A 144179-nucleotide genomic window follows, 5' to 3' on the forward strand; every position below is an offset into this window, starting at 1 on the left:
CATTTTCTTTAGACAGAGGTCTTGGCAAATTAGAATGAGCCATCAAATATCTTATAAAAAAGAGAAAGTTTTTTTATCAAGTTTTGAATTGGTAAAAATAAAATTCCAGTAGGAGAAAATATCTGGATTTGACCTGCAATCTCTAACCTAGGCAAAGACAGAGCTACATATGCACTATCTGTAGAGATGTTCAAATACTGCTTATTAAAACTTTGAAACACAGCCAATACTGTGGATAACTCTGCTATTTGTGCAGATGTGCTAGACACTGGAAAAGACATTGTTTTTCCTTCAGAAGCATAGGCAGCAACACCAGATCTCACTATAGATGGTTTTCAGCCACTGTGTGGTTGCTGGGGATTGAACACATGACATTTGGAAGAAGAGCCAGTGCTCTCAACCTCTGAGCCATCTCTTCAGACCTCTCTTGGGCTCTCTCCACCACTTCCAGATGGAGAGCAGGCTCCAGCAGCCCTCTTTTCACACAGAATAGGGTCCCAGCGACCCTCCTGGTCCAAAATTAGGGGAGCTTTTAACTGTCATTTCTCTGGGAACTGGGGTATCCCCCAAATTTCCTTGACCAGATTGGAAACTACAAGTTTGCCAGACCTCTCCAGCAAACCAAAACCAGAAACTAAAACAGACAGTGGGCACACAAAAGCAAAACATAGAGACAAAGACAAAAAAAACTGCAGTACCTGCTTTTTAAACATGAAATATCTGTACAGAGCATAACCATGATTTCAAAAGTCAGAACTAGATTTAAAACTCAGAATTTTTCAGTGAACACAATTTAATCTTTAAAACTACATGTGGCTCCATCCCTCTGACTCCTGTCTGAGTGTTGACACTGACTGAAGCTGACACTGGCTGAAGCTGGGAGTGGGCAGGGTAAACTGCCATTCAGCTCAACAGCCCTGCTCAGCTCTGCAGCTGGTGGAGGCAGGTCTTAGGCTGATTCTGAGGGTGTGAGCAAGCAAGCAAGCATTCTCATCCACCCATTTCTCTGAAAGCAATTCAAGCCTAGCCCATAATAGGAGAGTGAGAAGGAGACAAGTAATGTCCTGTTCCTCCTGCGCATAGCACTATGTCTCTGCTCTGTGCCTTTTGCCCAGGCCCACCTGTTTTGGTGGGAGGGAGGCAGCAGCAGGAGGACGTTGGGTCAATTCAAGATCCAATTCCCACAGTTTTTTCAGAAGTGTTAAATGCTCTTTTCTTTTGAAGCAGTTCCCTGAGGGATTTGACCTCCTGACAGAGTTTAGTTTTAGTGTGCTGAGCAGCATCCTCTATGTCAGAATCAAAATGTAAGGCTGGTGAGCAGAAAGGAGGAGCTCTAATATACTGAGGTGGTAAACAAGGGGCAGCTGCTGAAGCCAGGGAAGATGGGAGGGGTTGTCATTCTAGGTTATGGTACCTGGCTTTATCCTCAAAGGAAATAGCCTTTTAAGTGAAAGGCTGGTCATTAGGACCGTCCTGTGTCTGTGAGTGGAGGGCTGTAAGGGAGGGATACAGAGAACAGCTGCAGGCTGAACTAGAACTGTTGTCTACAGTTCAGGCATAGGTATGGAGATAGAGTCTACATAGGGAGCTCAGGAGAGTGCGGATGTGCAGTCTTATTCCTACCTAATTCAAGGGATTTGGGACTGCCTCCAGAATCGTTTTTGAGGAACTTTTCAGTTTGAGAAACTACCTCAGCCAAGTCAGGTTGGGAATGTCTGACCTGAAGAATATCATTAATCAAATTTCTGTAGGAAAATGCCTGGATCACAAGAATCATAAAAATCTTTAAGACAATTTCCAAATCTCTGCTAGCATCTTGCAACAATAGTGCCATCTTGTGGAAACCAGGGACACATATTAGTAATATAAACAAAGAAGCTAACTAAATCCTTTTTCATTACTCCTTGCCTCTTGAGGGACTCCATGAGACCCTGTAAGAATAAGTCATGCTTTCTCAAATATTTTCCCATAAATCATCATTCTGGCTTACCTCTTCGAACAAACTCACAGACGGGTGGCTCTGTGGAGATCTCTTATGCAGGAGTTGTTTAGTTTCCTGGTGGAAATGCTGAATCCTAAGTATTTTTGTGTCCACTGAAGAACAAAGTTTCATCCAATCCTCCGAACCTTTAGGTCATGTTGGGTGCCAGAAATGTACTTACCCACAGGACTTCAACAGGTTTCTAAAGAGGGAGGTGGAAGAAATGAAGGGGGGGGGACAAGAAATACAAGGAAAGAAGACTAGGTCTGTTTGTCTGATCAAAGCTTCTTTATTAGAAATTTTTACCCAATTTATATAGGGAGAAGGCAGGAAGAGGGGAAGGCTAAATTACTGCTGCAGGAGATAGGAAGAGTGCTTTCATGTGTTGAATAATGCACCTGAAAGATACCATAGGGATGTTTTCTTAAGATATCTCATGGATTCTCTAAAACTAACAGATGGATGTCCTCACAAATCTATCACCATGATTTAGGGTCCTAGGTCACTCTTTCACTAAATAGCTTTAGGTCTCCAGTAAATGACCTTTGCTCACTATTTGGCTTTGGCTTCAGTAAATAGCTTTGGCTCCTGGCACTGTAGGAAGGGACAATAATATTCCTCCAATGTTCCACTTGGCCTTTTCGCAAAGTGAGGCTTTAGCTGCCACCCCATCTTAGGATAGTAGACATTCTGACCAATAACCTAGGCAGGGGAGACTGATAAGCTCTCCTGATGAATGCTGTCTCTGGTAAAGCAGAGAGAATGGCCTCTTCCTTTTCCTGAAAACTTCAGAGTCTGTTTTACTTGTATTCCTTCAAAAGGAGGAAAACCCAGCAAACAGGACTTGTTGACATAAACAAAGACTTATGGATCACCCCAGGAAATTGGATGTAGTTAGGAATGCATTCCCAATAAACAATCATCTTGACCAGAGGGGTCTTCATTGACATCATTATCATTGTCAGGAGAAATTTCCTAATCCACTTGTTGTACCAGACGGTCTGGTAGCCATTGAGCTGCATCATTTTCCTGCTGAAAAACATAAATAGATCCTGGTTCCCATATGAGTACAGGGTCAAGTCCATGCCACTGATTTGTTAAAGCATCCCTCCACTTTCCTTTAAGAAAGGTTTTCTTGGTTTCTGTAAGTCAAAATCTATCTGCTGCAAATTTACCATGCTTATCCAAATTTAAAAATTTCAGAATGAAAAGAACATGATTAAGATGATTCTTAGGTGTCCAGGGGAGTAGCTCCAATTTCTTTTCTTTATTTTGTTTTTTCAAATAAATTTTAATTTTTTAGTGGGCATGCTCTACCATGCCTTGTCCTTGAAAATTGTAAGGTATTTTAGTTATATGAGAAACTTGAAACTGTTGACGAAATCTTTTAAAAGATTTGCCAGTATATCCACTTCCATTGACAGTTTTAAATTGCTTAGGATCTCATAGGACATTAAAAGCATGTAGACAATGAACAATAACATTCTTTGAAGCTTCTCCTGGTTGAGGAATGGCAAAAATAAATCCAGAATAGGTATCTATGCAAACATCTACATATTTTAATTATTTAAATCCAGGAATATGAGTAATATCCATTTGTCACATCTGATTTGGAGCCAAGCCTTTAGGACTGACTCCCAAATGAGGAACAGGATGAAACTAAGGACAAGTAATGAAAGCCTTGACTATACTATGGGCCTGTTCCTTAGTATCCATATTTAAGTCTCAAGGTTTGACTAGTAAGATGATGAATATTATGGGCATCCTGGGTTCATTTTAAGTATGAGCAATAAATCTTGGTGACTATCTGCCAATGCATTTTCGGTGACTTTATCTGCCAATGCATTTTCGGTGACTTTATCTGCCAATGCATTTTCTTTAGACAGGTGTCATGGCAAATTAGAATGTACCCTCAAATTTCCTATAAAAAAGAGAAAGGTTTTGTGTGTGTGTGTGTCAAATTTTGAATTTGTAAAAATAAAATTCCAGCAGGAGAAGATGTCTGTATTTGACCTGCAGTCTCTAACCTAGGCAAAGACTGAGGTACATATGTACTATCTATAAAAATGTTCAAAGATTGCCTATTAAAACTTTGAAACAGATCCAATACCACAGCTAACTCTGCTTTTTGTGCAGATGTGTGAGACACTTGAAAAGATACTGTTTTTCTTTTATAAGTATAGGCCATAACACCAGATAATGAACCATCACTAAATACCATTAAAGTATCAACAATTGGGCTAACTTTTGTTTGAATTGGAAAATTTATAGGCTGCACTTTGAGAACTGAATTAAATTTTTTGTTTGCTTTTTTTTGTGTGTGTGTGTGTGTGTGTCGCAACAGTTTGGACTCTGTCATAATAAGCTTACATATGTTAAAATTCCATATTTATCAGATCTTTGACATGCCAGAGGGCCAGAATATTTGAGTTAATTTTTGTCTACATTTATCAACTACTCTAAACTTCATCCTATAAAACAGGATGTTATAATCTCAATTTTGGTATATTTTTCAAATGTACATTTAGAACAAAATTTTAGGTAGATCTTTATAGGCAAACTTTATAGTTACCCATTTTTAAATTAACCTTAAAAAAACAACTAAATAAATAGAGTAGTTAGAATCTTGTACTCAACTATAATCTTTAGCATGATTTTAAATCTGCTCATTTTAAATTAAATAAAAGCAAAACTTTTAATTAAATATAATTTATATAAGGACTAGTGAATCTTATTAATCCATCATATTGTATTAAAACTTAACAGCAAAAAATTAAAGGGCAAAGGTTTTATTTAACATTTAACAGAGAACTTAAATTAGCCTGTAGACCTCAGCAAAATTGGACTATTCTGACTGCACCAAATCTATAGGCCAGAAAAAAAACAACATAAAATTGTTTATTTAAGTATTGGCAGCCAGGCGTATGTTTTATATAATGGTTAACAAAGATCTGAATACAACTCTGCATAACCCTGGGCTATCATGGAACAGTAGTCCTTTTTTTTTCTGTAAAAGAGCTTAAGCAAACATTTTGCAAGAATCTCTAGCCTGTTTAAATGAAGAACAAAATATATTATATGTTTTTTTACATGATATATTGTAATAACTGCAGTTTTTGTTCACTTGGCTTAAACAGTATGGCTTGATTTTACTTGGTAAACTTCATAAAATGAATAAAAATTTTCCTATTTCTCCCAAAGGGTTAAGAAACTGGTTAAGTTCTTTGTTAGATTGCCCACAGTGTTACTATTTTCAAATACATGATCGATTTTAAAATGTTTTCTAGAATTTAACTCCGATGATCCAGCACGAAACTCAGAGGTGTTGATTCAAGTCGTCTGATGTCTAAAAATATCCAAGGCTATAGATAAACATACACACACAGAAAGATACATAAGGAACCCAGAAATCTGACATGGTCCCCTTGGAGTAACCAGAATACCCAAATACCAGGACTATACCATCCATTACTGGACACAATCTCACAGATTCCCTATTACATATTCCAGATTCAGTTTGCTGAACATATTTATCAGTTCTAGGATTTCCCATGTAGACTTTTAGGGATCACTGTAGTATATAGTATATTATCACTTGCAATTAGTAATACTTCGATTTCTTCATTTCCAATTTTTAACTCTTTGATTATCTTTATTGTCTTATTGCTCTAGCAAGGACGTATAGAACTATGCTGAAGAGATAAGGAGAAAGTGGGATGCTTTGCCTTGTCTCTGATTTCAGTGGGATGGCTTTAAGTTTCTCTCCATTTACATTGATGTTAGCTATAAGCTTGTTGTATATGCCTTTTACTATATTTAGATATATGCCTTGTATCCCTGATCTCTCCAATACTTTAAAAATGAATGGAGGTTGGATTTTGTCAAATGCTTTTTCAACATCTAAGGAGATAATTATGTGGGTTTTTTTCTGTCCTTTTTTAAATATGGTGGATTACATTGATGTTTTTCCATATATTAAACCACCACGGCACACCTGGGATAAAGCCTTCTTGGTCATAGTGAATGCTACATTTGATGTGTTCATGTATTTGGTCTAAAACATAAAGTACGTTGGTGTTAACCATAACCAAGCAAGTCAAATACTACTATGAAGAAAATGTTAACTCTGTGAAGAAAGAATTACAAGAAGATATCAGAAGATGTAAATATCTCCCATTCTCATGGCTTGGCAGAATCAACATACTAAAAATCTCCATCTTACTAAAAGCAATCTAAAGATTCAATGCAATTCCCAGCAAATTACCAACACAATTTTTACAGAACTTGAAAGAAAAAAATTCTCAAATTCATATGGAAAAACAAGAAACCCAGAATTGCTAAAAGAATCCTCTACAATAAAAAATTTTCTGGAGGTATCTCCACCTCTGAATTCAAGGTTATAGAGCAACAATAATAAAAACTGGATGGTACTAGCATAGAAACAGAATGGTGGATCAATGGAACCAAAGAGAAGATTCAGAAATAAACCCATACACTTATGGACACCTTAGATTTGACAAAATTGCCCGAAAAATGTAAAAATGATATATGCCATACAATGGAAAAAAGATAGCATCTTAAACAAATTGTGCTGCTCTAAATGGATGTCTACATGTTGAAAAATGCAAATAGATGCATACTTATCACCAAGTATAAGTAAAGTATAAGTAAAGTCCAAGTGGATCAAAGATCAACATAAATCCAGACACATTAAATCAGTTAGAAGAAAAGGTGGGAAAAATCATTGAAATCATGGACACAGGAGACAACTTCCTGAACAGAATACCAAGAGCACTGGCTGTAAGAGCAACAATCAAAAAACGGGACGTCATGAAACTGAAAAATTCCTGTAAAGTTAAGGACACTGTCATCAAAACAAAACAAATGGGAAACAAAACAAAACAGATTGGGAAAGAAGCTTAACCAACGCTCTCTGTGACAGAGGGCTAATATCCAGCATATATATATATATATATATATATATATATATATATGTTGAAGACCAACAAAGCAATTAATCCAATTAAAAAAAACGGGAACAGAGCTAAACAGAGAATTCTTGATAGAGGAATCTCAAATGGCAGAGAAACACTTAAAGAAATGCTCAGCGTCATTACACATCAGGAAAATGCAAATCAAAACGACTCTGGGATTTCACCTTATATCTACCAGAAAGGCCAATATCAAAAACTCAAGTGATAACAGATGCTGGAGAGGTCATTGAGAAAGGGGAACCCTCCTCCACTGCTGGTAGGATTGTAATCTTGTACAACCACTCTGGAAATCAATCTGATGCTTTCTCAGACAATAGGAACAATGCTTCCTCAAGATCCAGCTTTACCACTACTAGGCATATATCCAAAAGAGACTTGAGTACACAATAAGGACATTTGCTCAACCATGTTTCTATCAGCTCTATTTTGTAATAGCCAGAATCCGGAAATAGTATAGATGCTCCCCACCTGAAAAATGGATGCAGAAATTGTGGTACATGTGAACAATGAATTATTACTCAGCAATAAAGAAAAAGGAAATCATGAAATTTGTAGGTAAATGTTGGCAAATGGAAAATATGATCCTGAGTGAGCTATCCCAGATGTAATAAGACACACATGGTATATACTCACTCAGATAGACATATAAGACAGGATAAATATACTGAAATCTGTTTACCTAAAGAAAATAATCAAGAGGAAGACTCTGGCTAAATTGCTCAATCCCCATCCTGAAAGACAACAAATATGAACATCAGAAGAAAGAGAAAACAGGAAACAAGTTAGGAGCCCTGCAGACTATCAAACAGATGCTAAGATTTATGGCGAATGGTTGGGCATAGTGCATGGAATCTAATGAAAGAGGTGGGTATGGAGAGGCCAGAAACTCCCCAAGGAGAGAAACAGAATAAAATAATCTGAGCCCAGGCATCTTTCCTGAGACTCATACTCCAACCATGTGCCATGCATGGAGATAACCTAGAAACCCTGCACTGATGTAGCCCATGGCAGTTCAGTGTCCAAGTGGATTTGATAGTAATGGGAAGAGGGACTGCCTCTAACATGAACTGATTGGCCTGCTCTTTGATTACCTCACCCTGAAGGGGAAGCAACCTTACCAGGCCACAAAGGAAGACAATGCAGACACTCCTGATGAGATCTGATAGACCTGGATCAGAAGGAAGGAAAGCAAGACCTCCCCTATCAGTAGACTTGAGGAGAAGCATGCATGGACAAGTGGGAGGGAATGTGGGAATGGGAGGGCAGAAGCGTTATCGAGGTATACATAGTGAATAAAGTGTAATTGATAAAAATTAAAATAAATAAATATTAAAAAATATAATTTCTTTTGGAGTTATATTATAAGAGGGCTTACTTTGAGGTTGATATGGCAATGAAACTGAACAAAGTATGGAGTCTGTCTCTCGGTCTCTGTCACTTTGTATTTTTGTTTCTGTTGGTCTTGGTCTCTCTATTTCTGAAACTGTCTCTCTAGCTCTTTTTCTCTTTAAGTCTTTCAGTTTCCCATTCTCTGTCTGCCACTTGTGTTTCAGTATGAAAAGCTCTCAGTTGTGGTGAAGGACTACAAGATGACTGCTTGATGACGTGAAATCCTGGATGGTCTGTGTAAAAATATAAGCAAGGTCCCAATTGAAAGACTTATTTACATATTTATTTTCATATTGAAAGCCTTATTTACATACTTATTTACATATTTGCCTTGTTCAGGGAGCATTTCCCCAGTAAATATTTCCATGACTGCAAACATATCTATGCATTTAAAAAATTAAATGGAATCAATGATAATGTAAAAGTCATATGTCAATGATAGGTGACTTAACTAATGAAAACTTGAAAGAAATATATGACATTCTTCCAGAACTGAGATTCATGGACACAGGAACTGTCATCTCTGTGATATGTGTTTTCAGCTGGCCATATTGAGGCATGTAGGGCTGCTCAGCTTTTCTCTCATGCAGGCAGTCCACTTAGCACTTTTAATAACGGGCTCCTGAAACTCTTACTGGATTTCACCTGTTCCATGACATCAATCTCCCTCTCATCCTGTCATCACTGAGAGAATCTTTAGGTTTCCATGGAGATGAGTAAACAAATTTTTCTCAGTGTCCAGTATCTCTGATCCTATGCACACATGGGTTTCTTGTGAAACCCAACAAGCCTTCATCTCATCTCTTTATCCAGATCCCACATCTTTGCTCCTTTTTACCTCTCTGAAAATGTCAAGTAGTAAAAGAAACTTTAATATTTATTTAATAGGATAGCTTCCAAAATAGGGAAGCTTCAAAGTGATGTAGGATTAAGGGGAATGTACTGAATGACAAGTTTGTCTCCTATTGTGGTCTTAGATCTGAAATTTTCTAGGTTGTGATTTTGAACTGAGCATTTACTGGGATACTCACTATATGTACCTTCACAATCTTATTGATATAATAGGCTGACAGGGTGTAGGGTTCCTTGGGGTATTGCGTATTTAAGAGCAGGGAAAATAGAAGGAAACCAGACAATTCCTATGACTGGCTGAAACAGAAAAAGATCAGTTAATATAGAAGGAGAAATGAGTGGAAATAAACTACTTGACAGCCAGAGCTTTTCCACATTAGTGTTGACAATCCTCTATGAGAGGGTTTCCTTGGCTAACCTGGCCAAATCAGCAGCGATGTCCTACTTGTGGTCAGTGAACAATCCTCCTGGTCCTGGGGTTTATATTTATAACTGAGCATTCAGGAAAGAGAAATGGGTCCTTGTCATATGCTTAGCATAATACAGGAGACATGTTTCCTGCCCTGGTCCTCTAGACAATCCATCTGAATGTAGTGTTAGTTCCAGGAATGTTGTTCATAGGTTGCTCCTGAGCTGATGTGATCTTTTGTATCTGGGTAATCATTTGTTCATGGCTAAGATTCTCTGCTACATAATGAGATCCTTGAAAGCATACCTACAAACTCAAACTCTACTGTCTTTTAGCAGAAACATTTTTCCCTGTTAACAGTCATTGTAAAAGTTGTCAACATATTATTTTTATTGATTATGTGGTAGTTTCATATAACATGCATTACACTCTTTTTCCATTGATCCCAGGTTCAAATTCCTATCCATGTGTCACATTAAATATTTTTTTTCTTTAAAATATAGCAATTTTAGTATGTGTTGTTCATATACTCATGGGAACATGATCAGAGTCTCAGTGCTAAGTCCCTTAAGGAAAACTGAGTTCATCCTTGCAGCACGCTGGCACCACCTCCAAGAAGATGTCATCAGTCCTTAAGATTTCTATACTTCATCCCCTTAATCACAGTTTTTCTTATGTATTTATTTAGTAGAATTTGTTATTTTTGTACCCCACTGCTTACCTCTCCTCTTTAAAATCCCTACCAACTCCCTTTGTTCTACCCCTATGTCCTTTCTTTAGTTCCCTGTTAGGGGAGGTCCTTCTCCCCCTTCTATCTGACCCTAGCTTATCAGGTCTAATCAAGCTTGGCTGTATCATTTTCCTCTGTGGCCTGATTCTCAGGGCATTGCCGGAGCCAGCCAACACAGTCGAATTGTTCTTTAGTCAGGAGTGAGGATTAATATTAATAAAATAAACACACAGCACGCAGGAAACTTTTTTAAAGGTCCAGACTCGACAGCCACAGCAAAAGGAAGGCATGCTGCAGCAAGCAGCAAGTCTCAAGTCTCTGCCTCCTCTTCTGCCTCCAGCCTTCTGACCTCTTTAATTGTCAGGAGTAACTTTTAGCCAGTAAAACATCTCAGAACAATAGGTTAATTTGCACAAGTAGCCTGAGGAAGCAATCCCACCTGCTGTCACACACCAAAGGAGATAGACTTGCAAGTTCTTCTCTGCCATTAGTAAAGGCCTCCTAAAAGCCATCTCTCTGCTGAGATTTAAATATCAAAGCAGGCCACTGGAGTCATGGCTCCCAACAGGGCATTGTTCTTCTTGTGTCCTCAAATCCCTCTATTTATGACACTCTTTCTGCTTCCTCTCCTGCAGGCTTCCCAGAGCTCTGACTGGAGGGAGAATTTCATAGGGAAATCCTATTCAGAGCTTGGTATTTTAAGGTATCTCTGTCTACATAATATTAGACTGTGTGTCCTTGTATGCAATCCCATTTGATGCAAAATCAAGCATTTCTCACAATACGAAAACATGGCACTGATCTATCAGTTGAGGACAGAGAGCCACATATTTTAATAACAACAGCCTAGGTTGCTTGAAAATTTCCATAGGATACCCTGGGCCAACAAATAAATTAAATGCCACCTACCCATCCTAGTGGAAGACTGCTTTGGTCACAATAGATGGCCTTTATAAAACTTTTATCCCCCAATATAACGAGACCTGGTAATAAGTGAATGCATAAAATATTTTTCTTTCTACATTTATTTACATCACCCAGGATGGTTTTTCCTGTTTCCATTTGTCTGAAAATATCATGATGTCATTTTCTTAGCGAAATAATACTCCTTTATAGAAATATTCCATATTTTCCTCAAAGGAAATTTTCATTTCTGTTCTTTAGAACATGGAATTTGCTGGGTGTTTCTTCATTGTATTGAATGACAATATATCAGATAACTATGTTCTTTTAGTTTAGAAATCCCTCCATCTTCTATTTCCTGGTGATTTGAATTGAAATGTTACCCTGAAGATCATCTATTAAAATGTGGAATCCCCAGTGAGGAAATATCTGGAAAGTGTTATGCGTTATGGCCTTGTTAGATAAAATAATTCCTATTGTAGTTATATTGTAGGTGTGCTTTGAAGTTGATATGTCAATGAATGTGACCAGACAGAATGGGCCTTACTCTGTCTCTGTCACTTTATATCTTTGTTTCTGTAGGTATTGGTCTCTCTATTTCTGAATCTGTCTTTCTAGCTTTCTTTCTCTATATTTCTCAGTCTCCCTCTCTATGCTTGCCTCATGTGGTTCAGTATGAAAAGCTCTCAGTTTTCCTTAAGGATTACAGCAGATGACTTTTTTCTGATGTGACCTCCTGAATGGTCTCTAAAATTATAAGCAAGGTTCCAAATAACAGTTTTTCTTCAAAGAATTGCCTTCATTAGGAAGCATTTTCACAGTAAATATTTCCATGGCAGAGGACATATCTGTGCATTTAACAAATAATAATGGAATTTGTAATAACGTGAAAATCCCATGTCAACGACACAACTTTATTTATGACCTCTTGAAAGAAATAAACTATAAATAAAGCGGCAATAAAGTATATCAGCTGGAGTTACTCCACAGAAGGGTTGGCAACCCTCTGTGAGAAGGTTTCCTTGGCTAACCTGGCCAGATACTTTTACTGAACTAAATTCTTGGACACAGGATCTGTCATCTTAAGCATGCTGTCCATTTGGTGCTTTTTATAAAGGGCTCATATAACCTCTTATTGTCTTTCACCTGTTTCATGACATCATTCTCCCTCTCAGCTAATCAGTACCTGCGAGAATCTTGAGATTTCAATGGAGATGAGTAAACAAACTTTCTTCAATGTCCTGTAACTCTGAACACAAGTGACTTTTTCTTGTGAATCCCACAAAGCCTTTATCTAATCCCTTTATCCCACAACTTTACTCCTGTTTTCCTCTGTGATAATGTCAGGTAGGAAATGAAAATTTAATGTTTAGTTAATAGGACAGCTTCCTAAGTAAGGAAGCATCAAAGTGATGTAGGATTAAGGGAAATATACTGAATGACAAGGTGGTCTCCTATTGTGGTTTTGGATCTGAAATTTCCGAGGTTGTAACTTTGAACTGAGCTTTTACTGGCATACTCACTACATGTACCTTCACATTCTTATTGATATAATAGGCTGGCTGGGTCTAGGGTTTTATGAGTAATGAATCTTTAAGAGCAGGGAAAAGGGAAGGAAACCAGACTATTCTTGGGACTGGTTTGGCTGAAAAAGAGAAAGATAAGTTAGAACAAAAGGACAATTGAGCAGCAATAAACTATTTCAGCTGGAGCTATTCCACATTAGTGTTGACAACCCTCTGTGAGAGGGTTTCCTTGGCTAACCTGGCCAGATCAGCAGCTCTGTCCTACTCAGTGGTTTCTGGGGTTTACAGTTATAACTGGGCATTCAGGACAGAAAAATGGGTCCTTGTTATTTGTCTAGGACATAAGAACAGCTGTGTTTCCTGCTTGGTCCTTCAGACAATTTATCTGAATGTAGTGTTAGTGCCAGGACTGCTTGTTCAGAGGTGGCACCTGAGATCATGGGATCTGAGGTAGCTGAGTAAGCACTTGTTCATGAATAGGATTCTCTGCTACATAATGAGTTCCTTGAAAGCACACCTGACAAACTCAAACTGTGCTTTCTTTTAGCAGAATCATTTTTCCATCTTAAAAGTCATTATAGAAGAGAGCAACATGGCAGCACAAGGATGACTCTCTTTCTGACCAGCAGCACAGCAGGATCAGCATAGTGACCAACAGTCACAGCTAGCAGCCCTAAACACAAGCAATTGTGTTTCCTAGGTAAGAGGATACCCCAGTGTGGGGATACAATTAGTTTCAACTCACCCAGCTAAAAAATGGAAGAGATCCCGTTCCATCTGAGTGCAGATGCCCAGGTACCCAATCTCCAGAAAGGCAGTCATACTCTTCTATGCCTGCAGGTTTTACTTGCCAATCCAGGCAGAAGGGCAGTCCTCAAAGCATAGTCTGGGTGTCCCTGTCAGGAGGAAACTCCACAATGTAGGGATCATCATGTCCAACTATCAGGACACCCAGCTCCAGAAGACTTTCTGGATTCATGCAAGCTCTAGGCTCTATCACACTACTGAGGGTATGAGCACCATGCTCACATACCATTGAGTTCCACAAGTCCACTTGGGCACACAGCTGCATCCACAGTCCTACAAAAGCTGGAGTGCTATCACAACAGCCCTCAGATACTGCTCTAAGATTCAAATAAATACTGCTCTAAGATTCAAATGACAAAACCGTGGGTATCCCTGGTATATCAACAGGGATGCACCCAACAATTACACCTTAAGAGCAACAGCTGCAGCTCACTAAATTCAGAGCAAGAAACCCAGAAGCAAGGCAGCCATCGTCAAGACTTCTCTTGTAGAGAGGAGTGTAGTTTGGCAATACTACAGTTACCAAACATGTCCATACATGAAGTGATCTGTGAAAATTCCTCAGAAGTACAACCATTCAGTTGACCATACACAAAAAGATGAGGAGAACTCTTTCATAACCTGCCAAGTGGAGTCTCCCCATCCCAGGACACAGCAGGCACGAGAAATTAACAAACAATACCTGAGACACAGAGATGGGTAGAGGTCATTGAAAAACACAACCAACGAAAGGCACAGCAATATGGCATCCCCAGAACCCACTAATCCAGGGTCAAGTAGCCCTGAACACTGTAACATAAGTGAATTTCTAGAAGATGACCTTACATCTATGCTTATGACGAGGTTAGTAGAGGAAGCAAATGAAATATATAAAGAATCAGAGGATGATATAATAAAATAGATTATGGCCATCCATAAAGAAATACCAGAAGATGCGGCCAAATAGTTTGTGGCATTCAGAGAGGAAATTATTAAATCATGGAAAGAAATAAAAGAAACAAAGGAATGTTCAATGAAACAGGTGAGGAATTGAAGGAAAAGCAGGAAAATACAGTCAGACATGTGAAGGAAATCAATAAAACAGTTCAAGATTGAAGGTAGAATTGGAAAAAATAAAGAAAACACTAATGGAAGAAATCATGGATAGGGAGACGTAGGAAAGAAAACAGGAAATACAGGGGTAAGCATAACCAACAGACTACAAGAGATGGAAGAAAGAATCTCAGGTGTGGAGGATACAATAGAAGAAATTGATGTATCCATAAAAGAAAATAATAAATCTAAAAAATTCCTGACACAAATCATTCAAGAAATCCAAGACAACATAAAAATAAAAAAACCTAAGAATAATAGAGGAAAAAGAAGATTCTCTCCTCTAAGGCCCAGAAAATATTTTCACCAAAATCATAGAAGAAAATTCCCCAACTGAAAAGAGAAGCCTAAAAGAACACAAGAGGCCTGTGGAACATATAATAAATTAAAACAGAAAAGAAAATCCTCCTGTCACATAATAATCAAAACAGTAAGTATACAAATCAAACAAAAATACTAAAAGCTGCTAAGGAAAAAGTCCAAGTAACATATAATGGCAAACCCATCAGAATCACTCCTGACTTCTCAACTGAAACTATGAAAGCCAGAAGGGCATGGTCAGATATCACACAGACACTAAGAGAACACAGATGTCAGCCTAGGCTACTGTACCCAGCAAAACTATCAGTCCTCATAGACAGAGGAAATAACATATTCAATGACAAAAACAAATTCCAACAATTCCTACACACAAATCCACGGTTACAGAAGATACTAGAAGGAAATTACAACCCAGGAAAACTAACTACTTTCAAGAAAACACAGGAAATAATTAGCCTCACTACAGCAAAACAAAAGTAGCCAAACACACGAACAGTACCATAGCCAACATCAATATCAAAGGACCTAACAGCCACTGGTCATTAATCTTCCTCAACATCAATAGTCTCAATTCTAAAAAAAAAAAAAAAAAAAAAAAAAAGACGCAGACTAACAGAATGGATGCATAAACAAGATGCAGCACTGTGTGGTTAACTAAGGTACAAAGATAGATCTTACCTGAGGGTAAAGGGCTGGAAGACAGCTTTCCAAGCAAATGGACCCAAGAAGCAAGCAAGAGTAGCCATTCTAATATCTGATAAAGTAGACTTTTAACTAAAATTAATAAAACAAAATAGACAAGGACATTTCATACTCATCAAGGGAAAATTTCCCCAGGAAGACATCACGATCCTGAAGAAATTCAAACAATAATTAAGTCTGACTTCAAAAGCCTATATGCCACAAAATTTGAAAATCTAAATGAAACGGATAATTTTCTTGAGAGTTTCCATATGCTGAAGCTGAATCAAGACCAGGTAAATCAATTTAATCATCCTATATCCTCTAAGGAAATAAAAGCTGTCATCAAAATCTCCTAAAAACCCTAGAAAAAGAAGAAGATGCAGATACACCAAAAAGGTGTAGACTGCTGGAAATAAAGTGATGGCTGAAAACAATCAATTCGAAAGAAATAAAACAATTTGAAGAATCAATGAAACCAAGAGCTGTTTCTTTGAGAAAATCAACAAGATAGAAAACCATTAACCAAACTTACCATAAGGCAGAGAGACACCATCCAAATCAATAAAATCAGAAATGAAAAGGAGGACTAACTACATACACTCAAGAAATCCAAGCAATCACTAGGACTTACTTCAATATTCTACATGCCACAAAATTTGAAAATCTAAAAGAAATTGACAATTTTCTTGATCTATTCCACAGACCAAAGATGAATCAAGACCAGGTAAATCAATTAAATAGTACTATATCACCTAAGGAAATAAAAGTGGTCATCAAAAGTCTTCCATCCAAAAAAATCCCAGGACCAGATGATTTCAACAGAGAATGCAATGAGATCTTCAAAGAAGAGCTAACTCCAGATCTCTTCAAACTATACAGAAAATAGTAACAGAAGGAACACTATCAAACTCATTTTATAAAGACACAGTCACCTTGGTACCTAAACCACACAGAGACCCAACAAAGAAAGAGAATTTCAGGCCAATCTCCCTTAAGAACATTGATGCAAAAATACTCAACAAAATACTTGCAAACCGAATGCAAGAACACATCAAAGATATCATCCACCATGACCAAGTAGGCTTCATCCCACCATATTAACAAACTGTAAGAAAATAACCACATGATAATCTCCTTAGATGCTGAAAAAGCATTTGACAAAATCCAACATCCATTCATGTTTAAAATATTGGAGCGATCAGGGATAAAAGGCACAATTCTAAACATAGTAAAGGCAATATACAGCAAAACTATAGCCAACATCAAACTCAATGGAGAGAAACTTAAAGCAATCCCACTAAAATCAGGGACAAGGCAATGCTGCCCACTCTCTCCATATCTCTTCAACATATTTCTTGGAGTTCTTGCTAGAGCAATAAGATAGTTGAAGTAGATCAAGTAGATACAATTTGGAAGGGAAGAAGTCAAAATATCACTATTTGTAGATGATATGATAGTATAGGTGAGTGACCCCAAAAATTCTACCAGAGAACTGCTACAGCTGAAAAACACATTCATCAAAGTGGCTAGAGACAAAATTAACTCAAAACACTCACTATCCCTCCTGTATACAAAAGAAAAAAGGGCTGAGAAAGAAATTAGGGAAAAAACACTCTTCACAATAGCAACAAATGACATAAAGTATCTTGGTGTAACCCTACCCAAGGGAGTCAAAGACTTGTATGAAAAAAAATTTCAAGTCTCTGAAGAAAGAATTAGAAGATGTCAGAAGATGCAAAGATCTCCCATGCTCATGGCTTGGCAGGATTAACATAGTCAAAATGGCCATCTTACCAAAATCAATCTACAGATCCAATGCAATTCCCATCAAATTAACAACACAATTCTTTAAACAACTTAAAGGAAAAATTCTCAACTTCATATACAAAACAAGAAACTCAGAATTGCTAAAACAATCCTCTACAATAGAAGATATTCTGGAGGTATGTCCAACCCTGTTCTGAAGCTGTACTAAGAAGCAACAGTAATAAAAACTGCATGGTACTGGCGGAAAATGGACCGCAATAGAAGACCCAGAAATAAAAATTCAAATAGATCCATACTTATCACAATGCACAAAACTAAATTCCATGTGGATGAAAGACCTCAACATAAAACTAGACACATTAAATCGGGTAGAAGAAAAAGTGTAGAAGACCCTAGAAATAATTGGCAGAGGAGACAACTTCCTAAACAGAACACCAACAGCAGTCTCTAAGAGCAACAATCAATAAATGGGACTTCATGAAATGGAAAAGCTTCTGTAAAGCAAAGGACACCATCATCAAAACAAAGCAAATGCCTACAGATTGGAAAAGAATCTTCACTAACCCTTTATCTGAAAGAGGGCTAATATCCAGTATATATAAAGAACTAAAGTTGAAAAGTAACAAACCAAGTAATCTAATTAGGAAATAGAGAACAGAGCTAAACAGAATTCTCGATAGAGGAATATCGAATGGCAGAGAAACACTTAAAGAAATGCTCAATATCATTAGCCATCAGGGAAATGCAAAACAAAATGACCCTGAGATTTCACCTTGCAACCATCAAAATTGCCAAAATAAAAAACTCAAGTGACAACACATGCTGGAGAGGTTGTTGAGAAAGGAGAACTCTCCTCCACTGCTGGTGGAATGTAAACTGTACAACCACTCTGGAAATCAATCTGCACTTTCTTAGACAACTAGGAATTGTGATTCCTCAAGATCCAGCCATACCACTCCTAGGCAAATACCGAAAAGAGGCTCAAGTACACAATAGAGCTGGGTGTTTTAAGGTCAATCTCTGCATAATATCACACTGGGGGGTCTCTATGCATTACCATTTCATGCAGAAGGAAGCATCTCTGTGGATCCAAGAACATGACACTGATATATCAGTTGAAGGCAGAGAGCAACATATTTTAATGACAACAGCCTTGGTTGCTTGAAAATTTCTTTAGGATGCCTTGGCCCTACAACACAATTTATTGTTCCTAAATCCCCAAATTGGAATACTGGTTTGGTAAGACTAAATGGCCTATTGGAACTTTATCCTCCACTATTAGGAGATCTCCTGATAAGTGAATACATATCATATTTGCCTTTCTGATTTTAGTTACTTCACCCAGGATGATTTTTCCTGCTTCCATCCTTTTGCCTGAAAATATCACGATGTCATTTTATTAGCTGAATAATACTCCACTAATGAATTATGCCACGTTTTCCACAAAGGAGATTTTCAATACTATATTTAGGCCTTCAATGTTGCTGGATCTTTAATCATTGTGTTGAACAACAAATTATCAATATAACTATGTTCTTTTAGCATAGAAGTCCCTCCATCTTCTTCCACTACCTGCTGATTTGAAATGTAATGTTACCCTGAAGCTCATCTATTTTTTCATGTTTAGTCCTGGGTGAGAAAATATATGAGAAGGGTTAGGATTTATGGCCTTATAAGATACTATAATTCCTATTTGAGTTATATTTTAGGAGGGTGTATTTTGAGGTTGATATGCCAATGAAACTGACCAGAGAGAATGGAGTATCTGTCTCTTTCACTTTTTATATTTGTTTCTTTTTGTCTTGGTCCCTCCATTTCTGAATCCATCTCTCTAGCTCTTTCTCTCTCTGTCTCTCTCTGTCACCCTTTCTCCAACTTATGCTTATGGTTCATTATGAAGAGTTCTCAGCTCTGTTGAAGGACTACAACAAGGTGACTGCTTGATGATGTGACATCTGGATGGTCTGTGTAAAAATATCATAATGTTACTTACAAGGTCCCAATTAAATGTTTTATTTCAAAGAGTTGCCTTGGTCAGGAAGTGTTTTCAACTTAAGTAATTCACTGTCTGAGGACACATCTGTGCATTTAACAAATAATAAGGGAATCTGTGGTGATGTGAAAGTCACATGTTAAGGACACATGAATTTATTGATGAACATTGGAAAAAATATGTGACAACTTTTCTGAACTAAGATTCTTGGAAACAGGAACTGTCATCTCTGGGTTGTGTGCTTTCAGATGCCCAGATTGAGGCATGTAGGGCTGCTCAGCCTTTCTCTCAAAAAAACTGTCCATTTATCCAATTTTATTAACTGGCTCCTGAAACTCTTACTGTTTCATGACACCATTCTCCCTCTCAGCCAATCAGCTCATGAGAGAATCTTGAGTTTTCCATGGAGATGAGTAAACATACTTTCCTCAGTGTCCAGTATATTTGATCCTGTGCACATGTGACTTGTTCTTGTGAAACCCAGAAAGCCTTTATCTCATTCCTTATTCAGATCCTACACTTTTACTCCTGTATACCTTTGTGAAAAATGTCAGGTAGGAAATGAAACTTTAATGTTTATTTAATTGGACAGCTTCCTAAGTAGGAAAGCTTCAAAGTGATGTGGGATTAAGGGGAATGTACCAAATGGCAAGGTGGACTTCTATTGTTGACTTGGTTCTGAAATTTCTACGGTTGTGACTTTGAACTAGCCAGTTACGTGTGTACTCACTAAATCTGCCTTCACATTCTTATTGATATAATAGGCTGGAAAGGCCTATGGTCCCTGGTGTATTGAGTCTTTAAAAGCAGGAAAAAGTGAAGGAAAACAGACCATTCCGGGGACTGGTTTGACTGAAACAGAGAAAGATAGGTGAGAGTAAAAGAAGAACTGAGGGACAATAAACTTTTACTGCTGGTGCTATTCCACATTAATGTTCTCAGCCCTCTATGAGAGGATTGCCTTGGCTTACATGACCAGCTCAGCATCTCTGTCCTACACAGTGGTCAGTGAGCAATTCTCATGGTTTTGGGGTTTAAAGTTAAAACTGGGCATTCAGGATAGAGAAATGCGTCCTTCTTATATGCCTAGGACATAAGAGCAGCTGTGTGTCCTGCTGTGGTCCTCTAGACAATCCATCTAAATGTATTTTAATGCTAGGAATGCTCCTTCAGAGGTACCACCTGAGCTCATGGGATGTGAGGTAGCTGGGTAACCACTAGTTCATAGCTATGATTCTCTGCTACATAATGAGTTCCTGGAAAGCATGCCTTACACAGTCAAAATCTATCCTCTTTTTGCAGAATATTTTCTCCGTGTTAAAAGCCATTGTAAAAGTTGTGAAAATATTTTTTTTGCTTATGTTGGAATTTGATATACATTACACTCCTTTTCCTATGATCCCAAGTTCAAATTTGTACCGTTTCACACTATTTTTTTCTTTAAAATACTTCAGTTTTAGTATGTGGTGTTCATATACTCATTGGAACATGATCAGAGTCTCAGTTCCAAGTCCATTAAAGAAAAATGAAATCATCCTTACTGCATCTTTCTACCACCCCCAAGAAGAAGTCATTAATCCTGAAGTGCTCTATACTTTATCACTTGATCACAGTTTTTCTTATGTGTTTATTTATTATGATTTGTTCATTTGTATCTCTATGATGCCTCCACCCTCTTCTCTGTCCATTCTGATCCACCCTACTTATTCTACCCGTATGCCCTTTTTCTGTATCCCTGATTGGGGAGATCCTCCTCCTGCTTCTGTCTGATCCTAGCTTATCAGTACGCATCAATGCTACCTGCATCATCTTCCTTTGCAGCCAGATTCTCAGGACATTTTTTTTTCCTTTGGTCTTCAATTCCTGGTAGTTATGACAATCTTTCTGCCTTCTCTCCTGCAGCTTTCCAAGAGCTCTGAGGGGAGGGAGGATTTCATATGGAAAAACCCATTTAGAGCTGTGTGTTTAAAGTTCTCTCTCTGCATAATATTGGTCTATGGTTACTTCATGCATTCCAACAGAAGGAAGCAAATCTGTGAATCCAAGAACATGGCACTGAACTATCAGTTGATTGCAGAGACCAACATATATTTAATAACAACAGCCTGGGTTGCTTGCAAATTTCTGTAGGATGTCATGCCCCTACAGTTTAATTAACTGCCAGCTAATCCCCCTAGCAGAACACTGGTTGGTTCACAGTATATTGCCTATTGGAACTTTGCCCCCAACAATTAGAAGACCTCCTAATGTGTGATTACATACCATATATGTCTTTCTGCATGTTAGTTACTTCACCCAGGATGATTTTTCCTGGTTCTATCCTTTTGCTTAAAAATGTCATATGTCATTTTCTTAGCTGAATAATATTCCCTTATGGAAATATTCCACATTTTCCCCAAAGGAGATTGTCAGTCCTGTTCTGTAGTCCTTTGAAATTTCTGGGAATTTAATCATTTTATTGAATGTCAAACTATCAGGGTAACTATGTACTTTTAGCCTAGAAGTCCCTCTATCTTTTTACACTTCCTGATGATTTGAATTACAGTGTCTGCTTAAAGCTCATCTGTTTACATGTTGAGTCACTAGGGAGGAAATGACTGGCAAAGTTTAGGAGGTATGACATTGTTAGATAATATAATTCCTATTGGATTATATTATAAGAGGGAGTTCTTTGAGGTTGATAAGCCAATGAAAGTGAACAGACAGAACTGGGTTTCTGTCTCTCAGTCTGTTCCTATATATCATTGTTTCTGTTCTTCTTGGTCTCTCTATATCAGAATCTGTCTCTCTAGCTCTTTCTCTCTGTGTCTCTCTGCTTGCCACTTGTGGTTCAATATGAAAAGTTTTAGTTTGCTGAAGGACTACAACAAGATGACTACTTCCTGATGTGACATCTTGTATGATCTCTGTAAAAATATCATGATGTCATTTTTTTTTAGTTGAATAATACTCCATTATGTACATATGCCACATTTTCCCCAAAGGAGATTGTCTATCCTGTACTTTAGTCCTTGGAAGATGCTGGGACTTTAGTCATTGTATTGAAAGAGGAAATATCAGGATAACTGTGTTCTTTTTACCTAGATATACCTCTATCTTCTTCTAGTTCCTGTTTTTTTTTTTTTTTTTTTTTTTTTTTTTGTTAAAATCAGAGTCTATTTGAAGCTCATCTATATACATGTTTAGTCCCCAGTGAGGAAATGTCTGGGAAGGTTTAGGAGGTATGGCCTTGTTAGATAATAGCATTCCATTTATTTCCCTAATTTCTTTCTCAGCTCATTTGTATTTTGTATAAAGCAGGGCTACTGATTATTTCTGAGTTTATTTTTTATCCAGACACTTTGATGAAGGAAATTATTAGCTGTAGGCCTTCCCTGATAGATCTTTGGTTTTACACAGGTATACTATCACATCATTTGCAAATAGTGATATTTTTGTTTTTATTTCTTCCATTCCAAATTGTATCACCTTGATATCCTTCTTTTTTTCTTATTGCCCTACAAGAAATTTCAGAACTATGTTGAAGAAATATGGACTGAGTAGACAGCTTTGCCTTGTCCCTGATTAATGTAGAATTGCTTTAAGTTTCTCTTAGTTTATTTTGATGTTTGCTGTAGGCTTGTTCTATGTTCATTTACTATATTTAGATAAGTGCCTTGTATCCCTGATCTTTCCTATGTGTTAAACATGAGTGGATATTGGATTGTGCCAAATGCTTTTTCAGCATTGAAGGAGATTATCATGTGTTTTTTTTTCTTCAGTTTGTTAATATGGTGGATCACATTGATGGATATCCACATATTGAGCCACCCCTACATGCCGGAGGTGAAGCCTACTTGGTCACAGTTGATGATATCTTTGATGTGTTCTTGTATTAGGTCAAACACATAAAGTATCTTGGTGTGACCCTAACCAAGCAAGTCAAAGAATATATATATATATATATATAAAACAAAAAACTGAAGTCTCTGAAGAAAGAAGTAGAAAAAGGACAGATGTGCCCTGGTCATTGGCTTGGCAGGATTAACATTGTAAAAATGACCATCTTACCAAAAGCAATCTACAGATTCAATGCAATTCCCATCAAATTACCAACACAATTCTGTACAGACCATGAAAGAAAAATTCTCAACATCATATTGAAAAACAAGAAACCAAGAATTGCTAAAACAATGTTCTACACTTAAAGGTCTTCTAGAGGTAGCTCCATCCCTGATCTCAAGCTGTATTATAGAGCAACAGTAATAAAAACTGCATGGTACTGTCATAGAAACACAATGTTTGATCAATGGCACCAAATAAAAGACACATAAATAAACCCACACACTTGTGGATACCTTATTTTTAACAAGATTCCAAAACCAGATAAAGGAAAAAAGACAGCATCTTCAGCAAATAGTGCTGGTCTAACTGGATGTCTACATGTAGAAAAAATTCAAATAGATCCATACTTATCACCCTGCACAAAACTAAAGTCCAAATGGATCAAAGACCTCAACATAAAACCAGACACATTAAATCAGTTAGAAGAAAAGCTGGGGAAGAGCCTTGAAAACATTGGCACAGGAGACAACTTCCTGAACAGAACAACAACAGCATAGGTTACAAGAGCAACAATTAGTAAATGGGACCTCATGAAACTGAAAACTTCTGTAAAGCAAAAGACACTGTCATCAAAAGAAAACAAATAACTATAGATTGGGAAAGACTCTTCATCAACCCTGTATGTGACAGAGGGCTAACATCCAGTATATATAAAAACTAAAGAACTTGAAAAGCATCAAATCAAGTAATCCAATCAAAATATGGGCAACCTAGCTAAACAAGGAATTCTCGATAGAGAATATCAGAATATCAAATCACAGAGAAACACTGAAATAAATGTTCAACTTTATTAGCCATCAAGAAAATGCAAATTAAAACAACCCTGAGATTTCACTTTACACCTATCAGAATTGCCAAGTTCAAAAACTCAAGTGATAAGACATACTGGAGAGGTTGTGGAGAAAAAAAACCCTCTTCCACTGCAGGTGGGAATGTAAACTTGTATAGCCATTCTGGAAATCAATCTGGTGCTTCCTCAGATAACTAGGAATAGCGCCTCCCCAAGATCCAGCTATACTACTCCTAGGCATATATACAAAAGTGGCTCAAGTACACAATAATGACATTTGCACACCTATGTTTTTAGCAGCATTATTTGTAATATCCAGAACCTGGAAACAACCCAGATGCCCCCCCAACTGAAGAATGGATACAGAAATTGTGGTATATCTACTCAATGAAATATTACTCAGCAATAGAAAACAAGGAAATCATCAAATATGCAGGTAAATGGTGGGAACTGGAAATGAGCTATCCTAGAACGATAAAGACACACACAGTATATACTCACCCATATAAACATTTAATATAGGATAAATGTACATATAGGATAAATGTACTAAATCTGTTCAACAAGAGGTAGGACTCTGGCTAACATGCTCAATCCCCATTCCAAAAGAAAAAGAGTATGGACATCAGAAGAAGGAGAAAACAGGGAACAAGTTAGGAGCCTACAACAGAGGGCCTCTGTAAGGCTCTGCCATGCAAACTATCAAAGCAGATGCTGAGATTTTTGGCCCAGGGCTCGGCAGAGTGCATGGAATCTAATGAAAGAATTGGGAAATAGTAAGATCTGGAGAGTACAAGAGCTCCACAATCAGCAGAACCAAAAACTCTGAGCACAGGTTTCTTTTCAGAGACTCATATTCCAAACAAGTACTATGCATTAGATAACCTAGAACTCTTGCACAGATATAGCCTATGGCATTTCATTCCCATTGGGCTCCATAGTAATGGGAAGAGGGACTGCCTCTGACATGAACTGATTGGCCTGCTCTTTGTAAACCACACTTTGATCTTAGAGAAGCCTTAACAGTCCACAGAGGAAGACAATGCAGCCACTCCTGATGAGATGTTATAGAGTAAATTCAGAAGGAAGAAGAAGAAGTCGGGGGGGGGGGAGCCAAGATGGCTACTATCACACACAGTTTCTGAGTGGTGGGATACCTGAACTTCTGAGTTGGTGAATGGAAGGACCCCCTAACCCAGGAAAACCACGGTGAGGCTTTCTGAACAACAGAGAACATCGCAGGAGGTGAAAACTTTGGTCTCCGTTCACCAGGGGACTTGTTTGGGGAAGGAGAGAAACTATCCTTTGATCTTGCGGCACTCCCTTCCCCCAGACCTCCTTCCTCCTCAGCACAGCAGCACAGTGGGCTCATCTTTCTCAGCGCAGACCTAACTGCCTGGGGTATACAGCGGTGAGATGGAGCCCCAAGCACTTTAGCAGCAGACAAAAGCCAGCAGTACGTGTCCCGGAGTCCCAGATTCGCACAGCTGCTGCACCATCCTCCCAGGGTGGGAATCTACTAGACGCCATACTAGCTCCTCAGGATTGCCATCACTGACGGTACGGCCCACCCAATCCCACAGTGACAGAGAATACGCTATATACTCACCAAAACCAGGAAGAAAATTCATACTACCTACACACACCAGACACTGGGCCTCCCAAGCTTGGAGAGCACAGTGAAGAGACCCCAGGACTTCCCAGAAAGCATCCGGACTAGCGATCCAGTCTCTAGTTACAGCAGGACGTGGCAGTGGGGCAGCACTGAACTGGCGGGGCACCACAGCCCTCCAGTTTAAGACTAACCAGGGCCAAACCAGAGAATAGAGAGCCTGGTTACCCCATCCCTGCTGAAGTGACCACCCTGAAATCTCCAGCTGCTGCAAGACCTCAGAACCTGGCAGTGACAGCAGCACAGAACTGGTGGAGCACATCAAAGAAGCAGGGCAAAACCAGAGAGCAGAGAGCCCCAGATACCACGATCTCTGCCAAGAGACCTGCCTGTAAGTGAGTGCACCATTGATAATCTGCAGTTCCCCAGATCCTGGGTCCTTCTAAATCAGAAGCCAGGCATCGAACCCCTTTCCCACCCACATACCCACTTTGGGAAACAGAGGGGCACTAGGGACATTGAAGTTCCTGCCCTGTGGGCCTAATTGAGGAGTTAAGGCAGTTAATGACAGAAATTGTGCTGCGATCATCATTAGCACGTGCGACATATACATTGCAGAGCCCCTCCCATACACTCAAGGGTTCAACATTAGCCATCACTCTGTCCCTCAAGACACACGTCCACACACACTTACACACAGACATACACACACACGCGCGCACAAGCTGGCATTTGCCCCGTTTGCGCCTGCGTACTTTCCTCCCACAGGTACAGCTAGTCCTCAGCATGTTGAGAGTGCTCAGCTTCCTGAAGAACTCTCCAGACACCAGACAGAGACAGCACCAGTCTGATCTGCAGAATCCAAAAATGAACAGGGAAGGTTTCAGATAAGCCAATGGCCAGGGGCAGGCGAAAGAACACTTCCAACATAAATCAGGACATCATGAATTCACCAGCAAACCCCAAAATCGATGGATACTCCAATTCAGCAGAAGCACAGGAAAATGATTTTAAAGCCATGCTCGCCCAATTATTTGAGGCTCATAAGGAGGAAATGAACAAATCTTTCAGAGAGATGGCCAGTCAATTGGAGGCAAAGAAAGAAGAAATAGACAATATCCTTAAAGAAACACAGGCAAACATAGCCAAACAAATAGATACACAAGTAGAGGAAAAATTAGTGGCATATAAAAAGGAAATGAAAAAAGAAATAGAGGCCATAGTAGAGAGACAGGAATCCAAATTCAAACACATAAAAGAAATGGTGCAAGGCATGAAAACAGAATTAGAATCAATAAAGAAAACACAAAATGAGAAAACCCTTGAGCTGGAGAACTTGGAGAAAAGATCAGGAACCACAAAAGTAAGCATCACCAACAGAATACAAGAGATGGAAGAGAGAATCTCTGGAGCTGAAGACACACTTGCAGAAATGGATACTTCTCTCAAAGAAAAAGTAAAATCAGAAAAGTTCCAATCACAAAATATCCAAGAAATCAAGGATGCTATGAAAAGACAAAATCTAAGAATAATAGGAATTCAAGAAAAAGAAGACTCCAGAATCCAAGGTCCAGAAAATATTTTCAAGAAAATCATAGAAGAAAATTTTCCCAACTTAAAGAAAGACATGTCCATAAATATACAAGAGGCCTACAGATCTCCAAATAGACTAGACCAGAAAAGAAACACATCACGTCACATCATAGTCAAAACACTAAATCTACAGAACAAAGAAAAGATATTAAAAGCAGCAAGGGAAAAAGGCCAAGTAACATATGAAGGTAGACCTATCAGAATCACATGGGACTTCTCATCAGAAACTATGAAAGCCAGAAGGGCCTGGGCAAGTATCATGGAGACTCTAAGAGATCACAAATGTCAACCCAGACTACTATACCCTGCAAAGCTTTCAATCAACATAGATGGAGAAAACAAAATATTCCATGACAAAACTAAATTTACACAATATCTACATAGCAAACCATCCCTACAGAAGATACTAGAAGGAAAACTCCAATCCAATGAAAAAAAATTCACCCAAGAAAACAGGGCATATAGATAATGTCCCAACAAAAATGAAAAGAAAACAAGCAATAAAACAGGGTTAGAACACCGACTCCATTACAAAATGAACTAACATGCATTGGTTACTATAATCTATCAATATCAATGGACTCAACTCACCAATAAGAAGACACAGGCTAACGGAATGGTTAAGGAAACAGGATCCAACATTCTGTTGCATCCAAGAAACACACCTATGCAACAAAGACAAACACTACCTCAGAGTAAAGGGCTGGAAAACTGTTTTTCAAGCAAATGGTTCCAGAAAACAAGCTGGAGTAGCCATCCTAATATCTAATAAAATAGACTTTCAACCCAAGTTAATAAAAAAAATGAGGGCCACTATATTCTCATCAAAGGAAAAATCCACCAAGAGGACATCACAATCTTCAATATCTATGCCCCAAACACAAGAGCACCGACATTCGTAAATGAAACATTATTAAAGCTTAAATCATACATTGATCCTAATACCTTAATAGTGGGAGACTTCAACACTCCACTCTCACCAAGGGACAGATCAACTGGACACCAAATAGGGAAACAAAAGCACTCACAGAATCCCCAAATCAAATGGACCTAATAGACGTCTACAGATCGTTTCACCCAAACTCAAAAGAGTACACCTTCTTTTCAGCACCACATGGAACCTTTTCCAAAATAGACCATATAGTGGGTCACAAAGCAAGCCTCAAGAGATACAAAAGGATTGAAATAATCCCTTGTATACTATCTGACCACCATGGACTAAAGCTAGACATCAACAACAACAGAAACAACAAAAAGCCGACACACACATGGAAACTGAACAACTTACTACTCAATGATAGCTGGGTTAAGGAAGAAATAAAGAAAGAAATTAAAAGACTTCCTAGAATTCAATGAAAAGGAAGGCACAGCATACCCAAATTTATGGGACACATTGAAAGCAGTGCTCAGAGGAAAATTTATAGCACTAAGTGCCTGTAAGAAGAAATTTGTAACATCACATACAAACAACTTAATGGCCCAAGTGAAAAACTTAGAAAAAAAAAGAAGTAGATACACCCAAGAGGAGCAGATGGCTGAAAATAATCAAACTAAGGGCTGAAATCCATCAATTAGAAACAAATAAAACTATCCAAAGAATCAATGAAACAAAAAGCTGGTTCTTTGAGAAAATCAAAAAGATAGACAAACCCTTAGCCAAACTAACTAAAAAGCAGAGAGAAACTAACCAGATGAGCAAAATAAGAAATGAAAATGGGGACATAACCACAGACACTGAGGAAATCCAAACAATTATTAGGTAATACTACAAAAGCCTATATGCCACAAAATTTGAGAATCTAAATGAAATGGATAATTTTCTTGAAAGATTCCATCTACCAAAACTAAGTCAAGATCAGGTAGAAAGACTGAATAGCCCTATATCTCCCAAGGAAATCGAAGCAGTCATTAACAATCTCCCCTCCAAAAAAAGCCCTGGACCAGATGGCTGCAGCGCAGAATTCTACAAGACCTTCAAAGAAGTGCTAACTCCTATTCTCCTCAAGCTATTCCACAAAATAGAAACAGAAGGAACACTACCAAACTCATTCTATGAAGCCACAGTCACATTAATACCTAAACCACACAAAGACCCAACAAAAAAAGAGAAATTCAGGCCTATTTCTCTTATGAACATTGACACAAAAATACTCAATAAAATACTTGCAAACCGAATCCAAGAACATATTAAAGATATCATCCACCATGACCAAGTAGGCTTCATCCCAGGTATGCAAGGGTGGTTCAATATACAGAAATCCATCAATGTAATCCACTACATAAACAAACTGAAGGAGAAAAACCATATGATCATCTCCTTAGATGTCAAAAAAGCATTTGACAAAGTCCAACACCCATTCATGTTTAAAGTCTTGGAGAGATCAGGGATACAAGGCACATACCTAAAGATAGTAAAGTCAATATACAGCAAGCCTATAGCTAACATCAAGCTCAATGGAGAGAAACTTAAATCAATCCCACTGAAATCAGGGACAAGGCAAGGCTGCCCATTGTCCCCATCTCTTCAACATAGTACTTGAAGTCCTAGCCCGAGCAATAAGACAACTAAAGGAGATCAAGGTGATACAAATCAGAAAGGAAGAGGTCAAAGTGTCACTATTTGCAGATGATATGATAGTATACATGAGTGAGCCCAAAAATTCAACCAGAGAACTCCTTCAGCTGATAAACACCTTCAGCAAAGTGGCAGGATACAAAATCAACTCAAAAAAATCAGAAGCCCTCCTATATACCAAAGACAAAAAGGCTGAGAATGAAATTAGGGAAACAATACCCTTCACAATAGCTACTAACAACATAAAGTACCTTGGTGTGACTCTAACCAAGCAAGTGAAAGACCTGTTTGAGAAAAACTTCAAGTCTCTGAAGAAAGAAATCGAAGAAGATATCAGAAGATGGAAAGATCTCCGGTGCTCATGGATTGGTAGGATTAACATTGTGAAAATGGCCATACTGCCAAAAGCAATCTACAGATTCAATGCAATTCCCATCAAAATACCAACTCAATTCTTTACAGACCTTGAAAAAAAGATTCTCAGCTTCATATGGATAAACAAAAAACCCAGAATCTCCAAAAGGATCCTGTACAACAACAGATCATCTGGAGGTATCTCCATCCCTGATCTCAAGCTGTACTACAGGGTAACAGTAATAAAAACTGTATGGTATTGGCATAGAAACAGAAAGGAGGATCAATGGAACCACATAGATGACACAGAAATAAATCCACACACCTATGAATACTCGATATTTGACAAAGAAGCCAAATCCATTCAATGGAAAAAAAACAGCATCTTCAACAAATGGTGCTGGACCAACTGGAAGTCTACATGCAGAAAAATAAAAATAGATCCATATTTATCACAAAACTAAAGTCAAAGTGGATCAAGGACCTCAACATAAAACCAAATACCCTACATCAATTGGAAAAGAAAGTGGGGAACAGCCTAGAACTCATTGGCACAGGAGACAACTTCCTGAACAGAACACCAACAGCACAGGCTCTAAGAGCAACAATCAATAAATGGGACTTCATGAAACTGAAAATTTTCTGTGAAGCAAAGGATACCGTCATCAAAACAAGACGACTCTCTACAGATTGGGAAAGAATCTTCACTAACCCTTTATCTGACAGAGGACTAATATCCAGTATATACAAAGAACTAAAGAAGCTGAAAAGCAGCAAACCAAGCAATCCAATTAAAAAATGGGGAACAGAGCTAAACAGAGAATTCTTGACAGAGGAATATCGAATGGCAGAAAAACACTTAAAGAAATGCTCAACCTCATTAGCCATCAGGCACATGCAAATCAAAATGACCCTGAGATATCACCTTACACCCTTCAGAATGGCCAAGATGAAAAACTCAAGTGATAACACATGCTGGAGAGGTTGTGGAGAAAGGGGAACCCTCCTCCACTGCTGGTGGGAATGTAAACTGATACAACCACTCTGGAAAGCTATCTGGCGCTTTCTAAGACAATTAGGAATAGTGCTTCCTCAAGACCCAGCTATACCACTGCTAGGTATATACCCAAAGTTCATTCAAGTACACAAAAGGGATACTTGCTCAACCATGTTTTTAGCAGCTTTATTTGTAATAGCCAGAACCTGGAAACAACCCAGATGTCCATCAATGGAGGACTCGGTACAGAAATTGTGGTATTTTTACACAATGGAATACTACTCAGCAATCAAAAAGGAGGAAATCATGAAATTTGCAGGCAAATGGTGGGATCTAGAAAAGATCATTCTGAGTGAAATATCCCTGAAGGAGAAAGACAAACATGGGATATACTCACTTATATAGATCTATAAGATATTATAAACATAATGAAATCTATACACCTAAAAAAGATAATCAATTGAGTGGACATGGTGTAAGATGATCAATCCTCATTTAGAAAGACAGATGGGATGTGCATTGAACGTATGTCAGGAGTCTACTGAGTGCATCTGAAAGACTCTAACTAGCACTGTTTTCAAAGCAAAGACTCATAACCAAACCTTTGGCAGAGTACAGGGAATCATAAGAAAGAAGGGGAGTTAGTCTGATGGGGAAAGTATAGGAGCTCCACAAGGACCAAATATATCTGGGCACAGGGTCTTTTCTGAGACTGACATTCAACCAAGGACCATGTATGAATATAACCTAGAACCTCTGCTCAGATGTAGCCTGTGGTAGCTCAGTAACCAATTGGTTTCCCAAAGTGAGGGGAACAAGGACTATTTCTAATGGGAACTCAATGACTGGCTCTTTGGTCTCCCCACCCCCTAAGTGAGGAGCAGTCCCATTAGGCCACAGAGGAGGGCTTTGCAGCCAGTCCTGAAGATACCTGATAAAACAGGATCAGATGAATGGGGAGGAGGTCCCCCCTATCAGTGGACTTGGAAAGGGGCACGGTGGAGATGAGTGCGAGAGGGAGGGACTGGGAGGGAATGAGGGATCAGGACACGGCTGGGATACAGAGTTTATAAAATGTAACTGCTAAAATAAAATAAAAAGTAAAATAAAATAAAAATAAAAAAAGAAGAAGTCCTCCCCTATCAGTGGACTTGGGGAGGGACATGAGTGGACAAATTGGAGTGATGGTGGGATTGGGAGGGGAAGAGGGAGGAGTTTATGGAGAGCTTCAAAGTGAATAGAGTATAACTAATAAAAATTAAAATAATATTATAAAATATAATTCATTTTGGTGTTATAAGAGGGTGTGCTAGGAGGTTGATATGCAAATGATAGTGAACAGACTGAATGGAGTCTCCATCTCTCTGTCTCTATTAATTTATATCTTTGTTTCTAAAAGTTTCTGTCTTCTGAATCTGCTTCTCTAGCTCTTTCTCTCTCTTGCTCTCTCTGCCACATGCTCTCTTGCTGCTGCTTGTGGCTAAGTAAGAAAAGCTCGCAAATCTGCTGTAGGACTACAAGAAGATTACTGCTTGCCAATATGACATCATGGATATTCTCGGTAAAAATATAAGTAAGGTCCCAATTAAACACTTTGTGTTCAAAGATTAGCCATTGTCAGGGAGCATTTTCGCAGTAAGTAGTTCAATGACTGAGGACATATGTGCATTTAACAAATAATAATGGAATCTGTGATAATGTGAAACTGGTGACTTTATAAAAGACCTCTTGAAAGAAATATGTGACACTTTTCCTGAACTAAGAATCTTGGACACAAGAAGTGTCATCTCTGGGTTGTGGGCGTTCATCTCTCCAAATTGAGGGATATAGAGCTGTTCAGCCTTTCTTTCAAGCAGGCTATTCACTTGGTCCTTTTTAATAACTGGCTCCTGAAACTTACTGGCTTCCATCTGTTGCATGGTATCATTCTCCTTCTCAGCCAATCAGTACCTGAGAGAATTTTGGGGTTTCCATGGAGATGAGTAAACAAACATTCTTTAGTGTCCTGTATCTCTGATCCTGTACAAATGTGACTTTTTCTTGTGAAACCAAACAAGCCTTTATTTCATCCCTTTTTCCATATCTTACATCTTTAATCCTGTTTACCGCTGTGACAATATCAGGTAGGAAATGAAACTTTAATGTTTATTTAATTGTACAGCTTCCTAAGTAGGGAAGCTTCAAAGTCATGTGAGATTAACGGGAATGTATAGAATGACAAGGTGGTCTCCTACTGGGCTCTTGGATCTGAAAAATCCTAGGTTATAACTTTCAACGGAGCAGTTATTCATGTTCTCACTAAATGTACCTTCACATTCTTATTGATGTAATTGGCTGGCAGTGTCTAGGGTTCCGTGTGGTATTGAGAATTTAAGGGCAGGGAAAAAAGAAGGAAAGCAGACAGTTCCTGGGACTGGTGTGGCTGGAAGAGAGAAAGATTGCTGTATGTAAAAAGGAGAACTGAAGGGCAATAAACTATTTGACACCTGGGGTTGTTGCACACTATTTTTGGCAAACTCCTATGAACTGGGCTGCCTTGGCTGATCTGGCTGGTTTTTCTCAGTGGTCAGTGAGAAACCATACTGGTCCTGGGGTTTACAATTAAAACTAGTCATTTAGCACTGAGAAATGGGTCCCTGTTATATGGTTAGTACATAAGAGCAGAAGTGTTTCTTGATGTTGTCCTCCAGACAAACCATGTAAACGTAGTATTAGTGCCACAACTGCCTGTTCAGAAGTGCCCACTGAGCTCATGGGGTCTGAGGTAGCTGGGTAAGCACTATTTCATGGCTGGGATTCTCTGCTACATAATAAGTTCCTGGAAAGCATGCCTTTCAAAGTCAAATTCTTCACTCCTTAAGCCGAATCTTTTCACCATGTTAAAAGTCATTTTGAAAGTTGTCAACATATTATTTTTATTTATTATGTGGGAAATTCATATAATATACATTATACTCCTTTTTCATTGATGCCAGGTTTAAATTCCTACCCAGGAGTCACACTGACTTTTTTTTCTTTGAAATACATCAGTCCTAGTATGTGCTGTTCACATAATCATTGGAACATGATCAGAATCTCTGTGTCAAGTCCTCTAAAGAAAACTGAGTTCATCCTTGTCGCACACTATCACCAACACCAAGAAGAAGCCATGTGACCTGAAGAGCTCTATACTTCATCACCTGTTCACAGTTTTTCTTATGTATTTATTTATTTCAATTAGGTCACTTTGTATCCACTCTGCTGCCCCTTCCCTCTTCACCTTCCAGTCCTTCCTACCCTCCTTCTTCTATCCCTATGGACTTTTTCTAGTTCCCTGATTGGGGACATCCTCCTACCCCTTCCATCTGACCCTAGTTTAGGAGTTCTCCTCTAGGCTGGCTGCATTTTCTTCTTCTGTGGCCTGATTCTCAGGGCATTGTTCTTGTGTCCTCAATTCTCTCTAATTATGACCCTCTTCCTACCTCCTCTATTGCAAACTTTCCAGAGCTCTGAGTGGAGGGAGAATTTCATAGGAAAATCCCATTTAGAGCTATGTGTTTCAAGTCTCTCTCACTGCATATCATATTCTGGGTGTCTGTATGTTATCCCATTTGATGCAGAAGGAAGCATCACTTTGTATGCAAGAACATGACACTGATCTATCATTTGAGGGCAGAGAGCAACATATTTTAACAACAGCCTGGTTTGCTTGAAAATTTCCATAGGATAGCCTGGCCCAACAAATCAATTAACAGCTACTAAATCTCACTAGTGGAAGACTGGCTTGTTCACAATAGATTGCCTATTGGAATTTTATTCTCCAAAATTAGGCGACCTCCTAATATGTGAATGCATACCATATTTGTCTTTCTGCATGTTAGCTACACCCAGGATGATTTTTCCTGGTTCCATCCTTTTGTTTAAAAATATCATATGTCATTTTCTTACCTGAATAATACTCCCTTTTGGAAATATTCCACATTTTCCCCAAAGGAGATTGTCAGTTTATTCTTTAGTCCTTGGAATTTTCTGGGATTTTAATCATTGTATTGAATGACAGACTATCATGATAACTATGTTCTTTTAGCCTAGATGTCCCTCTATTTTCTTTCACTTCCTTGTGATTTGAATTGCAATGTCCCCTTAAACTCATTTATTTACATGTTTAGTCCCAGTGAGGAAATGTCAGGGAGTATTAGGAGGTATGGCCTTGCTAGATAATATAATTCCTGTTGGAGTTATAATATAGGAGGGTGTGCTTTGAGGTTGATACACCAATGGAATTTACCAGACAGAATGAAATGTCTGTCTCTCAGTCTCTGTCACTTTATATATTTGTTTCTTTTGGTCTTGGCCTCACTATCTAAATCTGTCTATCTAACTTCCTCTCTCATTTTCTTTCTATAAACCTCTCTCTGCCTGAATCTTATGATACAGTATGAAAAGCTCTCAGTTCTCCTGAAATACTACAACAAGATGACTGTTTGCACTGGTGTACATAGATGGAATCTTTAAAAACATAAGATCCCAATTAAACACTTTGTGTTCAAAGATTTGCCTTTCTCAGGGAGCATTTTCCCAGTAAGTATTTCACTGACTGAGGGTGTATCTGTGCTTCTAACAAATAATAATGAAATCTGTTGTAATGTGAAACTCATATGTCAAGGACATGTGACTTTATTAATAAACACTTGAAAAACCTATTTGACAATTTCCCTGAACCAAGAGTCTTGGATACAGGTACTGACATCTCTGGGTTATGCTTTGAGTTTTCCAGATTGAGGCATGTAGGGCTGCTCAGCCTTTCTCTCAAGCAGGCTGTCCACTTGGCCCTTTTAATAACTGGCTCCTGAAAGTTTTACTGGCTTTCACCTTTTGCATGAGATCATTCTCCCTCTCACATATTCAGCACCTTGAGATAATCTTGAGGTTTCCATGGAGATGAGTTAACAAACTTTCCTCAGTGTTCAGTATCTCTGATCCTCTGCACCCTTTACTTTTCTTGTGAATCTGAAAAAGTCTTATCCTTTTATCCAGATTACACACCTTTACTCTTCTTTACCTCTGTAACAATATCAGATAGGAAATGAAAATTTAATGGTTATTTAATTGGACAGTTTCCTATGTAGGGAAATTTCAAAGTGATGTGGGATTAAGGGGAATGTTCCAAATAACAAGGTCGACTACACTTGTGGATTTGTTTCTGAAATTTCCCAGGTTGTGACTTTGAACTAGCCAGTTACTTGCATACTCACTAAATGTACCTTCACATTCTTATTGATATAATAGGCTGGCAGGGTCTAGGGTTCCCTGGGTTATTGCGTCTTTAAGAGCAGGGAAAAGAGAAGGAACTAGACAATTTCTGGGCCTGGTTTGGCTTAAACAGAGATAGATTGGATGAGAGTAAATGGAGAACTGAGGGGCAAGATATTATTTGACAGCTGGTGCTCTTCTACATGCCACTCTCCATGAGCACAGTTGTCTTCGATGACCTGGCAAGATCTGTAGCTCTATCCTACTCTTGGTTCAGTGAGGACCCCTCTTAGTCCTCGGCTTTACAGTTAAAACTAGACTGATAGGGCAGAGAAATTGTTCCGTGTTATATGCCTAGGACACAAGGGCAGTTGTGTTTCCTGCTGTGGTCCTCCAGACACACCCTCTGAATGTAGTGTTATATAATGCATCAGGAATGCTTAATCCAAAACACCACCTAAGCTCATGAGGTTAAGGAAGCTGAGTAAAACTAGTTCATGGCTACAATTCTCTGCTACATAATGAGTTCTTGGAAAGCATGCGTTACAAAATCAAACTCTGCACTCCTTGAGAGGAATCTTTTCTCCATGTTAAAAGTCTCATCAGTGCTGGGTGTATACTGTTCCTCTTCAGCTTGATTCATAGGGCATTGTTTTCCTTGTGTTCTGAATTGTCTCTACTTATGACATTCTTCTTGCCTCCTCTATTTTAGGCTTCCCAAGTCTCTAAGGGGAGGTAGGATTTCATAGAGAAATCCCTTTCAGTGCTGGATGTTTTAAGGTCTCTCTGTGCATAATATTAGACTGTTGGTTTCTGTATACAATCCCATTTGATGCAGAAGGAAACATCTCTGTGGATATAAGATTATGGCACTGTCTCTATTATTTGAGGGCAGACAGCAATATACTTTAAACAACAGCCTGGTTGCTTGAAAATTTCCATAGGATGGTCTGGCACAACAACACAATTCATTGCCTCCCAAACTCCCTAGTGGAAGACTGATTTGGTCATGATAGATGGCCTATGAAATTTTATCCAGTACTATTAGGAGACCTCCTAATAAGGGAATATTTAACATACTTGTCTTTCTATATTTATTTACTTCACCTAGGATGGTTTTCCTGGTTCCATCCATTTGGCTGAAAACATTGTTTTCTTAGGTGAATAATACTTCGTTATGGAAATATTCCACATTTTCCCCAAAGGAGATTGTCAGTCTTGTTCTTTAGTCCTTGGAAGTTTTTGGGAAATTAATCATTGTTATGAATGACAAACCATTAGGATAACTATGTTCAGTTAGCTTAGAAGTCCCTCTATCTTTGTAAACTTCCTTGTGATTTGAGTTGCAATTCCCCTTGAAGCTCATCTATTTACATGTTGAGCCCCAAGGAGGAATTGTCTGGGAAGTATTAGGAGTTATGGGCTTGTTAGATAATATAATTCCTAATAGAGTTGTAATATAGGAATGTGTGCTTTGAGGTTGATATGCCAAAGAAAGTGGCCAGACAGAATGGAGTCTCTCTCTCTCTCTCTCTCTCTCTCTCTCTGTCTGTCTCTCTGTCTCTGTCTCTCTCAGTCTCTGTCACACTATATCTTTGTTTCTGTTGGTCTAGGTCTCTCTATTCCTGAATCTTTCTCTCTAGCTCTTTCTCTCTCTGTCTCCCTCTGTGTGTCTGCTGCTTGTGGTTCAGTATGAAAAGCTCTAAGTTTTGCTGAAGGACGACATCCTGGATGGTCTCTATAAAAATATAAGTATGGCCCCAATTAAGTGCTTTTGTTCGAAGAATTGCCTTGTTCAGGGAGCATTTTTACAGTAAGTAATTCATTGACTGAGGAGGTATTGTGTGTATTATCAAATATTAATCAAATCTGTGTTAAGGTGAAATTGACAGGTCAAATTGACATGTGACTTTTTAATGATCACTTGAAAGAAATATTTGACACTTTTCCTGAACTAAGAGTTTGGATAAAGGATCTTTCATCTCTTGGTTGTGTGCTCTTAGCTGTCCAGATTAAGGCATGTGGTGCTGCTCAGCCTTTCACTCAAGCAGGCTGTCCACTTGGACCTTTTAATAACTGGCTCCTGAAAGTCTTACTTGCCTTCACCTGTTGCATGGCATCATTCTCCTTCTCAGCCAATCAGTACCTGAGAGACTCTTGAGTGTTTCATGGAGATGAGTAAAAAAAAAAAAAAAAAAAAAAAAAAAAAAAAAAAAAGAAAGAAAGAAAAAGAAAAAAACCTTTTCTCAATGTACAGTATCACTCATCTTTTGCAAATGTGACTTTTTCTTGTGAAACCCAGCAAGCCTTTATCTCATCCCTTTATCCAGATCAAACACCTTTAGTCCTCTTTTCCTCTGTGACAATGTCAGATAGGATATGAAACTTTGATGTTTATTTAATTGTACAGCTTCCTAAGTAAGGAAACTACAAAATAATGTGAGAATAAGTGGAATGTACAGAATTAAAAGGTGGTCTCTTCCTGTGGTCATGGATCTGAAATTTCTAGTTTGTGACTTTGAACTGAGCAGTTATTCATGTTTTCACTAAATATACCTTCACATTCTTATTGATATAATAGGCTAACATTGATATAATAGGCTAACAGGGATTAGGGTTACTTGGGGTATGGAGTCTTTAAGAACAGGGAAATGAGAATTAAACCAGACAATTCCTTAGACTGGTTGGCTGAAACAGAGAAATTTCGGGGAGTGTAAAAGGAGAACTACGGGGCAGTAAACTCTATGAGAGTGGATGCTGTTCCACACTAGTTTTGGCAACCTTCGATGAGCTGGGCTGCCTTAAGTGACCTGGCTGGATCAGCAGCTGTGTACTACTCACTGGTCAGTGAAAAGTACTCCTGGTCCTGAGGTTTACAATTAAAACTGGTCACTTAGGATCACTTTCCCAGGCTAATTGGTGGGCACAAGGTTCCCTGAGAGTGGGAGTCCCAGTCGCAAGAAAACCCCATGGGGAAGCTAAGTTGCCAGTCTGATAATGGGTCACCCATTTTTTTCCCGGAAAGTCTCTGGGATGGCGGGTACCCGCTGCCAACACAACTGAGCTCCTGCTGCACAGAGAGTTGTGTGCTCAGCTCAGCGGTACAGACAAGCTGTGCGCCCCAGTACAACAGGGACTGGAAACCCCTGTCCAGAGAGGACCCCACAGGGAAGGAAGAAACCGTGCTTCTGGGGTCACCTAGGGAAAGTCTAGCAGCCTGCAGATCGCAAACAGGTGAGTAAGGCCAACCATCACAGATCTGGGCCCAAACAGGGAGCACAGAGTGATTGGAAACTCAGCTCCCTCAGACTAGCAGGTGGGCACATGCTCGACCAGCCCAGAGGCCTGTTTTGTATCAACTATACCTTACAGGCAGAACTGTGCACCCCAAGACACCAGAGCAGTACTCACCCTCCACAGATTACCTCTTGGGTTCTGGGGCACAGAGCCCCAACCTCAGACCTACAAAAGACTGGGAACCCTGAGATCAACCCCCAGATACTGCTCCAAGGGGCAACCAGTTATCTCTAACAAAACCGACCAAACCACAGGATACACAGGTTACAGCAGTTGATCACTAAATTTACAGCAAGAAACCCAAAAGGAAGGCAGCTGTCTCCAGGACATCTCCCAGTGAGAGGAGAGCCCTCTCAACTAATCAGGACCACAGTTATTACCCAGAACTCTATGCCTGAGGTGAGCTGTAGCAACTCCTGAAAAACACCGGACATCCAGTGACTATACCCAAAAAGCTGGGAAGGCTTTCTTCAGGAAAAATCATCTTCCTGCCAAAGGGATTCTCTCCACTACAAGAGTCCAGGAACAACCAGAAACTAAATTCAAACAACTAAGATAGCCCAATGGGTAGAGGACAGAGAAAAAGTTCAATCAACAAAAGCCAGTGCAATATTGCATCTCCAGAACCCAGTTATCCAGGAGCAAATAGCCCTAAACACCCCAGCATAAATGAAATTCAAGGAGATGATCTAACATCTATGCTCATGAAGAAGATAGTAGAGGAAACCAATAAAATACGAAAAGAATTAGAGGAAGATAAAAACAAACAGATCATGGCTATCCGTAAAGAAATGGAGGAAATTAAAGACAAGGACATTATGGCCATCCATGAAGAAATACGGGAAGCTGCAGCCAAACAGTCTGTGGCCTTTAGAGAGGAAATGCTTAAATCACTGAATGAAGTAAAAGAAACAGTGGATTGTTCAAACAAACAGTTGAAGGAATTGACTGAAAAACATGAAAATACAGTCAGACAGGGGAAGGAATCCAACAAAATAGCTGAAGACCTGAAGATAGAATTGGAAAAATTAAAAAAAAAAACACACAAATGGAAGAAATTGTGAAGAGAAAGAACTTAGGGAAGAAAGCAGGAACTACAGAGGTTAGCATAACCAATAGACCACAAGAAATGGAAGAAAGAATCTCAGGTGTGGAAGATACAATGGAAGAAATAGATGTATCTGTCAAAGAAAATGTTAAATCTAAAAAAATTCTGACACAGACTGTCCAAGAAATTCAAGACAACTTAAAAAGACAAAACCTAAGAATAATAGGAATAGAGGAAAAAGAAGATTCCCTGCACCAAGGCCCAGAAAATATTTTCAACAAAATCATTGAAGAAAATTTCCCCAACTTAAAGGAGAGGCCAATAAGACTACAAGAAGCCTATACAACACCCAATAAATTAGACCAGAAAAGAAAATCCTCCTGCCACATAATAATCAAAACCGTAAGTATACAGAACAAAGAAAAAATACTAAAAGCTGCAAGGGAAAAAGGCCAAGTAACATATAATGGCAAACCCATTAGAATCACACCTGACTTTTCAACAGAGACTATGAAAGTCAGAAGGGCCTGGATAGATATCATGCAGACCCTAAGAGAACACAGATGTCAGCCCAGGCTACTATACCCTGCAAAACTCCAGTTCTCAAAGACAGAGAAAACAAGATATTCAATGACAAAAACAAATTTCAACAATACCTACAAACAAAAGCAGCATTACAGAAGACATTGGAAGGGACAATACAACCCAAGAAAGCTAGCGACATTCAATAAAACAAAGGAAATAAATAACCCCACTACAGTAAAACAAAAAGCAACCAAGTACACAACCATATGAACACAACCAACATCAAATTCAAAGGATTTAACAGCCACTGGTCATTAATCTCTCTCAATATCCATGGACTTAATTCTCCAATAAAAAGACACAGACTAACAGAATGGATGCGTAAACAAAACCCAGCAATCTATTGTATAAAAGAAACACACCTAAGTCACAAAGACAGACACTACATGATGGTAAAGGGATGGAAGATAGCTTTTCAAGCAAATGGACGCAAGAAGCAAGCAGGAGTAGCCATTCTAATATCTGATAAAATAGTCTTTCATCCAAAATTAATCAAAAGAGATGGGGAAGGACATTTCTTACTCATCAAGGGAAAATTCCACCAAGAAGACATCACAATCCTGAACATCTATGCCCCAAATACAAGGGCACCCACATTTGTGAAAGAAACATTGATAAAACTTAAACCACATATAGATACCCACACACTAATAGTGGGAGACTTCAAAACCCCACTCTCAACAAAGGACAGGTCAACAAATCAGAAATTAAACAAAGAAACAGTATCTCTAATAGAGGTCATGAATCAAATGGACCTAACAGACATTTACAAAACCTTATACCCAAACAAAAGAATTTACCTTCTTCTCAGCACCTCATGGAACCTTCTCCAAAATAGACCACATAGTTGGTCACAAAGCAAGCCTCAACAAATACAGGAAGATTGAAATAATCCCTTGTATCCTGTCTGATCACCATGGAATAAAGCTGGACCTCAGTAATAACAGAAATAGCAAAAAGCCTACACATACATGGAAACTCAACAACTTGCTACTAAAAGACAGCTGGGTCAGGGAAGAAATAAAGAAAGAAATTAAAATCTTCCTAGAACTCAATGAAAATGAAGACACAACATACCCAAACTTGTGGGACACAATAAAAGCAGTGCTAAGAGGAAAGTTCATAGCACTGGGTGCCTTCAAGAAGAAATTTGAGACATCTCATTCAAGCAACTTAATGGCTCACTTAAAAACCCTAGAAAAAGAAGAAGCAGACATACCAAAAAGGAGCAGATGACTGGAAATAATCAAACTCAGGACTGAAATCAATCAATTAGAAACAAATAAAACAATTCAAAGAATCAATGAAACCAACAGCTGGTTCTTTGAGAAAATCAACAAGATAGACAAACCCTTAGCCAAGCTAACTAAAAGGCAGCAGGACACCATCCAAATCAACAAAATCAGAAATGAAAAGGGGGACATAACTACAGACACTGAGGAAATCCAAGCAATCATTAGGACTTACTTCAAAAGTCTATACGGAACAAAATTTGAAAATTTAAATGAAATGGACAATTTTCTTGATTGATTCCACTTACCAAAGGTAAATCAGGACCAGGTAAATCAATTAAATAGTCCTATATCCCCCAAGGAAATAGAAGCAGTCATCAAAATTCTACCATACAAAAAAAGCCCAGGACCTGATGGTTTCAGTGCAGAATTATACCATACATTCAAAAAGAGCTAACTCCAATTCTCTTCAAACTATTCCACAAAATCGAAACAGAAGCAACATTACCAAACTCATTCTATGAAGCCACAGTCACCTTGGTACCTAAACCTCACAAAGACCCAACCAAAAAAGAGAACTTCAGGCCAATCTCCCTTATGAACATTGATGCAAAAATACTCAACAAAATACTCACAAACTGAATACAAGAACCCATCAAAGATATCATCCACCATGACTAGGTAGGCTTCATCCCAGGTATGCAGGGGTGGTTCAATATATGGAAATCCATCAATGTGATCCACCATATTAACAAACTGAAAGAAAAAACCACATGATAATCTCCCTAGATGCTGAAAAAGCCTTTGACAAAATCCAGCATCCATTCATGTTTAAAGTATTGGAGAGATCAGGGATACAATGCACATATCTAAATATAGTAAAGGCAATATACAGCAAACCTATAGCCAACATAAAACTGAATGGAGAGAAACTTAAAGAAATCACACTGAAATCACGGACAAGACAAGGCTGCCCACTCTCTCCATATCTCTTCAACATAGTGTTGGAAGTCCTTGCTAGAGCAATAAGACAGCTGAAGGAGATCAAGGGGATACAAATTGGAAAAAAAGAAGTCAAATTATCACTATTTGCAGATGATATGATAGTATACGTGAGTGACCCCAAAAACTCTACAAGAGAACACCTACAGATGATAAACACCTTCAGCAAAGTGGCCGGATACAAAATTAACTCAAAAAAATCAGTAGCCCTCCTGTATACAAAAGACAAAAGGGCTGAGAAAGAAATTAGGGAAACAACACCCTTCACAATAGCCACAAATAACATAAGGTACCTCGAAGTAACCCTAACCAAGGAAGTCAAAGACTTGTATGAAAAAATTTCAAGTCTCTGAAGAAAGAATTAGAAGATATGAGAAGATGGAAAGATCTCCCATGCTCATGGCTCAGCAGGATTAACATAATAAAAATGGCCATCTTACCAAAAGCAATCTACAGATTCAATGCAATGCCATCAAAATACCAATACAATTCTTTACAGACCAGGAAAGAAAAATTCTCAACTTTATATGGAATGACAAGAAACGTAGAATTGCTAAAACAATCCTCTACAATAAAAGATCTTCTGGAGATATCTCCATCCCTGATCATATGTTGTACTATAGAGCAACAGTTTTAAAAACTGCATGGTACTGGTATAGAGACAGAACAGTGGATCAATGAAACGAACAGAGGACCCATAAATAAATCCACACACTTTTGGACACCTGATCTTTGACAAAAACACCAAAACCATACAATGGAAAAAAGATAGCATCTTCAACAAATGGGGCTGTTCCAACTGGATGTCCAGATGTACAAAAATGAAAATAGATCCATACTTATCACCATGCACAAAACTGAAGTCCAAGTGGATCAAAGACCTCAACATAAAACCAGACACATTAAATCGGCTAGAAAAAAAAAGTGGGGAATACCTAGAACTCATTGGTACAGGAGAAAACTTCCTGAACAGAACACCAACAGCACAGACTCTAAGAGCAACAATCAATAAATGGGACCTCATGAAACTGAAAAGCTTCTGCAAAGCAAAGGAGACCATCACCAAAACTAAGTGACTGCCTACAGGTTGGGGAAGAATCTTCACCAACCCTTTATCTGACAGAAGACTCATATCTAGTATATATAAAGAAATAAAGAAGCTGAAAAGCAGGAAACCAAGTAATCCACTTAAAAAATGGGGAACATAGCTAAACAGAGAATTCTCTGTAGAGGAATACCGAATGGCAGAGAAGCACTTAAAGAAATGCTCAACCTCACTAGCCATTAGTGAAATGCAAATCAAAACAACCCTGAGATTTCACCTTACACCCACGAGAATGACCAAGATCAAAAACTCAGGTTACAACACATGCTGAAGAGGTTGTGAAGAAAGGGGAACCCTTCTCCACTGCAGGTGGGAATGTAAACTTGTACAGCTACTCTGCAAATCAATCTGGCGCTTTCTCAGACAACTAGGAATAGTGCTTCCCCTAGATCCAGCCATACCACTCCTAGGCATATATCCAAAAGAGTCTCAAGTACACAAAAAGGACATTTGCTCAACCATGTTTGTAGCAGCTTTATTTGTAATAGCCAGAAGCTGGAAACAACCCAGATGCCCCTCAACTGAAAAATGGATGCAGAAAATGTGGTACATCTACATAATGGAGTACTACTCCGCAATGAAAAATAAGGAAATCATGAAATATGCAGGCAAATGGTGAGATCTGGAAAGGATCATCCTGAGTGAGTTGTCCCAGAAGCAAAAAGACACACATGGTATATACTCACTCATATAGACATACAACATAGGACAAACCTACCAAAACCTGTGCATCTAAAGAAACTAAGCAAGAGAGGACCCTAACTAAAATGTCCAATCCCCATCCAGAAAGGCAAAAAGAATAGACATCACAAGAAGAAGAAAACAGGAAACAACCTAGGAACCTACCACAGAGAGCCTCTGAAAGCCTCTGCCCTACAGACTATCAAAGCAGATGCAGAGCCTGATGGGCAACTGTTGGGCAGAGTGAATGGAATTTTAGGTAAGAACTGGGAAATAGTAAGAGCTGGAGAGGACAGGGTCTCCACAAGGAGAGCAACAGAATAAGAAAATTTGAACACAGGGAACTTCCCAGAGACTCATACTCCAACCAAGGACTATTCATGGAGATAACCCAGAACCCCTGCACAGATGTAGCCCAGTTGAGTTCAGAGTCCAATTGGGTTACATAGTAATGGGAAGATGGACTGCCTCTGACATAATCTGATTGGACTGCTCTTTGTTCACTTCCCCCTGGGGGGGAGCAACCTTAACAGGCCATAGTAGAGGACAATGCAGCCACTTTTGATGTGAACTGATGGACTAAGATCAGAAAGGAGAGGAGAACCTCCCCTATCAGTGGACTTCGGGAGTTTCATGCAAGCAGAGGGAAGAGGGAGGGTAGGATTGGGAGGGGAAAAGGGAGGGGCTTATGGGCGGGTGCAGAATGAATAAAGTGTAATTGATGAAAAATTAAAAAAAGGAAAAAAAATAATAATTTAAGAATCTTAAATGACTTTCAAAAGTGGAGGAAAACATGGAGTTAGTCAATTTACATGCAGCATGTCTCGCCCCTGGGGGCAATGGTCTCCTGAACCTACTCAGACCTCGGACACCACCACTGCTAGATCTAGAACTGATGCAAGATGTTCCAATGAGGGGGTTAAGGCTTCTCATAATATTTCCTATAAGCCTACACCTGTTTGTTTATATCCCCCATTTTTATTCATTATTAGCCAGATAGAGCCAAGTAATTGTGGTGATGATACTTGCTTTTTTGCCCAATTCTGGAATCCTAGTGAATTTAGGTATGCCCTGGTTACTGGCATGCCTCGCTGGGTGCCTGTGCCTGTTGATGCCCCTCACACTATGACTTTCTTCAGACAGAAAAGGGATCTTGGAACTACAGCCACCATTGTTACTGCCATCTCATTGGCAGCTGTTGGAGCTACCACCGGGGCATTAGCCATGAGTCATACTGTACAGACTGCTCAGACCCTGAATATTCTTTTAGCCAATGTAGCTCATGCCTTAGATGTACAAAAAGGAATTAATGCTCAACTAAAAGGAAGCTTGATGGTGTTCAATGAGAGGATTGACCTCGTGCAGGAGCAAATTGATACCCTATGGCAAATCGCTCAACTTGGCTCTCAATGAAAGTATGCTAGACTTTGTGTCACTAACATACAACATGAGAATTTTTCCTGTGCTGCAAATCTGTCTAAACAATTGTCTAGCTATATTTTAGGTAATTGGACTGGAGAATTCGATACTATGATGGAGCACCTGAGAGTGGCCATTGTTACGGAAAATTCTACCAGAGTGGACGCAGGACTAGCCACAGGATTATCATCATGGATTGCTGCAGCCATGAATCATCTGAAGGAATGGGCGGGCATGGGAGCATTAGCAGACCTTCTGGTGTTGGTCTCCTTGGTTTGCCTGTGGTGTATATGCAAGATTAGAGTGTCACAACAGCGTAATGCAGCCATGATCATTCAGGCCTTTACAGCCATTGAAGCAGGACAGTCTCCCCAAGCATGGTTGGCTACCATAAAAAGCTAAATTGTTATGCTCAGGATGTGAGGCTAAGCACTGCACTCAGAGTCAGCCGCTTTGAACCCAGAGAAGAGTATGTCTGATTGCATGCGGGTTGATGCCCCAGGTCCCGCCTCTGAGAAAAAGGTATCTGACGGGTCTGATGCTCTTTGGGTGGATGACAACTAAATGAACATTGGTACAAAGTCCCAATTTATTTCTAATATCAGAGATCAGACCTCTACTCTTTCCTGATGTGTCTAAAACAAAAAGGGGGAACTGTAGAGTGCTGCGTAATGCTGTGCCTTAAAGATGGAGCTGGTTTCTGCCTTCCACCTTCCCGATGGTGGGTGCTTTCTGTCACAAACAACTCCACATTTGGCTAAGGCTGAGGATCTGGCTTGCTTCCATTTATGTGGACCTATCTGCATTTCCCACGTGGCATGCTGGGGTTGGCTACCCAGAGGCTATTTAAGCTGTGGGCTGGCTTTTCCCAGGGTCAGATGATTGTTCAATGTTCCTGAATAAACTGCATTGAAAAAACAAAACAAAACAAAACTGGTCACTTAGGACAGAGAAATGGGTTCTTGTTATATGTCTAGGACATAGGAGCAGAGGTGTTTCTTGATGTTGTCCTTCAGACAAACCATGTAAATGTAGTTTTAGTTCCATGACTGCTTGTTCATAAGTGCCCACTGAGCTCATGGGGTCTGAGGTGGCTGGGTAAGCACTAGTTCATGGCTAGGATTCTCTGCTACAAAATGAGTTCCTGGAAAGCATGCCATTCAAAATCAAAATCTGTCCATATTAAGCAGAATCTCTTCAGCATGTTAAAAGTCATTTTAAAAGTTGTCAACATATTATTTTTATTATGTGGGAAATTCATATAATATACATTAAACTCCTTTTTCATTGATCCCAAGTTCAAATTTCTATCCAGGAGTCACACTAATATTTTTTTCTTTAAAATACATCAGTTGAAATATGTGTTGTTCATATACTCATTGGAACACGATCAGAGTCTCAGTGACAATTCCCTTAAAGAAAACTAAATTCATCATTGCAGCATTCTGTCACCAACACTAAGACGAAGCCATCAGTCCTGAAGAGATCTGTATCTCACCACTTTGTTCATAGATTTTCTTATGTATTTATTTATTATGATTTGGTCACCTTGTATCTCCACTCCTGCCCCCTCTCTTTTCTCTTTCCAGTGCCACCCACTCAACTTTCTCTATCCCTATGCTCTTTTTCTAGTTCCCTGGTGGGGGAGGTCCTCCTCATCCTTCTATCTGACACTAGCTTATCAGGTCTCACCACCTGTGGTTGTATCATCTTCTTCTTCAGCTTGATTCACAGGGCATTATTGTTCTCCTTTTGTCCTCAATTCCCTCTATTTATGACTAGCTTCCTGTCTCCTCTCCTGCAGTGTTAGCAGAGAACTGAGGGAAGCTAGAATTTTATATGGAAATCCCACTTAATGCTGGGTGTGTTAAGGTCACTCTCTGCATAATATCCAACTGTGGGTCTCTGTATGCAATCCCATTTGATTCAGAACCAGGCATCTTTGTAGATCCAATGAATGGAACTGATCTATTAGTTGAGGATGGAGAGCAACATATTTTAATAACAACAGCCTGTGTTGCTTGACCATTTCAGTAGGATGCCCTGGCCCAAAAGCTCAATTAACTGCCATCCTATCCCCTAAGTAGAAGACTGGTTTGATCATAATAGATGGCCTATTGGTACTTAAACTCCACTACTAGGAGACCTCCTAATAACTGAATACACAGCATATTTGTCTTTCTGCATTATACTTACTTCTCCCAGGATGATATTTCCTGGTTTCATCCATTTGTTGGAAAATATTACAATGTCATAATCTTAGCTGAAAAATACTCAATTATGGAGATATTCCAAGCTTTCCCCAAAGGAGATTGCCAATCCTGTTCTTTGGTCTTTGGAAGTTGTGGGAACTTTAGTCATTGTATTGAATGACAATCACTCAGGATAACAATGTTCTTTTAGCCTAGAGTTCCTTCCATCATTTTCTACTTCCTGGTGATTTGCATTGCAATGTGCCCTCAAAGCCCATCTATTTACATGTGGAGTCCCCATCGAGGAAATGTCTGGTCAGGGTTAGCAGGTTTGGCCTTCTTAGGTAATATAATTCCTTTTATTTTCCTCATTTCTTTCTCAGCCCTTTGGACTTTTGTATACAAGAGAGCTACTGATTTTTTTTTAATTAATTTTGTTTCCAAGACACTTTGCTGAAGGTGTTTATCAACTGTAGGAGTTCCTTGGGAGAATTTTTGGGGTCACTCAGGCATACTATCATGATTTCTCCAATACTATGAACATGAATGGATGTTGGATTATGTCCAATGCTTTTTCAGCATCTAAAGAGATTATCATGTGGATTTTTTCTTTCATTTTTTTAATATGGTGTATCACATTGATGGATTTCCCTATATTGAAACTCCCCTGTGTACCTTGGATGAAGCCTACTTGGTCATAGTGGATGATATCTTTGATGTGTTCTTGATTTTGGTCAGAGACATAAAGTATCTTGGTGTGACCCTAACCAAGCAAGACAAAGATTGTATGAAAAAAATTTCAAATCTCAGAAGAAAGAATTAGAAGAATATATTAGAAGATGGAAATATTTCCCATCCTCATGACTTGACTGTGGGTTTCTGTATGCAATCCAATTTGAGGCAGAAGGAAGCATCTCTGTGGATAGAAGAACATGGCAATGATCAATCAGTTTAGAGCAGACAGCAACATATTTTAATAACAATAGCGTGGCTTGCTTGAAAATTTCTGTAGAATACCCATGCCCCACAGTTCAATTCACTGCCCATCCAGTCCCCCTTCTAGAAAACTGTTTTGGTCACAATTAGATGGCCTATTGGAACTTTTTGCCAAACTATTAGGAGTCCTCCTAATATGTGAATATATACCACATTTGTCTGTCTGCATTTTAGTTACTTCACCCAGCATGATTTTCCCTGGTTCCATCTATTTGCCTGAAAATACCATGATATCATTTCATTAGCTGCATAATACTCCATTATGGAAATATTCCACATTTTCCCCAAAGGAGATTATCAATTCTGTTCTTTAGAACATAGAACTTGAAATTTGCTGGGACTTTACTAGTTATATTGAACAACAAAATATCAGGATAACTATAATTTTTTAGCCTATATGTCCCTCTGTCTTCTTCCACTTCCTGGTGATTTGAATTGCAATGTCCCCTTGAATCTCCTTCTCTCTCTTTGTCTCTCTTAGTCTCCCTCTTCTGCCTGCTGCTTGTCATTCAGTATGAAATGCTTTCAGTTCTGCTGAAAGTCTACAAAAAGTTATCTGCTTGCTGAAGTGACATCATGGATAGTCTCTGTAAAATTATAAGCATTTTCCCAAAAAGTTGCCTTGGTCATGAGGGTATTCCCAGTAAGTAATTCACTGACTGAAGACATATCTCTACATTTAATAAATAACATTGGGATCTGTGATGATATGAAAATCACATGTCAAGGACAGAGAACTTTACTAATGAACACTTGAAAGAAATATGTGACAGATTAACTGAACTAAATTGGACACAGGAACTGTCCTCTCTCAGTTGTGTGCTTTCAGCTGCCCAGATTGAGGCATGTAGGGCTGCTCAGCCTTTCTCTCAAGCATGCTGTGACTTTTAATAACTGTCTCCTCAAACTCTTACTGGCTTTCACTTGTTTCATGACATCATTCTTCCTCTCAGCCGTCATCGTCTACCCATTGTGATATCATAATAGCGTTGGGATACCATGATGAATTTTCATGTCATGATGCCGTTGTGACTTCATAATAGCATTGTGATGTCATCATAGCGTTGGATGTTATAATAACATTTTGAAGTCTTACTGTTGTGAAGTCATATCAGCTTTTTGATCTCAAAATTCCAGTTTGATATCATAACACAAACATATCCATATACAATTTCAAAATCATAAAAGCATTGTGATGTCATAATAACATTGTGAAATCATAATTCCATTGGGATCCAATGCCATTGTGATGTCATAATACTATTTAGATGCCATAACACATTTGTGATGTTGTAATAGGATTGTGATTTCATATCTTTGTATTCTTGAATACCATTGATATATCATAATAGCATTGTGATGTCATAATAGCATTATGATCTTATGAGAGCATTGTAAAGTCAAAATAGCATTGTAATATCATAAAAGCATTGTAATGGCATAATATCATTGTGATTGTCAAATTTCCTTTGTGGTATCATAAAACAATCATGTTGTAATAGCATTTTGATGTTAAATAGCATTGAGACATCATGATGAATTTTGATGTCATGCCATTCTCATAGAATAATTGCATTGTGATGTCATCAGAGCATTAGGATGTCATAATACCATTTTGATATCATCAGAGCATTCTGAACTCATAAAGTTGTGAAGTCATAATAATGTTTTGATGTCAAAAGTCCATTGTGATGTCATAGCACAATCTTGATGTAATACCATTTTATTAATAACATGGTGATGTCATAATATCATTTTGAAGTCATAATAACCATTGTGATGTCCACATAGCATTTTGTTGTTATATAATTGTGATGCTATATCTTTGAGATGTCATCATAGCATTATTATATCATGATACCATTGTGATTTCATAATACCATTATGATGTCATCATAGTATTATAAGGTTCTAATCCCAGCATGATGTCATAATATTGTGATGTCATCATAGCATTGTGAAGTCAAAATACTATGGTGAAGTCATAATAGCAGTGTGTTGTCACAATACCATTGTAATGTCATAATAATATTATAATGTCATAATATCATTTAGGTGTTATATCATGGTGATATAATGAATGTATTGATATGACATAAGACCATTGTGAAATTATCATACCTTTTTAATGTCATAAAAGCATTTTGAGGTCATAATAGCATTGTGATGTCATAATACCTTTGTGAAGGCATAACACCATAATGACGTTACAATACCAATGTGATATTATGTCATTGTGAGGATATTATAGCATTGGGATGACTTACCATTGTTATGTAATAATTACATTAGATGTCATAAGTACTGTGATATCATAATGCCATTTTGAAATTATAATAACATTGGAATATTATACTACTGTGCTGTCATAAAAGCATTGTGCTGTCATAATGCCTTGGGATTTCATGACCCTTTTTTAGTTCATATTACCAAATTGATGTCATAAAAGCACTTATATGTAATGACAACCTTGTTATGACATAATACCATTGAGATGTCATAATAAATTTGTGATGTCATAATACTACTGTGATGTAATTTTATCAAAAAAGATATCATACCATTTTGATGCCATAATAGCATTTAATGGCATAATATGATTGTGATGTCATGACAGCATTTTCATGTAATAATAGCATTTTGATGTCATAAAGCCATTCTGATATCATAGCACCATTGTGATGTCTTAATATTGTGATGTCATAATAGCATTGAAATATAATACATTGTGATGTCATAATAGCATTGTGATCTCATAATATCAGTGTGATGTCAAAATACCATCGGGATGATATCATAATTGTATTGGAATGTGATACTCCTTTGATGTCTTAATAGCATTTTGATGTCGTCATAATACCATCCTGGTAACATAAGATTGTGATGTCATAATCACATTTTAAGGTCATAATGCCATTGTGATTTCATAATTCCATTGTGATTCCATACCACAATCATTTAAAAATAGTTTTTGAAATTCCTAATTCCATTGGGATATCATGACCCCATTGTTATTTCAAAACAACATTGTGATGCAATAAAAGCTGTGAGATGTCATGACTCCAATGTTTTGAATTAATACAACTGAATTGTCATAGTAAAATTTTGATGTCATAATGCCATTGGGACTTCAAAATTCTATTGTGATTACATACCACAATCATGTTGAAATACCATTCTGATGTCATAATAGCATTGTGGTGTATAACTGTGAAGACAGAAGAGCATTGTAATGTCATACTTCCATTGTGAAGTCATAATACCATGTGACGTCATAAGAACACTGAGATGTCATTACACAATTGTGATGACATAAAGCCATTGAGATGTCATAATAAGGTTTTGATATCATATTACAATTGTGATGTCATAATATGATTGAGATGTCATAATACCATGGTAATGTAATAAGAGCACTAAATGTCATGACACAATTGTGAGCACAAAACAATAGAGATTTCATAATAAATTGTGTTGTCATATTACAATTGTGATATCCTAATAGAATTGTGATGTCATAATACCATTGTAAAGTCAAAATACCACATTGATGTCATAATAGCATTGTGAAGCAAATATCAACTGTGCTGTCATAATAATATTGTGATGTATCATTGTGAAGACATAGGAGCATTGTAATGTCATAATAGTATTGTGATGTTATAATAACATTGGGATATCATAATGCCATTCTGATATCATGACACAGAAGTTATGTCATAATACCATTTTAATATCATGACACCATGTGATGATATGATAGTATTTGGATGTCATTCTATAACGATGTCATGATAACATTGTGATGTCATATATATTGTGATGTCATTATAGCACTGTGATGTCATAATAGCCTTGAGATATCAGACCATTGTGATGTCATAAAAGCCTTTTGAGGTCATAATGCCATTGTAATATCATAATATCATTTTGATGTTTTAAAAGATTTGTGATGATGTAATAGTATTTTTAGGTTATAATGCCATTGTGATGTCATTATTCCAATGTGATATCATACCACAATTATGTTGGAATTGATTTATAATGTCATAATACTTTTGTGACGTCATAAAACTTTTGGATGTCATAATAGAATTGTGACATTCTAATACTATTGTGAAGTTATAATAGCATTGTGATATCATAATATCATTGAAGTCATAAAACCATTGTGATATAATACTATTGGATGTCATAATATTATGCTGTCATAAAAATATTGTGATGTCAAAATTTCATTGTGATGTCATATGACAATCATGTCTTAATAGAATTTTGTTGTCATAATAGCATTGTGATGTCATAATAGCATTGTGGTGTCATGACACTATTTTGATGTCAACATAGCATTGTGATATCAAAATTCCATTTTCATGTCAAAATAACATAATGATATGATAATAGCATCTTGATTTCAAAATTCCATTGTGATTTCATAATAGCATTTTGACGTCAAAATTCCATTGTGATGTCATAATAGCATTTTGATATCAAAATTTCATTGTGATGTCATAATAGGTATTTCCACAATAGGCTGTGATTTGCTCCTGTGTCAGTTTAAAAGTCTCGCTTAAAAAGACAGTAATTGATCTGGGAGTATTTAAGTTTTGGTTGTTGGGGTTTTATTACTGAGAGCTTATTTCCCCCACCAAATTATGTTAAAGTATGATGTAAAGGCTGTGGATACTTAAATTAGTTGATGACTATTTATTGTACAGTTAGATTAGCTGGGTGCCATTTGTTAATAGCTATTAATATTTACTATTGAAATATCTTTTAGTCAAGCAGCAGTTATTTCTAACCCAGCTTTATACCCAAATCACAACACAGAAACTGAGATTTATTTAATTAACCTAGAGCACAATGCTGGGCAATAGTTATTCCATCCTAAACCTCCAAGACCACATAGATACCTACCATTGATACTTCACTCATTATATGTGATTTTAGTCATATCTTAGGTACAGTCAATCTCCTCACATGGTTCCAAGATCTCTCCTGATTCTCCACCTCTCCTTCCCTGCTTTCTTCCTCTTTCTCCCACTGTGGACCAAGGTGTCCTACCCTTTCCTCTCCATTGCACAGCATTATAGCTGGTTGTTTTATTGAAAATACATAGAACAAATGGTGGCATGTTTACACAAACTTGAGACAGGTGATATATAGAATAAGCATCATAGTGCAATTTCTGGATTGAAACCAGAGAGTGGGGGGACATAAATCAGCATGTGAATGAAAAATGATAAATTGTATATATTCCAAAAGAAGGTTTTATCAACAATTTATTTACTTATTACATATATATATATATATATATATATATATATATATATATATATATACTGTATATACCATGTTCTGCCAGCATCCCGAAAAAGGACACCAGATCTCATTATAGATGGTTTTGAGCCACAGTGTAGTTGCTGGGAATTGAAGAACGATATCTGTAAGAGTAAACAATACTCTTAACCTCTAGGATGCATCTCCAGCCTTGGTCCCAATTTTCTTTAGTCCATATTCCTTCAATTTTCGGTGTTATAATATCATTGTGATATCATAACTTTGAGATGTTATAATACCATGGTGAAATCATAATTCCATTGGGATTTCATAATACTAATGTGATGTCATAATATCATTGTCATTTCCTAATATCAATGTGAAGCCATACTGTTGTGAAGTCATAATAGCATTGTAATGCCATAATTCCATTGTGATGTCACAACAAAATCATGTCATAATAGCATTGTGATGTCCTCATAACATTGTGACATCATAATATTATTGGAAAATCTTGACACAGTTTTGAAATCATCATAGCATTGTGATGTCATCATAGCATTGTGATGTCCTAATATCATTTTGAAGTCATACCATAGTGAAGTTGTAACATCATTGTGATGTCATAACATTATTTTGATGTCACAATAACATTGTGATGTAATAATTCCTATGTTAGGCCATAACACAATCATGTTTTGATATTATAATAGCATGGTAATGTCATAATATAATTGTGAAGTTGTAATACCATTGTGATGTCATAATAGCATTGCGAAGTCCTAACACCATTATGATAGCATGCTATGTCAACATAACATTGAGATATCCTAATATTTATTATAAAGTAAAACACTTGTGAAGTCATAATAACATAGTAATGTCATACCACAATCAAGTCTTAATACCATTGTTATGTCTTAATAGCATAGGATATCATGATTAATTTTGATGTCATAATGCCATTGTGATGTCACAATAGCATTGTGAAGTCATCATAGGGTTGTGCAATCATAATATCATTGTGAAGTCATAACACAATTGTGATGTCATAATAGCATTGTGATATCATCTTAGCATTGTGTCATAATACTTTTGTGATGTCATATTACCATTGTGATAGCATGATACATTTTGAAGTCACAATAGCATGGAGATGTATAATACCATTGTGATGGCATAATAGTATTGTGAAGTCATAATACCATTGTGGTGTCATAATAGCATTGTGATGTCATCATAGCATTGTGATATCATAACATTGAGATGTCATCATAGCATTTAAATGTCACAATTTGTCAGACTCAACCAAGACTTGGTAAGCAAGTCCTACATAGTTCCTCCTTCACATGTATGTCTTTCAAATATTCTGGGCCAGAAGGTTGAAGATGCTGCTCCAATGTTACAGCGATAAGTTATGGGAGACTGTGTAGGCAACAAATTGTTTCTGTCAATTTTTTATTTTTTGGACGCTGCTAACATACGGCAGATAAGAAATGTAGGTAATACCAATGAGGATAAAAGTTAATTTAGGTATAGAACTCTAAACTTGTCAAGATAGATAGGATAATCAGATACTTTCTCCAAAGTTTCTAAATACACATGGACTGGACATTACACATGTAGATTTTACCTAACAGTTTTCATAATTTTATAATTACTATTGTATTTAAGGAAAATGAGCCTTTTATTGGATTTAAAGAGGGAAATGTTGGTAAAATGTTCTTTTGAAATGTATACACCTGACCCTTGTTCATTCAAATGCTGACTTCTCCCCCTTAGCCCCACTCTCTTGTTTCAATCCAGGTATTGCTTTGTGATAAACAGGCCAAAATAAGACAACTAGCCACAATGTTGAGAAAGGAAAGAGGAGGAGCCCAAACACAGGAAATGAGTGGTAGGGAAAAAGGGCAAGTGCAAAGCTAGGAGAGCTGAGCTGGGAGGGGAACTAGGAACTACATGGAAAATGAACCAGACCTAAGATTTCACGAAAAAGCAAGTAAACTGGGTAAAACCTAAAGGTTAAGAAACTATGAGGGCTTGGTGGTTTAGGATAGAGTAACTATTGGCCAGCATTGTGTTCTAGGGTAACTAAATATAATCAGAATCTGTCTGGTGATTTTGTTATACAGCTCTATAGGATTAAGAGCAGCTTTACCATAGATATATCAAAAGTAAATATTAATCAAAACATACAAAAGTGATGTCATAAAATTGTGATGTCATAATAATACTGTTAATTCATAAAAGAATTGTAATGTCATAATACAATTTTGAAGTCATACAAGCATTATGGTATCACAATAGCATTGTGAAATCATAATAGCTCTGAGACATCATGACACCATTGTGTGATGTGATATCACTGTGATTTCATCATAGAATTGTGATATCATACCATTGTTAAGGCACAATAAGATTGTAATGTTGATAATAGCATTGTAATGTCATAATTCCACTGTTAGGTCATAGTCATACCATTGTGATGTCATCAAAGCATTGTGAGATCATGATAGCATTTTGATGTCATAATACAATTTTGATTTTACCATATCACTGTGATGTCCTAATAACATTACGAAGCTACACTTTTGTGACATTTTAATAGAATTGTAGTGTCATAATAACATTGTGATGTCATATCATTGTGTTTTCATAATAGCTTTGAGATGTCATATCGTTTTGATGTAATTATATCATTGTATTATCAACATACCTTAGTGAATCAATAATTTCATTAGGATGTCATAATATCATGCTGATGTCATAATACCATTTTGATTTAATAATAGCATTGTAATATATCATTGAGATGTCCTAATACCATTGTGAACTCAGACCATTGTGAAGTCATAATAGCTTTGTGACAGCATACTATCAGTGTGATGTCAAAATACCATTTTGATGCCACAATACCACTATGATGTCACAATAGCATTTTTCTGTCATAATAATATTGTGATATCATAATATTGTGATGCCTGAATAGCATTGTGATGTCATAGTACCATTGTGATGTCATCATAGCATTGTGAAGTCATGATAGCATTGCGATGTTACAGTAATATAGTGATGTCATAATACCATTGTGATGTCACAATAGGATTGTGATGTTATATAATTGTGAAGTCATACACACATTGTGATGTCATAGTAGCATTGTGATACCATATCTTTGCGATGTTTTAATAGCATTGTGATGTCATAGTACCATTGTGATATATTATTGTGAAACCAGAAAAACATTGTGATGTTATAACATTGTAATGTCAAAATAGCATTGAGGTGACATAACATCTTGATGTCATTATTGCATTTTGATGTCATAGTACCACTGTGATGTTATAATATTTTTGTGATGTTGTCAAAACAGCATTGTGATGTCATAATTCCATTGTGATATAATAATCATGTGATGTCAGGATAGGATTGGGATATCATAATTGCATTGTTATGTTTTATTATTATTGTGAAGTTATAAGTCCATTTTGATATCAAACCATATTATGTCATAATAGCAGTGTGATGTCCTAATAGCACTGTGAAGTTATAATAGCACTGAGATGCCATGACACAATTCAGGTGACATAAAACCATTATGATGTCATAAAAATTGTGATGTCATATGAGCATTGTGATGTCATAATATCTTTTTATGTCATATCAGTGTAGTGTAATAATAGCATTGAGATGTCTGTCAACAATTGTGAAGTCTGAATAGTATTATGATGTCATACCACAATCATGTTGTAATAGCATTAGGATACCATAATACTATTGTGATATCATAATAGCATTTTAATGTTATAATGCCATTGTGATGTCAAAATTGCATTATGATGTCATACCACAATCATGTGGTAATAGCGTTTTGATGTCATATTATTGTGATGTCATAAAAGAACTGTGATGTCATAATATTATATCAAATTTCTATTTGGAAGTCAAAATACCTTTGTGATGTCATAATTTCACTGTGAAATAACTTTGTGATGTCATAGCATTATAATATCATTAAATAATGGTTCTGTCATAATGGCATTTAGATGTCATATGAGTATTGTGAAGTCATAATACCATTGTGAAATAATAATACCTTTGTGATGTCATATGAGCAATGTGATGTTACAATAGTATTTTTCAAGTCATATTGCCACTGTGATGTCAAATGTTCCATTGTGAGGTCACTCCACAATCACATCAGAATAACATTGTGATGCCATAATACAATTGTGATTTCATACTATCATTTTGATGTCAAAATGCTATTATTAAAATAGCATTTTTAAGTCATAATCAAATTGTGATTTCAAAATTCCATTATGATGTCATAATGACAATGTGAAGTAAAAATAAAATGGCGATGTCATAATACCATTGGGATGTGACACCAATGTTATGTCAAAATATCATTGTGATGTCATAATAGCACTGAAATGTTATGACACCATTGTGATGACATAATACTATTGAGATGTCATAATAAAATGGTGACATCATAGCAGCATTCTGATGTCATAATATCAATGTGATGTCATAATAAATTTGTGAAGTCATAATAGCATTGGGATTTAATAATACCATTATTAAATTATTATTATTATTATTATTATTATTACCACATGATTGTGGTATGACATCATAATGCAATTTTGACATCACAATGGCATTATAACATTAAAATGCTATTATGATATCACAATAGTATTATGGTATCCTAATGCTATTACAACATGATTGTGGTATGACATCATAATACTATTCAGACTTCACAATTGTTGACAGACATCTCAATGCTATTATTACACTACACTGATATGACATAAAAAGATATTATGACATCACAATGCTCATATGACATCACAATTTTTATGACATCATAATGGTTTTATGTCACCTGAATTGTGTCATGGCATCTCAGTGCTATTATAACTTCACAGTGCTATTAGGACATCACACTGCTATTATGACATAATATGGTTTGATATCAAAATGGACTTATAACTTCACAATAATAATAAAACATAACAATGCAATTATGATATCCCAATCCTATCCTGACATCACATGATTATTATATCACAATGGAATTATGACATCACAATGCTGTTTTGACAACATCACAAAAATATTATAACATCACAGTGGTACTATGACATCAAAATGCAATAATGACATCAAGATGTTATGTCACCTCAATGCTATTTTGACATTACAATGTTATAACATCACAATGTTTTTCTGGTTTCACAATAATATATCACAATGGTACTATGACATCACAATGCTATTAAAACATCGCAAAGATATGGTATCACAATGCTACTATGACATCACAATGTGTGTATGACTTCACAATTATATAACATCACAATCCTATTGTGACATCACAATGGTATTATGACATCACTATATTACTGTAACATCGCAATGCTATCATGACTTCACAATGCTATGATGACATCACAATGGTACTATGACATCACAATGCTATTCAGGCATCACAATATTATGATATCACAATATTATTATGACAGAAAAATGCTATTGTGACATCATAGTGGTATTGTGGCATCAAAATGGTATTTTGACATCACACTGATAGTATGCTGTCACAAAGCTATTATGACTTCACAATGGTCTGAGTTCACAATGGTATTAGGACATCTCAATGATATATTACAATGCTATTATTAAATCAAAATGGTATTATGACATCAGCATGATATTATGACATCCTAATGAAATTATTGATTCACTAAGGTATGTTGATAATACAATGATATAATTACATCAAAACGATATGACATCTCAAAGCTATTATGAAAACACAATGATATGACATCACAATGTTATTATGACACTACAATTCTATTAAAATGTCACAAAAGTGTAGCTTCGTAATGTTATTAGGACATCACAGTGATATGGTAAAATCAAAATTGTATTATGACATCAAAATGCTATCATGATCTCACAATGCTTTGATGACATCACAATGGTATGACTATGACCTAACAGTGGAATTATGACATTACAATGCTATTATCAACATTACAATCTTATTGTGCCTTAACAATGGTATGATATCACAATTCTATGATGAAATCACAGTGATATCACATCACACAATGGTGTCATGATGTCTCAGAGCTATTATGATTTCACAATGCTATTGTGATACCATAATGCTTGTATGACTTCAAAATTGTATTATGACATTACAATTCTTTTATGAATTAACAGTATTATTATGACATCACAATTTTATGACATCACTTTTGTATGTTTTGATTAATATTTACTTTTGATATATCTATGGTAAAGCTGCTCTTAATCCTATAGAGCTGTATAACAAAATCACCAGACAGATTCTGATTATATTTAGTTACCCTAGAACACAATGCTGGCCAATAGTTACTCTATCCTAAACCACCAAGCCCTCATAGTTTCTTAACCTTTAGGTTTTACCCAGTTTACTTGCTTTTTCGTGAAATCTTAGGTCTGGTTCATTTTCCATGTAGTTCCTAGTTCCCCTCCCAGCTCAGCTCTCCTAGCTTTGCACTTGCCCTTTTTCCCTACCACTCATTTCCTGTGTTTGGGCTCCTCCTCTTTCCTTTCTCAACATTGTGGCTAGTTGTCTTATTTTGGCCTGTTTATCACAAAGCAATACCTGGATTGAAACAAGAGAGTGGGGCTAAGGGGGAGAAGTCAGCATTTGAATGAACAAGGGTCAGGTGTATACATTTCAAAAGAACATTTTACCAACATTTCCCTCTTTAAATCCAATAAAAGGCTCATTTTCCTTAAATACAATAGTAATTATAAAATTATGAAAACTGTTAGGTAAAATCTACATGTGTAATGTCCAGTCCATGTGTATTTAGAAACTTTGGAGAAAGTATCTGATTATCCTATCTATCTTGACAAGTTTAGAGTTCTATACCTAAATTAACTTTTATCCTCATTGGTATTACCTACATTTCTTATCTGCCGTATGTTAGCCGCGTCCAAAAAATAAAAAATTGACAGAAACAATTTGTTGCCTACACAGTCTCCCATAACTTATCGCTGTAACATTGGAGCAGCATCTTCAACCTTCTGGCCCAGAATATTTGAAAGACATACATGTGAAGGAGGAACTATGTAGGACTTGCTTACCAAGTCTTGGTTGAGTCTGACAAATTGTGACATTTAAATGCTATGATGACATCTCAATGTTATGATATCACAATGCTATGATGACATCACAATGCTATTATGACACCACAATGGTATTATGACTTCACAATACTATTATGCCATCACAATGGTATTATACATCTCCATGCTATTGTGACTTCAAAATGTATCATGCTATCACAATGGTAATATGACATCACAAAAGTATTATGACACAATGCTAAGATGATATCACAATGCTATTATGACATCACAATTGTGTTATGACTTCACAATGATATTATGATTGCACAACCCTATGATGACTTCACAATGCTATTGTGACATCACAATGGCATTATGACATCAAAATTAATCATGATATCCTATGCTATTAAGACATAACAATGGTATTAAGACTTGATTGTGGTATGACATTACTATGTTATTATGACTTCACAAGTGTTTTACTTTATAATAAATATTAGGATATCTCAATGTTATGTTGACATAGCATGCTATCATAATGGTGTTAGGACTTCGCAATGCTATTATGACATCACAATGGTATTACAACTTCACAATTATATTATGACATTACCATGCTATTATAATATCAAAACATGATTGTGTTATGGCCTAACATAGGAATTATTACATCACAATGTTATTGTGACATCAAAATAATGTTATGACATCACAATGATGTTACAACTTCACTATGGTATGACTTCAAAATGATATTAGGACATCACAATGCTATGATGACATCACAATGCTATGATGATTTCAAAACTGTGTCAAGATTTTCCAATAATATTATGATGTCACAATGTTATGAGGACATCACAATGCTATTATGACATGATTTTGTTGTGACATCACAATGGAATTATGGCATTACAATGCTATTATGACTTCACAACAGTATGGCTTCACATTGATATTAGGAAATGACAATGATATTATGACATCACATTAGTATTATGAAATCCCAATGGAATTATGATTTCACCATGGTATTATAACATCTCAAAGTTATGATATCACAATGATATTATAACACCGAAAATTGAAGGAATATGGACTAAAGAAAATTGGGACCAAGGCTGGAGATGCATCCTAGAGGTTAAGAGTATTGTTTACTCTTACAGATATCGTTCTTCAATTCCCAGCAACTACACTGTGGCTCAAAACCATCTATAATGAGATCTGGTGTCCTTTTTCGGGATGCTGGCAGAACATGGTATATACAGTATATAATAAGTAAATAAATTGTTGATAAAACCTTCTTTTGGAATATATACAATTTACCCTTTTTCATTCAAATGCTGATGTCTGTCCCCCACTCTCTGGTTTTAATCCAGAAATTGCACTATGATGCTTATTCTACATATCACCTGTCTCAAGTTTGGCATGTGTGAACATGCCACCATTTGTTCTATGTATTTTCAATAAAACAACCAGCTACAATGCTGTGCAATGGAGAGGAAAGGTTAGGAAATCTTGGTTCACAGTGGGAGAAAGAGGAAGAAAGCAGGGAAGGAGAGGTGGAGAATCAGGAGAGGTCTTGGAACCATGTGAGGAGATGGACTGTACCTAAGATATGACTAACATCACATATAATGAGTGAAATATCAATGGTAGGTATCTATGTGGTCTTGGAGGTTTAGGATGGAATAACTATTGCCCAGCATTGTGCTCTAGGTTAATTAAATAAATCTCAGTTTCTGTGTTGTGATTTGGGTATAAAGCTGGGTTAGAAATAACTGCTGCTTGACTAAAAGATATTTCAGTAGTAAATATTAATAGCTATTAACAAATGGCACTCAACTAATCTTACTGTACAATAAATAGTCATCAACTAATTTAAGTATCCATAGCCTTTACATCATACTTTAACATAATTTGGTGGGGGGAATAAGCTCTCAGTAATAAAACCCCAACAACCAAAACTTAAAAACTCCCAGATCAATTACTGTCTTCTTAAGCGAGACTTTTAAACTGACACAGGAGCAAAAGACAGCCTATTGTGGAAATACCTATTATGACATCACAATGAAATTTTGATATCAAAATGCTATTATGACACTACAATGGAATTTTGACATCAAAATACTATTATGAAATCACAATGGAATTTTGAAATTAAAATGCTATTATGATATCATTATGTTATTTTGACATGAAAATGGAATTTTGATATCACAATGCTATGTTGACATCAAAATTGTGTCATGACACCACAATGCTATTATGACATAACAATGCTATTATGACAACAAAATTCTATTCAGATATGATTGTCATATGACATCACAATGAAATTTTGACATCACAATATTATTATAACAGCATAATGTTATGACATCCAATAGTATTATATCACAATGGTTTTATGACTTCAATGATATTATGATATCACAATGCTATTATAACTTCACAATAGTATTAGAATGTCACAATTCTATTATGACATCCAAAAGTTTTATGACGTCACAATAGTATTATGACATTATAAATCAATTTCATCATAATTGTGGTATGATATCACATTGGAATAATGACATCACAATGGCATTATAACCTAAAAATACTATTACATCATCACAAATCTTTTATAACATCACAATGATATTATGATATTACAATGGCATTATGACCCCAAAAGGCTTTTATGACATTACAATGGTCTGACATCTCAAGGCTATTATGACATCACAATGCTATAATGACATCACAATATATATGATATCACAATGGTATCATGACATCGCTATAGTATGACATCCAAATACTATCATATCATTACATGGTACCATGATATTAAAATGGTATTATGACATAACTTCTGTGTCATGATATCAGAATGGCATTATGATATCCCAATGTTATTATAACATCACAGTACTATTATGACATTACAGTGCTCCTATGTCTTCACAATGATACATCACAGTATTATTATGACAGCACAGTTGATATTTGCTTCACAATGGTATTACATCACAGTGCTATGATGACAACACAATGCTATTATGACATGACAAAGACAATATGCCATAAAAATGCTATTATGACATCAATATGGTATTATGACTTTGCAATGGTATTATGACATCACAATTCTATTAGGATATCACAATTGTAATATGACAACACAATTTATTATGAAATGTCTATTGTTTTATGCTCACAATTGTGTCATGACATTTAGTGCTCTTATTACATTACCATGGTGTTATGAAATCTCAATTATATTATGACATCACAATTGTAATATGATATCAAAACCTTATTATGACATCTCAATGGCTTTATGTCATCACAATTGTGTAATGACATCTCAGTGTTCTTATGACATCACATGGTATTATGAATTCACAATGGAAGTATGACATTACAATGCTCTTCTGTCTTCACAATTATACACCACAATGCTATTATGACATCAGAATGGTATTTCAACATGATTGTGGTATGTAATCACAATAGAATTTTGAAGTCCCAATGGCATTATGACATCAAAATTTTACTATGACAATTCAGTTGTATTAATTCAAAACACTGGTGTCATGAGATCTCACAGCTTTTATTGCATCACAATGTTTTTTTAAATAACAATGGGGTCATGATATCCCAATGGAATTAGGAATTTCAAAAAACTATTTTTAAATGATTGTGGTATGAAATCACAATGGAATTATGAAATCACAATGGCTTTATGACCTTAAAATGTGATTGTGACATCACAATCTTATGTTATCAGGATGGTATTATGACGACATCAAAATGCTATTATGACATCAAAGGAGTATCACATTCCAATACAATTATGACATCATTACGATGGTATTTTGACATCACACTGATATTATAAGATCACAATGCTATTATGACATCACAATATTAAGACATCACAATGGTGCTATGATATCAGAATGGCTTTATGACATCAAAATGCTATTATTACATGAAAATGCTGTCATGACATCACAATCATATTATGCCATTAAATGCTATTATGGCATCAAAATGGTATTATGATATCTTTTTTGATAAAATTACATCACAGTAGTATTATGACATCACAAATTTATTATGACATCTCAATGGTATTATGTCATAACAAGGTTGTCATTACATATAAGTGCTTTTATGACATCAATTTGGTAATATGAACTAAAAAAGGGTCATGAAATCCCAAGGCATTATGACAGCACAATGCTTTTATGACAGCACAGTAGTGTAATATTCCAATGTTATTATAATTTCAAAATGGCATTATGATATCCCAGTACTTATGACATCTAATATAATTATTACATAACAATGATAAGACATCCCAATGCTATAATATCCTCACAATGACATAATATCACATTGATATTGTAACGTCATCATGGTGTTATGACTTCACAATGGTATTATGACATCACAATTTTATGACATCATACTGGGATCAGGACGTTATAATACTATGATGACATCATAATGGTATTATGAAATCACAATGGTATTATGATATAATAATGCTATGATAACATCTCAAAGATATAGCATCACAATTATATAACAACAAAATGCTATGTGGACATCACAATGGTTATTATGACTTCAAAATGATATTATGACATCACCATGTTATTAATAAAATGGTATTACATCAAGATTGTGCTATGACATCACAATGGACTTTTGACATCAAAACATTATTATGACTTCACAACTTTATGAGTTCAGAATGCTCTGATGATATCAAAATGATATTATGACATCCTAATGCTCTGATGACATCACAATGCAATTATTCTATGAGAATGGCATGACATCAAAATTCATCATGATATCTCAATGCTATTTGACATCAAAATGCTATTACAACATGATTGCTTTATGATACCACAAAGGAAATTTGATAATCACAATGATATTATGCCATTACAATGCTTTTATGATATCACAATGCTATTTTGACTTCACAATGCTCTTAAAAGATCATAATGCTATTATGACATCACAATGCTATTATGATATATAAAGGGTATTCAAGAATACAAAGATATGAAACACAATCCTATTACAACATCACAAATGTGTTATGACATCTAAATAGTATTATGACATCACAATGGTATGGCATCCCAATGGAATTATGATTTCACAATGTTATTATGACATCACAATACTTTTATGATTTTGGAATTGTATATCGACATGTTTGTGTTATGATATCAAACTGGAATTTTGAGATCAAAAAGCTGTTATAACTTCACAACAGTAAGACTTTAAAATGATATTACAACATCCAATGCTATGATGACATCACAATGCTATTATGAAGTCACAATGGCATCATGACATGAAAATTCATCATGATATCCCAACGCTATTATATCACAATGGTTAGATGATGACTGACTGAGAGGAAGAATGATGTCATGAAACAAGTGAAAGCCAGTAAGAGTTTGAGGAGACAGTTATTAAAAGTCCCAACTGGACAGCATACTTGAGAGAAAGGCTGAGCAGCCCTACATGCCTCAGTCTGGGCAGCTGAAAGCACACAACTGAGAGAGGATGGTTCCTGTGTCCAATTTACTTCAGTTAATCTGTCACATATTTCTTTCAAGTGTTCATTAATAAAGTTCTCTGTCCTTGACATGTGATTTTCATATCATCACAGATCCCAATGTTATTTATTAAATGTAGAGATATGTCTTCCGTCAGGGAATTACTTACTGGGAATACCCTCATGACCAAGGCAACTTTTTGGGAAAATGCTTATAATTTTACAGAGACTATCTATGATGTCACTTCAGCAAGCAGATAACTTTTTGTAGACTTTCAGCAGAACTGAGAGCATTTCATACTGAATGACAAGCAGCAGGCAGAAGAGGGAGACTGAGAGAGACAGAGAGAGAGAAGGAGATTCAAGGAGACATTGCAATTCAAATCTCCAGGTAGTGGAAGAAGACAGAGGGAAATATAGGCTAAAAAAATATAGTTATCCTGATATTTTGTTGTTCAATAGAACTAGTAAAGTTCCAGCAAATTTCAAGTTCTGTGTTCTAAAGAACAGAATTGATAATCTCCTTTGGGGAAAATGTGGAATATTTCCATAATGGAGTATTATTCAGGTAATAAAATGATATCATGGTATTTTCAGGCAAATGGATGGAACCAGAGAAAATCATTCTGGGTGAAGTAACTAAAATGAAGACAAACAAATATGGTATGTATTCACATATTAGGAGGACTCCTAATAGTTTGGCAAAAAGTTCCAATAGGCCATCTAATTGTGACCAAAACAGTTTTCTACAAGGAGGACTGGATGGCAGTGAATTGAGCTGTTGGGTATGGGTATTCTACAGAAATTTTCAAGCAAGCCATGCTATTGTTATTAAAATATGTTGCTGTCTGCCCTAAACTGATTGATCATTGCCATGTTCTTCTATCCACAGAGATGCTTCCTTTTGCATCAAATTGGATTGCATACAGAAACCCACAGTCAAGTCATGAGAATGGGAAATCTTTCCATCTTCTGATATATTCTTCTAATTCTTTCTTCTGAGATTTGAAATTTTTTTCATACAATCTTTGAGTTGCTTGGTTAGGGTCACACCAAGGTACTTTATGTCTCTGACCAAAACCAAGAACACATCAAAGATATCATCCACTATGACCAAGTAGGCTTCATCCCAGGTATACAGGGGAGTTTCAATATAGGAAAATCCATCAATGTGATATTAACACCATATTAAAAAAATGAAAGAAAAAATCCACATGATAATCTCTTTAGATGCTGAAAAAGCATTGGACAAAATCCAACATCCATTCATGTTCATAGTATTGGAGAAATCATGATAGTATGCCTGAGTGACCCCAAAAATTCTCCCAAGGAACTCCTACAGTTGATAAACACCTTCAGCAAAGTGGCTGTAAAAAAAATTAATTAAAAAAATCAATAGCTCTCTTGTATACAAAAGACCAAAGGGCTCAGAAAGAAATGAGGAAAATAAAAGGAATTATATATTATCAAAGAAGGCGAAACCTGATAACCTTGACCAGACATTTCCTCGATGGGGACTCCACATGTAAATAGATGGGATTTGAGGGCACATTGCAATGCAAATCACCAGGAAGTAGAAAATGATGGAAGGAATTCTAGGCTAAAAGAACATTGTTATCCTGAGTGTTTGTCATTCAATACAATGACTAAAGTTCCCACAACTTCCAAAGACCAAAGAACAGGATTGACAATCTCCTTTGGGGAAAACATGGAATATTTCCATAATGGAGTATTTTTCAGCTAAGAAACTGACATTGTGATATTTTCCAGCAAATGAATGAAACCAGAAAATATCATCCTGGGAGAAGTAACTATAATGCAGAAAGACAAATATGTTGTGTATTCACTTATTAGGAGGTCTCCTAATAGTGGAGTTTAAGTACCAATAGGCCATCTACTATGACCAAACCAGTCTTCTACTAACGGGATAGGATGGCAGTTAATTGAGCTTTTGGGCCAGGGCATCCTATTGAAATGGTCAAGCAACACAGGATGTTGTTATTAAAATATGTTGCTCTCCATCCTCAACTAATAGATCAGTTCCACTCATTGGATCTACAAAGATGCCTGGTTCTGAATCAAATGGGATTGCATACAGAGACCCACAGTCAGATATTATGCAGAGAGCAACCTTAACACACCGAGCATTAAGTGGGATTTCCCTATAAAATTCTACATTTCCTCAGTTCTCTGCTAACACTGCAGGAAAGGAGGCAGGAAGCTAGTCATAAGTAGAGGGGATTGAGGACACAAGGAGAACAATAATGCCCTGTGAATCAAGCTGAAGAAGATGATGATACAACCACAGTTGGTGAGACCTGATAAGCTAGTGTCAGATAGAAGGATGAGGAGGACCTCCCCTATCAGGGAACTAGAAAAAGAGCATAGGGATAGAGAAAGTTGAGTGGGTGGCACTGGAAAGAGAAAAGAGAGGGGGCAGGAGTGGAGATACACGGTGACCAAATCATAATAAATACATAAGAAAATCAGTGAGCAAAGTGGTGAGATACAGAGCTCTTCAGGACTGATGGCTTCTTCTTGGTGTTGGTGACAGAATGCTGCAATGATGAATTTAGTTCTCTTTAAGGGAATTGGCACTGAGACTCTGATCGTGTTCCAATGAGTATATGAACAACACATATTTCAATTGATGTATTTTAAAGAAAAAATATTAGTGTGACTCCTGGATAGAAATTTGAACTTGGAATCAATGAAAAAGGAGTTTTAATTGTAAACCCCAGGACCAGTATGGTTTCTCACTGGCCACTGAGAAAAACCAGCCAGATCATCCAAGGCAGCCCAGTTCATAGGAGTTTGCCAAAAATAGTGTGCAACAACACCAGGTGTCAAATAGTTTATTGCCCTTCAGTTCTCCTTTTTACATACAGCAATCTTTCTCTCTTTCAGCCACACCAGTCCCAGGAACTGTCTGCTTTCCTTCTTTTTTCCGTGCCCTTAAATTCTCAATAACACACGGGACCCGAGACACTGCCAGCCAATTACATCAATAAGAATGTGAAGGTACATTTAGTGAGAACATGAATAACTGCTCAGTTGAAAGTTATAACCTAGGATTTTTCAGATCTAAGAGCCCAGTAGGAGACCACCTTGTCATTCTATACTTTCCCGTTAATCTCACATGACTTTGAATCTTCCCTACTTAGGAAGCTGTACAATTAAATAAATATTAAGGTTTCATTTCCTACCTGACATTGTCACAGTGGTAAATAGGATTAAAGGTGTAAGATATGGAAAAAGGGATGAGATAAAGGCTTGTTTGGTATCACAAGAAAAAGTCACATTTGTACCGGATCAGAGATACAGGACACTAAGGAATGTTTGTTTACTCATCTCCATGGAAACCCCAAAATTCTCTCAGGTACTGATTGGCTGAGAAGGAGAATGATACCATGCAACAGATGAAAGCCAGTAAATTTCAGGAGCCAGTTATTAAAAAGGGCCAAGTGAACAGCCTGCTTGAAAGAAAGGCTGAACAGCTCTATATCCCTCAATTTGGACAAATGAAAGCCCACAAACCAGAGATGACACTTCTTGTGTCCAAGATTCTTAGTTCAGGAAAAGTGTCACATATTTCTTTCAAGTGGTCTTTTTGTAAAGTCACCAGTTTAACATTATCACAGATTCCATTATTATTTGTTAAATGCACATATGTCCTCAGTTATTGAACTACTTACTGCGAAAATGCTCCCTGATAATGGCTAATCTTTGAACACAAAGTGTTTAATTGGGACCTTACTTATATTTTTACAGAGAATATCCATGATGTCATATTGGCAAACAGTAATCTTCTTGTAGTCCTACAGCAGATTTGAGAGCTTTTCATACTTAGCCACAGCAGCAGGAAGAGAGCATATGACAGAGAGAGCAAGAGAGAGAAAGAGCTAGAGAAGCAGATTCAGAAGAGAGAAACTTATAGAAACAAAGATGAGAGATGGAGACACCATTCTGACTTTTCACTATCATTTGCATATCAACCTCCCAGCACACCCTCTTATAATATAACACCAAAAGGAATTATATTTTATAATATTATTTTAATTTTTATTAGTTATACACTATTCACTTTGAAGCTCTCCATAAACTCCCCCCTCTTCCACTCCCAATCCCACCATCACTCCAATTTGTCCACTCATGTCCCTCCCCAAGTCCACAGATAGTGGAGGACTTCTTCTTTTTCCTTCTGATTTTACTCTATCACATCTCATCAGGAGTGGCTGCATTGTCTTCCTCTGTGGACTGTTAAGGCTTCTCTAAGATCAAAGTGTGGTTTACAAAGAGCAGGCCAATCAGTTCATGTCAGAGTCAGTCCCTCTTCCCATTACTATGGAGCCCAATGGGAATGAAATGCCATAGGCTATATCTGTGCAGGAGTTCTAGGTTTATATAATACATAGTACTTGGTTGGAGTATGAGTCTCTGAAAAGAAACCTGTGCTCAGATTGTTCGGTTCTGTTGATTGTGGAGCTCTTGTACTCTCCAGATCTTACTATTTCCCAATTCTTTCATTAGATTCCATGCACTCTGCCCAACCCTGGGCCAAAAATCTCAGCATCTGCTTTGATAGTTTGCATGGCAGAGCCTTACAGAGGCCCTCTGTGGTAGGCTCCTAACTTGTTCCCTGTTTTCTCCTTCTTCTGATGTCCATACTCTTTTTCTTTCAGGATGGGGACTGAGCATGTTAGCCAGAGTCCTACCTCTTGTTGTACAGATTTAGTACGTTTATCCTATATTAAATGTTTATATGGGTGAGTATATACTGTGTGTGTCTTTATCGTTCTAGGATAGCTCATTTCCAGTTCCCACCATTTACCTGCATATTTCATGATTTCCTTGTTTTCTATTGCTGAGTAATATTTCATTGAGTAGATATAACACAATTTCTGTATCCATTCTTCAGTTGGGGGGCATCTGGGTTGTTTCCAGGTTCTGGATATTACAAATAAAGCTGCTACAAACATAGTTATGCAAATGTCATTATTGTGTACTTGAGCCACTTTTGTATATATGCCTAGGAGCAGTATACTTGGATCTTGAGGAGGCGCTATTCCTAGTTATCTGAGGAAGCACCAGATTGATTTCCAGAATGGCTGTACAAGTTTCATTTCCACCTGCAGTGGAAGAGGGTTTCCTTTCTCCACAACCTCTCCAGTATGTCTTATCACTTGAGTTTTTGAACTTGGCAATTCTGATAAGTGTAAGGTGAAATCTCAGGGTTGTTTTAATTTGCATTTTCTTGATGGCTAATAAAGTTGAACATTTATTTCAGTGTTTCTCTGCGATTTGATATTCTAATATTCCTCTATCGAGAATTCCTTGTTTAGCTAGGTTGCCCATATTTTGATTGGATTACTTGATTTGATGCTTTTCAACTTTTTTAGTTCTTTATATACATTGGATGTTAACCCTCTGTCACATACAGGGTTGATGAAGAGTCTTTCCCAATCTGTAGGTATTTGTTTTCTTTTGATGACAGTGTCTTTTACTTTACAGTAGTTTTCAGTTTCATGAGGTCCCATTTACTAATTGTTGCTCTTGGAACCTGTGCCGTTGGTGTTCTGTTCAGGAAGTTGTCTCCTGTGCCAATGTGTTCAAGGCTCTTCCCCACTTTTTCTTCTAACCGATTTAATGTGTCTGGCTTTATGTTGAGGTCTTTGATCCATTTGGACTTTAGTTTTGTGCAGGGTGATAAGTATGGATCTATTTGAATTTTTCTACATGTAGATATCCAGTTAGACCAGCACTTTTTGCTGAAGATGCTGTCTTTTTTCCTTTATCTGGTTTTGGAATCTTTGTCAAAACTAAGGTATCCACAAGTGTGTGGGTTTATTTATGTGTCTTTTATTTGGTGCCATTGATCAACCATTGTGTTTCTATGACCATACCATGCAGTTTTTATTACTGTTGCTCTATAATACAGCTTGAGATCAGGGATGGAGCTACCTCTAGAAGACCTTTAAGTGTAAACATTGTTTTTTTTTCAATGCAGTTTATTCAGGAATTCATGGTTTCTTGTTTTTCAATATAATGTTGAGAATTTTTCTTTCATGGTCTGTGCAGAATTGTGTTGGTAATTTGATGGGAATTGCATTGAATCTGTAGATTGCTTTTGGTAAGATGGTCATCTTTACAATGATAACCCTGCCAAGCCAATGACCAGGGCACATCTGTCCAACTTATGATATCTTCTTCTAATTCTTTCTTCAGAGACTTCAGGGTTTTTTTTTGTTTTGTTTTAATATATATATATATATATATATATATATATATATATATATATTCTTTGACTTGCTTGGTTAGGGTCACAGCAAGATACTTTCTGTCTTTGACCTAATACAAGAACACATCAAAGATATCATTAACTGTGACCAAGTAGGCTTCACCTCCGGTATGCAGGGGTGGCTCAATATATGGATATCCATCAATGTGATCCACCATATTAACAAACTGAAGAAAAAAAAAACATATGATAATCTCCATCAATGCTGAAAAAGCATTTGGCACAATCCAAAATCCATTCATGTTTAACACATAGGAGAGATCAGGGATACAAGGCACTTATCTAAATATAGTAAATGAACATAGAGCAAGCCTACAGCAAACATCAAAATAAACTAAGAGAAACTTAAAGCAATTCTACATTAATCAGGGACAAGGCAAAGCTGTCCACTCAGTCCATATTTCTTCAACATAGTTCTGAAATTTCTTGCTAGGGCAATAAGAAAACTGAAGGAGATCAAGGGGATACAATTTGGAAAGGAAGAAATAAAAACAAAAATATCACTATTTGCAAATGATGTGATAGTGTACCTGTGTAAAACCAAAAATCTCTCAGGGAAGGCCTACAGCTAATAATTTCCTTCAGCAAAGTGTCTGGATAAAAAATAAACTCAGAAATAATCAGTAGCCCTGCTTCATACAAAATACAAATGAGCTGAGTAAGAAATTAGGGAAATAAATGGAATGCTATCATCTAACAAGTCCATACCTCCTAAACCTTCCCAGACATTTCCTCACTGGGGATTAAACATGTATATAGATGAGCTTCAAATGGACTCTGAAATTTAACAACAACAACAACAAAAAAAAAACAGGAACTAGAAGAAGATAGAGGTATATCTAGGTAAAAAGAACACAGTTATCCTGATATTTCCTCTTTCAATAAAATGATTAAAGTCTCAGCATCTTCCAAGGACTAAAGTACAGGATAGACAATCTCCTTTGGGGAAAATGTGGAATATGTACATAATGGAATATTATTCAACTAAAAAAAATGACATCATGATATTTTTACAGAGATCATACAGGATGTCACATCAGCAAGTAGTCATCTTGTTGTAGTCCTTCAGTAAACTAAAACTTTTCATAGTGAACCACAAGTGGCAAGCAGAGAGACACAGAGAGAAAGAGTTAGAGAGACAGATTCAGATATAGAGGGACCAAGAAGAACAGAAACAATGATATATAGGAACAGACTGAGAGACAGAAACCCAATTCTGTCTGCTCATTTTCATTGGCTTATCAACCTCAAAGAACTCCCTCGTATAATATAATCCAATAGGAATTATATTAACTAACAAACTAAACTAAACTTTGCCAGACATTTCCTGCCAGGTGACTTAACATGTAAACAGATGAGCTTTAAGCAGACACTGTAATTCAAATCATCAGGAAGTGTAAAAAGATAGAGGGACTTCTAGGCTAAAAGTACATAGTTATCCTGATAGTGTGACATTCAATAAAATTATTAAATTCCCAGAAATTTCAAAGGACTAAAGAACAGGACTGACAATCTCCTTTGAGGAAAATGTTGAATATTTCCATAAGGGAGTATTATTCAGCTAAGAAAATGACATATGATATTTTTAAACAAAAGGATGGAACCAGGAAAAATCATCCTGGGTGAAGTAACTAACATGCAGAAAGACATATATGGTGTGTATTCACACATTAGGAGGTCTCCTAATTGTTGGGGGCAAAGTTCCAATATACTGTGAACCAACCAGTGTTCTGCTAGGGGATTAGCTGGCAGTTAATTAAATTGTAGGGGCATGGCATCCTACAGAAATTTGCAAGCAACCCAGGCTGTTGTTATTAAATATATGTTGGTCTCTGCAATCAACTGATAGTTCAGTGCCATGTTCTTGGATTCACAGATTTGCTTCCTTCTGTACCAAGTTGGATGCATGAAGAAACCACAGACCAATATTATGCAGAGAGAGAACTTTAAACACACAGCTCTAAATGGGTTTTCCCTATGAAATCCTCCCTCCCCTCAGAGCTCTTGGAAAGCTGCAGGAGAGAAGGCAGAAAGATTGTCATAACTACTAGGAATTGAAGACCAAAGAAAAAAAATGTCCTGAGAATCTGGCTGCAGAGGAAGATGATGCAGGTAGCATTCATGAGTACTGATAAGCTAGGGTCAGAAAGAAGCAGGAGAAGGATCTCCCAATCAGGGATACAGAAAAAGGGCATACGGGTATAATAAGTAGGGTGGATCAGAATGGACAGAGAAGAGGGTGGAGGCATCATAGGGATACAAATGAACAAATCATAATAAATAAACACATAAGACAAACTGTGATGAAGGTAATGAAGTATAGAGCTCTTCAGGATTAATAACTTCTTCTTGGGGGTGGTAGAAAGGTGCAGTAAGGATGATTTAATTTTTCTTTAAGGGACTTGGAACTGAGACTCTGATCATGTTCCAATGAGTATATGAACACCACATACTAAAACTGAAGTATTTTAAAGAAAAAAAAAATAGTGTGAAACGGTACGAATTTGAACTTGGGAGCATAGGAAAAGGAGTGTAATGTATATCAAATTCCAACATAAGCAAAATAAAAATATTTTGACAACTTTTACAATGGCTTTTAACATGGAGAAAATATTCTGAAAAAGGAGGATAGAGTTTGACTGTGTAAGGCATGCTTTCCAGGAGCTCATTATGCTGCAGAGAATCATAGCTATGAACTAGTGGTTACCCAGCTACCTCACATCCCATGAGCTCAGGTGGTACCTCTGAAGGAGCATTCCTAGCATTAAAATACATTTAGATGGATTGTCTAGAGGACCACAGCAGGACACACAGGTGCTCTTATGTCCTAGGCATATAAGAAGGATTCATTTCTCTATCCTGAATGCCCAGTTTTAACTTTATACCCCAAAACCATGAGAATTGCTCACTGACCACTGTGTAGGACAGAGATGCTGAGCTGGTCATGTAAGCCAAGGCAATCCTCTCATAGAGGGCTGAGAACATTAATGTGGAATAGCACCAGCAGTAAAAGTTTATTGTCCCTCAGTTCTTCTTTTACTCTCACCTATCTTTCTCTGTTTCAGTCAAACCAGTCCCCGGAATGGTCTGTTTTCCTTCACTTTTTCCTGCTTTTAAAGACTCAATACACCAGGGACCATAGGCCTTTCCAGCCTATTATATCAATAAGAATGTGAAGGCAGATTTAATGAGTACACACGTAACTGGCTAGTTCAAAGTCACAACCGTAGAAATTTCAGAACCAAGTCAACAATAGAAGTCCACCTTGCCTTTTGGTACATTCCCCTTAATCCCACATCACTTTGAAGCTTTCCTACTTAGGAAGCTGTCCAATTAAATAAACATTAAAGTTTCATTTCCTACCTGACATTTTTCACAAAGGTATACAGGAGTAAAAGTGTAGGATCTGAATAAGGAATGAGATAAAGGCTTTCTGAGTTTCACAAGAACAAGTCACATGTGCACAGGATCAAATATACTGGACACTGAGGAAAGTATGTTTACTCATCTCCATGGAAAACTCAAGATTCTCTCATGAGCTGATTGGCTGAGAGGGAGAATGGTGTCATGAAACAGTAAGAGTTTCAGGAGCCAGTTAATAAAATTGGATAAATGGACAGTTTTTTTGAGAGAAAGGCTGAGCAGCCCTACATGCCTCAATCTGGGCATCTGAAAGCACACAACCCAGAGATGACAGTTCCTGTTTCCAAGAATCTTAGTTCAGAAAAGTTGTCACATATTTTTTCCAATGTTCATCAATAAATTCATGTGTCCTTAACATGTGACTTTCACATCACCACAGATTCCCTTATTATTTGTTAAATGCACAGATGTGTCCTCAGACAGTGAATTACTTAAGTTGAAAACACATCCTGACCAAGGCAACTCTTTGAAATAAAACATTTAATTGGGACCTTGTAAGTAACATTATGATATTTTTACACAGACCATCCAGATGTCACATCATCAAGCAGTCACCTTGTTGTAGTCCTTCAGCAGAGCTGAGAACTCTTCATAATGAACCATAAGCATAAGTTGGAGAAAGGGTGACAGAGAGAGAAAGAGCTAGAGAGATGGATTCAGAAATGGAGGGACCAAGACAAAAAGAAACAAATATAAAAAGTGAAAGAGACAGATACTCCATTCTCTCTGGTCAGTTTCATTGGCATATCAACCTCAAAATACACCCTCCTAAAATATAACTCAAATAGGAATTATAGTATCTTATAAGGCCATAAATCCTAACCCTTCTCATATATTTTCTCACCCAGGACTAAACATGAAAAAATAGATGAGCTTCAGGGTAACATTACATTTCAAATCAGCAGGTAGTGGAAGAAGATGGAGGGACTTCTATGCTAAAAGAACATAGTTATATTGATAATTTGTTGTTCAACACAATGATTAAAGATCCAGCAACATTGAAGGCCTAAATATAGTATTGAAAATCTCCTTTGTGGAAAACGTGGCATAATTCATTAGTGGAGTATTATTCAGCTAATAAAATGACATCGTGATATTTTCAGGCAAAAGGATGGAAGCAGGAAAAATCATCCTGGGTGAAGTAACTAAAATCAGAAAGGCAAATATGATATGTATTCACTTATCAGGAGATCTCCTAATAGTGGAGGATAAAGTTCCAATAGGCCATTTAGTCTTACCAAACCAGTATTCCAATTTGGGGATTTAGGAACAATAAATTGTGTTGTAGGGCCAAGGCATCCTAAAGAAATTTTCAAGCAACCAAGGCTGTTGTCATTAAAATATGTTGCTCTCTGCCTTCAACTGATATATCAGTGTCATGTTCTTGGATCCACAGAGATGCTTCCTTCTGCATGAAATGGTAATGCATAGAGACCCCCCAGTGTGATATTATGCAGAGATTGACCTTAAAACACCCAGCTCTATTGTGTACTTGAGCCTCTTTTCGGTATTTGCCTAGGAGTGGTATGGCTGGATCTTGAGGAATCACAATTCCTAGTTGTCTAAGAAAGTGCAGATTGATTTCCAGAGTGGTTGTACAGTTTACATTCCACCAGCAGTGGAGGAGAGTTCTCCTTTCTCAACAACCTCTCCAGCATGTGTTGTCACTTGAGTTTTTTATTTTGGCAATTTTGATGGTTGCAAGGTGAAATCTCAGGGTCATTTTGTTTTGCATTTCCCTGATGGCTAATGATATTGAGCATTTCTTTAAGTGTTTCTCTGCCATTCGATATTCCTCTATCGAGAATTCTGTTTAGCTCTGTTCTCTATTTCCTAATTAGATTACTTGGTTTGTTACTTTTCAACTTTAGTTCTTTATATATACTGGATATTAGCCCTCTTTCAGATAAAGGGTTAGTGAAGATTCTTTTCCAATCTGTAGGCATTTGCTTTGTTTTGATGATGGTGTCCTTTGCTTTACAGAAGCTTTTCCATTTCATGAAGTCCCATTTATTGATTGTTGCTCTTAGAGACTGCTGTTGGTGTTCTGTTTAGGAAGTTGTCTCCTCTGCCAATTATTTCTAGGGTCTTCTACACTTTTTCTTCTACCCGATTTAATGTGTCTAGTTTTATGTTGAGGTCTTTCATCCACATGGAATTTAGTTTTGTGCATTGTGATAAGTATGGATCTATTTGAATTTTTATTTCTGGGTCTTCTATTGCGGTCCATTTTCCGCCAGTACCATGCAGTTTTTATTACTGTTGCTTCTTAGTACAGCTTCAGAACAGGGTTGGACATACCTCCAGAATATCTTCTATTGTAGAGGATTGTTTTAGCAATTCTGAGTTTCTTGTTTTGTATATGAAGTTGAGAATTTTTCCTTTAAGTTGTTTAAAGAATTGTGTTGTTAATTTGATGGGAATTGCATTGGATCTGTAGATTGATTTTGGTAAGATGGCCATTTTGACTATGTTAATCCTGCCAAGCCATGAGCATGGGAGATCTTTGCATCTTCTGACATCTTCTAATTCTTTCTTCAGAGACTTGAAATTTTTTTTCATATAAGTCTTTGACTCCCTTGGGTAGGGTTACACCAAGATACTTTATGTCATTTGTTGCTATTGTGAAGAGTGTTTTTTCCCTAATTTCTTTCTCAGCCCTTTTTTCTTTTGTATACAGGAGGGATAGTGAGTGTTTTGAGTTAATTTTGTCTCTAGCCACTTTGATGAATGTGTTTATCAGCTGTAGCAGTTCTCTGGTAGAATTTTTGGGGTCACTCACCTATACTATCATATCATCTACAAATAGTGATATTTTGACTTCTTCCCTTCCAAATTGTATCTACTTGATCTACTTCAACTATCTTATTGCTCTAGCAAGAACTCCAAGAAATATGTTGAAGAGATATGGAGAGAGTGGGCAGCATTGCCTTGTCCCTGATTTTAGTGGGATTGCTTTAAGTTTCTCTCCATTGAGTTTGATGTTGGCTATAGTTTTGCTGTATATTGCCTTTACTATGTTTAGAATTGTGCCTTTTATCCCTGATCGCTCCAATATTTTAAACATGAATGGATGTTGGATTTTGTCAAATGCTTTTTCAGCATCTAAGGAGATTATCATGTGGTTATTTTCTTACAGTTTGTTAATATGGTGGGATGAAGCCTACTTGGTCATGGTGGATGATATCTTTGATGTGTTCTTGCATTCGGTTTGCAAGTATTTTGTTGAGTATTTTTGCATCAATGTTCTTAAGGGAGATTGGCCTGAAATTCTCTTTCTTTGTTGGGTCTCTGTGTGGTTTAGGTACCAAGGTGACTGTGTCTTTGTAAAATGAGTTTGATAGTGTTCCTTCTGTTGTGATTTTGTGGATAGTTTGAAGAAATCTGGAGTTAGCTCTTCTTTGAAGATCTCATAGCATTGTGTTGAAATCATCTGGTCCTGGAATTTTTTGGATGGAAGACTTTTGATGACCACTTTTATTTCCTTAGGTGATATAGTACTATTTAATTGATTTACCTGGTCTTGATTCATCTTTGGTCTGTGGAATAGATCAAGAAAATTGTCAATTTCTTTTAGATTTTCAAATTTTGTGGCATGTAGAATATTGAAGTAAGTCCTAATGATTGTTTGGATTTCTTGAGTGTATGTAGTTAGTCCTCCTTTTCATTTCTGATTTTATTGATTTGGATGGTGTCTCTCTGCCTTATATTAAGTTTGGTTAAGGGTTTTCTATATTGTTGATTTTCTCAAAGAAACAGCTCGTGGTTTCATTGATTCTTCGAATTGTTTTATTTGTTTCTAATTGATTGTTTTCAGCCATCACTTTGATTATTTCCAGCAGTCTACACCTTTTTGGTGTATCTGCATCTTCTTCTTTTTCTAGGGTTTTTAGGAGATTTTGATGACAGCTTCTATATCCTTAGAGGATATAGGATGATTAAATTGATTTACCTGGTCTTGATTCAGTTTCAGCATATGGAATCTTTCAAGAAAATTATCCGTTTCATTTAGATTTTCAAATTTTGTGGCATATAGGCTTTTGAAGTCAGACTTAATTATTGTTTGGATTTCTTCAGGATTGTGATATCTTCCTGGTGAAATTTTCCCTTGATGAGTATGAAATGTCCTTGTCTATTTTGTTTTATTAATTTTAGTTAAAAGTCTACTTCATCAGATATTAGAATGGCTACTCTTGCTTGCTTCTTGGGTCCATTTGCTTGGAAAGCTGTCTTCCAGCCCTTTACCCTCAGGTAAGGTTTATCTTTGTACCTTAGTTCACAATACAGTGCTGCATCTTGTTTATGCATCCATTCTGTTAGTCTGCGTCTTTCTTTTTTTTTTTTTTTTTAGAATTGAGACTATTGATGTTGAGGGAGATTAATGACCAGTGGCTGTTAGATCCTTTGATATTGATGTTCGCTATGGTACTATGTTTGTGTGTTTGGCTACTTTTGTTTTGCTGTAGTGAGACTAATTATTTCCTGTGTTTTCTTGAAAGTAGTTAGTTTTCCTGGGTTGTAATTTCCTTCTAGTATCTTCTGTAACCCTGGATTTGTGTATAGGAATTGTTGGAATTTGTTTTTGTCATTGAATATGTTGTTTCCTCTGTCGATGAGGACTGATAGTTTTGCTGGGTACAGTAGCCTAGGCTGACATCTGTGTTCTCTTAGTATCTGAGTGATATCTGTCCATGCCCTTCTGGCTTTCATAGTTTCAGTTGAGAAGTCGGGAGTGATTCTGATGGGTTTGCCATTATATATTACTTGGCCTTTTTCCTTAGCAGCTTTTAGTATTTTTGTTTGTTTTGTATACTTACTGTTTTGATTATTATGTGACAGGAGGATTTTCTTTTCTGTTTTAATTTATTATGTGTTCCACAGGCTTCTTGTGTTCTTTTAGGCCTCTCTTTTCAGTTGGGGAATTTTCTTCTATGATTTTGGTGAAAATATTTTCTGGGCCTTAGAGGAGAGAATCTTCTTTTTCTTCTATTATTCTTAGGTTTTTTTATTTTTATGTTGTCTTGGATTTCTTGAATGATTTGTGTCAGGAATTTTTTAGATTTATTATTTTCTTTTATGGATACATCAGTTTCTTCTATTGTATCCTCCACACCTGAGATTCTTTCTTCCATCTCTTGTACTCTGTTGGTTTTACTTACCCCTGTATTTCCTTTTTTCTTTCCTAGGTTCTCCCTATCCATGATTTCTTCCATTTGTGTTTTCTTTAATTTTTCCAATTCTACCTTCAAACCTTGAACTGTTTGATTGATTTCCTTCACATGTCTGACTGTATTTTCCTGTTTTTCCTTCAATTCCTCACCTGTTTCATTGAACATTCCTTTGTTTCTTTTATTTCTTTCCATGATTTAATGATTTCCTCTCTGAATGCCACAAACTATTTGGCTGCATCTTCTGGTATTTCTTTATGGATGGCCATAATCTATTTTATTATATCTTCCTCTGATTCTATACACATTTCATTTGCTTCCTCCAATAACCTCTTCATAAGCATAGATGTAAGGTCATCTTCTTGAAATTCACTTATGTTACAGTGTTCAGGGCTACTTGACCCTGAATTAGTGGGTTCTGGGGATGCCATATTGCTGTGCCTTTTGTTGGTTGTGTTTTTTAATGGCCTCTACCCATCTCTTTGTCTCAGGTATTGTTTGTTAATTTCTCGTGCCTGCTGGGTCCTGGGATGGGGAGACTCCACTTGGCAGGTTATGAAAGAGTTCTCCTCATCTTTTTGTGTATGGTCAACTCAATGGTTGTACTTCTGAGGAATTGTCACAGATCACTTCATGTATGGACATGTTTGGTAACTGTAGTGTTCAGAAAGTACACTACCTGGTATTCACCAGGAGAGGTCTTGACGATGGCTGCCTTGCTTCTGGGTTTCTTGCTCTGAATTTAGTGAGCTGCAGCTGTTGCTCTTAAGGTGTAATTGTTGGGTGCATCCCTGTTGAAATACCAGGGATACCCCGGTTTTGTCATTTGAATCTTAGAGCAGTATCTGAGGGCTGTTGTGATAGCACTCCAGCTTTTGTAGGACTGTGGATGCAGCTGTGTGCCCAAGTGGACTTGTGGAACTCAATGGTATGTGAGCATGGCGCTCATACCCTCAGTAGTGTGATAGAGCCTAGAGCTTGCATGAATCCAGAAAGTCTTCTGGATCTGGGTGTCCTGATAGTTGGACATGATGATCCCTACATTGTGGAGTTTCCTCCTGACAGGGACACCCAGACTATGGTTTGAGGACTGCCCTTCTGCCTGGATTGGCAAGTAGAACCTACAGGCATAGAAGAGTATGACTGCCTTTCTGGAGATTGGGTACCTGGGCATCTGCACTCAGATGGAACTGGATCTCTTCCATTTTTTAGCTGGGTGAGTTGAAACTAATTGTATCCCCCACATTGGGGTATCCTCTTACCTCAGAAACACAATCGCTTGTGTTTAGGGCTGCTAGCTGTGACTGTTGGTCACTATGCCGATCCTGCTGTGCTGCTGGTCAGAAAGAGAGTCATCTTGGTGCTGCCATGTTGCTCTCTTCTACAATGACTTTTAAGATGGAAAAAAGATTCTGCTAAAAGAAAGCACAGTTTGAGTTTGTCAGGCGTGTTTTCAAGGAACTCATTATGTAGCAGAGAATCCTATTCATGAACAAGTGGTTACTCAGCAACCTCAGATCTCATGATCTCAGGTGCCACCTCTGAACAAGCAGTCCTGGCACTAACACTACATTCAGATAAATTGTCTGAAGCACCAGCAGGAAACACAGCTGTTCTTATGTCCTAGACAAATAACAAGGACCCATTTCTCTGTCCTGAATGCCCAGTTATACCTGTAAACCCCAGAAACCACTGAGTAGGACAGAGCTGCTGATCTGGCCAGGTTAGCCAAGGAAACCCTCTCACAGAGGGTTGTCAACACTAATGTGGAATAGCTCCAGCTGAAATAGTTTATTGCTGCTCAATTGTCCTTTTGTTCTAATTTATCTTTCTCTTTTTCAGCCAAACCAGTCCCAGGAATTGTCTGATTTCCTTCCCTTTTCCCTGCTCTTAAAGATTCATTACTCATAAAACCCTAGACCCTGCCAGCCTATTATATCAATAAGATTGTGAAGGTACATGTAGTGAGTATGCCAGTAAAAGCTCAGTTCAAAGTTACAACCTTGGAAATTTCAGATCTAAAACCACAATAGGAGACCACCTTGTCATTCAGTATATTTCCCTTAATCCTACATCACTTTGATGCTTCCTTACTTAGGAAGCTGTCCTATTAACTAAACATTAAATTTTCATTTCCTACCTGACATTATCACAGAGGAAAACAGGAGTAAAGTTGTGGGATAAAGGGATTTGATAAAGGCTTGGTGGGATTCACAAGAAAAAGTCACTTGTGTTCAGAGTTACAGGACACTGAAGAAAGTTTGTTTACTCATCTTCATTGAAATCTCAAGATTCTGGCAGGTACTAATATAGCTGAGAGGGAGAATGATGTCATGAAACAGGTGAAAGACAATAAGAGGTTATATGAGCCCTTTATAAAAAGCACCAAATAGACAGCATGCTTAAGATGACAGATCCTGTGTCCAAGAATTTAGTTCAGCAAAAGTATCTGGCCAGGTTAGCCAAGGAAACCTTCTCACAGAGGGTTGCCAACACTTCTGTGGAGTAACTCCAGCTGATATACTTTATTGCCGCTTTATTTATAGTTTATTTCTTTCAAGAGGTCATAAATAAAGTTGTGTCGTTGACATGGGATTTTCACATTATTACAAATTCCATTATTATTTGTTAAATGCACAGATATGTCCTCTGCCATGGAAATATTTACTGTGAAAATGCTTCCTAATGAAGGCAATTCTTTGAAGAAAAACTGCTATTTGAAACCTTGCTTATAATTTTAGAGACCATTCAGGAGGTCACATCTGCAAAAAGTCATCTGCTGTAATCCTTAAGGAAAACTGAGAGCTTTTCATACTGAACCACATGAGGCAATCATAGAGAGGGAGACTGAGAGATACAGAGAAAGAAAGCTAGAAAGACAGATTCAGAAATAGAGAGACCAATACCTACAGAAACAGATATAAAGTGACAGAGACAGAGTAAGGCCCATTCTGTCTGGTCACATTCATTGACATATCAACTTCAAAGCACACCTACAATATAACTACAATAGGAATTATTTTATCTAACAAGGCCATAACGCATAACACTTTCCAGATATTTCCTCACTGGGGATTCCACATTTTAATAGATGATCTTCAGGGTAACATTTCAATTCAAATCACCAGGAAATAGAAGATGGAGGGATTTCTAAACTAAAAGAACATAGTTATCTGATATATTGTCATTGAATACAATGATGAAACACCCAGCAAATTCCATGTTCTAAAGAACAGAAATGAAAATTTCCTTTGAGGAAAATATGGAATATTTCTATAAAGGAGTATTATTTCGCTAAGAAAATGACATCATGATATTTTCAGACAAATGGAAACAGGAAAAACCATCCTGGGTGATGTAAATAAATGTAGAAAGAAAAATATGTTATGCATTCACTTATTACCAGGTCTCGTTATATTGGGGGATAAAAGTTTTATAAAGGCCATCTATTGTGACCAAAGCAGTCTTCCACTAGGATGGGTAGGTGGCATTTAATTTATTTGTTGGCCCAGGGTATCCTATGGAAATTTTCAAGCAACCTAGGCTGTTGTTATTAAAATATGTGGCTCTCTGTCCTCAACTGATAGATCAGTGCCATGTTTTCGTATTGTGAGAAATGCTTGATTTTGCATCAAATGGGATTGCATACAAGGACACACAGTCTAATATTATGTAGACAGAGATACCTTAAAATACCAAGCTCTGAATAGGATTTCCCTATGAAATTCTCCCTCCAGTCAGAGCTCTGGGAAGCCTGCAGGAGAGGAAGCAGAAAGAGTGTCATAAATAGAGGGATTTGAGGACACAAGAAGAACAATGCCCTGTTGGGAGCCATGACTCCAGTGGCCTGCTTTGATATTTAAATCTCAGCAGAGAGATGGCTTTTAGGAGGCCTTTACTAATGGCAGAGAAGAACTTGCAAGTCTATCTCCTTTGGTGTGTGACAGCAGGTGGGATTGCTTCCTCAGGCTACTTGTGCAAATTAACCTATTGTTCTGAGATGTTTTACTGGCTAAAAGTTACTCCTGACAATTAAAGAGGTCAGAAGGCTGGAGGCAGAAGAGGAGGCAGAGACTTGAGACTTGCTGCTTGCTGCAGCATGCCTTCCTTTTGCTGTGGCTGTCGAGTCTGGACCTTTAAAAAAGTTTCCTGCGTGCTGTGTGTTTATTTTATTAATATTAATCCTCACTCCTGACTAAAGAACAATTCGACTGTGTTGGCTGGCTCCGGCAATGCCCTGAGAATCAGGCCACAGAGGAAAATGATACAGCCAAGCTTGATTAGACCTGATAAGCTAGGGTCAGATAGAAGGGGGAGAAGGACCTCCCCTAACAGGGAACTAAAGAAAGGACATAGGGGTAGAACAAAGGGAGTTGGTAGGGATTTTAAAGAGGAGAGGTAAGCAGTGGGGTACAAAAATAACAAATTCTACTAAATAAATACATAAGAAAAACTGTGATTAAGGGGATGAAGTATAGAAATCTTAAGGACTGATGACATCTTCTTGGAGGTGGTGCCAGCGTGCTGCAAGGATGAACTCAGTTTTCCTTAAGGGACTTAGCACTGAGACTCTGATCATGTTCCCATGAGTATATGAACAACACATACTAAAATTGCTATATTTTAAAGAAAAAAATATTTAATGTGACACATGGATAGGAATTTGAACCTGGGATCAATGGAAAAAGAGTGTAATGCATGTTATATGAAACTACCACATAATCAATAAAAATAATATGTTGACAACTTTTACAATGACTGTTAACAGGGAAAAATGTTTCTGCTAAAAGACAGTAGAGTTTGAGTTTGTAGGTATGCTTTCAAGGATCTCATTATGTAGCAGAGAATCTTAGCCATGAACAAATGATTACCCAGATACAAAAGATCACATCAGCTCAGGAGCAACCTATGAACAACATTCCTGGAACTAACACAACATTCAGATGGATTGTCTAGAGGACCAGGGCAGGAAACATGTCTCCTGTATTATGCTAAGCATATGACAAGGACCTATTTCTCTTTCCTGAATGCTCAGTTATAAATATAAACCCCAGGACCAGGAGGATTGTTCACTGACCACAAGTAAGACATCGTTGCTGATCTGGCCAGGTTAGCCAAGGAAACGCTCTCATAGAGGATTGTCAACACTAATGTGGAAAAGCTCTGGCTGTCAAATAGTTTATTTCCACTCATTTCTCCTTCTATATTAACTGATCTTTTTCTGTTTCAGCCAGTCATAGGAATTGTCTGGTTTCCTTCTATTTTCCCTGCTCTTAAAGACTCAATACCCCAGGGAACCCTACACCCTGTCAGCCTATTATATCAATAAGATTGTGAAGGTACATATAGTGAGTATCCCAGTAAATGCTCAGTTCAAAATCACAACCTAGAAAATTTCAGATCCAAGACCACAATAGGAGACAAACTTGTCATTCAGTACATTCCCCTTAATCCTACATCACTTTGAAGCTTCCCTATTTTGGAAGCTATCCTATTAAATAAATATTAAAGTTTCTTTTACTACTTGACATTTTCAGAGAGGTAAAAAGGAGTAAAGATGTGGGATCTGGATAAAGAGATGAGATGAAGGCTTGTTGGGTTTCACAAGAAACCCATGTGTGCATAGGATCAGAGATACTGGACACTGAGAAAAATTTGTTTACTCATCTCCATGGAAACCTAAAGATTCTCTCAGGTGATGACAGGATGAGAGGGAGATTGATGTCATGGAACAGGTGAAATCCAGTAAGAGTTTCAGGAGCCCGTTATTAAAAGCGCTAAGTGGACTGCCTGCATGAGAGAAAAGCTGAGCAGCCCTACATGCCTCAATATGGCCAGCTGAAAACACATATCACAGAGATGACAGTTCCTGTGTCCATGAATCTCAGTTCTGGAAGAATGTCATATATTTCTTTCAAGTTTTCATTAGTAAAGTCACCTATCATTGACATGTGACTTTTACATTATCATTGATTCCATTTAATTTTTTAAATGCATAGATATGTTTGCAGTCATGGAAATATTTACTGGGGAAATGCTCCCTGAACAAGGTAAATATGTAAATAAGTATGTAAATATGTAAATAAGGCTTTCAATATTTCAATATGAAAATAAATATGTAAATAAGTCTTTCAATTGGGACCTTGCTTATATTTTTACACAGACCATCCAGGATTTCACGTCATCAAGCAGTCATCTTGTAGTCCTTCACCACAACTGAGAGCTTTTCATACTGAAACGCAAGTGGCAGATAGAGAATGGGAAACTGAAAGACTTAAAGAGAAAAAGAGCTAGAGAGACAGTTTCAGAAATAGAGAGACCAAGACCAACAGAAACAAAAATACAAAGTGACAGAGACCGAGAGACAGACTCCATCACTTTGTTCAGTTTCATTGCCATATCAACCTCAAAGTAAGCCCTCCTATAATATAACTCCAAAAGAAATTATATTTTTTAATATTTATTTATTTTAATTTTTATCAATTACACTTTATTCACTATGTATACCTCGATAACGCTTCTGCCCTCCCATTCCCACATTCCCTCCCACTTGTCCATGCATGCTTCTCCTCAAGTCTATTGATAGGGGAGGTCTTGCTTTCTATCCTCCTAATCCAGGTCTATTAGATCTCATCAGAAGTGTCTGCATTGTCTTCCTTTGTGGCCTGGTAAGGTTGCTTCCCCTTCAGGGTGAGGTAATCAAAGAGCAGGCCAATCAGTTCATGTTAGATGCAGTCCCTCTCCCATTACTATCAAATCCACTTGGATACTGAACTGCAATGGGCTACATCAGTGCAGGGTTTCTAGGTTATCTCCATGCATGGCACTTGGTTGGAGTATGAGTCTCAGGAAAGATGCCTGGGCTTAGATTATTTTATTCTGTTTCTCTCCTTGGGGAGTTTCTGGCCTCTCCATACCCACCTCTTTCATTAGATTCCATGCACTATGCCCAACGATTCGCCATAAATCTTAGCATCTGTTTGATAGTCTGCAGGGCTCCTAACTTGTTTCCTGTTTTCTCTTTCTTCTGATGTTCATATTTGTTGTCTTTCAGGATGAGGATTGAGCAATTTAGCCAGAATCTTCCTCTTGATTATTTTCTTTAGGTAAACAGATTTCAGTACATTTATCCTGTCTTATATGTCTATCTGAGTGAGTATATGCCATGTGTGTCTTGTTACTTCTGGGATAGCTCACTCAGGATCATATTTTCCATTTGCCAACATTTACCTACAAATTTCATGATTTCCTTTTTCTTTATTGCTGAGTAATAATTCATTGTGCACATGTACCACAATTTCTGCACCCATTTTTCAGGTGGGAAGCATCTATACTGTTTCCGGATTCTAGCTATTACAAATAGAGCTGATACAAACATGGTTGAGCAAATGTCCTTATTGTGTACTCAAGCCTCTTTTGGATATATGCCTAGTAGTGGTAAAGCTGGATCTTGAGGAAGCATTGTTCCTATTGTCTGAGAAAGCATCAGATTGATTTCCAGAGTGGTTGTACAAAATTACATTCCTACCAGCAGTGGAGGAGGGTTCCCCTTTCTCAATGACCTCTCCAGCATCTGTTATCACTTGAGTTTTTGATATTGGCCTTTCTGGTAGATATAAGGTGAAATCCCAGAGTCGTTTTAATTTGCATTTTCCTGATGTGTAATGACGCTGAGCATTTCTTTAAGTGTTTCTCTGCCATTTGAGATTCCTCTATCAAGAATTCTCTGTTTAGCTCTGTATATATATATATACACACATATATATATATATATATATATACACACATATATATATATATGCTGGATATTAGCCCTCTGTCACAGAGAGGGTTGGTTAAGCTTCTTTCCCAATCTGTTTTGTTTGGTTTCCCATTTGTTTTGTTTTGATGACAGTGTCCTTAACTTTACAGGAATTTTTCAGTTTCATGACGTCCTGTTTTTTGATTGTTGCTCTTACAGCCAGTGCTCTTGGTATTCTGTTCAGGAAGTTGTCTCCTGTGTCCATTATTTCATTGTTCTTTCTCACCTTTTCTTCTAACTGATTTAATGTGTCTGGATTTATGTTGATTTTTGATCCACTTGGACTTTACTTATACTTTATTTATACTTGGTGATAAGTATGCATCTATTTGCATTTTTCAACATGTAGACATCCATTTAGAGCAGCACAATTTGTTTAAGATGCTATCTTTTTTCCGTTGTATGGCATATATCATTTTTACATTGTTCAGGCAATTTTGTCAAATCTAAGGTGTCCATAAGTGTATGGGTTTATTTCTGAATCTTCTCTTTGGTTCCATTGATCCACCATTCTGTTTCTATGCTTGTACCATCCAGTTTTTATTATTGTTGCTCTATAACCTTGAATTCAGGGGTGGAGATACCTCCAGAAAATTTTTTATTGTAGAGGATCCTTTTAGCAATTCTGGGTTTCTTGTTTTTCCATATGAATTTGAGAATTTTTTTCTTTCAAGTTCTGTAAAAATTGTGTTGGTAATTTGCTGGGAATTGCATTGAATCTTTAGATTGCTTTTGGTAAGATGGCCATTTTTAGTATGTTGATTCTGCCAAGCCATGAGAATGGGAGATATTTACATCTTCTGATATCTTCTTGTAATTCTTTCTTCATAGAGTTAACATTTTTTTCATAGTAATCTTTGACTTGCTTGGTTATGGTTAACACCAAGGTACTTTATGTTTTAGACCAAATACATGAACACATCAAATGTAGCATTCACTATGACCAAGAAGGCTTTATCCCAGGTGTGCCGTGGTGGTTTAATATATGGAAAAACATCAATGTAATCCACCATATTTAAAAAAGGACAGAAAAAAACCCACATAATTATCTCCTTAGATGTTGAAAAAGCATTTGACAAAATCCAACCTCCATTCATTTTTAAAGTATTGGAGAGATCAGGAATACAAGGCATGTATCTAAATATAGTAAAGGGCATATACAACAAGCTTATAACTAACATCAATGTAAATGGAGAGAAACTTAAAGCCATCCCACTGAAATCAGATACAAGGCAAAGCATCCCACTTTCTCCTTATCTCTTCAGCATAGTTCTATACATCCTTGCTAGAGCAATAAGACAAAAAAGATAATCAAAGAGTTAAAAATCGGAAATGAAGAAATCGAAGTATTACTATTTGCAGGTGATAATATACTATATACTACAGTGATCCCTAAAAGTCTACATGGGAAATCCTAGAACTGATAAATATGTTCAGCAAACTGAATCTGGAATATGTAATAGGGAATCTGTGAGATTGTGTCCAGTAATGGATGGTATAGTCCTGGTATTTAGATATTCTGGTTACTCCAAGGGGACCATGTCAGATTTCTGGGTTCCTTATGTATCTTTCTGTGTGTGTATGTTTATCTATAGCCTTAGATATTTTTAGACATCAGACGACTTGAATCAATACCTCTGAGTTTGGTGCTGGACCATCGGAGTTAAATTCTAGAAAACATTTTAAAATCGATCATGTATTTGAAAATAGTAACACTGTGGGCAATCTAACAAAGAACTTAACCAGTTTCTTAACCCTTTTGGAGAAATAGGAAAATTTTTATTTATTTTATGAAGTTTACCAAGTAAAATCAAGCCATGCTGTTTAAGCCAAGTGAACAAAAACTGCAGTTATTACAATATATCATGTAAAAAAAACCTATAATATATTTTGTTCTTCATTTAAACAGGCTAGGGATTCTTCAATGCAAAATGTTTGCTTAAGCTCTTTTACAGAAAAAAAAAGGACTACTGTTCCATGTTAGCCCAGGGTTATGCAGAGTTGTATTCAGATCTTTGTTAACCATTATGTAAAACATACGCCCGGCTGCCAATACCTAAATAAATAATTTTATGTTGTTTCTTTCTGGCCTATAGATTTGGTACAGTCAGAATAGTCCAATTTTGCTGAGGTCTACAGGCTAATTTAAGTTCTCTGTTAAATGTTAAATAAAACTTTTGCCCTTTAATTTTTTGCTGTTAAGTTTTAATACAATATGATGGATTAATAAGATTCGCTAGCCCCTATATAAATTATGTTTAATTAAAAGTTTTGCTTTTATTTAATTTAAAATGAGCAGATTTAAAATCATGCTAAAGATTATAGTTGAGTACAAGATTATAACTACTCTCTTTATTTAGTTGTTTTCTTAAGGTTAATTTAAAAATGGGTAACTATAAAGTTTGCCTATAAAGATCTACCTAAAATTTGGTTCTAAATGTACATTTGAAAAATATACCAAAATTGTGATTATAACATCCTGTTTTATAGGATGAAGTTTAGAGCAGTTGATAAATGTAGACAAAAAGTAACTCAAATGTGCTGGCCCTCTGGCATGTCAAAGATCTGATAAATATGGCATTTTAACATATGCAAGCTTATTATGACAGAGTCCAAACTGTTGAGACACACACACACACACAAAAAAAAAAAAAAACAAAATCAAACAAAAAATTTAATTCAGTTCTCAAAGTGCAGCCTATAATTTTTCCAATTAAAACAAAAGTTAGCCCAATTGTTGATACTTTAATGGTATTTAGTGATGGTTCATTATCTGGTGTTATGGCCTATACTTATAAAAGAAAAACAGTATCTTTTCAAGTGTCTCACACATCTGCACAAAAAGCAGAGTTAGCTGTGGTATTGGATGTGTTTCAAAGTTTTAATAGGCAATCTTTGAACATTTTTATAGATAGTACCTCAGTCTTTGCCTAGGTTAGAGACTGCAGGTCAAATACAGACATCTTCTCCTGCTGGAATTTTATTTTTACAAATTCAAAATTTGACACACACACACACACACACACACACACACAAAACCTTTCTCTTTTTTATAGGAAATTTGAGGGTACATTCTAATTTGCCACGACACCTGTCTAAAGAAAATGCATTGGCAGATAAAGTCACCAAGATTTATTGCTCATACTTAAAATGAACCCAGGATGCCCATAATATTCATCATCTTACTAGTCAAACCTTGAGACTTAAATATGTATACTAAGGAACAGGCCCATAGTATAGTCAAGGCTTTCATTACTTGTCCTTAGTTTCATCCTGTTCCTCATTTGGGAGTCAGTCCTAAAGGCTTGGCTCCAAATCAGATGTGGCAAATGGATATTACTCATATTCCTGGATTTAAATAATTAAAATATGTAGATGTTTGCATAGATACCTATTCTGGATTTATTTTTGCCATTCCTCAACCAGGAGAAGCTTCAAAGAATCTTATTCTTCATTGTCTACATGCTTTTAATGTCCTATGAGATCCTAAGCAATTTAAAACTGTCAATGGAAGAGGATATACTGGCAAATCTTTTAAAAGATTTCGTCAACAGTTTCAAGTTTCTCATATAACTAAAATACCTTACAATTTTCAAGGACAAGGCATGGTAGAGCATGCCCACTAAAAAATTAAAATTTATTTGAAAAAACAAAATAAAGAAAAGAAATTGGAGCTACTCCCCTGGACACCTAAGAATCATCTTAATCATGTTCTTTTCATTCTGAAATTTTTAAATTTGGATAAGCATGGTAAATTTGCAGCAGATAGATTTTGACTTACAGAAACCAAGAAAACCTTTCTTAAAGGAAAGTGGAGGGATGCTTTAACAAATCAGTGGCATGGACTTGACCCTGTACTCATATGGGAACCAGGATCTATTTATGTTTTTCAGCAGGAAAATGATGCAGCTCAATGGCTACCAGACCGTCTGGTACAACAAGTGGATTAGGAAATTTCTCCCGACAATGATAATGATGTCAATGAAGACCCCTCTGGTCAAGATGATTGTTTATTGGGAATGCATTCCTAACTACATCCAATTTCCTGGGGTGATCCATAAGTCTTTGTTTATGTCAACAAGTCTTGGTTGCTGGGTTTTCCTCCTTTTGAAGGAATACAAGTAAAACAGACTCTGAAGTTTTCAGGAAAAGGAAGAGGCCATTCTCTCTGCTTTACCAGAGACAGCATTCATCAGGAGAGCTTATCAGTCTCCCCTGCCTAGGTTATTGGTCAGAATGTCTACTATCCTAAGATGGGGTGGCAGCTAAAGCCTCACTTTGCAAAAAGGCCAAGTGGAACATTGGAGGAATATTATTGTCCCTTCCTACAGTGCCAGGAGCCAAAGCTATTTACTGAAGCCAAAGCCAAATAGTGAGCAAAGGTCATTTACTGGAGACCTAAAGCTATTTAGTGAAAGAGTGACCTAGGACCCTAAATCATGGTGATAGATTTGTGAGGACATCCATCTGTTAGTTTTAGAGCATCCATGAGATATCTTAAGAAAACATCCCTATGGTATCTTGCAGGTGCATTATTCAACACATGAAAGCACTCTTCCTATCTCCTGCAGCAGTAATTTAGCCTTCCCCTCTTCCTGCCTTCTCCCTATATAAATTGGGTAAAAATTTCTAATAAAGAAGCTTTGATCAGACAAACAGACCTAGTCTTCTTTCCTTGTATTTCTTGTCCCCCCCCCCCTTCATTTCTTCCACCTCCCTCTTTAGAAACCTGTTGAAGTCCTGTGGGTAAGTACATTTCTGGCACCCAACATGACCTAAAGGTTTGGAGGATTGGATGAAACTTTGTTCTTCAGTGGACACAAAAATACTTAGGATTCAGCATTTCCACCAGGAAACTAAACAACTCCTGCATAAGAGATCTCCACAGAGCCACCCGTCTGTGAGTTTGTTCGAAGAGGTAAGCCAGAATGATGATTTATGGGAAAATATTTGAGAAAGCATGACTTATTCTTACAGGGTCTCATGGAGTCCCTCAAGAGGCGAGGAGTAATGAAAAAGGATTTAGTTAGCTTCTTTGTTTATATTACTAATATGTGTCCCTGGTTTCCACAAGATGGCACTATTGTTGTAAGATGCTAGCAGAGATTTGGAAATTGTCTTAAAGATTTTTATGATTCTTGTGATCCAGGCATTTTCCTACAGAAATTTGATTAATGATATTCTTCAGGTCAGACATTCCCAACCTGACTTGGCTGAGGTAGTCTCTCAAACTGAAAAGTTCCTCAAAAACGATTCTGGAGGCAGTCCCAAATCCCTTGAATTAGGTAGGAATAAGACTGCACATCCCCACTCTCCTGAGCTCCCTATGTAGACTCTATCTCCATACCTATGCCTGAACTGTAGACAACAGTTCTAGTTCAGCCTGCAGCTGTTCTCTGTATCCCTCCCTTACAGCCCTCCACTCACAGACACAGGACGGTCCTAATGACCAGCCTTTCACTGAAAAGGCTATTTCCTTTGAGGATAAAGCCAGGTACCATAACCTAGAATGACAACCCCTCCCATCTTCCCTGGCTTCAGCAGCTGCCCCTTGTTTACCACCTCAGTATATTAGAGCTCCTCCTTTCTGCTCACCAGCCTTACATTTTGATTCTGACATAGAGGATGCTGCTCAGCACACTAAAACTAAACTCTGTCAGGAGGTCAAATCCCTCAGGGAACTGCTTCAAAAGAAAAGAGCATTTAACACTTCTTAAAAAACTGTGGGAATTGGATCTTGAATTGACCCAACGTCCTCCTGCTGCTGCCTCCCTCCCACCAAAACAAGTGGGCCTGGGCAAAAGGCACAGAGCAGAGACATAGTGCTATGAGCAGGAGGAACAGGACATTACTTGTCTCCTTCTCACTCTCCTATTATGGGCTAGGCTTGAATTGCTTTCAGAGAAATGGATGGATGAGAATGCTTGTTTGCTTGCTCACACCCTCAGAATCAGCCTAAGACCTGCCTCCACCAGCTGCAGAGCTGAGCAGGGCTGTTGAGCTGAATGGCAGTTTACCCCGCCCACTCCCAGCTTCAGCCAGTGTCAGCTTCAGTCAGTGTCAACACTCAGACAGGAGTCAGAGGGATGGAGCCACATGTAGTTTTAAAGATTAAATTGTGTTCACTGAAAAATTCTGAGTTTTAAATCTAGTTCTGACTTTTGAAATCATGGTTATGCTCTGTACAGATATTTAATATTTAAAAAGCAGGTACTGCAGTTGTTTTTGTCTTTGTCTCTATGTTTTGTTTTTGTGTGCCCACTGTCTATTTTAGTTTCTGGTTTTGATTTGCTGGAGAGGTCTGGCAAACTTGTAGTTTCCAATCTGGTCAAGGAAATTTGGGGGATAACCCAGTTCCCAGAGAAATGACAGTTAAAAGCTCCCCTAATTTTGGACCAGGAGGGTCGCTGGGACCTATTCTGTGTGAAAAGAGGGCTGCTGGAGCCTGCTCTCCATCTGGAAGTGGTGGAGAGAGCCCAAGAGAGGTCTGAAGAGATGGCTCAGAGGTTGAGAGCACTGGCTCTTCTTCCAAATGTCATGTGTTCAATCCCCAGCAACCACACAGTGGCTGAAAACCATCTATAGTGAGATCTGGTGTTGCTGCCTATGCTTCTGAAGGAAAAACAATGTCTTTTCCAGTGTCTAGCACATCTGCACAAATAGCAGAGTTATCTACAGTATTGGCTGTGTTTCAAAGTTTTAATAAGCAGTCTTTGAACATCTCTACAGATAGTCCATATGTAGCTCTGTCTTTGCGTAGGTTAGAGATTGCAGGTCAAATCCAGATATTTTCTCCTACTGGAATTTTATTTTTACCAATTCAAAACTTGATAAAAAAAAAACCTTCTCTTTTTTATAAGATATTTGATGGCTCATTCTAATTTGCCAAGACCTCTGTCTAAAGAAAATGCATTGGCAGATAAACCCACTAAAGATTATTGCTCACAGTTAAAGAGCCCAGGATGCCCATAACATGCGTCATCTTAATAGTCAAACCTTGAGACTTAAGTATGGATTGACTAAGAAACAGGCCCATAGTTTAGTACAGGCTTTCATTACTTGTCCTCAGTTTCATCCTGTTCCTCATTTGGAAGTCAGTCCTAAAGGATTGGCTCCAGATCAGATCTGGCAAATGGATATTATTCATATTCCTTAATTTGAAAAATTAAGATATGTATATGTATGCATTGATACCTATTCTCGATTTATTTTTGCCACTCAGCCAGAAGAAAGTGCAAAAAAATATTATTGTTCATTGTCTACATGCTTCTAATGTTCTACGAGTTACTAAGCAATTTAAAACTGTCAATTGAGCAGGATATACTAACAAATCTTTTTAAAGTTTGTCAACAGTTTCAAGTTTCTCATATTACTAAAATACCTTGCAATCCTCAAGGACAAGGCATGCTGGAGTTTGCCCACCAAACAATTAAGATTTACTTGCAAAAAACAAAGAAGGTGAAGCTACTCCCCAGGACATCTAAATTTTCTAAAAAAAAAAAAATTTGGATAAGCTTGGTAAATCTGCAACAGATAGATTTTGGCATACACAAGCAACAAGCAAAAAAAAAAAAAAAACTTTTGATAAAGTAAAATGGAGAAATAATTTAACAAATCAATGATCAATGGCATGGACCCAACCCTGTACTCACGTGGGGATGAAGAGCAGAGCTGTCTGTTTTTTTGCAGGAAAATGATGCAGCTTGATGGCTACTGGAACACCTGGTGCAAGAAGTGGTGTGAAGTGTTCTCCTGACAATGTTAATGATGTCAAAGAAGACTGCTCCAGTCAAGATGACTGCTTATGTGCTGCCCTTAAGGAAGAGGGCTGGTTTTACACAGATTATATGGGGATTATAAGGGACAGTATGGCTGGCTAAGGTTAGGGAAGGTTTAGAAGAGAGAAAGAAACAGAGAGAAGAAGAGGAAATTTGGTTTCCTAATTGGTTTTCAACCTCTCCCTGGCTCACCACACTCCTTCCTTCAATTGTGGGACCCTTGATGAGTTCCCTTTTTCTCATATCTTTCGACCCATTGGCCATTAAAATTCTTACTGGCTTTGTAAAACAGCAAATTGATTCCCTGACATCTAAACCCATTATCACAAACTTGATTTGGCTGACAGAGGCTTAGCTGAACCTGAGGAAGACTGCTGACAGTCCATCACATGGGACTTGGCTGCTTGTGTTTGGCTCTCGTGAGAACAGAATGAAACTCAGATAAATGCTTGCCTGTTTTAGCCTGGGTACCTGTAATGGGGTGCAAGATGACATTGCAAGGGAAGGGCCCAATTGCCTGCTTCTGATTCCCCTGAGAAGCAAACCTGATTGCATAGAGGTTGGTGTCTGATTAGCCCTAAAGAAAACCTGCTGGGGACACTCGCAGGTTTTGATGGGGTTTTCCTCTCTCCCCCAAAATAAGGCACCCAAAAAGGCTGCAAAATGCCTTGGGAGGATCAGGTACCTACTGCCCCACTCTTCTGGTTAATGCCCACTGTCTGCAAAAGACCTCATGTTCAAAACCTACTTGCTAGCCTCCTAAATTGTTTAAGAAGGAAGGAGATGCCAGGAGCCAAAGCTATTTACTGAAGCCTAAGCCAAATAATGAGCAAAGGTCATTTAGTGGAGACCTAAAACTCCTTAGTGAAAGAGTGACATAGGAACTGAAATCATGGGTGATAGATTTGTGACAACATCCGTTAGTTTTAGAGCATCTGTAAGATATCTAAGAAAACATCCTTATGGTATCTTGCAGGTGCATTATTCAACACATGAAAGCACTCTTCTTATCTCCTGCAGCAGTAATTTGGCCTCCCCCCTTTTCCTGCCTTCTCCCTATATAAGTTGTGTAAAAATTTCTAATAAATGAGGCTTTGATTAGACAAACAGGCTTAGCCTTCATTCCTTGTGTTTCTTGTCCCACCACTCATTCCTTACACCTCCTCTTTAGGAACCCACTGAAGTCCCACAGGTCCACATACTACAGGAGTTAAGAATGATAGCTTTACATGTCCAATGAGTTCCCCACCCTGCGAGAAAGGGGATCAATGCACTTGTCCTCAACAGATGGTACCTTGAACAAGATGCATTAGAGAAACTTCCACCATCTACTCCTGTGAAAATGACTGTGAATTTACAGTAATGGACTGGACTGGTCTATCATTAAGGGTATTAAAAACTTGGCTCTGGTTAGAGCCAGTCAAAATTCCTTTGTTTTAGAAAAGGCTGTTAGTGCTGTAGTTTGTTGGAGGACTTCAAATAAAAATTGGCACACCTATGTATGAAAATTGGTGGCTGCATTGGGATATATAGGCATTTTCTCTGGAAATGCAAGTAGCTTTGCTAAATTAATCAAGTGTACTTCTGTTTTGGCATGTGTTAACCCTCCTTATTTACTGTTAAATAGAAACATTGTAGTAAGACATTTTAAGGACAATTATATTCAATTGAATGTATATATTACAATCTCACTAATTGTGTTAGTGCTGATAATAATGCTGTTTCAGTATTAGTTGTTAAGAAGCCTGCTTTTGTTATGATTCCTGTTAGGGTTTCTGAATCTCGGTATGAAGAAAGAGAATTTAACTGAAGTTCAGAATCACCTTGCTGGTATTTGGTCTAGCAAAAACTTCTCATTGGTCATGTGAACAATGAGAAATAAGATCCATGACATAGCATCTGCCAAGAAACCTAGGTTAGAATTGGCCAATACAATCTGGGATATATTTCCTAGCCTCAGGAGACACTTTCCATCCCTTGACTCTGTGCTTAAGTGGGGACTGACACTTGGGAGCATGGGAGGTATGGGTTTGTTGGCCTGTGCCTTCCTTCCTTGTGTGCTATAGTTCCTTCATCAACAACTTCAATGCAAGCAAGTGCAGTTGCATGAATTTAAATTAAAGATCTCTAACAACTCCAGTTGATATGGAAGTAAGTCAATGATGGGTAAGAATAAATTGTGTTTTTCCAACCTAAAACATAGGCTTATAAAAATCACATCCAAGACCTTGATGACAAGTAAGGAAAAATGCACATTTCACCAATCTAAGACAGGCTTCCCATAAAACAATGTAAAGAGAACTGAAGAAGTCTGGTAATTAGAATTGTGTATCCTGGCCATGGCAGAAGAGGGGCTTATCTAAGTTCCATGTCTCAGAGACAGTCCTTGGTCATCTCTGCAAACAGGGTTTTCTGAGCCTGAGAAGTAGATAACCAGCTCCCTGCAACCTTGGGAACCAGAGAGCAAAAGTTGTGTAATATTGAGTGACTTCCTACATGCCTTACAAGGTAACACAAATGTACTGCCACTGTGAAAAAAAAATGATTCTACTCTTTGCTTTATAATTATTGTGTGCATGTTCAGTAAACTGAGATTTGAACAGGATTCAGTCTATTCTCTATTCTTCCCATCTATGCCCACCATTTATACTCTCTCTTTCAGGAGGACACTGTTAGACTATACAAGGACTGTCAGGTAACCATCTTGTTTACCTACTCTTAAAGACCCAATACCCCAGGGAACCCTAAACCCTGCCAGCCTATTATCTCAATAAGAATGTGAAGATTCTTTTACTCCATACTCCAGTAACTACTCAATTCAAAGACACAACCTACTAAATTTCAGATCCAGTAACAAAGTAGAAGACCACCTTGTCATTTGGTACATTCCCCTTAATCCTACATCACTTCTTATCTTCCCTACTTAGTCAGCTATCCATTTAAATAAATATTAAATATTCATTTCCTATTTGACATTGTCACAGGTAAAGAGAAGTAAAGGTGTGGGATCTGGATAAAAGTATGATATAAAGGCTTGATAAGTTTCACAAGAAAAAGTCAAGTGTGCATAAGATCAGAAATACTGAACACTGAGGAAAGTTTGTTTACTCATCTAAATGGAAATTTTAAGAATCTCTCAGGTGCTCAGTGGCTGATAGGAATAATGATGTCATGCAAAACATTAAAGCCAGTAAGAGTTTCAGGAGCCAGGCATCAAAATGTTCAAGTGGACATCCTGCTTGAGAGTAAGGCTGAGTAGTCCTACATGTCTCATTATGGGCAGCTGAAAGCACACAACCCAGAGATGACAGTTCCTGTGTCCATGAGTCTTATTTCAGCAAAAATGTCAGAGATTTCTTTCAAGTGGTCACAAATAAAGTCATGTGTCCTTGACATGAGAGATTCACATTATCACAGATACCATTATTATTTGTTAAAAGCACAGATATGTCTTCAGTCAATGAATTACTTATTGGGAAAATATTCCATGAACAAGGCAACTCTTTGAACAAAATGTGTTTGGGACCTGGCTTGTATTTTTACAGAGACCATGCATGATGTCATGTCATCAAGAAGTTATCTTGTAGTCCTTGAGCAGAACTGAGGGCTTTTCATACTGAACCACCATTGGCAGGCATTGACAAGGAGACTGAGTGAGACAGAGTGAGAAAGTGCTAGAATGACAGATTCAGAAATAGAGAGATCTATACTGACAGGAAAAAAAAATCTATAAACTGAGAGACTGACCGACAGAGATTTCATTCTTTCTGTTCACTTTTATTGGCATATCAACATCACAGCACACTCTCCTATCATAACTCCAATATGAATTACATTATCTAACAAGGCCATATCTCCTAACCCTTCCCAGACATTTCCTCACTGGGGACTAAACATGTAAATTGATGGGCTTCAAGTGACATTGCAATTCAAATCACCAAGAAGTATTGCCATGCAATAAAATAATTAAAGACACAGAAACTTCCAAGGACTAAAGAACAGGACTGACAGTCTCCTTTGTGAAAAATGTGGAATATGTCCATAATGGAGTTTTATTTAGCTAAGACAATGACATCATGATATTTTCAGGCAAATGGATAGAATAAGGAGAATTCATCCTGAGTGATGTAATTAAAATGCAGAAAGAGAAATATAGTATGTATTCACTTATTAGGAGGTCTATTAATACTGGTGGATGAAATTACAAAAGTCCATCTATTGTGACTAAACCAGGCTTCCACTAAGGGGATTAGGTGGCAGTTAATTGAGTTGTCGTGCCATGGCATCCTACAGAATATTTCAAGCAACCCCAACTGTTTTTATTAAAAATGCTGCTTTCTGCCCTCAACTGATAAATCAGTGCCATGTTCTTGTATCCAAAAAGATGCTTCCTTCTGCATCAAGTGGGATTGCAAACAGAGACACACAGTCCAATAACATGCAGAGAGAGAGACACTGAAAGGTCCAGATCTAAATGGGATTTCCCTATTAAATTCTCCTGTCCTTCAGATCTCTGGGAAGCCTGCAGGAAATGAAGCAGGAAGAGTATCATAAGTACAGAGACTCGACAACACAATCAGAACAATGCCCTGAGAAACAGGCAGCAGAGAAGGATGATGCAGCCAACACTGATAAGACCTGATATGCTAGAGTCAGAGAGAAGGGGGTGGAGGACCTCCACTATCAGGGGAATTTTGAAATTACAAGGGCATAGAAGAAGGAGGCTTTGTGGGATGGAAGGAAATATGTGAGGGGTCAGTAGAGGGGATACAATGCAAACAAATCATTATATATATATATATACATAAAACTGTGGTCAAGGTGATGAAGGCTAGAGCATTCACAACTGATGGCTTCTTCTTGGGAGTGGTGCCAGGGTTCGTCAAGGATAAACTCAGTTTTCTTTAAGGGACTTGGCACTCAGACTCTGATCATGTTCCAGTAAGTATATGAACAAAACATACTCTAAATGACTTATTTTAAAAAAAAATGGTGTGACACATGGGTAGGAATTTGAACATGGGAGAAATCAAAAAGGAGTGTAATATATATTATATAAAATTCCCACATAAGCAATGAAAATAATATTTTTACAACTTTTACAATGACTTTTAAAATGGAGAAAAAATTTCACTAAGGAAGGCAAATTTGACCTTGAAATGCATGCTTTCCAGGAACTCATTATATAGCAGAGAATCCTAGCCATTGAACTAGTGGTTAGCCTGCCACCTCAGACCCAATGAGCTCAGGAAGCACCTCTGAACAAGCAGTCTTGACACTAACATTAAACATTAGACACTAACATTAGAGAGTTTGTCTGGAGGACCATAATGGGAACCACAGCTGCTCTTGTGTCCTAGGCATATAACAAGGACACATGAAGGCCCGGCGGTTTAAACTGTAAACACCAAGAAAAGAAGGGTTTCCTAGACCCTGCTAGTCTATTATATCAATAAGAATGTGAATGTTCATTTAGTGAGTACATGAATAATGCTCAGTTCAAAACTGTAACCTAGGAATTTCAGATCCAAGAGCCCAGTAGGAGACCACATTGTCATTTGGTACATTCCTCTTATTCCCATATAACTTTGAAGCTTCCCTACATAGGAAGTTGTCCAAATAAACATTAAAGTTTCATTTCCTACATGGTTTGTCACAAAGGTAAACAGGAGTAAAGATGTGCGATCTGTATAAAGGGATGAGATAAAGGCTTATTGGGGTTCACAAGAAAAAGTCAAGTGTGCACAGGATCAGAGATACTGGACACTGAGGAAAGTTTGTTTACTCATCTCCATGGAAACCTCTAGATTCTCTCAGGTGCTCATTGGCTGAGAGAGAGATTATGTCATGAAAGAGGTAATAGCAGTAAGAGTTTTAGGAGCCAGTTATTAAAGGGGCCAAGTGGACAGCCTGCTTGAGAGTAAGGCTGTGCAGCCCTACATATGGGAAGCTGAAAGCACACAGCCCAGAAATGACAGTTCCTGTGTCCAAGAATCTTATTTCAGCAAAAGTGTCACAATTCCTTTCAATAACGTCACTAGTCCTTGACATGTGAGTTGCACATTATCACAGATTTCATTATTATTTTTTAAATGCACAGATATGTCCACAGTCAGTGAATTACTTACTAGGAAAACACTCCCTGACAAAGGCAATTCTTTGAACAAAAAGTGTTTATTTGGGACCTTGCTTGTATTTTTACAGAGAATGTCATGTAATCAAGCAGTCATCTTGTTGTAGTCCTTCAGTGGAACTGAAAGCTTTTCATACTGAAACAAAAGCAGGAGGAAGAGAGTTAGTGACTGAGAGAGACAGAGAGAGAAAAAGGTAGACAAATAGAGAGACTGAGACCAACAGAACAAAAGATATAAAGTGACAGAGACAAAGATACAGTGGTCCATTCTGTCTGGTCACTTTCATTGGTATACCAACCTCAAATCACACCCTCCTATAATATATCTCCAAAAAGAATTACATTTTATTCAATATTTTTTATTTAAAATTTTATTAATTATAATTTATTCACTTTGTGTACCCCCATAAACTGCTCCCTCCTCCTTCTCTTTTGTCCATGAATGCCTCACCCCAAGTCTGCTGATCAAGGAGGGCTTCCTCTCATTCCTTCTGATACTAGTCGAGCAGATCGCATCAGGAGTGGCTGAATTGTTATCTTCTGTTGCCTGGTAAGGCTGATCCCCCATCAGGGAGAGGTAATCAAAGAGCAGGCCAATCAGTTCATGTTAGTGGCAGTCCCTGTTCCCATCATTATAGAATCCACATGGACTCTGAACTGCCATTGGCCACATCTGTGCAGGGGTTTTAGGTTATCTACATGCATGGTACTTGGTTAAAGTATGAGTCTCAAGGAAAGACCCCTGTGCTCAGATTTTTTTTTTCTGTTGCTCTCCTTGTGGAGTTCCTGTCCTCTTCAGGTCTTATTATTTCCCACTTCTTCCATTAGATTCCACGCATTCTGCCCAACATTTGGTCAAAAGTCTCAGCATATGCTTTGATAGGTCTGCAGGGCAGAGCATTTCAGAGGCCATCTGTGACAGGCTCCTAGCTTATATCGTGGTTTCTCCTTCCTCTGATGTCTGTCATCTTTCTTTTGAGATGGGGATTGAGAATTTTAGCCAGACTCCTCCCTCTTGATTAGTTTCTTTAGGTGTACAGATTTTAGTAGATTTATCCTATATTATAGGTTTAGATGAGTGAGTATATATTGTGTGTGTCTTTCTGCTTCTGGGATAGATCACTCAATATCTTTCCCAGTCCCACCATTGACCTGCAAATGTCATGATTTTTTTTATTGCTGAATAATATTCCATTGTGTAGATGTACCACAATTTCTGTAAACATTTTTCAGGTGGGGACATCTGAGTTGTTTCCAGCTTCTGGCTATTAGAAAAAGAGCTGCTATAAACATGTTGGAACAAATGTCCTTTTGTGTACTTGAGCCTCTTTTGGATACATGCCTAGAAGTGGTATAGCTGGATCTTGAGGAAGCACTTTTCCTAGTTGTCTGAGAAAGCACCAGATTGGTTTATAGATTAGTTGTATAAGTTTGCATTCTTACCAGCAGTGGAGGACGTTCTCCTTTGTCCACAATATCTCCAGCATTTTTTGTCACTTGAGTTTTTGATCTTGGCCATTCTAATGGGTGTAAGGTAAGATCTCAGGATCCTTTTGATTTGCATTTCTTTGATGGCTAATGAAGCTGAGCATTTATTTGTTTATCTGCCATTCGGTATTCCTCTATCTAGAATTTCTGTTTAGCTCTCTTCCCCATTTTTTAATTGAATTACTTGATTTATTGCTTTTCATCTTCTTTAATTCTTTATATATACTAGATATTATCCCTCTGTCACATAGAAGGTTGCTGAAGATTCTTCCCAATATGTAGGCATTCATTTGTTTAGATGACTGTGTCCTTTGCTTATAGAAGCTTTTCAGTTTCATGAAGTCCCATTTATTGATTGTTGCTCTTTGAGCCTGGGTTTTTGGTGTTCCATTCAGGAAGCTATCTCCTGTGCCAATGATTTCAAGGCTCTTACCCCCCTTTTTTTTCTAATGGATGTAATGTGTCGGGGTTTATATTGAGGTTTTTGATCCACTTGGACTTTTAGTTTTATGCAGGGTGATAAGAATGGATCTATTTACATTTTTCTACATGGAGACATCAAGTTGGACCAGCATCATTTATTGAAGGTGTTTTTTTTTTTTTTTTTCCATTGTATGGTTTTGACATCTTTGTCAAAACTCAGGTGTCCAGAAATGTGGGTATTTCTGGATGTTCTATTAGGATTCATTGATCCACCATTCTGTTTCTATTCCAGTAACATGCAGCTTTTATTACTGTTGCTCTATAATCCACCTTGAGATCAGGGGTAGTATTATGTCTGGGAAGATTTTTTATTGTAGTGGATTGTTTTAGTAATTCTGAGCTTCTTTTATTTTCCATATATAGTTGAGAATTTTTCTTTCAAGGTCTATAAAGAATTGTGTTCATAAATTGATTGAAATTGCATTGAATCTGTATATCTACTTGGTTAGATTGACATTTTTACTATGTTAATCCTTCCACGCCATAAGAACAGGAGATATCTTCCTCTAATTCTTTTTTCAGAGACTTGAAATTATTTTCATATAAGACTTTGACTGTTTCGGTTAGCGTCATAGCAAAATACTTTATGTCTTTTACCAAATAAAAGAACACATCAAAGTTATCATCCAGTATAACAAAGTAGGCTTCATTCCAGGTATGCAGGGGTGGTTCAGTATATGAATATCCATAAATGTGCTCCAACATTTTGTTTTGTTTTGTTTTGTTTTGTTTTGTTTTTAATGCAGTTTATTCAGGAACCTTGAACAATGATCTGACCCTGGGTAAAGCCAGCTCACTTTAAATAGCCTTTGTGTAGCCAACCTCAGCATGCCACGTGGGCAATGCAGATATGTCCACATACATGGAAGCAAGACAGATCCTCGGCCTTAGCCAAATGTGAAGTTGTTCGTGACAGAGAGCTCTCACCATCAGGAAGGTGGAAGGCGGAAACCAGCTCCATCTTTCAGGCGCGGCATTACGCAGCTCTCTACAGTTCCCCCTTTTTGTTTTAGATGCATCAGGCAAGAGTAGAGGTCTGATCTCTGATATTAGAAATAAATTGGGACTTTGTACTGATGTTCATTTAGGTGTCATCCACCCAAAGAGCATCAGACCCGTCCGATACCTTTTTCTCAGAGGCGGGACCTGGGGCATCAACCCGCATGCAATCAGACATGCTATTCTCTGGGTCCAAAGCGGCTGACCCTGAGTGCAGTGCTTAGCCTCACATCCTGCGTGTAACATTTTGGCTTTTTATAGTAGCCAACCATGCTTGGGGAGACTGTCCTGCTTCAATGGCTGTAAAGGCCTGAATGATCATGGCTGCATCCCACTGTTGTGAGACTGTAATCTTGCATATATACCACAGGCAAACGAAGGTGACCAACACCAGAAGGCCTGCTAACGCTCCCATGCCCGCCCATTCCTTCAGATGATTCATGGCTGCAGCAATCCATGATGATAATCCTGTGGCTAGTCCTGCGTCCACTCTGGTAGAATTTACCACGACAATGGACACTCTCAGCTGCTCCATTGTAGTATCAAATTCTCCAGTCCAATTACCTAAAATATAGCTAGTCAATTGTTTAGACAGATTTGCAGCACTGGGAAAATTCTCATGTTGTATGCTAGTGACTCAAAGTCCAGCATATTTTCATTGACAGCCAAGTTGAGCGATTTGCCATAGGGTATCAATTTGCTCCTGCAAGAGGTCAATCCTCTGATTGAACACCATCAAGCTTCCTTTTAGTTGAGCATTAATTCCTTTTTATACATCGAAGGCATGAGCTACATTGGCTAAACGGTTATTCAGGGTCTGAGCAGTCTGCACAGTATGACTCATGGCTAATGCCGTGGTGGTAGCTCCAACAGCCGCCAATGAGATGGCAGTAACAATGGCAGCTGTAATTCCAAGATCCTTTTTCTGTCTGAAGAGAGTCATAGCATGAGGGGCATCAATGGGCACAGGCACCCAGCGAGGCATGTGAGTAACCAGCTAGTAAATTTACTAGCATTGCAGCCTTGGGCAAAAAAACAAGTATCATTACCACAATTACTTGGCTCTATCTGGCTAATAATGAATAAAAATGGGGGATATAAACAAACAGGTGTGGGCTTATAGGAAATATTATGAGAAGCCTTAACCCCCTCCTTGGAACATCCTGCATCAGTTCTAGAACTAGCAGTGGTGGTGTCCGAGGTCTGAGTAGGTTCAGGAAACCATTCCCCTCAGGGGCGAGAGGTGCTCCATGTAAATTGACTAACTCCATGTTTTCCTCCACTTTTGAAAGTCATTTAAGGTTCTTAAATAATTTTTTCCCTTTTTTTATTTTTCATCAATTAAACTTTATTCATTCTGCATCACCCCATAAGCCCCTCCCTCCCCTCCCAATCCCACCCTTCCTCCTCCCTCTGCATGCATGCCACTCCCCAAGTTCACTGATAGGGGAGTTTCTCCTCTCCTTTCTGATCTTAGTCCATCAGTTTACATCAAAAGTGGCTGCATTGTCCTCTACTATGACCTGTTAAGGTTGCTCCCCCCCCAGGGGGAGGTGAACAAAGACAGGCCAATCAGAAATTATTTTCATATAAGAGTTTGACTGTTTCAGTTAGCATCATACCAAAATACTTTATGTCTTTTACCAAATAAAAGAACATATCCAAGTTATCACCCAGTATAACAAAGTAGGCTTCATTCCAGGTATGCAGGGGTGGTTCAGTATATGAATATTCATAAATGTGCTCCAACATATTTTTTAAAAAGGAGAAAAAAAAACACATGATAATCACCTTAGATGATGAAAAAGTATTTGGCAAAATCCAAACTCCATTCATGTTTTAAATATTTTAGAGATCAGAGGTAAAAAGTACATATCTAAACATAGTAAAGGCAATATAGAGCAAACCTATAGCCTACATCAATCTAAACTTAGAGAAACTTAAAGCAATCCCACCTGAATGAGGAACAAGGCAAGGCTGGCAATCTCTCCAAATCTCTTCAACATAGATCTGGAAGTCCTTGCTAGAGCAATAAGACAATTGAAGGAGATCAAAGGGATACAAACCAGAAAGGAAAAAGTCAAATTATCATTATTTGCGGTTGATATGTTATTATACCTGACTGATCCCAAAAATTCTACCACTGAACACCTAAAGATGACAAACACCTTTAGCAATATGGCAGGATACCAAATTAACACAGAAAATCAGTAGTCCTCCTGTATACAAAAGATAAAAGCACTGAGAAAGAAATTAGGGAAAAAAGGAATTATATTATCTAAAAGGACAAACTTCCTAACCTTAACCAGACATTTCCTCACTAGGGACTCCACATGTAAATAAATGGGCTTCACGGGGACATTGCAACACATATCACCAGGAAATGGAAAAGATGGAGTGAATTCAAGGTTAAGAAAACATAGTTATCCTGAAAGTTTATTATTCAGTACAATGATTAAAGTCCCAGGAAATCCCAATGACTAAAGAAAAGGACTGACAATCTCCTTCAGGAAAAACATGGAATATTTCCATAACAGAGTATTATTATGGTAATAAATTGAGAACAAAATATTTTCAGGCAAATGGCTAGAACCAGGAAAATAGACAAATAGATGGAACCAGGAAATATCATCATGGGTGAAATAACTAAAATGCAGAATGAAATATATGGTGTGTAATCACTTATTAGAGGGACTCTTAATAGTGGCAGATAAAGTTCCAATAGGCCATCTATTGTGACCAAACTAATCTTCCACTAGAGAAATCGGGTGGCAGTGAATTGAGTTGTTGGGCCAGGGCATCCTACAGAAAATTTTAAGCAACCCGGGATGTTGTTAATAAAATATGTTGCTATCTGCCCTCAGCAGAAAGATAAGTGCCATGTTCTTGTATCCACAGAGATGGTTCCTTCTACCTCAAATGGGACTCCTTGCAGAGACCCTGTCGTATGTGACTATTAATGTTTACTCTTGATTTATCTTCTGGTAATTCTGCTGTTAGTCCTCAACAGCTTTATACCCAAATCTCTATATGAGACTGGGTTTATTTAGTTAACCTAAAACAAAATGCTGGCAATAGTTGTCCGTCCTAAACTTCCAAGCCCTCATAGTTTTCTAACATTTAGATTTCACAACATTATACTTGCTTTTTGTGATATATTAAGTCCAGTTCATCTCTCCACATTGTGGTTCCAAGATCTGTCTGCCAGCTCTTTTTCCAAGCTCTCCTTTTGCTCCTCCTCCCACTCATTTTGTGCCCTCTGGCTCCTCCCCTCTTTCAATATTCTGGCTCCTCCCTTTGCACAACATTATGGCCAATTGTGTTATTTTGACCTGTTTACACACAGTTAAGACAGGAAGCTTAGATTAACTATCACAATGAAATATCCAGATTGAAACCAGATTGTAGGGGGAGAAATAAGCATTTGAATGAATGAGAGTAAAGGGTATACATTTCAAAACAACATTATATGAATAAGACCCACAGTCTTCTATTACACAGTGAGAGACCTTAAAACACTCAGCTCTAAACGAGATTTCCCTATAAAATTCTCCCTCCTCTCATAGCTCTGTAAAGCCTGCAGGTGAGGAGGCAGGAAGTATGTCATAAGTAGAGGGAATTGAGGACACAAGAAGAAAAATGCCCTGAGAATCAGGCTGCAGAGGAAGATGATGCAGCTAGCTTTGATGCAACCTGATAAGTTAGGGTCAGTTAGAAAGGGGAGGAGGACCTCAACTATCAGAGGAATTTTAGAAATTGCATAGGGGTAGAAGAAGGAGGTTGAGTGGGTCTGGAAGGAGAAGAGGAAGGGGACAGCAGAGGAGATAGACAGTGAACACTTCATAATAAATAAATACATGAGAAAAACTGTGATCAAGGTGAGGGAGAATAAGAGCTCTTCAAGACTTATGGCTTCTTCTTGGGGGTAGTGCTAGGGTAAAGGATGAACTCAGTTTTCTTTAAGGGACTTGGAACTGATACTCTGATCATGTTCCAATGTGTACGTGAACAACACATATTTCAAATGATGTATTTTAAAGGAAAAATAAATTTTAATGTGAAACATATATAGGAATTTGAACCTGAGATTAATAGAGATGTGTAATGTACATTATATGAAATTCCCACATAATAAGTAAAAATAATATGTTGTCAACTTTTACAATGACTTAACAGGCAGAAAAGATTCCTCTAAAGGAGGGCATAGTTTGACTCTATAAGGCCTGATTCCAGGAACTCATTATGTAGCAGAGAATCCTAGCCACGGATTAGTGGTTATCCAAATACCTAAGATCCCATGAGCTCAGATGGCAACTCTGAACAAACAGTCCTGAAACTGACACTACATTTAGAGGTTTAGTCTGAAGGACCACAGCAGGAAACACAGCTACTGTTGTGTCCTAGGCATATAACATTTAATCATTACTCTGTGCTGAAGGCCCCAGTTTGAACTGGAAAACTCAGGACCAGGAGGGTTCCTCACTGACCCAAGAATAGGATACAGCTGCCTATCCATGAAGGTCATTCAAGGCAACCCTGGTCATAGAGGGTTGCCAACACTAGTGTGGAACAGTACCAGCTCTCACATACTTTATTAACCAGAGACCATGCCAGCCTATTGTTTAAATAAGAATGTGAAGGTATATCTAGTGAGTATGCCAAAAACTGCTCAGTTCAAAGTCACAATCTATTGGAAATTTCAGATCCAAGACGACAGTATGAGACCTCCTTGTCATTCTAAAGATCCCCCTTAATCCCACATCATTTTGAAGCTTTCCTACTTAGGAAGCTGTCTAATTAAATAATCATTAAAATTTCAATTCTTTCCTGACATTGTCACAAAGGTAAACAGGATTTAAGGTGTGGGATGTGGATAAAGTGATGATAAAGGCTTTTTGTGTTTAACAAGAAAAAGTCCCATGTACACAGGATCAGAGATACTTCTCCATGGAAACCTTAATATTCTCTCAGGTGATGATTAGCTGAGAGTCAGAATGATGTCATGAAACAGTTGAAAGCCAGTAAGAGTATCAGGAGCCAAATATTATAAGGGCCAAGTGGACAGCCCTCTTGAGAGAAAGGCTAAGCAGCCCAATACCTCAAACTCGGCAGCTTAATTACAACATTTTGGAGATGACTGTCCAAGACTCCCAGTTCAGGAAAAGTGTCTCTTATTGCTTTCAAGTGGACATTAATAAAGTCAACTGTCCTTGACATGTGACTTTCACATTATCACAGATTCTATTATTATTTTTTAAATGCACATATATGTCCTCAGTCAGTTAATTACTTCCTGGGAAAATGCTCCTTGACCGAGGCAAATCTTTGAGCAAAAATAGTGTAACTGGGACCTTGCTTGTATGTTTACAGATTCCACCCATGTCACCTCAGGAAGCAGTGATCTTCTTGTACTCCTAGAGCAGAACGGAGAGCTTTTCATACTGAACCACAAGTGGCAGGCAAAAGGGGAAAGCTAGAAAGATAAATACAGAAAGAGAGAGACCAAGATCAACAGAAACAAAAATATAAAGTGACAGAGACAGAGACAGACTCCCATCTGTTAGGTCACTTTCATTGGTATATCAACCTCAAAGCACACCCTCCTACAATAAATCTTCAAAAGGAATTATATTATCTGACAAGGCCATACCTCCTAACCCTTTTCTGACATTTTCTCACAGGGAATTTCTTTTCCCCTAGGGTTTTTATGTGAGCCAATAAGGTGCTTGAATGAGATGTGTCAAATTTCTTCTTGAAGGAACTTAGTGCTATGAACTTTCCTCTTGGCACTACTTTCATTGTGTCCCATCAGTTTGGATATGTTGTGCCTTCATTTTCTTTGAATTCTAGGAAGACTTTAATGTGTTTCTTTATTTATTCCCTGACCCAGCTGTCATTTAGTAGCAAGTTGTTAATTGTCCATGTGTTCATAGGCTTTTTGTTATTTCTTTTGATGTTGTGAGCCATCTTTATTCCATGGTGATCAGATAAGATACAAAGGAGCATTTCAATCTTTTATCTGCTGAGGCTCACGTTGTGACCAACCATTTGGTCCATTTTGGAGAAGGTTTGATAGGGTGGTAAATTTTTTTGTGTTTGTGTGTAAGGTTCTGTAAATGTCTGTTAGGTCCACGGGATTCATGACCTGTGTTAGATACATTGTTTAATTTCTGTTTTGTTGACATGTCCTTTGTTGAGAGAGGGGTGTTGAAGTCTCCCACTATTAATGTGTTGGGATCTCCATGTGGTTTATGTTTTATCAATGTTTCTTTTACATATATGGGTGCCCTGGTATTTGGGGCATAGATGTTCAGGATTGTGATGTCTTCCTGGTGGAATTTTCCCTTGATGAGTATGAAGTGTCTTTCCCCATCTCTTTTGATTAATTTTTGTTATAAGTCTATTTTATCAGATATTAGAATGGCTACTCCGGCTTGCTTCTTGGGTCCATTTGCTTGGAAAGCAGTCTTCCAAGCCTTTACCCCCAGGTAGTCTCTATCTTTGTGACTTAGGTATGTTTCTTGTATGCGACAGTTTACTAGTTCTTATTTATGAATCCATTCTGTTAGTCTGTGTCTTTTTATAGGAGAATTAAGTCCATTGATGTTGAGAGAGATCAATGACCAGTGGCTATCTTTATTTTTGATGTTGGCTGTTGTAGTAAGCTTGCGTGCTTGGTTGCTTTTTGTTTTACTGTAGTGAGGTTAATTATTTCCTCTGTTTTCTTGAAAGTAGCTAGTTCTCTTGAGTTCTATTTTTCCTTCTAGTATCTTCTGTAATGCTGGATTTGTGTGTAGGTATTCTTGAAATTTGTTTTTGTAATTGAATAGCTCGTTTTCTCCATCTATGAGGACTGAGAGTTTTGCTGTGTATAGTAACCTGGGCTGACATCTGTATTCTCTTAGGGCCTGCATGATATCTGTCCAGGCCCTTCTGGCTTTCATAGTCTCTGTTGAGAAGTCAGGTGTGATTCTGATGGGTTTGCCATTATATGTTACTTGGCCTTTCCCCTTGCAGGTTTTAGTATTTTTTCTTTGTTCTGTATATTTACAGTTTTGATTATTCTGTGACAGGAGGATTTTCTTTTCTGGTCTAATTTATTAGGTGTTCTGTAGGCCTCTTTTACTCTTATAGGTTTCTCCTTTAATTTGGAGAAATTTTCTTCATAATTTTGTTGAAAATATTTTCTGGGCCTTGGTGCAGGGAATCTTCTTTTTCCTCTATTCCAATAATTCTTAGGTTTTTTTCTTTTTATGTTGTCTTGGATTTCTTGGATGCTTTGTGTCAGGAATTTTTTAAATTTATTATTTTCTTTGATGGATACATCAGTTTCTTCCATTGTGTCTTCCACACCTGAGATTCTTTCTTCCATCTCTTGTAGTTTGTTGGTTATGCTTACCTCTGTAGTTCCTGTTTTCTTTCCTAGGTTCTCCCTCTCAGTGATTTCCTCCATTTGTGTTTTCTTTAATTCTTCCAATTCTATTTTCAGATCTTGAACCTTTGGTGATTTCCTTCACCTGTTTGACTATATTTTCCTATTTTTCCTACAATTCCTTCAGCTGTTTGTTTAAACATTCCTCTGATGCTTTTATTTCTTTCAGTGACACAGACTGTTTTGCTGCATCTTCCTGTATTTCTTTACGGATGACCATAATCTGCTTTACAATATCTTCCCATGATTCTTTATGCATTTTCTTTACTTTATCCATTAATCTCTTCATTAGCATAGGTGTAAGGTCATCTTCTTGTTGAATTTTACTTATGTTAGGGTGTCCAGGAGTACTTGCCATTGGATTACTGGGTTCTGGGGATGCCATGTCCTTTTGCCTTTTGTTGGTTGTGCTTTTTTGATGGCCTCTACCTGTCTCTCTGTCTCAGTTGTTGTCTGTTAATTTTTGGTGCCTGCTGAGTCCTGGGGCAGGGAGAATCCACTAGGGCAGGGTTCTGAAGTTCTCCTGTGCTTTTTAGGTATGGTCAACTGAATAGTGGTGCTTCTCAGGAATTGTCACAGTTTACTTCAGGTATATGAAACTGTGTGGTAACTGTGGTATTTAGGAAGGCTCTCCTCTCATCAGAAGAGGTCCTGATGATGGCTGTTCTGCTGCTGGGTTTCTTGCTCTGAATTAGTGAGCAGCAGCTGCTGCTCTAAAGGTGTAATTTTTGGGTGCAACCCTCTTGAAGGACCAGGGATTCCCACAGTTTTGTCAGTTTAGCTAGGGATAACTGGTTGATCCTTGGCACAGTATCTGAGGGCTGCTGTAATGGCTTTCTGGCTTTTGTAGGTCTTAGGATGCAGCTGTGTGCCCCAGTGCCCTACTGGTACTCAATAATGGCCAGTGAGCACAGTACTCCTGCCTGCAGAAGAAGGCTAGAGCCTAGAGTCTGCGTAAATCCAGAGAGTCTTTTGGTGCTGGTTTTCCTGAGTGTTAGACCTGATGATCCCCCCATTGTGTTGTTTCCTCCTGACAGGGACACCCAGTCTTTGCTTTGGGGATCACAGTTCTGTCTAGGATGGCAAGTAGAACCCACAGTCACAGATGTGCGTGGCTCTACCTTTCTGGCTTTTGGGAGCCTGGGCGTCTGCCTAAACTGGGTAATTTTTCCTGAGACCTTTTTGGGGTGGTGGTATCAGCTGAGTGCTCTGAGATGATATCAGCCATTTCCCTCCCTGTGGGTTTGCACCAGACAGTGAAACTCAGTCTCTGGTGCCTTGGGACTCACAGTTATATCTGGGGCAGTGAATCAGGCTCACAGGCAAGACTCTGTGCTGGCACCCATGGAACCTGAATCTTTTCCAGGGGATCTCTGGGTGACCTAACGTCGGTCCCAATCGTTTCCTGCAACTTGCCGTTATCTCTTGACTGGAAATTCCAGTCTGTGGTGTGGTGGTGCCCACAGTTCAGTCTGGGATAGTGACCATCCTACACTAGTGTGTGGCTCTGGGCTGCTGACCAAGTGCCTGGTGGAACTGGGATCTCTTCTGTGGTTTAACCAGGTGAGTTAAAGCTGATTGAATCCCCCAGTGTTGGGTATCCTCTCACCTGGGAAACACAATCACTTGTGTTTTATGGCCTTGAGTTCTAATTGCTGGTCACTGTGCCATTCCAGCTGTGCTGCTGGTCAGAATGAGAGTTGTCTCAGTGCCACCATCTTACCCCTAAGCAAGTTTTTCTTTTTAAGCAACATCATTTTGTTATGATTCCTGTTAGAGTTTCTGATTCTTGGAATGATGAAACAGAATTTAATTGGACTCAGGTTCAAAATCACCTTGCTGATATTTGGTCTAGCAACAACTTTTCATTGGACATTTTTTACAATAAGAAATAAAATCCATGACATAGCATCTGCCAAGAAACCTAGGTTAGAATTGGCCAATACAGCCTGGGATAAGTTTATTACCCTCAGGAGGCACTTTCCTTCCTTTACTGTGCTTTTGTGGGGACTGACACTGGCAGGCATGGCAGATAAGGCTTTGTTGGCCTGTGGCTGCCTTCCTTTTATATTACAGTTCTTTCTTCAACAACTTCAATGCATGCAAGTACAGTTTCATGAATTTAAATTAAAGACCTATAACAACCCCATTTGATAAGGAGGTAAGTCAATACATGTAAGAGTAAAATTGTGTTTTTTCCAACCTAAGACAGAGGCTTTTAAAAAATCTCATCCAAGACTATGATGACAAGTAGGAAAAATGCACATTTTGCCAACCTAAGACAGGCTCTCCATAAACAAAGAAGGGAGAACTAAACTAGTCTGTTAATTGGCATTCTGCCTCCTGGCCATTGTAGATACTGGTTTCATCTAAAATCCATGTCTCAGAGACAGTCCTTGCCAGTCTCTGCAAGGAGGGTGTTCTGAGCCTGAGAAGTAGATAGCTTGCTATCTCCCTGCAATCTTGGGAAACTGACAGCAAACACTGTATAACCTTGAGTGAATTCCTGCATGCCTTGCCAAGTGGCACAGTTGTGTTGCTACTATGAAAAAATTTTTTGATTGTACCCTTTGCTTTATAAGTGTTTGCACGTTCAGTAAACTGAGACTTGATCAGGAATCTGTCTTGTCTATATTCTTTGAGTTTCTTTCCACCCATTTCCACTCCCTCTTTCAGGTGGACAATGTTCTATTAGCCCACAGGATGGGTCAAATTACCTTCTCTTTTCCCTGCTATTATAGATGCAGTATCCAAGGTAAACCTAGACGCTGCCAACCTATTATTACCAATAAAAATGTGAAGGTACATTGAGTCAGTATGCCAGTAACTGCTCATTTCTATGTCACAAACTAAGAAATTTCAGAACCTAGACCACAGTAGGAGACCACCTTCTCATTAGGTACATTATCTTTAATCCTACATCATTTTGAAGCTTCCCTACATAGAAAGCTCTCAAATTAAATAATTATTGAGCTTCATATTATAACAGAGATTGTCACAGAGGTAAACAGGGGCAAAGGTATGTGATCTGGATAAAGGGATGAGATAAAGGCTTGTTGGGTTTCACAAGAAAGAGTCAAGTGTACACAGGATCAGAGAGATTGGACACTGAGAAAAGTTTGTTTACTCATCTCTATTGAAACCTCAACATTTTTCAGGTGGTGATTGGCTATGAGGGAGAATGATGACAGGCTAAGGTGAAAGCCAGTTAGAGTTTCAGGATCAAGTTATTAAAAAAGCCAAGTGGACAGCCTGCTTGAGAGAAAGTCTGAGCAGCCCTACAATCTGGGCACCTGAAAGCACAACCCAGAGATATCAGTTCCTGTGTCCAAGACTCTTAGTTCAGGAAAAGTGTCACATATTTCTTTTAAGGGGTCATTAATAAAGTCACATTTCCTTGAATGTGACTTATGTTATTACACATTCCATTGTTATTTGTTAAATGCACAGATATGTCCTCATTCAGTGAATTACTTACTGCAAAAATGTCGGTTGACCAAGGCAACTAACTCTTTGAACAAAAAGCATTTAATTGTTGCCACACCCATGCCAGTGTTGCCATAGTAGCATAAGCTACAGGGCGGGGGATATGATTTCCCCAGAAATAATGCCCCCTGGAAGGTCCCTGACAAACTCATCCCACTTGGAAAAGAGACGTGTTCTGAGATTTCTACGCTTCTTCAGTTGTGGCTCTGGGGCTGGAATAATGAATTCTTTGATCTTTCCCTGTGACACCTGAAACAGCACAACTAACTTTATAAAGAAATTTATTATTAGTAGATTGTTAAAGGCTTTAATAAAAATAAGTTTAAGGAAAGTAATGAATTAGATTTAGTATTAATAGGCATTAAGAATAGGGAAATAATAATAGGCTCCTTAAGAAATAATAGCATGAGAGGTGCACCTGGTGGGAGTTTCCCCCTCCCTTCAGTGCCTTGTTCCTAGAGAAGATCATAAATCTTGGGCAGGACATATGGGAGGAGGGTTAACAAAGGTGTAGTTAGATTTTGATATAGAGAAGGACTTTGGCAGGCATCTGACTTAGCTCCTGACTTTCCTCTTCATTGGTTAGCAATAATGAAACTATATTTGAGGTTTCTTTTCCTTTGTTTGCTCTGATCAAAAAGTTTTTAGGCCAAGATTATTTGTGGGTACTGCTTTATGTTTGACTGCATTTTGAGTTAAAATGTAAACTTTGTATTCTTGGTAAAAGTCTGAATGTTCTGGGAAGTATGCCAATTTTAAGGTGCCGTTTGTGAAATCATTATAAAAATACTAGCTTGATTTCAGTAAAGTGCAGCAGAGTCAAAACCATCAAGGTGTCTCTGTCTGTCAATTCTTCGCCGAAACCATGTCTTCCTGTCTAAAGCCTTGTTCTCCCGCGAACGACGGGAGCCCGACTGGGCCGGTCCATGGCAGGTGGCGCCTGAACAGAACAGGGACCTGGGACAGGTAACTTTCTCTTCTCTTTCTTTTCTTTTATCAAGGCACTGTAAGGCTCTCGTCAGGATACTGCAGGTCCGCTGACAAGGAGGTCAGTTATAGACGAGAAATCAAACATGGGGCAGTCTGAATCAAAGCAAGAAAAAATGTTCCTTTTGGTTTCAAAGCATTAGAGTTTCAGAAAAAGTCTTAAAGGACTTTCTTGATTTTATTAAGAAGGTCAGCTCTTGGTTCCTGGCGGAAGGCTCCCTGACCTTACCTGATTGGAAACGAGTGGGTAAAGACATGAAAAAATATGTACAAGAACATGGAGAAGGGGAACTCCCCAATCATGCTCATCCTCTTTGGCTACAAATGAGAGAATTATTAACTGATGAAACAGATTTTGAAGGTCTGGTTCATGAAACCTCGTCTCTGTCTCTAGATCAGACGAATGAGGTGAAACCTATTAATCAGCCCACTAAATCTTATGGAACAAAAAGTAAGCCATCTTTAAAATTTGATTATATTAAACATGAATCCTCCTCCTTGTCTAGTGAAAATGAAAATGATGATTCTTCTGATGGTGATGATCTGGAGGATGAGGCAGCTAAAAACGAGCCCTTTGAGGAAAGGGATCATTTTCATGATCAAGACCATCCTCTAGTGGCTCTGGCCTCTAAAAAGCAAAGAAGGGATAAAGTTAGCAGGAGGAGAAAACCTCTGGCACCTGTTGGTTTTCAGGGAGCGGTGGAAGAAGCTAAAAGAAAAGGAGATCTAACATTCACCTTCCCAGTAGTGGAAGGAATAGATGATGAGGAACCTATTTGGAAACCTCTCTCCTTAAAAATTTTAAAAGAGTTACAAACTGCAGTGAAGACTTTAGGGGTCTCCGCTCCTTATACTTTGCAGGTGTTGGAGATGGTTGCAAGTAATTGGTTAACCCCACATGACTGGCATCAGACTGCAAAGGCTACCCTGAGTCCTGGAGACTATGTTCTCTGGAGAACTGATTATGAGGATAGATCAAAAATTACTGTTACCCAATTACAAAGAAAAAAGGGCCAAAACCTGGGCTGGATATGCTGCTGGGTATGGGAAAATATACTACTCCCCAATCTCAAGTAAAAATACCAAAAGAGATCTTGGAGGCAATTACATTAAATGCTGTCCAAGCATGGAAAAAGTTGCCACCTCCTGGAACCAAGGGAACTACTTTATCAGAAATTAAGCAAGCAAATGAGGAATCATATCAAGATTTTGTGTCTTGACTTGAGGAAGCAATTAATAGGATGCTACCTCCATCCGAAGGAACAAAAAATGCTATTAAAGCAGTTAGCATGGGAAAATGCAAATTCCCTATGCCAGGATCTGATTAGGCCTCTGAAAGGGATGGGGACTATTCAAGATTACGTAAAAGCTTGTGTGGATGCCTCACCAGCAGTCGTGCAAGGCATGGCATATGCTGCAGCTATGAAGGGTCAGACGTATAGCGCCTATGTTAAGAAAACTTATGGAGGAGGGAAAAGAGACTCCTCCAAACCCACATGTTTTAAATGTGGAAGGACAGGGCACATACAAAAGATGTGTCGAGGAGAAGATAAACAGGAGAGGTCAAGGAAAGGTCCTACTCCTGGTATCTGTCCCCGATGTGAGAAGGGGAGACATTCGAAAAGTGAATGCAGATCCAAGTTCCATAAGGATGGAACTGCTCTGACAGAAATAAAGGAGAAAAAGTCAGAGAATGAGACAAAAAACTAAATGAGAGGCAACCTCTCAGCCCTGAAGCAAAAAGAGAGGAAGAAAATTGTGAATCAAAAGGTTCACTTAATCCTGAGGCTCCAGAATTTACTATTCATGATTTGCCTAGGGCCACTACAGGAAGTGCTGGTCTGGATCTCTCAGTAAATAAAGATACAATCCTCTCATCATGGGATGGAGTATCTCTAATCTTCACCTCTGTTTTAGAGACTTTACCTCAAGGCACAGTTGGGTTAATTATTGGCCGAAGTTCAAATTACAAGAAAAATTTTGAGGTTTTGCCTGGGGTAATAGATTCAGATTTTCAAGGAGAAATAAAAATAATGGTAAAGCCGTTAAAGGAAACTATACAGCTACATAAAGGACAAAGAATAGCTCAATTGTTGTTGTTGCCATATTTAAATTTACCAAATTTAATATTAAAACAGGAAAGACAGCAAGGTCATTTTGGCTCCTCTGATGTCGTGGCCTGGGTACAAGACACAGGTTGTGAAAGACCATTTATGACAGTTAAAATAAATGGAAAAAATCTGCAAGGCCTTATGGATACAGGGGCAGATAAAACTTGTATAGCAGGGAAGGATTGGCCTTCCTCTTGACCCTGTGAAAGGACTTCTTCCTCTTTACTAGGGCTGGGGTTGGCATCTAATGTGGCTCAAAGTTCTCAGATGTTAAAGTGGGAACTAGAGGGAAAATCAGGAATGATTCAGCCCTATGTTATACCATCCTTGCCATTTTCTTTATGGGGCAGAGATATGATGCAAAAGATGAATGTAAAATTGGTTGCCTCAGATAATTTAAGCGATCAGCATTTTTCATAGGGACCACTGAGAGCTCACTTTATGCAGATAAAATTGATTGAAAGTCAGAAGAGCCTGTATGGCTCAATCAGTGGCCCCTAACGGAAGAAAAAATACAGGCTATAGAACAATTGGTAAAAGAACAGCTACATAAAGGACATATAGAAGAGAGCAATAGTCCTTGGAATAGTCCAATATTTGTTATTAAAAAGAAATCAGGAAAATGGAGACTTTTACAAGACCTTAGAGCTGTTAATGCTACAATGATTGATATGGGGGCATTACAACCTGGCCTCCCCTCTCCTGTCGCAGTCCCTAAGGGATGGGAGATAATAGTAATAAATTTGCAGGATTGTTTTTTCACAATTAAGTTACATCCAGAAGATTGTAAAAGATTTGCTTTTAGTGTTCCATCAGTAAATTTAAAACGTCCATATAGGAGATATCACTGGAAAGTTTTACCTCAAGGGATGAAAAATAGTCCAACTTTATGTCAAAAGTTTGTAGATAAAGCTTTAAAATAAGTCAGAAAAAAATATAAAGATGCATATATCATTCATTATATGGATGATATATTGTTGGCCCATTTCTCCAGGGAAGTTATACAAGAGCTTCTCGCTTATACTATTGAGCAATTTACTAAATTTGGTTTAATTATAGCTCCAGATAAGGTTCAAAAGAATAGGCCATTAAGTTATTTGGGTCAATTAATTTATGATGATTATATAAGTTCTTAAAAGGTATCTATCAGGCTGGGTAAGTTACAAACATTAAATGACTTCCAAAAATTATTAGGCAATATTAATTGGGTTAGGCCTTATTTAAAATTGACCACAGGAGAACTGAGTCCTTTGTTTTAGTTGTTACAGGGGGACTCCAATCCAAAGTCTCCCAGGAATTTGACTCCTGAGGCTATTAAAGCCTTGGCTTTGGTGGAAGAACAATTAAATAAAGCAAAGGTTAAACGGATAGCTTATAATCAAGAATGGGATTTAATTATTTTCAAAACACCATATACTCCTACAGGATGTTTATGGCAAAATGGAATTTTAGAATGGGTGCATTTACTCCATACTCAAGCAAAAATGCTTGTTTCCTATCCATATATGTGTTCCTTAATTATAAGCAAAGGAAGGATGAGATCAAAAGAATTATTTGGAAAAGAAATGCATAATATAATTGTTCCATATAATAAAAAACAAACAGATATATTATTAATAGAAGATAAAGACTGGGGAATAGCGTTGCAGGGCTATTCAGGACAAAATAAATATCATTACCCCCAACATCCCTTAATAGAATTTTTTAAAGAAACAGAGGTAATTTTTCCAAGAAAATGTTCTTTACAGCCTATAGATTGTGCTCTCTGCATTTTCACAGATGGTTCCTCTAACGGAAGGTTTGCAGTTTATGTCCCAGGCAGAGAACCGCTAGTAAGACAAGATGTACAGACTTCTGCTCAAAAGGCAGAGATTAAAGCGGTTAGTTTGGCTTTTCAAACCTTCTCAGAAAAATTTAATCTTTATACAGATTCAAGATATGTAGCTAGCCTTTTTCCCATAATAGAAACTGCTCTTTTGTCGGGGCATTCTCAAATTATTCATTTGCTTCCGGATTTACAAATTTTAATTAAAAATAGGACAGAAAAATTTTTTATAGGCCACATTAGAGGGCACTCAAAATCACCTGGTCCATTAAGTAAAGGAAACTATATGGCAGATGCCTTAACAAGAGGAATAGTAATAAATATATTAGAAGCTCAAAAAAGCCATGCTTTACATCATCAAAATGCATTAGCCCTTAAAAGGCTATTTCATATTACAAGAGAACAGGCAAGACAAATTGTAAAAAATTGTGGTGATTGTCCTCAGGTGTACCATCCACTAAAAATGGGGGTTAATCCTAGAGGACTTAAAGCTCTATCATTATGGCAGATGGATGTTACTCATGTTCCAGAGTTTGGAAAGTTAGCATATGTCCACGTTACTGTGGACACATATTCTCATATGATATTTGCCTCAGCAAGAACAGGAGAGGCAGTTAAGGACGTCATTCAACATCTAATCCAATGCTTTGCAACTATGGGATGTCCAAAAAGAATAAAAACTGATAATGCTCCAGCATATACATCAAAAGCCCTTGCAGTATTCTTACAGAGCTGGAACATAGAGCATGTGACAGGTATATCATATAATCCCCAAGGACAGGCAATTATTGAAAGAACACATCAAACATTAAAAAATCAAATTATCAGACTTAAACAAGCTCACACTTATTTCTCGCCTGGTCATTTGCTGCGCCATTCATTGTTTGTATTAAACCATTTAAATACTGATGAGCAGGGCAATACTCCTGCTATAAAACATTGGTCTGGGCTTAAAAATGAACAACTTCCACAAGTATATTGGAAGGATTTGTTATCCGGATCCTGGAAGGGACCAGATGCTATAATTTCCTCTGGAAGGGGATATGCATGTGTGTATCCACAGGATGCCGACTCCCCCATCTGGATCCCAGATAGACTCATCCAGCCAGCTAATATCGAGATGGCAACAAAAAAGACAAAAGCAAAAAAGGAGAAAAATGAAAGCAAAGCTGCAAAAGCTCTCGTTGATGACCAAAAAAATGACAACATGGACACAACTAAAATACCTGATGAGAAAAGCAGAGGAATTGGTGAAGGCTCAACAAAAGCCTAAAACCCCTAAATTTATATTTCTGGCTGTATTGTCATTACTTATGTGTCAAAATGCTGTTGTGCATAGTAAAAGTTATTGGGCTTATGTACCAAAACCACCCCTTATACACCCTGTGGGTTGGATGGATCCAGATTATGTGAAAGTACTAACTAATGATACTAAACTTCTCGGAGGTTTCCAGGATTATGAGGGAAGAATAAATAGCTCAGCTTATTTAAATTTTGAGGGCAAAACTGATTCACTGCCCATTTGCATTGCCCTAAAAGGATCTCCACCATATGGTTGTCTGCCTATAAATTATCAAACTTTTCTTACAGATACTCCTGATTTGACAGTTAAAGGCAAAAAAAAAAAAAAAAAAAAAAAAACATAAAAGATTAATGTGGGAGCTTCAAATTTCTACTTTGGGGTACCTTAATTATAATGTAACTTTTGAAAAGGTTCCTTTTATGCCTCTCCCTCTTTGTGCAGAGAAATTTAGAGATAAAGATCAATTTTGGGAAAGTAGCCTTACAGGTGCCCCTAAATGGTTAAAATGTGGCTTCCCTCAGGCTGCAGCTATATATGTGCCTGTAGGGACCCATATGGAGGTTTGGGATTTTTCAATTGTTTCAGGTAATTATGATTATACTGAATATTTAAAAAATAATTCAGATAAGTTCAATGGATATATCCCTCCAGGATTCGGACAAAAAGTACAAAGATGGTTTTCACCTGGTTATGTGGAACCTATTTGGGTCTCTAGAGATCCTAAGACCAATGCTACAGTTTCACATCATGAGTTGTTTAGATTGGCAGCTAGTGCCAATATGATTTTACAAAAAAGACCTAAAAGGAAAAATTCTGTGCCTTTGGCAACCAGGGCATGTGTTGCCTATCCTTTTGCTCTTCTTATGGGATATACTTCTCAAATTAATATAATTCATGTTAGAAATTCTTATAAAATTCATTGTATAGCTAGCAGGGTTACTAATTATATTGATTCTAGTTTGGATAAGAACATTGCTGTTATGATTTTAGTTAAGAGACCTGCTTATGTTATGCTTCCTGTTGATTTACAGGAAGAAGAATGGTATGAGAATACTGCTTTAAAGACTTTAGAAAAGCTAAGTAAATTGATTAGGCCTAAGAGATTTGTTACAGCACTTATATTAGGAATTTCAACATTAATTGCAATTTCGACCACCTTTGCTATTACTACTACAGCGTTATTTCAAGAGATACATACAACAGATTTTATTAATGAGATAAATAAAAATATTTCTTTAGCCCTTTTAAAACAATTTATTATAGATAAAAAGTTAAAATACAAGATAAATGCGCTAGAGGAAGCAGTTTTAGCCTTGGGACAAGATATGGTTAATATTAGGACAAGGATGGAAACTCGATGCCATGCTGCCTTCTCATATATTTGTGTTACACCTTTACCATACAATGCTGACCAATGGAAAAAGGTAAAAAATCATTTACAAGGAGTTTGAAAAGATACGGATATTACTCATGATTTAGATAGTTTGCAAAAGAATATAGCAGCTATTAGCAAGACTCATTTGGATGAAGCAAGTTTGAGTTCCTTAGCTTTTGATTTAGAGTCAAGAATTAGAAATTTAAATCCTTTGAATTGGATTCATTATTTAGTGATGATAGGGGCCCTGATTTTATTATTTTTATTGGTTGTGCTCCTGTTTCCTTGTTTTTTTAAATTACTGCTCCACTCCATCCGCACTGTAGAGCGAGATTTGTTTAAATTGCGTCTTAAAAACAAAAAAGGGGGAGATGCCACACCCACGCCAGTGTCGCCATAGTAGCATAAGCTACAGGGCGGGGGATATGATTTCCCCAGAAATAATGCCCCCCAGAAGGTCCCTGGGAAACTCATCCCACTTGGAAAAGAGACGTGTTCTGAGATTTCTACGCTTCTTCAGTTGTGGCTCTGGGGCTGGAATAATGAATTCTTTGATCTTTCCCTGTGACACCTGAAACAGCACAACTAACTTTATAAAGAAATTTATTATTAGTAGATTGTTAAAGGCTTTAATAAAAATAAGTTTAAGGAAAGTAATGAATTAGATTTAGTATTAATAGGCATTAAGAATAGGGAAATAATAATAGGCTCCTTAAGAAATAATAGCATGAGAGGTGCAGCTGGAGGGAGTTTACCCCTCCCTTCAGTGCCTTGTTCCTAGAGAAGATCATAAATCTTGGGCAGGACATATGGGAGGAGGGATAACAAAGGTGTAGTTAGATTTTGATATAGAGAAGGACTTTGGCAGGCATCTGACTTAGCTCCTGACTTTCCTCTTCATTGGTTAGCAATAATGAAACTATATTTGAGGTTTCTTTTCCTTTGTTTGCTCTGATCAAAAATTTTTAGGCCAAGATTATTTGTGGGTACTGCTTTATGTTTGATTGCATTTTGAGTTAAAATGTAAACTTTATATTCTTGGTAAAAGTCTAAATGTTCTGGGAAGTATGCCAATTTTAAGGTGCCTTTTGTAAAATCATTATAAAAATACTAGCTTGATTTCAATAAAGTTGCAGCAGAGTCAAAACCATCAAGGTGTCTCTGTCTGTCAATTCTTCGCCAAAACCGTGTCTTCCTGTCTAAAGCCTTGTTCTCCCGCGGACAACGGGAGCCTGACTAGGCTGGTCCATGGCAAATTGTGATCTTGCTTATATTTTTACAGAGACCATGCAGAATTTCACATTTGCATGTAGTCATCTTGTTGTAGTCCTTCAGCAGAACTGAGATATTTTCCTACTGAACCCCAAGCCACAATAAAAAGAAAGGGAGACTGACAGAGAGAGAAAAAGAAAGAGCTAGAGACAGATTCGGAAATAGAGAGAGCAACACAGACAAAAAACAAATATAAAGTTAGAGATTGAGAGACAGAGTCCATTCTGTCTGGTTACTTTCATTAGCATATCATCCGCAATGCACACCCTCCGATAATGTAACTCCAAGAGGAATTATATTATCTAACAAGACCATACCTCCTAACACTTCCCAGACAATTCCTCAAAAGAGACTCAACATGTAAACAGATGAGCTTCACATCAGCATTCCAATCCAAAATACCAGAAAGTGGAAGAATATGGCAGGGATTTTAAGCTAAAAGAACATAGTTACCCTGACAGTTTGTCATTAATTACAATGATTAAAATACCAGAAACTTCCAAGTTCTAAAGAATAGGATGACAGTCTCCTTTAGGGAAAATGTGAAATATTTCCATAGGAGAGTATGCTTCAGCTAAGAAAATGACATCATGATATTTTAGGTAAATGGATGAACCCAGGAAAAATAATCCTGTATGAAGCAAGTAAAACTGCAGAAGGAAATTATGGTACATATCCATTTATTAGCAGGTCTACTTATCATGGGGGAAAAAGTTGCAATAGGCCATCTACAATGACCAAACCAGTCTTCCACTAGAGTGATTGGGTAGCAGTTAATTGAATTTTTGGGCCAGGTCATCCAAAAGAAAATTTCAAGGATCCAGTCTGTTATTAAAATTTGTTGCTCTCTGTGCTCAACTGAAAGATCAGTGCCGTGTTCTTGGATCCACAGAGATGTTTCCTTCTGCATCAAATGGGATTACATACAGAGATCCACAGTCTGATATTATGTAGAGAGAGACTTTAAAACACTCAACTCAAAATGGAATCTCTGAGTGAAATTCTGCCTTCCCTTAGTTCTCTGATAAGCCTGCAGGAGAGGAGGGAGGAAGAGTGTCCTAAGTAGAGGGAATTGAGGACACAAGAAAAAAAAATGGCATGAAAATCAGGTTGCAGAAGAGGAAGATGCTGCCAGCCTTTGCGATACCTGATAAGCTAGGGTCAGATAAAGGGTGAGGAGGACTTTCCCTATCAGGGAACTAAGGAAAGAGCATAGGGTTAAAAGAAAGAGGATGGGTGGTACTGGAAAGAGATGAGGGAGTGGGCAGCAGAGGGGATGCAAAGTGAACAAATCATTATAAATAAATATATACAAAACTGTGTTCAATGTGATGAAATATAAAACTTTTCAGAACTGATGACTTGTTTTTGGTGGAGGTGTCAGGGTGTGGCAAGAATGAACTCAGTTTTCTTTAAGAACCATGGCACTGAGACTCTGATGAAATTCAAATGAGTATATGGACAACACATACTTCAATTGAAGGATTTTACAGAAAAACAAATTTTTAGTGTGATACATAGGTAGGAATTTGAACCTAGAAGCCATGGAAAAGGAGTATAATGTATGTTATATGAAATTCCCATATAATCAATAAAAATAATATGTTGACAACTTTTATAATGACTAATAACATGGAGAAAATATTCAGCTAAAAGAGGGCAGATTTTGACTTTGTAAGGCATGCCTTCCAGGAACTCATTATGTAGCTGAGAATCCTTGCCTATAACTAATAATGGTTACCCATCTATGTCAAACCCTATAAGCTCAGGTGTCACATCTGAACAAGAAGAACTGGCACTGACACTATGTTTAGAGGGTTTTTCTGGAGGACCATAGCAGTAAACACAGCTCCTCTTGTTTCCTATGCATATAACACAGACCCATTTCTATGTCCTGATGACACAGTTTTAATTGTAAACCCCAAGACCAGGAGGATTTCTCACTGACCATGGAGACACATTTATTGATCCTGGCAAGTCAGTCAAGGTATTCCTGCTAATAGAGGGTTGACAAGAGTAGATTTGAACAGCACCAGTTGTTAAAGTATGTATTGTTCCTCATTTCTAACTTTACATAAACAGATATTTCTCTGTTTCAGCCAAACCAATCACAGGAATTATCTAGTTTCCATCTCTTTTCCATGCTCTTAAAGATGCAATAGCCCAGGTAACCATAGACCCTGCCAGCCTATTTTTATCAATAATAATGTGAAGGTACATTTGGTGAGTAAGCCAGTAAATGCTCAGTTCAAAGACACAACCTATGAAATTTCAGATCCAAGAACACAGAGACCACCTTGTCATTTGGTTCATTCCCCTTAATTCCACATCATTTTGAAGCTTCCCTACATAGAAAGCTGTCCAGTTAATTAAACATTAAAATTTCATTTCCTATTAGAGATTGTCCCAAGGTAAACAGGAGTAAAGATGTGGGATCTTGATAAAGGGATGAGATATAGGCTTGTTGGGTTTCACAATAAAAAGTCATATGTCCATAGGATCATTAATACTGGACACTGAGGAAAGTTTACTTCTTCATCTCCATGGAAACCTCAATATTCTTTCATGTGCTGCTTGGCTGAGAGGAAAAATGATGTTATGAAACAAGTGAAACCCAGCAAGACTTTGACGAGCCTGGTATTAAAAGGGCTAAGTGGAAAGCCTGCTTGAGAGAAAGGCTGAGCAGCCCTAAATGCCTCAATGTGAGCAGCTGAAAGCACACAACCCAGAGATGACAGTTCCTGGGTCCAATATTTTTAGTTCAGGAAGAGGGTCACATATTTCTTTCAAGTGGTCATTAATAGAGTCATGTGCCATTGAAATGTGAGTTTCTCATTATCACATAATCCATTACTCTTTGTTAAATGCCCAGATATATCCTCAATTAGTGAATTAGTACAAAAATGTTTCTTTGTGGCCTTGCTGATATTTTTACAGATACCATCCATCATGTCACATCAGCAAGCAGTCAACTTGCTGAATTCCTTCAACAGAACCGAGATTTTCATACTTAATCTCAAGTGGCAGCTAGAGAGAAACAGCTAGAGAGACAGACTCAGAAGTAGAGAGACCAAGAAAGACAGAAACTGAGATGTAAAGTGAGAGAGTCTGAGAGACAGAGACTCAATTCTGTATGGACACATTAATTGGAATATAATCCTCAAAGCAGACCCTCCTATAATATAATACTAAAAGGAATTATATTTTTAATATAACTTCATTATATTCAATATAACTTCATTGGAATTATATTATCCAACAATCCCATACCTCCTAACTCTTCTCAGTCATTTCCTCACTGGAGATTTCACATGTAAATAGATGAGCTACAGGTGGACATGCAATTCAATTCACCAGAAGTGGAAGAAGATGGAGGGACTTGCAGGCTAAAAGAACATAGTTATCAACGTAGCTTTTCATTCAATAAAATGATTAAAGTCCCAGCAACTTCCAAGGTCTAAAGAACAGGACTGAGATCTCCTTTGGGGAAAATATGGAATATTTCCATAATGGAGTTTGTTCAGCTATGACAAGATATTTCCCAGCAAAATGGATGGAACCAGGAAAAGTCATCCTGGGTGAAGTAACTAAAATGCAGAAAGACAAATATGGTATGTATTCACTTATTAGGAGGTCTTCTAATAGTGGGGGATAAAGTTCCAATAGTTTGTGACCAAACCAGTCTTCCACTGGGGATATTGGATGATAGTAAGTTGAGTTGTTGGTCCAGGGCATCTTACAGAAATTTTCAAACAATCCAGGCTGTTGTTCTTAAAATATGTTTTTATCTACCCTCAACTGATAGATCAGTGCCATGCTCTTGGATCCACAATGATGCTTCCTTCTGCATCTAATAGGATTGTATACAGAGACCCACAGCCTGATATTATGCAGAGAGAGACCTTAAAACACCCAGCTCTAAATGGGATTTCCCCATGAAATTCTACCTTCCCTCTCTTCTCTGTTCAGCCTGCAGGAGAGGAAGCAGGAAGAGTGTCATCAGAAGAGGGAAGAACCCTAAAACCTGCCAGGCTATTATATGAATAAGAATGTGAAGATCTAATTAGTGAGTATGAGAGTAACTGTGTATTTCAAAGTCATAACAGTAGGAAACCAGCTATTCATTCGATTCATCCCCTTAATCCCAAATCACTTTTTAGCTTCCCTACTTAGGAAGCTGTCAAATTAAATAAAGTAAGATTAAAGTTTCATTTCCTCCTGATATTGTCCCAGAGGTAAAGAGGTATAAAGGTGTGGGATCTGGATAAAGGGATGAGATAAAGACCTGTTGGGTTTCAGGAGGAAAGGTCAGGATCAGAGATATTAGACACTGAGAAAAGTTTATTTACTCATCTCCATGGAAACCTCAAGATTCTCTTAGGTGCTGAATGGCTGAGAGGTAGAATGATGCCATTCAAAGGTGAAAGGTAGTAAGTATCACAAGCCAGTTATTAAAATGTTTAAGGGGACAGCCTACTTGAGAGAAAGTCTGACAGCCCTACATGCCTCCATCTGGGCAGTTCAAAGCACACAACCCAGAGATGACAGTTCCTGTGTCCAAGATGCTTAGTTCAGGAAAAGTGTTACATATTTCTTTTAAGTGATCATTAATAAAGTCATGTGATTTTCACATTATCACAGATTCTATTATAATTTGTTAAATGTACAGGTATGTCTTCAGTTGGTAAATTACTTACTGTGAAAATTCTCCATAATCAAGGCAAATCTTTCAACAAAAAGTGTTTAATTAGGACCTTGCTTTTATTTTTACAGAGACCATCCAGGATGCCATGTCAGCAAGCAGGCATCTTGTTTAAGTCCTTCAGTAGAACTGAGAACTTTTCATACTGAATCACATGCAGCAGGCAGAGAGAGGGAGACAGAGCAAGAAAGAGCTAGAGAGAGATATTCAGAATTAGATTGAGACTGACAGAAACAAAGATATAAAATGAGAGAGACTGAGAAAGAGAGACTCAATTCTATCAGGTCACTTTCATTGGCATATCAACCTAACAACACAACCTCTTACAATATAACTACAATAGGAATTATATTATCTAAAATGGTCAAACCTCCTAACCCTTCCCAGAAATTTCCTTACTAGGGACTCCATATTTAAATAGATTAGCTTTAAGGGATAGTGCAATTCAAATCATCAGGAAGTAGAAGAATATAGAGGGACTTCTAGGCTAAAAGAACATAGTTATCCTGATAGTTTATCATTCAATACAATGATTAAAGTATCAGCAACTTCCAAGGACAAAAAAAATTAAAACAACAACAACAACAACAACAACAAACCAACAGGACTAACAATCTCCTTTAGGGAAAATGTGGAATATTTCCACAACTGAGTATTTTTTAGCTAAGAAAATGATATCATGATATTCAGGCAAATGGATGGAACCATGAAAAAGTCATCCTGGGTGAAGTAACTAAAATGGAGAAAGAAAATTATGTTACGTATTCACTTTTTATGTGGTTTCCTAGTAGTGGGTGATATAGTTCCAACAGGCCATCTATTGTGAACAAACCAGTCTTCCACTAGGGGGACTGTATGGCAGTTCATTGAGTTGTTGGGCCAGGGTATCCTAAATAAATTCAAGCAACACAGGCTCTTTTTATTAAAACATGCTGCTCTCTGCCCTCAACTGATAGATCTGTACCATGATCCACAAATATGCTTCCTTCTACATCAAATGTTATTGCATACAGAGATCCACAGTCCGATATTATGCAGAGAGATACCTTAAAACACCAACCTCAAAATGGGATTTCCCTATGAAATTCTACCTCCCCTCAGTTCTCTGCTAAGCCTGCAGAAGAGGAGGCAAGAAGAGTGTCATAAGTAGAGAAATTGAGGACACAAGAAGAGTAATTCCCTGAGAATGAGGCCCCAGGGGAAGATAATGCACACCTCATAAGCTAGGGTCAGAGAAAGGGGAGATCCTCCCTATCAGGGAACTAGAGAACTGGAATAGGAATAGAAGAAGAGGAGTGGGTTTTACTAGAATAAGAAAAGAGGGGATACAGAGGGGATACAAAATGAACAAATCTTAATAAGTACATAAGAAAATGTGATCAAGGTGATGAAGTACAGAGCTTTTCAGGACTGATGGCTTTGTTTTTGGGTTGTTGCCAGGTTGCCACAAGTATGAACTCAGTTTTCTTTTTGGGACTTTGTATTGAGACTCTATCATGTTCCGATGAATATATGAACAACAAATATTTCAATGGATGTATTTTAAAGAAAAAATATTTTAGCAAAATATGTGTAGGAATTTGAACCTGGGAGAAATGGAAAAGGAGTGTCATGTATAATATATGAAATTCCACATAAGTCATAAAAATAATATGTCGACAACTTTTACAACGGCTCTTAACATGGAGAAAAGATTCTGCTAATGGAGGGCAGAGTATGACTTTGTAAGGAATGCTCTCCAGGGACTCATTATGTAACAAGAATCCTAGTCTTGAACTTGTTTTTACCCAGCTACCTCAGAACCCATGAGCTCAGGTGACATTCTAAAAAGGTAGTCCTGGCACTAACACTCCATTTAGATTGTTTGTTTGGAGGACCACAGCAGGAAACACAGCAGTTCTTTTTTTTAGGCATATAACATGCACACCTTTCTCTGTCCAGAAGTTCCAGTTTTAACTGTAAACCCCAGGACAAGAAGGATTGCTCACTGACTACTGAGTAGAACACAGCTGTCGAACTGGACAGGTTGTGGTTATTAAAATATGTTCCTCTCTGCCATGAACTGAACAGAAAGTGTCATGTTCTTGGATCCACAGAGATGCATCCTTCTCCATCAAATGGAATTGCATACAGAGACACACAGTCCTATATTATGCAGAGAGAGACCATAAAACCCTAGCTCTAAATGGGATTCTAATTTCCCTATGAAATTCTCCCTCCCCCCAGAGCTCTGGGGAGCCTGAAGAAGAAGAATCATGAAGAGTGTCATAAGTAGAGGGAACGGAGGACACATGGGAAAGAATGGCCTGAGAATCAGGCTACAGAAGAAGATGCAGCCAGCCTTGATGAAAAGTGAGAAGCTACTGTTAGATAGAAGGGGGAGCAGGGCCTTCCCTATCAGGGAAATAAAAAGAGGGCATAAAGTTAGAAGAATAAGGATAGGTGGGATTGGATCAGAAGAAGAAAATGAAGGGGGCAGAGGCGGGGATATATGTAAACAAATCATAATAAATAAATACATAAAAACTGTGATCAAGGTGATGAAGTACAGAGCTCCTCAGGATTAATGGATTCATTTTGTGGGGTGTATCAGGGTGTGGCAAGGATGAACTCAGTTTTCTTTAAGGGATTTTGCACTGAGTCTCTGATCATGTTCCAATGAATAACACATACTAGAACTGATGTATTTTAAGAAAAAAGAACAGTGTGACTCATGGATAGGAATTTGAACCTGGAAGCAATGGAAAGGAGTACAATGTATAGTATATGAAATTCCAACTTAATTAATGTAAATAATATGTTGACAATATTAAAAATGACTTTTAATATGGAGAAAAGTTTCTGCTAAATGTGGGTAGAGTTTGACTGTGTAAGGCACACTTTACAGGAACTCATTATGCAGCTGAGAATCCTAGCCATCCATGAACTAGTGGTTACACAGCTACTTCATACCCCATGAGGCCAGTGGCACTTCTGAACAAGCAGTTCTGACTCTAAGACTATCTTTAGATGGTTTATCTGGAAGTAAACATCAAGAAACAATTCTGCTTTTTGTAACAACACCAGTGTTTGACTAGGGGGATTAGGTAGCATTAAATTGAGTTGTTGTGCAAGGCCATCCTACAGAAAAATTAAAGCAACCTAGGTTATTGTTATTAAAATATGTTGCTCTCTGCACTCAACTTATAGATAAGTGTCATGTTCTTGGAACCACAGAGATGCAACCTCTGCATCAAATGCAATTGCATACAGAGACCAACAGTCCTATACTATGCAGAGAAATATCTTAAAACACCCAGCTCAAAATGCGATTTCCCTATGAAATTCTCCATCATCTGAGAACTCTGAGAAGCCTGAAGAAGAAGAGGCAGGAAGAATGTTGTAAGTAGAAGGAATTGATATCATAAGGAGAACAATGGATTGAGAATCAGGCTGCAGAAAAGAAGATGAAGCCAGCCTTGTTAAGACCTGAGAAGCTAGGGTCAGATAGAAGGGGAGGAGAACCTCCCCTATCAGGGAACTAAAGAGAGGCATAGGGTTAGAAGAAAGAGGATGGGTAGGACTGGAAGGAGAAGAGGGAGGAGACAGAGGTGGGGATACAATGTAAACAAATCATAATAAATAAATACATAAGAAAAACTTTGATCAAGGTGATGAAGTATAGAGCTATTCAGGATTGATGGATTCTTCTTGGAGTGTGGTGCCAGAATGCAGCAAGGATTACCTAGTTTTCTTTAAGGGACTTGACACTGTGATTCAGATCATGTTCCAATGAATATATGAACAACACATGCTAGAACTGATGTATTTTAGAAAAAAATAGTGTGACTCATGGGTAGGAATTTGAACCTGGGAGCAATGGAAAAGCATTATAATATATAGCATATAAAATTCCCACATAATCAATAAAAATAAAATGTTGACAACCTTTAAAAATGAGTTTTAACATGGAGAAAAGATTCCGCTAAAGGAGGATAGAGTTTGACTGTGTGAGGCATGCTTGCCAGGAACTCATTATGTAGCAGAGAATCCTTGCCATGAACTAGTTGTTACACAGCTACTTCAGACCTTATGAGCTCAGGTGGTACTTCTGAACAAGCAGTTCTGGCACTAAAACTACCTTTAGATGGTTTGTCTGGAGGACAACCTCAAGAAACACTTCTGCTCTTGTGTCCTAGACATCTAACATGGACCTATTTCTCTGTCCAAAATGACAAGTTTTAATTTTTAAGCCCATGAATAGGAAGATTTCTCAATGACCACTGAGTAGGACACAGCTGCAGATCCAGCCAGGTCAACCAAGGCAACCCTGCTCATATAGGGTTGCCAACAGTAGTGTTGAATAGCAACAGCTGACAGAGTTTACTGCCCCACAGTTCAATTGCTATGTAAACTCACTGATCTTGCTCTGTTTCACCCAAACCAGTACAGTCCCAGGAATTGTTATGATTCCTTCTCATTTCCATGCTCCTAAAGACTCAATATCCTAGGGAACTCTAGATCCCGCCTACCTATTATATCAGTTAGAATGTGAGGGTACATTTAGGGAGTATGTAAGTAACTGTTCAGTTCAAAGCCACATTCTAGGAAATTTCAGATCCGTCGTCAGAAGAAGACGACCTTGTCATTCAGTACATTCTCCTTAATCCCACATCATTTTGAAGCTTCCCTACATAACAAGCTATCCAGTTCAATAAACACTAAAGGTGTTTATTTCCTACCTGAGATTGTCACAGAGGTGAACAGGAGTAAAGGTGTGAAATCTGGATAAAGAAATGAGATAAAGGCTTGTTGGTTTTCACAAGGAAAAGTCAGTTGTGCACAGGATCACAGATACTGGACTCTGAAGAAAGTTTGTTTCATTATGTCCATGGAAACCTCAAGATTCTCTCAGGTGATGATTGGCTGAGAGACAGAATGATGTCATGAAACAGGTGATAGCCAGCAAGTGTTTCAGGAGCCAGTTATTAATGAAGCCCAGTGGACAGCATGCTTGTGAGAAAAGCTGAGCAGCCCTACATGCCCCAATCTTAGCAGCTGAAAGCACAGGACACAGAAATCACAATTCCTGTGTGCAAGACTCTTAGTTCAGGAAAAGTGTCACATATTTCTTTCAAGTGTTCATTAATAAAGTTACTTGTTCTTGACATGTGACATTCACATTATCACAAATTCCATCATTACTTGTTAAATGCACAAATATATCCTCAATCAGTGAACTAATTACTGGAAATTGCTCCTGGAGCAAGGCAACCAAAAAAAAAAGCTTTTTAAATTGGGACCTTGCTTATAATTTTGCAGAGAATATCCATGGTGTTACTTCATCAAGCAGTCATTGAGAGACCAAAAGATTAAAAATCAGCAATTATTATTAAAGTTGAAGTCCTGAACTAGCTAGGTGAGGACAAGATATGTCCAGAGGGGAAGAACCTGTCTTACTACATTCTTTCCACACTCACTAGAGATATAGTTGCTAGGAAACTGGCCCATCCCTCTAGGGAGGGACACAAGATCATTAAAAGTTGGGGACCCTCCTATAGCCAATTAATTCAAAATGGAGGATTGTGACCAATAGATGCTTGCAGGCAGGAGTTTCCCCTTCCTTAGACATGCTGGGAGAGACCAGAATCTTTAAATCACCCAACTCACCTGAGCACAAGGCTCTTATCTCTCACTGCTTTGGCAGTGGGGAATGTGAGCCCAAGCTGCAGCTTGTAATGATTTATATTAAAAAGATCCTCATGTGGTTTGCAACAGAATGGCTCCTGGTAGTTGTCTTTGGGGTATCACGATTAGGGCACAACATAATTTGAGGGCTCTCTGGGATCCCCAAGACCTCACAGGACTCCTGAGCTGGAGGACTGAAAGCCCAGGTAAGCACATTTTTTTTTGTTGGCCAAGTTCTTTATGTCTCTGTTCTGTCATTCTGTGTTTTTTTGAGTTCTCAAGTCAGTATTCAGTGAATGGCCAGGGATCTGTAGTGTCACAGTACATTGTGTGATGAGCTGGCTGAGGCCATGGGGATCTTGGGAGATGTCCTAGATCCTGGTCAGGCAGTTCTCCCAATAGCACTTGAGGGATAAGGGGTCTCAAATCTCTTTGATAGGCCTAGAAAGTGGGTCACTCCCATGGAGACAGGAAGTACTGACTGAATCTGTTCTTTTGTCTCGGTGTTTCTTGCTATCCAGCAGGTGTTGAGTGAAAAAAGAAAATGCTTAAAAAGAAAGTGCTGGAAGAAGTAAGTAAAATTTTGTCTTTCTGTTCAAATGTATGTATGGCCATTATGTTTGTTTTGACTAATCTTATGCTCTGTAGGTCATGGTTAATATGATCAAAAATAATTGGGTATGTTAAAAGGTTAAATTCAAACATGTTTAAAATGTATAAATGTGCCTATGTGTTTATGAGGTCTATGAACTATGAACGCATATGTTTAAATACCAACAATATAGGTTGCCACGTGGTATGTGATGTGCCTCACTGCCATCTTGAGGTTGCCATATGGGCTATAAAGTGACCACCATGTTTAGATTATCAGGTGCACTCTAAGGTGACCTGTGACTGCCATCTTGAGATTGCCATAGGCACTGTAATGTGATCTTGATGCCCACATGGTTTGGATAAAAAAAAAAGGGGGGGAACCTTAGTCAAATAATTTTCATTTCATTCTAGATTAATGAGTTATTTCAAGTTGGTATTGGTTTTAAAAATTAAATTGTTTGCAGTGGTAAATTCTGGTTTTAAAATCTGGTTTTGACTTTTAAAATTGTGTTTATTCCTTGAGACTTCTCTCCTAAAAAATGGGTACTTTATTTTAATATTGCAAAAACAGGTTTTAAAAAATGTTTAAATGTTTAAGGCTTTAAAACATTTAAAGTTTTTCAGGTATTTTAGACAATGATCTAGGTAGTCTAATAAAAATTTTGAAAAAGTTTCTTGATCCTTTGGAGGATAAAAAAATACTTTGGTATTTAATTAGTTTTAGTAATGAAACCAAGCCATATGGTTTGCACTAATTGAGAAAATTTCAGTTTTCACAGTGTATCTTCTAGAGAGCTCTTTGTTTTTTAAGCTGCTTTGTTTATTGAAAAACATGTTTCCACCCAGGTCCTCATCTTGACACAGAGAAAAGAGGAAGTTTCACCAAGTTCCTTAAAACTTCTTCTAAGTGCCTTAGAATTTGTTTAGGTAATCTTGGACCATGTATGCTACATGGAAGTAATTTTAGAAAAAAAAAAGAGTTTAGCAGTTTCAAAACTTCTTTTTGTATTAATATGACTTGTTTTTGCTTTGCGTGTAAAAAACAAATAGTGGACTCTGGGCTCCTGCAGGATCATGTCAGGATGGAAAGGATTTTGTTGAGAGTTTCTATGTTTTCTAAAGAGAGAGAGAGAGAGAGAGAGAGAGAGAGAGAGAGAGAGAGAGATTAAGGAAAAGAATAGCTTGTCTAAAGTAAGAATGTCTGGTTAAGCCAGAAGAACAAAGCTAGGAACCTGAAGATATATAGAATGTTGCAAAAGATTAGTATATGTATAAATAACCAAAGGGTAAATATGATTTGAGAAAGAACTGTATTTAAAAATATGTTGTACTTCATTTAAAAGGCTGGTGATTCTGCATTGGAAAATATTTTTCTTATGCTTTTTTTAAGGGGGAAGAATTCTGGTTAATAGGGTCAGTGTGGCCAGAATATTTCACATAGTTTAAAATTGTTCTGTACTGTTATGTTATTTGTTTGGTTCTGGAGCTTGTTTGGTTACAATGTTAGAACTTTTAGTTATGGGGGATTGTGGATGCTCCACAGAGTTTGCTATATCATCATCAGCACCTAATGGTTATGTTTCATTTTGCCAGCCACAGCCTGTGGCAACAGGTGAATAATATGATATGTTGGTTCAGAGATAAAGGGAGTGGAACCATCATCCTTTTGGTGCCATCTTTGTTTAGGGATGCCAGCTGTATTCAGTTCCCTGGGAGCACTGTGTATTAGTGCTATTGCATCTTTTGTGCAATAGTGCTACATGCAACTTTTGTCCTTTAACCTTTTTACTGTTCAATTTTTAATGCAAGTGGTATGACCAGGATGATTTGCTAGCCTTTCTATAAACTGTATCTGATTAAAGGTTTTCTCTGATTTTAGTTCAGAAAGAGCAGATTTAAAGTTAGGCTAAGGACTGTAGTTGGTTAAGATGTTGACCTTTAACCTAATGTCTTTGTTTAGGATTTTTAAGGTAGGATGGGTAAACACAAAGTTTGTCTATGTAGATCTACTGAAAATATGCAGTTCTAAAACATGCATTTTAGGACTATGCCAGAATTAGAGAGTATAGCATTCTGTTTTATAGGACACAGTTTAGAGCAGATGATAAAGATAGACAAAGAGTAACTCAGACATGCTGGTGCTCAAGCTTGTCAGAGATCTGATGAATATGGCATTTTAACATGTGTAAACTTATTGTGACAGAGAGTCCCCAAATCCTGACAATATTTTCCCCAAGGCCTCCGAGAAGATTTGGAGACTTGACAGATGATGGTGACTCTGGATTGTGCTATACTACCCACTGGGCAATACTGCCTCAACTGGCCCACTGCTAGGACTCAGCCTAAACTGTGGACATATCTGTGGACACCTGGAGACCATTGTTTCACATTCCTAGAGGCAAGATGAGGTCAGTCTCTCATGTTCTTTCCACAGAAGCACTCTCTCATCCTCTGTGACAAATGGCTGGACTGTCATGGACTAACCCAGCCTGGAGTCCCTCACCCTCGGAAGAATCAAGGAAATCGTACACAGGTACTCGAAATGACAGAGACCACACCAAGTAGTATTGGATCTACTGTGCTTTACTGAAGTCAAGCCAACACTTATAAAGTGATTACGTAAAGAAGAACCTGAAGTTGACATATTTCCCGGAGCATTCAGACTTTTTACAAAGTTTATATTTTAACTGAAATAGTAACCTGGTAGGAGCAGTGTCTACAAAAAATCTTGGCCTAACAGCCTCTTAAGCAGAGCAAACATAGAACTAGTGTCATATTTACATAGTGTTATTGCTGCTAATTTACCGAGTAGAGGGCCAGGGGATTGTTAAACTTGTGGTCTGTTTGCATAGTTTATTGTTAGTTAATTATGGGCTGTTAATAATCCTCTGAGTTAAGTCAGCTAAAGAGTACAACCCCCTTGGAGATAAGCATTGAGAGGAATTCCTCCTTTTTGGATTGCTAAGGATTTACAATCTTTCCTTTGAGATAAGATGCTTGAGCTAGCCTGTCTGTAAAACTTATAGTATAATATAAAATTCTCTGACCTTCTATGTTTACCTATTTTCTTTTTGACTCATCATAAACATCTATGTTAAGTAATGGTTTTGTAGTAGTTTTACTGCAGTGGGAATATTCAGAACATTTATCCTAACAGATCCTGATTAAATATTTTCTTTAGAAAGCCCTAAAACTCCTGTCGCTTTATTACCTACAATGTTTGTTTTGTTTTTTTTTTTTCACAAGTAATTCTTGATGCTGAATCTGATTTATTACCTCTCCTAAAACTTTCCTTATACTCTTATTTGCTAAAGCTTTTAGTAATCTATTATCAATGTGTTTCCTTGGATATTTATTTGTGCTGTTCAAGAATCATAGAAAAACAGCAAAAATATTCATCAATCCAATCTCGCAAACAAGCAATTGTGCGACTTTCAGGATACATCTTTTGGCTTAAGTGGCCGTTAAGGTTTTTGCCAGGGACTTCCAAAGAGCTCTTATTCCCATGGGAATCTTATCTCCTATCTGTTTGCATAATTTTATGCTTTCATAGCACATTTTATGCTATACAGACAATTCCTGGACTTAGCGTAGCACTGGACCACCTCTTCTCATGATGCCATGAGACCACAGGAGCCAAGGACACTTCCTAGGTGATGGACTAACTAGTCATCTCTATCATTTTGTTTGGCCCATAGATTGGTATATATAATTTACCCTTCTCAGGTCTCTGAACACCCTGATGGCTATGCTAAGCTAATGGTAGCTTTGCAGATAATGAACAGACAGTTAGATCCACTGTTAGCTCATTGGTTAGTTCATTAGCTAGCTAGAACTACAAGGTACTCTTATTTAAAAACAAAAAGAGGGTTGCCTTGCTCACAGAATTCATGTCAGTTGCCTGTGTCTTAAGACATATAGCTGGTTAAAAAGATAAGGAGTTTAACATTTTAAGGTATATAAATATGAGTTATGAAGATATAAAAATAATTTAAATCATATTAAAAATGTGAGATACTTTAGATTCCCCCCATTGCAACTTTTGTACTTATGTTATAAGGTTTCAGGATTTCAGAGTTTTAGCATTGATCAATAGAGTCTGATAAGTTAATGGAGCACTAACTGCTTATTTTTTATTCACCAGCTTGAGATTTTAATTTTCTTTGGTAGTTTTCTAAACATAGATTTAAAGGTGCTTGTCATCATGCTAAAATCATCTCTTTAATGTGTATATCTCACCCAATAGCCATAGCCTTTACTATAGTATTCTTAAAATCTGCATTTCTGAGGTAGACTGGATTTAGGAATAGCTTAAACATATTACTTCTAGTTGCTTTGTTAAGGAAAATCCAAGCATTCAGGGTTTAGCAATAAACCCATGAATATATTTTTGCCTAACTTTCCAGTGTGAACATGAGGATGGGGTGAAAAGTAGATGCTGAAAAGCATTTGATGAAATCGAACATCCATTCATGTTTAAAGTATTGGAGAGATCAGGGTTATAAGGCACATATCTAAACATAGTAAAGGCAATATTCAGTAAGCCTATAGCCAACCTCAAACTCAACAGAGAGAAACTTAAAGAAATCCCACTGAAATCAAGAACAAGGCAAGGCTGCCCACACTCTTGATATCTTTTGAACATAGTTCTGGAAGTCCTTGCTAGAGCAATAAGACAATTGAAGGAGACCGAGGGGGAAGAAATCAGAAAGAAAGAAATCACACTGTCAAATATTTTATTCCCACTCAGGTCTCCTTTTACACTCAAAGATATTTCCCTGTTTAAGCCAAACCAGTCCCTAGAATTGTCTGTTCTCCTTCTCTTTTCCCTACTCTTAAGGACTCAATACCCCAGGGAATCCTACACCTTGCTAGCCTATTTATATCAATAGCCTATTCATTACATCAATAAGAATGGGAAGGTACATTTAGTGAGAACATATAAAACTGCTCAGTTCAAAGTTACAACTTAGGAATTTCAGATCCAAGAGCCCAGTAGGAAACCACTGTGTCATTTGGTACATTTTGTTTAATTCCACAGTACTTTGAAGCTTCCCTACTTAGGAAGCAGTCCAATTAAATAAACATTAAAGTTTCATTTCCTACCTGATATTGTCACATCGGTAAACAGGAGTAATGTGTGGGATCTGTATAAAGGGATGAGATAAAGGCTTGTTAGGTTTCACAAGAAAAAGTCAAGTGCACACAGAATCAGAGATACTGGACAATGAGGAAAGTTTGTTTACTCTTCTCCATGGAAACCTCAAGATTCTCTCAGGTACTGATTGGCTGAGAGGGAGACTGATGTCATGCAAAAGGTGAAAACCTGTAAGAGATTCAGGAGCCAGTTATTAAAAGGTCTAAGTGGACAGCCTGATAGAGAGAAAGACTGATCAGCCCTACGTGCCTTAATATGGGCAGCTAAAAGCACAGAACTCAGAGATGAAAGTTCCTGTGTCCAATCAATTAGTTTAGGAAAAAATGTCACATATTTCTTTCAAGTGATCATTAAAAAATCATGTATCTTTGACCTGGGTTTTACCTTATCACAAAATCCATTAGTATTTGATAATGCATACATA

The sequence above is a fragment of the Meriones unguiculatus genome (assembly GCF_030254825.1).
Source record: "Meriones unguiculatus strain TT.TT164.6M chromosome Y unlocalized genomic scaffold, Bangor_MerUng_6.1 ChrY_unordered_Scaffold_25, whole genome shotgun sequence".
NCBI classification, from domain to species: domain Eukaryota; kingdom Metazoa; phylum Chordata; class Mammalia; order Rodentia; family Muridae; genus Meriones; species Meriones unguiculatus.